Genomic DNA, 104,571 nt, shown 5'->3' with positions numbered 1-104,571 from the left:
TAGGGTAAAATATATTTGCAGCGTGCTTACATGTACACTCTATCAATGCCATAAACAGCGCCACTCGTAAATTTCGAGTAAATGAACCGACGGAAGTTAATACAAGTGTCACCATTTAGATCCCCAATAATTAATTGGCTCCGTGAAACAAACACTTACTGTAATATACTGATATCGACGATGTTCTTATTCAGTTTTGAAGTATAAAGAAATTGGTAAGAATTTTAAAAGAGTGAGTACTTATAAAAGGTCATAATTATATAATACGTGTTACACCAATTCACGTTGGTGACCTTATATCTTTTAGCGTTCAATCTTGTATTGTTATGTACTACTAATTAATGATGTTAGCATCTTTATCTAGTAACAAAGAACGGTTGTTGGAACATTTGCTCATGTGCAGTGACCACCTGTTCATACTATCCTATGACCTTCTTTGACACTGACGCTGTGGTATATATATATATATATATATATATATATATATATATATATATATATATATATATATATATATATATATATATATACATATATATATATATATTTCAATTTTCAATAAGATCAACTTTCAATTTCAACTACAATTTTGAAAACTCTTACAAAACCCTGAAAACTGCTTATATACTGAGTAAAATTTTATCGCAGGTGGTGACGTCAACATTGGTGCAATTTCCATGATTATCCGGGATTTGAAAATCAGAAAAGCTCAGGAATAAATTTTATCCAGAATGAGCATATTATCTACGGATGAATAGAATTCTTGAGAAAAAGGAAAAAGAATGAAATCCGAGGAAAAGGATTTTAGCCAAAGCTAGATAGCCAACGGCATCCATTAATTGTCAAGAAACCATATAAAAGTTGGAAGTTCTTTATATGTCGCTTTCCTAGATACATAGAAAGCATTCGACACAATCTGGAGGAATGGAGTAATGTACACGTTACATCGCCTTGAAGTTTCAGAACGTCTGTGGACTCATTGAAGACTGTCATACCAATAACTCATGTTCTGTTGTAGTAAACCAAACACGTTCCACCTGGTTGCCTGTTTCGCAAGAAGTACGCAAATGTGGAATCATTTCAACACTTATCTACATAGTATTCATTTACTTATAGAAATTCAAAACCAGTGTCCAAATACGGGTACAGTATTACACATACACAGTATACAGTATGATTAGTTCTAACCTCACCCTTCCGGACAATATCTCTTACAGTCATCTAAAATATTCTCACCTCAGCATTCAAATACTCCTTAAAGTGGACATTCAAGTTTTATGCAGGTAAGTCAAGTGTTTTCATGCCATAGCTCAAAATTCTTTGCTAACAAAGCTCTCCCATGCTAATATATATAAACAAAAAAATATTGTTTCGGGAAGATCTATTTTTTTGTTTGTAACTTTATTATGACCACTGTGAAACGTTTTGTCACGCGTCATTTGGTTTTGAACATTATATTTACTCTTTAGCGGTCTATATGTAAATAAAAAGCATTATATGAATGTTGTTAATACACTAAAGAATAAAAATCTTAAAAACATTAATTCATGCTTTAAAAAGCGAAACTAGGGCCCCTTGAAGTCGGGCCTACCCGAAATGTCTTCAAAAGAATAAATATTAACATAAAATGATATCTCTTGCTTCTTTTCGTAGTTCAAGGTAGACGTCATATTTAACTTAATATAATGTGTGTAAACAAACGACATTTTCAATGTCAATACAAAGCAGATGTTTCGTTGTTCACGAAAATCAACTATAGATCAAAATCCGATTCAAGATACAAAATTGTACGTTTACCCTTAACACTCATCTCTTATTATGAATATTATTATGCATAATGTGTTTGATATATATATATATATATATATATATATATATATATATATATATATATATATATATATATATATATATATATATCTGTTATTGTGAATTAAAAAAGCAACAAAATTTTACAACTTGCTTATCTCTTATTCAAATTACTTCTGTATTTTAATAATGATCTTTCTCATATGAATGACTCAGACATTTCATGGAATTAGAACAAGATATAAGTTTATTTGAATATGTACTAAAATATGAAACTTTATTGATTGGAATTACTTAGTACCACTGAAAAGTTTAAAACTGTAAATGTGGCTATAGCAAAATAATTTTAATCATCTCCTTCCCATTAAGGCATAATGTAATGCCTATTTCTTTCTTATGGACTAGTTTTCATTAAGAGATAATAGACATGAACAACTTAGTTAGTACCAGGAAACAATCACGACGTCTATATATCTCTCTCTGGGGGTTCCCGAAATTGAAGGATTTCTTGCTAGGGACCCCTTAGAGGGGCAATAAAGCCAGCGTCTCTCTGATATTAGCATCTTTGTTACACCTAGTAAGTGTTTGGACAGCAATAGTAACAGTTATTAGCTTTTCTGCAGCATCCGGGTGATTCTCAGTTCAGCAACATCTTTTAGGAACGAACAGTGTCCCCTCGAACTTGTACTTGAAGACATAGAATAGAATATTAAATTGGTGCATATCGATATGGCGTCGTTGATTTCCATAGTGTAATCTTTTGTGTTTTTTTGACTTAAAAAGTAAGGCTGATTTATCAAAATAGTAATTTGTCTTTGCATTTATTGTGTCTAGTAAGGCTGTCAGTTCTTGGTACCAAGAGCCAAGATTTGTATTTGTATCGTTTCCGCATAAAACATGATATACAGGTGTAAACATTAACAAATAATTAGTCTTGTCAATCTGTCAAAATTTCAGCAAAACCTCAAGAAAATTGCTACAAAGCTAATTACCACTGAAATCAAAGGTGTTTGCATACAAATCACATATTAAAAATATACATTTGTATGATATGCGGAAAATAGTTTTTTGGGGGTAAAAACATGGGTTTTCATTGAAAAATCGCGGAAATCTGGAAAAAATTAATAACCAAATTAAATCAATGAGTATCAATTTTTGCTGTTTTGAAATGAAATGAGTTCATTTGTACAACTGATTAAAAGGCTTTTACATCAAATATTGAAGGTATTTTGGGGTTAAAAAAAAAAAGCATTTTTATTGAAAAATCGCCGAAATCTGGAAACATTTTATAAATTGGTATCAGCTTATTCTAAACTCCATTTTAAGTTTTATTTTGTCCTAGTTATACATGTAAAACAATTTCACGAGAAATATTAAAGATTCTTTTGGGTCAAATATTGCTTTTTTATGTATTGTTATTAAAGAATTGTGGAAATGTGGGAAAAAGTAAAAATAATATCAAATCAATTTGTAACGACTTATCTTCACTCTAAATTACAGAATAATATTTGAACAATTGAAATAATAACATAGCATGAAAATTTGGTCAAATTTATGGCAATTTTTTTTAAATTTTTTTTATTTTTTATTCTTTTTTTAAATTTTTTGGAATAATGGTAATAAAGAAATAGTTAATAACCAAATGAAATCAATATGGTATCAGCTTATTTCATAACCTGATAACAAGTTTGGATATGTACAATTGTTTCAAATTGTTTATATCACAACCATGAAAAATGGAAATGGAATTAACATCGTTTTAATGGAAAGGAACATAACAGTTTTCTCATTTTAAATTTCGTTTTCACTCTCGTCATCAGATTCTGGAGTATTAATATATTTCTTGAATTGGAACAGTTGATTCCTCTACATTCTCCACATCTACCTGAACACGCTATGCCATTTTTTCGACAGCTACATTTCTTGTTGTCGCAGTTGGTTTCACAAATGCAGTGGATGATTTTCAATAGGAAGTCGGGTGCAGGTGGTTTGGACATTTCAATAGGTAGAAGTTTGTCAGTTTTAAGAGTCCAGTCCCATTCTGTAGGATCAAGATCTGCCACTGATTTGCCTTTCCAGTACTGACACTGTAAGTAAACTCGCATTGAATAAAATATGGCAGCATCAGATGTTGGTGGAAGTGACTGCACTTGGACTACTGCATTTCTTTTAGATGACATTGTTTTTGTCGTGAACTTTCTCCATCTGAGAATGTCTAAACCCTCCAGCTGTACCCCACCATACAAGTGTACTAATGCTTCTTCTCCCGCCTTTATTATATCTTATTTGCTAGAATTTTCTTGCAAAAATACAGCTCCTTGTGATTTTAGATAAATGTCAGTCATTATCTTTTTCAAGGCAGCAGGTTTTCCAGTGCCATGCAAACGACTAGTTGTGTCACACCCTGTTAAAGCATGAATAAACAGGAGTTGACGACAACTATCACTACCAAGAACTGACTTTGCTTTTGATATATCCCAAACTCTGTGGTTTTTCATTGGCGTTTGTTTGTCAGTGGTGAAAAAGATTTGTCTGCCTTCTTTTGCATAATGGCACAGCAGAACTAGCGAATCAGTGTCTTCTCCATACACAACCACTGTGTGATCGTCTGCCTTATTAACAGCTGTCTGACATATCAACAAATCTGCATAACCCTAACTTTGTATAGCTTTGATATTGCTCTCTTGCAGTATTCGTACAAGCAAAGCGTTGCTTGTTTGATACATTGAGAAGAAAAGTTTCCTTCAATATTCTCAGTGGCATATTCTCAGTAAAAGTGATTGTGTTTGTTTGAATTCATTTACTGCGCCTCATGTGAGTCATATTTTTAGTTGACGTACCGATGTAATCATCCATTACAACGATAGGATTTTAAAAGCGCCTTTTGACATGATCAACATATTTTGAGCAAATCTGGGAAAATGTATCGCCTTTGGACGATGGTATTCGATGCAGTAGAGATCCTCCATCGATTACATTTAATAGATTTGTTGTTGGGAGTTCTTCAGCATAGCAGTCACCTGTACTCCATATTGCCTCACCAAGCGTGACTTTTGCTGCCTGCTTTAAAAGACCATTTGCTTCAAACCTTGATGACGGAAAGCTTGAAAGTTCATATTGAAACAACTCATCTGTTGTGTTCAGTGTTTCTGATCCAACAGCTGTCAACCTCTGAAACATGAGCTGAGGATCAATTTGCGATAATTGTGTGACATTACTGTTCGATGTTCCTTTTATATCAAGAGGAACCACTTGATCTTTCCTTTTAAATGAAATTTCTGATACCAATTGTCCAGCCATAGACTGTATAGTTTTTTCGCCTAAACTCTTTGCAGCATCTGCATTTGCGTCATTGTCTGCAATAATTCCGGTTTCAATGTTATGCAAAGTCTTGTCATGTAAGACAAATGGGTCCCTATCTTTCAAGAAGTCGCGCAATACATTGACATCTTTGTTGTATTTTTCCATTCTTGATCTGGACATATCGACATGCTGATCACTTGTTTGGTATCCTGTGTCAGTAAATGTTTGCATCGCCTGATTATATTCTGCTAATGTTGGCATAGACAAAAGCCATTGCGCCCTCTGAGCTTCCCCCATTCCTCTTCCACGTGTTAATCCGCCTGTAGATTTCACGCTCCTCATCAATACCTGCTCTATAATCAAATCAGTAGACAAACCTGACCAACACCGATCGATTCTTTGTAAAACATGATTTCCCTTCATGAAATGGTTATATACCTCTGGGTGGACTATGTCTAGGTCCTGCATTTGAGATAAATACAAATACACAGATTTATCATACAGATTGTGACCTGCAGCTGCATAATATGGCAACATTTCCTGCAATGTGGAAAGATGAAGCTGCCAATCTCCTGTCCTTTCTGCAACCAAGAAGCGTTTCAAAATGGCAACCATCTCACTAAAAAAAAAGCCATAAATTTGCTATTCGAGATTGTTTGATTTCATTTGTTTTGTCTCGAATGCGCTTCTCCGATGCAGTGAAACAGGATCATCAATAGCCTGCATGACAGAAATGTCTTTCGAACACAGGCGACTGTATAACTCATCTGCTTTCTTTAAATGGGATTTGCCTCCTCAAAGTCACTTTCAACTTCATCACACTGATTCGTATTGAATATATGTTCGTTAAGCGTGCATTGCATCGCAGTGTCTAAAAGCATCATTGTTCGAACTGCACGGGAAACTGCCTTCCCGCTTAACATACGACTAACAGCGTTTGGGGCATATATGAGTTCTAGTATTTCTCTAAGCCCAGAGCCTGACATAATTCTACCGATGCTGCCAATAAAACACATCTCTGCGTGGAAAACTCCCAGACGTACGGCAACGTTGCTACATTCCTCACCACTTGTCATCATAACTGCTTTCCAGTATAAGGGTTGATCAAACGTTATGATTGGAGTTCGATTATATTGTGAAGCTTCTTTGGAAACAAACATCAACATTGATAAGATGCAATTCAAATCACTTGGGTTCAAATCAATCATGGGCAAAAACGTTTTATCTGAAACCCCTTGATTATTGCTTTCTTGAACAATTTGCATCATCTCAGACCAACCAGGCAGATGTGATCTTAAAAGACATAGAACATTTCTCAAGGTGTCGATATGTCAAGAAAAGTTCATGCTTTGAAGAAGTCTCAGCTCTTGGAATTTAAGTTCGCGGGGGTGTTAAGGAAGCATATGGATTCTGAGTTACATGTAATTTCGTGATATCACAAATCTTAGTTATTATGTACATATTCAATTATCTAAGCAACGAAACGTAGACCAAAAGCAAATAAAAATACCGAAGTCAATTTTTTTTCTTCAGAAATTAGTTTGTATTACGTAGATTTATACATTGATGACGTCATGACTAAAAGTTGAATGTCGTGTGAATTTGATCGGAAAGCATTGTAAACATATTCAAAATATAACTAATCTAAGAACTCTAATAACATATTGTGGTGTGATTTATTGAGAATGGGACATAAGAATACTAGGAGAGATGTTAGTTTTATCAATCATTCGCTAAAAGGTATGTAAATTTGCTTTTATTTCTTGGCCAGGCTTTCCTCTATCGTTGTTTACGATATAAAAATCCGACTAGAACAACACTACCCCGCATATATTGAACTTTGAATTTTATATGTATCGTTAGTTTGATCAATGCTTAAAATGAAAAGTGCTGCTAGAATCCCATGTTGTGTGTTGTTTTGATGCAACTTGCCGTTTTCCGTGCAAACTTTATAAAAGTTGGGAAGGTTTTACGAGAACTGGATGAATAACTATTGAATTAAGAAAAACATAGGATTTTAGCAGCAGTTTTAATTAAACTGAGATGTTTTGCCTTCACTTGGTATGTTTATTTTATTTTGGAAACCGCGGGGTAGTGTTGTTCTATCTCATTTTATGTTTAGGAATATACGTAAGCTATTTATAGTTGTCACGTGATAATGCACCAATGTGGCAGTAATGTACTACCCGATTTTATTGCACTTACATCTATTTCAAAGGATAATACTAAGTTTTTGATCGTATTCAAAATTGTTATTTAATTTCACGATTTTGAATATACGGTCAAATTAAGACGCTAAATTGCCCATATGCTTCCTTAACACCCCCGCGTTGCGTGAACTTCTTGTGTTTTTCCGCATTGAAGAAAATAAGCTGATATAGCCAGATGCAATTAAGTCATCAGTAGTAACATCCAAGCGTTGAATGCGTAGAGGGTTTTTCTCTAACGCGGGAGACAAACAAGATATAATCCCCATACCATGAAAGGTGTTATTTCCATCAATGGTGTTGATGTTATGGTCTACATTATCTGCTACAATTTGTAGACAATGTGATTTTCGTCTAAAGGGCATGTCTCTTGCTTTGATGAAATGACAGCAGATGATTCGAATTTCTTTACTTCAGAGTATAATAAACAAAATCCCATACTGTTTAGGGTATCTATTAGAAACCTGGGCCCAAACATATGATGCAGTTGCACTGCAAGTTCAGTTTGAAGAGGTTCTATCACTATTCTTGGTCTTGTGGCTTGTATGATAGCTTGACCCATTGAATTGATTTTGGTTGATGAGACATTCTCAGAAGTTACTACTTTCAGAAATGATGATAAACTGTCTTGTAAATGACCCTCTTTTGACAAAATATCCTGAACACTCGGATAAAATGCTTTATCTACCGGCATGTTTCGTATATCATTCTTGATCAGTATTGCCGCTGTTTTAATCAGAAACCTTTTATTCTCTTCGTCAGACTTAAGAACTGATTCCTTAAAGAAAGTATGCAGTATGGTTGCGGCATTTTGGCGAAATGTAACTACATTTTCTTTGCCGTTTAATTCCGTTATTATGATTGAATTACCATAATGCTCCTTTAATTTTATTTTCATATGTTGATTGGAATATGCCTCATATTCTGAAAGACTTTTCATGTGGTCCACTAGATCTTTGATTGTTGTCTGTTCGTGGTCATTTTCTTCCAAGTATTTTGTCACTTGTAAGAACAATGTGTGGCTAGTGTTTGGTCGACCTCGTGAATAAGATGCATTTTTCTTACGTTTTGAAAACACCTCTGGCACTTTTTTCCCTGATCGAAAATTACCACTACAAGTACTGTGATAAACAGCATCAGCCGCATGAAGGTCCCTAGCAAATTCTATCGTACCTCTAACTTCGACTGCCTATTCGTCGTTTCTATCATTGCAAATCTGTTCTAAAGTTGATTGAAACTGAGTTGTTTGAACCGAGTGTACACCATGTTTTTTTTTCGTTTTGCATTATCATTTCCGGTTTTCCGCAAAATGGACAGTCTTTTTTAAAATTAAATTGCATTTCTGATCTAAGTGATTTGGGTGGAATAGGGATTACCGGTGATGTTGATTTTCTTTTCAAACTTTTTATAACTATAGGATTGAGATAAGTGCGTCGGCATTCCTCATGAACGACCTGTCCAGCCCTAGTAGATATAGAATCACCTCTTTCAGAGCTTGCATTATTTACACCAATGCTTCCCTTTTCACGTAATTCAATTGTTTTCCCTGTACCTAGATCTTTCTTGCAGAAAACACACAAATCCATTTTCTATATCATTCAATTCATAGTGTTTCAATTTTTAAATCACGTGAATCGAAGAATATTATTTTTAAAAAATTGTTTGATCCATGTATGTGTATCTGCTTTGAAATATTTGATTTCAGATTATGGAACTTATGTTAATCTACGGGTAAATATCAAGAATCGGGCACTGGGCGATTGTTCTGGTACGCAAGATTGGCTAGTCGCCTACTGGGCCTGAATTTATGTCGTTACCTACTTACGCAAAGCAGCGAATAAAAAATAAGTTACCTAAGAACCCAATTTTAATGTACTTATGTAACAGGAATGATCATTGCAGCTTATCTAATATCAATGACCATGCTTTCACAGCGTCTCAGGGACTTGTGAAGTGATACGTCACTGTCTTATGTTATCATGACGTCATCCTCTGTGTATGGAGGACAGACCGCACCATAAATTAAAATTGAATTTTTACGATTCGCAGTCACATTAAAGATCCCTTTTTCAACGTCTTCCGCAAGTTATATTTTTGTATATTTTTAATATGTTATTAAGACTGTATTGTAGTATAACTTAAAGCAGAAAAACCTTTTTGTAGCAATTTTCATGAGGCCATTTTGTATATTGACTAGACTAAATACACATGATGTTAAAGCTCATTTGTAGGTAAGGAAATAGTTACGGTTTTTCATACTATTGCTTCAATGCTGCTTTAAAAAAACAGAAAGGATTGTTAAAACGTTCAACGAAAATTCATGAGCTTGGTTGTTACGTGATCAAATATTGTAAAGTAAAGAGTTTCTTATGAGATTGGATTATGTATTGTTAACTTATAACCATTGTACTTTTTATTTCTTATTTTGAGTTTTAAAGAGAGAGGGACAAAATGATATAAAGGTATGATCCTAACTGTGTGTTCATATTTATAAAAAGCAGCAGACATGCCCTAAGCTCCTCGCATCATGTAGTCAATGATAAAATGTTTGTTCCTTTTCAAGGGTACAATTCATTCTTAAAACTCGAACATTGAATGTGAGCCGCAGCAAGATTATAAAAGCGTTGGAAATTGCAAAGCGTTAGTGTAATTTCTAACACCAAATTCTTATCAATGCATCTTTTCCTGGTTTGAATTTTACAGTCAATGTTCTTGATGTGTGGAATGTCAACAATTTAAAACATTATACGAGTTATTTGTAAATGTAAACATTACAATGACTTTATTTAAAAAAGATGCTTAAAAATAGACACAATAATAATTTAAAATTTAACATCATAATAGTTCTGAGTAAAAGTAATATTAAAATCTTTTGAGATAAATCTGCAATGTTCAAAATGATTTTCTGATATAACATGAAAATGGTCTACTTTTATCTCTGTGTACCGGTGTTATATAGTGCCTTTTCCCCCTAGCCATCTTTCCCCCCGGAAAAATGGCTATATAGCAGTTCTTTCCCCCGGAAAAATGGCTATATAGCAGTTTTTCCCCCACGGAAAGCTGACTATATAGTGGGCTTTCCCCCTTTTTATAGCCAGATTACCCCCACGGAAAACCTAATATATATTGGATTTTCCCCCATTTTACTTTCCGGCCATGTTTATTGCTGACCATTCGTGACAATAATTTGAAATAACTGATATGATAGTAATTTCTCACAAAAAAGGATAATTATGGCATTTATTAATACCTAGAATAAAATACATGGTTTTTCAACCCCAAATATGAACTAAGGCATGCGCCTTCATAACATGCATGTTATGAACACGTAAGAACACATTTGAGTGAATGAGTGAAATTACACCGGTTTGGAAATTTAATTTTCCAATGTACTACCATCAATGAATAACCTTCTCCCAGGGAACTAACTGACCAATCTTGACTTAATTTTGTAGAGGAAGGGAATAAAAAGTGGAAATGTATTACTCCCTTCGTCCAAAAGGCCATCAATTTTAAATTGATACCGTTAGAATTGACGATCTAAAAAACAATTACTAGTATATATTTCTTCTTCTTAATATCAAACGGGAGACAGGATGCAGTGATATCATGGTAAACTGAAATGTTTTAGTTTTACTTTGATTGATGGGGTTCTAAATCATGGTTAAGGGGTATTTAATTATGTATTAAAAGCATGTGTAAAGTTAGTGTTTACCATTTCGTTTTAAAGTTACGCATATTCATATTTTAAGCACATTTCTACGAAACGCGAGATATTATGATGTAAACATTTTAAAAAACAATGAAATGTCTTCACAACCTACTTGTGTACCATATTATTTCTTCGAACAATTAAACAAGGGTAATTAAAAAAAACAAAAAAAATTAAAAAAAAAAACAACCAACACATATATTGTGATGAGCTGGCTTTTTTTAAATATAAGCTTGTTCTTCTAATCAACTAACAAGTAAAAAAAGTCGTATATGCGCTTAGGTTGGTTATTTATTTTTGATTTTCGGTTTCTCCTTTTATGAATAAAAGTTCATTGATTTATTTATCTAATTTTTTATTATATCATTAGTCATCTTTTTAAAAAATTTTGTTCGTAAATTTAAAAAAAAGAAGCAGAATGAATTAAACGTAATTTTCAATCATTTTGATAAAGATATATATGAGTGATTGTGTATTTTTAAATGATGTTTTTACTTTTAAATGACCGTAAAAATATGTTCATGTGGTCATCTATAGTTTTTGAGATATGGGGCCCTAAAAAATACATATTCTTTATAATTGGATTTCAAACATCGAGCTCAAAAACAACAAAGGCTCCTACCCTGCATTGGGGCTTAAATTTTCGGTGTCATCTACTAGTGGTATACCACTATCACGATGAAAATATGGTTCATTGGTCATCTCTAGAATTTGAGATTCGGGTCCCCACTTATAGAGCACTATTCAATCATTATAATGGGGTTTTTAACATCGGCCCCTGAATCATCAAGGGCCCCTACCCTGAGGGCTGAAATTTTCAGAATCAACCACTGCCACTATAAAAATATGGTGATATGGTCATCTTTAGTTTATGAGACATTGGACCCTAAACAATATGCACTGTTATTTTTATAATAGGATTTTAAAAATCGGGCTCTGAAACATCGGAAACAAAATTTCTCTAAAACAGAGGTTTAGCCTGGATGAAATTTTCACAAACAGACAAACAGTCTGATAAATTTATTAAGAAATTCTTAAAACTTTCTCGTTTAATACAATTTCCGAACACATAATATGTGTATAACTTGTAAAACTTTTTTCAATAAATTACCTAAATTAAGTTCTATGTGTAGTTCCATTACACACATGTTAAACTTTAAGCATTGTCTATAAAAATAATACATCGGCAAAACGAAACTTAACCTGTACAGATGAATGCAGATATACATGTATGCAACCTGGGAGTGTAGATACATTGATTTTAATCCTTCCTGGATTTCCATAAATATTTGTTATAAAATCTGAACCAAAAACGTGAGGGAGAAACCCTACTATGGGGGAAAAGCTACTATATAGTAGATTTTCCCCCGGGGGGGGGGGGGGGGGGCTACTATATAGTAGGTTTTCCGGGGGGGAAAGCTACTATGGGGGAAAAACTGCTATACAACACCGGCTTTCCATTTTGTCAAAGATAAGATAATTAATCTCAGTGAGTTGAATGTCTGTGCACCTCAAATTCCTTCAATATGTGTCTCTTAAATTGGATAATCCTTCTTCTTGGGTCTTCTCTTTTGAAAGTTAACGGCGTATCCGAAAAAAATATCACAGAAGCGGCTTTTACTGAATGATCCTAGTGCCCTCCTCTCCCGAATAGAGGACGTGGAGAGGAAAATGCTGGCGATGGATACACAAATGACTCAGCTTAAGAGTCAACTGGACAACGGTTTGCTATCTCATCACAAATCTGGTAATTATTAAACACAACACGTATCCCACGATATGCAAACCATTCCTTTTATATTAAATTTGAATATATTTTGGCACAAACATAGAATTCGAATTTGGCACATGCTCAAAAATTGAGACCATCTTTTCCCACTTTATTCTTATATTGTTGCTATTAAAAAGGAGCGGTGTATACTCGTTGGGGTAGAAAGACTTGTCCAGTCGTGAATGGCACCATCATTTTATACAGTGGTAAGTAAGATTAAAAGAGAGTCTGTTAAGAGAAAACAAACATGTGTCGCTTTAATAGTGAAGACAAGTCTAATATAATGATATATAAACAGGTATTTGACAGAATAATTTGCGGGTGATTTAATAGTTGAGAAAAACTACAAATTATTTACAATGGCACCTTATCTATGCAATTATTTATGGCATCATCGATATTTTGGTCATATAGATCCTGTCAAGATGTGTGTAAGGCGTGGCATTAATTAAGTGGTCAATAATTTTAATGCCGTAGACATTTTGAGCAATAAACACGTGTCGTAAATATTATCCAATGTTTAAACTTTAGGCGTTGCAGCTGGAAGAAACTACAATGATAAAGGAGATGGAATCAATACATTGTGCAAGCCACATAACCCTGATTCCGCTCCCTTAGATCTACCAGGTGCGCCAAACCAATACCATTTTGGCCGTATATACGGGTCTGAGTACGAATTTTCGTACAAAAATGTAGCTCGTAATGTAGCACGATGTACCATGTGCTGTTTGCTACGACGTCTATGCTACCACTTCTGTGATGATCCCAGGAAAAATTGTTTGTCCTAGTCACTGGACCAAACAATTCGACGGATTCTTATCGTCAGGATCTCACTATACTGACCAAACTGGGGGAGAATACCTATGCTTGGATAGAGATCCAGAGTATGCAACAGAGGGCGCTAGACAGCAAGACTACACTGGCCGTGTGTTTTACCCCGTGGAGGCAGTCTGTGGATCGCTTCCGTGCCCACCTTATGAAAACGGCAAATACGTCTCTTGTGTTGTTTGTATCAAGTAAACATTAAATGATTCACAAACAAGGAAGTTGTGCCAATAAGTTGTGCCTGGGTGACTAAAAGATTACATATTTACAAGTTGTTTGAAAAAGTACAAACGTAATACTTATTCTCATGTCATCGACTTTAAGTGCCATTGAAAGACGTAACTCCTAAGGAGTGTTTGGCTATTCAAAAATAATGTTACTCATCTCGCATCATGACAAATTAACACTGTAATGCACTTTTTTTATTTAAAAGTTTTGATCAAGAGTCAACAGACTTGGACAACTGAGCTATACTGGGAAACAATTAAGCACGACGCATATGTAGTTCCCTCTTCGTGTTCCCGTACTTGAACGACTTCCTGTTCTAGACCTTAACCAATGTGTAAACTTTTTTTGTTTTATTCTCAAGATGCAAACGCAATATAAATTGATTTATGAAATAGTGGTAGTTGTGTTCGTTTAAATTTGACAGAATATACAAACATATTACCCTTTCCGTGTATTCCCTATATAGAAATATATGCATGTTAAGGTCGCCGCGAGATTATAAAAGCAAAGCCGATATTAAAGATGTAATATAAAATAAGGAACATCATATTCTGAATTCATTTTTTTTCTAGTGTGAACTCTGCATTATTTCAGTTCTTGCAATTTCTAATGCCAATAATTTAACCCTACAGTATACAATAATGAATAAATGCTAGTTATTCGTTATTTGTTAATAGAATACGTTTATCTTAATGTACTAGTTTCCCATTGTTTGACATGATAAGATGGTCAATCTCTGAACGTTGAATGTCAGTGCACTTATTATACCATAGATATGTCAATCTTATATTGGAGTTTCCTTCTTCTGCCTCTGCTATTGAAGGTTGAATGTGTATCCGAAAAGGTTTCAACAAAACGACTTTTGCTGACTGACCCTAATGCCCTCCTCTCTCGAATGGAAGATATGGATAGGAAAATGCTGGCGATGAATGCACAAATTACTGACCTGAAGAGTCAACTGGACAGCGTTATGAAATCTCATCATAAATCTGGTAATTTTCTTTGTACAGCGCTCATGGCATAAGTGCTTTTCCAAACTTATAGGCTGTCCATTTCATTTTTGGTTTGAAGATATTTTTTATTGTAGAAATTTACAACTTGGATTAGAAACAAACGTAAACACTAAGACCCCCCCCCCCCAATTTATTCATATTTTTTGTTTTTTGAAAGGAGCTGTGTATACTCGTTGGGGTAGAGCGACTTGTCCGGAGGTGAATGGAACCACTATTTTGTACAGTGGTAAGTTATGCGAATTTAAAGTAGTCCGTCAAGAGCAAAACGAAGATTATTTTTTTCGGAATAATTTACTTCTACTACTGTATATCAATGTATCTGCCTCATTTTGATAAAAACATTTTTGTGTTTAAAAAGAGAAAAAAAAACCCGGATACTAATTCAATTCAAGTGAAAACGCGTCGTCCTATCAAGTGGGAAAAACGTCCATATGGTAATGATAAACTCAAAGCTAGGTATTTCTCAAAATGATTTGTAGTACTTATGATGCATCTTATTGAAAGGTACAGAAATAAGCTTACGTAAAGTCATTGAAAAAGATACCTTAATGTGTCCTAATTTGTGACCTCAATTTTGTTTGAATGGATGCGTAATGCTGTGTCTTAAGATATGACATTTTTTGACGAATTTAGAATAATTTTCAAGCCATGCACTCTTGAATGAATAACGATAAACATTTTTTAAACTTTAGGCATTGCGGCAGGAAGAAACTACAATGATCAAGGAGATGGAATTAACACATTGTGCATGCCGCATAACCCTGATTCCGCTCCCTTAGATCTACCAGTTGCGCCAAACCAATATCATTTTGGTCGAATATACGGATCTGAGTATGAATTTTCGTACAAAAAAGCAGCTTATAATGACGATGTACCATGTGCTGTTTGCTACGATATCTATGCATCTACTTCTGTGATGATCCCTGGAAAAACTCTTTGTCCTAGTCACTGGACCATTCAGTTCGACGGCTTCTTAACATCAGACGCTCACTACTCCGGCCACCCTGGAGCAGAGTATTTATGTATGGATAGCAATCCAGAGTATGCAACAGAGGGCGCTAGGCAGCAAGACTACAACGGCCGTGTGTTTTACCCCGTGGAGGCAGTCTGTGGGTCGCTTCCGTGCCCACCTTATGAAAATGGCAAATACGTCTCGTGTGTTGTTTGTACCAAGTGAACATCGAACGATTCATATCAGAAAGACAGAAAAAAAGCTGTGTGTTTTACGTGAAACTAGAAATAGCTAAGAATGTTGTAGAGGTAGGATAAATAAAGAACTAAATATTTCTTGTCCTAAATGACAAATGGAATAAACTAAGCTGCATGTCACAAAGCTTACGTCAAAATCGCAAATCTGTTAAACCTCTTGTAATAATCATCAACTTGCAAAATTATCAATTCAAAACTTTCTCATTCTTTTTGAAACTATACAATATGTATCGAAACATTTTTCAATTTCAATACAAAATATAATTTGCTGAAACATTTGATTAATAGTCAATAATAAACATTTATAATGTAACTGTAATACAAAGTTATCATAGAATTTTCTTTAATTATTTTCTCAGTTTTGATGAAATTTTCAATAAAGACTTACGTTAGATAATTGTCATACTTAGTTCAGTATTTCTTTACATAAGGTACAACTATATACCATCCTCATTCTTCATAAACCATACAATTTACAGTTAATAAGCTAAGCAAATATCTACAAATGTACTTTTAAATGCCAACCATTTTTATCAACAATTTAATGAAGGTCAGCTCTTTTTGGAGCATGCCATCGTTGGAAACCAAAGGCAGGTCTTGTATTCATTTACTGACCATAGATAGCTGTATTCATGAACGCTATTGAAAACCATAAGAAAGAAACAACAGACATTTATATAAGCAGTTCTCTTGTAAATGATTTACACACTAAAATACTAGTATGTAGTGTTCAATTTACGATTAAGTTTGGTACTCTGAGTACCAGCCTTTAATAGTGCGTTGCTTATTACTAAAACTTGATAGAAAATCTTTTTGCGAGTGATTTGTGGACCCTGGACTTGTTACTTGACTCTGGACCTGACATTTAACACTTGGCGGTGAATGATCAGTCTACAAACTACTAACTCATTATGCGCACTTCTGAGGGATTGATCCATATAATATGAAAAAGACTTTTCAAATGTACATCAAAGTGAATGACACTTTTCACCGGAATAAAGATACCTGTTAAATCTTTATTGCTAAAGGAATTACTTATTTCGATCAGAAATTGCTATTATATATACTTTGAAATATGGTAAGGTATAATTTACAATATATTGAACACCTCAAATGTTCAATTACATAACTACATGTATGCATTAAGAAATTGGTTTACCCAACTTTATTTTCAACGAATTACTGACAAATTTTTATGTAACAATGATATTCATTTTAACAAAACTATGCAATGTGATACCATCTGGCTGAATGTGATGGGCAACCTCTTCAAAGTTCCTGAAAGCAGTACATTTTTAACATACGATAAATATGAACGCTGTATCTAAACAAGGAAGTAATACTGTGTGTCAGGCACAACGAGATACATGATTATGTTATAAACCCTTATTTACGAGCCGAACACGGAGATCTGAAGCAGGGGTCAATGAAAATCTGTAGAATACCTTAAATATGTACGCATCTATTTGTTTTTTAGCCTTATCCAGTGTCATCCATGCAGAGCCAGGTACGTTGATTATACTACTGTACTTGCATTGTTTGCTGATAATTAATTTAACAACTTCGTTGATAAAATGAAGTAACTAAAGATATCAATGATGAGTTCATGAACTGGACGTGTTCTGCCAAGTTATGAATCGCACTTCGACCCTATTTGTAAAACACCCATGCATTGATGATGCTTCTTAATATGTTCGAACCTTGTTTAATCAAAGTACTGAAAGTACTGAGAGACGGAGGCATCATTGCGGAGGATATTAATCTAATAATTCCAAGTATTGAAGTACCGACGGTAGTTGATTTCATCGATTGATATTTATCTTAAAATCAACGATATGTAATTTCGCAGTAGTTTCTTATAATATGAATTTTCGGGCTTTTCCGACAATTTTAAGAATTTTAGGAAAACATCATGTGAATCATGTTGCGTGATATTTTAAGATAGAATAAATTCCATCACACTATGTATCAGTAATGCAAATATTTCTGGAAAATTTTATGGATCCAAACAATATTTAACTATAATAATATTTAATGCTTCAGAATGCATTACATCGAATTTATCGATTATTTTCGAGATCAAGGTTTTGTCTGCGATGATGATCTGTGGTTAGGTCCAAACACAGTTTTACATCCGGTTTGCCAGAGTAACTGCATAGAAGAGTTGATTAAAATCAACTCCCAAAAATAATAGTGGTTTTTTCTTCTTCAAATTTTAAGGTATAGAAGGTTTAGAGTATCAATTAAGAGTTTGCAATACTAAATACTACAGGACAGAAACTACTTTGCTAACATATTCATGCTCTTTTATGGAATATGCAAAAACAAATTACAAACAAAAAAATATTCTGTTAGTTAGTACTATACCTAATGATTCACAATATATACTAAAATTTATGATATATAATCAAAAAAAAACTTTTGAACACTGAACTTTTTCATATGAAAAAAATCGTTCATGCTTAAAAACCCCTTATGTTACATGTAAGTAATACATGCATGATCTCAATCTCGCATAGTTGTTGTTCTTTTTCTTTTTCAGAATGTACGATTCGATTGTAGAGAGTGATCAAATATATTTCTAAGCGTTTCAAAATGTTATGGAAATGATATATTTATATATGAGAGACGCTACAACTCATTTTGCCCAATGTCGCTCAAAATGACCGTTGATTTAATCATTTCAGGCGGTCCAAAAAGTAAATATTGCTAGCTCAATCTTTTGATCAACAACTTAGCGCATCAACTGAAAACATTTCATCGTGACTTTCTGCAAGAGATGAAAATATTACGAATTTATACAGATTTTACTTGTGGTGTAAACAAAATTTTGGAGATACAAATTTAGAATTTTGGCAAAAATATTTAACACGCAAATTGCGAGCTTTTTTTTTGGCTGTAAAAAGATTCAACCTTTCAGTATATGCACGACTTCTATTCTTTTATCTAACTTTTTAGCTCACCTGATCCAAAGGATCAAGTGAGCTTTTCTGATCACAATTTGTCCGTTGTCTGTCGTTGTCGTCGTAGTCGTCATAGTCGTCGTTGTCGTCGTCGTTGTTGTAAACTTTTCACATTTTCATCTTCTTCTCAAGAACCACTGGGCAGATTTCAACCAAATTTGGCACAAAGCACCACTAGGTAAAGGGATTCAAATTTGTTCAAATGAAGGGCCACGCCCTCTTTAAGAGGAGATAATTGAGAATTATTAAAAATTTGTTGGTATTTTTCAAAAATCTTCTTCTCAAAAGCTATTTGGCCTGAAAAGCTTCAACTTGTGTGGAGGCATCCTCAGGTAGTGTAGATTCAAATTTGTTCAAATCATTGTCCCCGGGGGTAGGGTAGGGCCACAATAGGGGGATCAAGTTTTACATAGGAATATATGGAGAAAATCTTTAAAAATCTTCTTCTCAAAAACTATCAGGCCAGAAAAGCTCAAATAAAAATGGGAGCATCCTCAGATAGTGTAGATTCAAGTTTGTTCAAATCATGGTACCCGGGGATAGGGTGGGGCTACAATTGGGGGATGAAGTTTTACATAGGAATATATAGAGAAAATCTTTAAAAATCTTCTTCTCAAAAACTATTAGGCCAGGAAAGCTCAAAGAGTGGAAGCATCCTCAGATAGCGTAGATTCAAGGTTGTTCAAATCATGGTCCGCAGGGGGAGGGTGGGGCCACATTTGGGGGATAAATTTTATACAGGAATATATAGAGAAAATCTTTAAAAAAATTCTTTTAAAAACTATTTAGCCAAGAAAGCTTAAATTGGCGTGTAACCATCCTCTGATAATGTAGATTCAAGTTTGTTCAAATCATGGTCCCTGGGGGTAAGGCGGAGCCATAATGGGGGATAAATTTGTATATATATAGAAAATCTTTAAAAATCTTCTTCTCAAAACTCTTAGGCCAGGAAAGCCCAATTTTGAGTGGAAGCATCCCCAGATCATATAGATTCAAGTTTGTTTAAATAATAGTCCAGGGGTAGGGTGAGGCCACAATGGCGGATGATTTTTTACATAGAAATATATAGAGAAAATCTTTAAAAATCTTCTCTTTAAAGACTATTAGGCAAGAAAAGCTTAAACTTGTGTAGAGGCGTCCTTGGAAAATGTAAATTCAAGTTTGCAAAATCACAATCCCTAGTGATAGTGCGGGGCCGTGATGGCGGTTTGAATTTTTACATCGGTATATATAGAGAAAATCTTTAAAAATATTCTGGGTAAGTTTTCGGTCCAAAACTAAGTACTAGTGTGAAAGCACAGGTTATGTAGATTTAAGTTTGATGAAACCATGATTCCCTAGAGAAAAGTGGGGCCACGAAATGGGGGGAGGGGGGTATATAGGAATAGAGAAAAATCTTCTTACAGGTACATCAACAAAAGGGGCTTGGTATTTCCCCCCAAAAAGAGGTGGATAAGAATTGGCAGATTTTCATTTTTTTTTTAGCAAGTACTGTACTTAGTTGTCAAGATATTTTGATACTGTAATGCTAATTAGATCAGAATTAAGGCAATTGTTGCTCAGGTGAGCGATGTGGCCCCTGGGCCTCTTGTTTTCATATGCTGATACTTCTTGTTGTACATACATGTATACCGATGCATAAACTTTATTTATATAGTTGGTTACATCTACTCTTTTCCTCTTTATTCTGGTGCATTTTTTAATCCGATACTTTGTCTTTATATGTTGATATTTTAATTTTGCTACACATAACCTTAATATAAAAATCCGCTCGGGCTCAGGACGAATTTTGTACAATGTTTGAAAAAGGTATACAACTGTATTGGGTGAATCATTCTATTCTGCTACTAGGAACAGAAATATGCTAAACTGTGAGCAATAAAAAATGGATCAAATTAGCAGTGCATTCAGAAATTATTTTTTTAGGGTTTCCTGTAGCTGAATGTAAAAACCCCTACATCGACAAAAAAGCTTTAAGTGGTATCCATGAAATGTAATATGATATTTTCTTTATTCCCCATTCTCATATGTTTGGGTAGGAAATATCCTTACCTATGAATATTTATACGTTGCATTGCCTGTCACTGTAATTGACAAGTAATTTAATCATAAAATCAGGAGACCAACATAGAGGAATAACTTTACAGATCTCTTAGCAGAAGTAAATTGTTATTCTGAATTCTAGAACATAATGGTAAAGGCAATTAATCTTTTGGTAACCAACAATGTTGTAGAGAAGGATTGTCTAAGACCGGATGGTGTGTCCAACTCTTGAAGCAGTTGGGTTTGTCCAAAGGTTTTATTCAAATTTTTCAGCTCTCTTCCCCTAACAAGGGGTGGTGAAAGAGGAATAAAGAAAAAATGTTTTTCCAAACTTTTATAAATAACTAAATATATAGTTAGCAAGTTACACTATTTCGAGTTAGTTTGTGTGTTTAGGATGCATTTGATTATATTTCTATCGTAGAGTCAGTTCTACATCGTTTCTTTAATCACTCTTTTAGAAAGGGTGATACTAGAATATGAACTGGGAGACAATTTACAATATCCATTATACTGCAAAGTGGGTGATATTAACAAGGTAAGTCTTGAGATCAATTTCTTTCAACTTGATAAAGTTAATCTTGTATCGTAAACCAACTATTTGGTTCAGAATGCATGGTACAAACCTTTTTTAATAAAAGTCATTCACAGGACAAGATTAGTTCAATGAAACCCATTTTCCATACAGTTGTTACTTATTTAAAACATCTCCTCCTTTTTCTGAGAACTAATCATGGCAAGAGTGAGTGGCAACAAAGGATCTACTTTGAAGCTGTATCATTATATGATTTAGAGCTCATGGAAACGAAGTGATGTACCGATATCTGCCGGTGAATATGTTTTTGATAACAAAAAATATTCACTCGATGATAAGAGTCCGCCAGAATATAATCTAAAGTTGAAGAAGAGCTTGTTGAAGAACGATGCAGGAAAATATTCATGCACAGAGGGGAGTAAAGAAATCAAAATCTATATCCTGATAGCGAAAGGTTATGTGTCATAGTGTTTCACATCAGTGCTCTTTATTTATATTCAATCATGATGCAGAACCACTGTCTTAGTGGATCTTTATTTTGTTTAAAAGGATATCCAATTTCACGTGACTTTTAATTTGATTTGTTTTGATTTCATTGAAAAAAAGAGTCGGCATCAATTCCGAAACACAGTGAGTCTTCCATATACAGCATGTTAGGCGATACAGTTAATCTTTGGTGTAATGCCACCGGGTATCCAGAACCTACAGTCACCTGGTATGCATACCAGCAAACAGGGTCTGGGGAAAAGCTTGAAAGTAAGTCGAATGTATAATTCTTGTATAAAAGCTTCTTCTTTTTTTTTCTTCTTTTTTTTTTTATAGAAGTTTACTTCAGAAACAGTTACGTCTGTCGGTTTCAATCAATATTAACATAAATTTAAAATCATTTCTGTGTTTTTTTTAACCACACACAAGATGGTTTCCCGCGCAAGCACACTTTACACATTAATATGATACAATGATTAATATGTTAAACCCCCAAAACAACTACTTGGGTGGACATTTATAGGATCAGAGTTGAAAAATCTAAACTGAAATGGATGATACATACATGTTATTTTTGTTGCAACTGACCATGTTGACTGGAACAACAAAAACAATAAAACTTTTTAAACTCTATTTCAATCCAGTAATTTGGTAGTTAGTGCGTAATATCTCTAAATGTTGTTCTTTATGTCAAATTTTACTATTTAAGAAATGAATTTAATAATTGTTCTATTGGTCAACGTGTCAAAGGAAAAAATTGACAGAAAAACTTTTTCAAAATTTCGCTATGCGCAAAAATAAAGTTTTCCGGTCTCAATTTTTCCTTTGATACGTCGATCAATAGAAAAATTATTAAATTCATTTTAGTTAACATTTTCAAATCATAAAACGTGAAGTGTCATTGATCAAAAATGTATATAATGAAACCGAAGCGGCGCTTATAAATACAAAACAACAATATTCAAAATGGATGCGCCTTTAGCTGATGCAGAGCTGTTGAGGAGTTTAATGGATTAAACACAAGTAGAAAATTGAAATCTGAACCGGCTGAATTGAAAACGAAAGGAAAATACATGCGATTGCTTGTAATATTATTCACTGTGCATCATTTTAAGGTTCGTTAAAACTGGTTTTAATGAGACCTTATTTGCTGGAATATGCATCTGGTCATTATCATGATAGGTAACTAGATAGCCAGTGAGAAAATACGCTGAAGGAGTTGATGCACTACTCATTAACTTTGCTTTACCGTTTACAATACTTATTCTATTGACCGATCATGTACGTATGTTAATTTAAAACTCACCGTTAGCAAATTTGAACAGCAGTATTACTGTGAAAGTGTATATGCCTATATGTCAATTTTTATTATTCCTGACATTGGCACACCCAGCCTAGCCGTAAATGTTGATCGTTGATCTCAAGCAGACGAAATTGTTAGAAGATGCTTAATTTTCTATTTAGTGAATGAAATAATCTGAAGTTTTTGTTTGCAAGGTTAAACTTTTATTTCGTTATATTCATAAAGGCATATTTTGTTTGCTTACGATTAAACATACACAACTTGCCATTTTGTTGACAGTGTTTATTTTGGAAATTCCCAGTCTATAAATAGTGGTATATCAGAAAAGTAGAGAAAAGTAGTTCCGGCGAAAAACATTATTGATGCAGGCATCAAAGACATTTTTCAACCAATCAAAAGCGCCAATATATCGTCAAACTAAAAAATAATATTAATGATATTTTTACTAATTTAAATAACACACTGTTTGGACAAAAAATTGTTTGGAAGGGGGTTTCCCCCCAAATTAACCAATTTAACCCCAATATATTATTTATTCATGTAGACGCAAGACACAATCTGTTCTTTGTTTAACGATTAATGTATAAGGTTTACTTCCAAATGTCGTGGTAAAAAATGTATGAAATTTAAAAAAAACGCTAGTTTATGCATATTAAACCAAATTTGTCAGATCCAATTTATCTGCCCAATGGTTAATTCGCCATGACGTTAATTAGTCCTGGGCAAACCGCTCTGGAATATTCTTTTTATCAAAACTAAAATCGCATCAAAATTTTTCATTTTTTCTGTTAACTTTTTGTATTAGCCGAAAATATCCGATCAAATGTGTCTGCCCGCAATTCATGATGAACTCATCCTACACTTTTCGCCATGACATTAATTAGTCAACCCGCGATTTTGGTTATCCCATTCTTGAAAGTTCTATCTTGTTTGAGGTCGTGCTTTGAAAGCGTTCTGTACATCTAAAAATCGTGCACTCAAGAAACGAATTGTCCTATTTTATTATTTAACGTTTGTCAAATCTTCTCCAATTAAGAACTGCGAATCTAGGTCTATACATCAAAAATAAAAAATCGCACATTCAAGAAACGAATGGGCTCATCTTATTTATTAAACATTTTGTTAATCATAACTTCTATTTATACTCTAGATATGTTCCCAGTAATTATATTCACTTTCTACGTAATCATTTAATATAATTACATTGCTAGGATATATTTTGATGCAAACTCCCACTGACTTGGAACCGCTAAAGCGTATCCACCACCTTACTCTCATTTTTGCTATTTTGGGCTGGTTTATTGAAAATTAATGTAGGTTTTTGATTTATTTTATAATAACAATTTATCAGGTAAAATTCAATCATAGCTTACGGACAACTTATCACGCATGTTGAATTGCAAAAGCTGTAAGCAGTTACTGTGGTGCAGGCATTTTTTAAAGTTTATAGGCGAAATGTCTTAATTTATAAGGATAGAAGATTTTATTTATTTAATTTTTTTGCATAACAGGTATAGGAATCAGTGGAAACATGCTTGGTATACGTAATATATCCCAAAGCTGTAACACTATATATCAGTGTCAGGCAATCAACAGTTACAGAATGAAGAAACCCGTGGTGAAGAACATCACACTCAGAGTTGATTGTAAGTAAAATCATTTACACGTTGAATGATGAAACTAAAATGTAAAAGTTCAACAATTCTTTCTACTTATATTTAATGTGTGTCTTAGCTTAACAACTTAAGTCAGACTTTATTATTTTTGGTCGTTACATAGCCTTTTATAATGTAATTTTGTTTATTATGGAAACCATAAAAATATTCTATTTGTTAAACATGTTTTTATTAGTTATTCCTGACGTCTCTGTGGGTATCAAATTAAACGGTAAAGAAATCTTAAATGGTGGTTCCGTTCTGGGGAGAAAAAAAGACAGAGTGGTCCTGTCCTGTTCGATATATGCCGTCCCTCCACCCAATGTGACGTGGTCCAGGGATAACGTAACAATAGGAACATACCACCATGTAAACAGTGCAATTGAAAAATCCAGTAATACTGATAATTTCTTGTACGAATTGAAAACGAAGGCGTTAGAGACCAAAATAGGGATTACTGTTACGCTGGACTTTACGTTGGATGCTGATTACACCTTTGCCAGTTACCACTGTGACGCAGAGAATGAAGTAGGATCTAACAGGAAAACTGTGAAAATTAAACATGTTCAGAAGCGTTGATATATATACCACGAGCTCTTAAACATAGCTTAAATGAAACAGTGCTAAAAAGGAATACATGTTAATAATATAACAAGAAAAATAAAAGAGTTTAGACGCGTTGACATTCAATTTGAGAGCATTATTTGCTTTTGAACAAAAAGGTTTCTTATATTACGTACTGTTCAAAAACGGAAAAATTCTGTGCCGTCTGAACATTGTTTGTGCTATTAATTCTAATTGCCTGAAGGATACTGAAAATAGTCCTTGTTTGTGTTATCGTGCAGAAGAGGCGTGCTTATGCTGCCAATGAGGTCGGTTTAATCATCAGGTCATCAAATGCTTAAAGATTTCATGTATTTATTAATTTTTAACCCGACTATTAACAGAGTGGTAGCTTATTCAATATGCATGTATATAACATTATTCTACTATTCAATAAAAAATATTTTTTTGTATTGTTGTAGTGGTAAATTTACGAGAATATCATTTATTATTATCCGAGGTATTTTTACTTATTTCAAGGGGAAAAAAACAAAATACATGTAATGAAGTTTATTAATATCAAAAGATAAAAGATGTTTATAAGCGTTCAAAAATGTGATACGTTTCATTATTAAACAATTATAAACTGTCCTGTTTCCGTATGTATTTTGTTTTTATAGTTTCAATGGTCTGATTATGTGTGAAATCAAAATAACACATTTCCGCTTGTATGGTAAAAGTACTATGCAGCTAATCTTTACAGGTTTATATAAACTTTTGTATTAATAATATTCCTCTTTTTTCCTGTATCCGTTGTATCATCCTGTTCAGACCAAACCAAAATAGGAAAATAGTACTTTAGAAACTCAAGAAATTTCTTATCTTCAACGTAGCATATTCCTGGTTATAAACTTTGAGGGCCGCGTTTGGTGTTTTTTTTTCAAGTGTTCATGGTTGGACAAGTTGTGAATTGAATTGCTCTCTTCCCCGAAAAAAAATATAAACATATTAAATAAACTTGATATCCTAAAAGTAGGTTTATGGTTATATAGTTTGATTATTACAAACTTTATGTATCAAAACATTTAGCTGCCTAGTATATGGAGTAAAGAACATTGAAAATTCAAGAGATGGCATTCTTTTGATCCTTGTTCAACAATACGACACATATTTTAAATGGACACTTAATAAGCACATATTTCTTTAAGAAATGCCTTCCATTGGTGTGGGGTACTCTAGAATAAAATAGTTTCATACAACCGAGTTCATTTGCCAATACTTTAGAAGGATGACGATGCCAATTAGTAGTTCAGCCATATGATTTTCGAAGAGCAACTATTTGTATATAAGTGTTTCGTTTAAAAGTTTCTTAGAAAATACACCAAATTGTCACTAAATTGAATTAATTAAGTTTTCAATGTTCAGACTGTAAATTAACTCACAATCTATCATTCAGACAAAAGAAATCCTGTAGCAAAGTGCATGTTGCAGGCATTTATAAGATAAAAAAAATGATTAAAAGATTTGATTCTGTTTATTGCCAAAAATTTATTATGACAGAATTAACAATAATTAAAGCTTTTTGTCAAAATATCACTGCATGATCAATAAAATGAAATAATATCACATAAGTAAGTAAATTTACAATCATTTAAGACTAAGAAATGTTGATACAAAGTTTCTTTTCAAAATGAGACAAATAACATTTATACAGTATATATGCAACCTATAAACAGAACTCTTGTTGAAAGACTTCTAATACATGAAAATACATGTATACAGAAACACACGGGAATACACTTCCACGTGTCAGATATAAGAAATAAATCATGATCTATTTATAGTTTACCAACAACTTACATTGTACCACCTATAGAATTAAGTCCAAAGGACAAAATTCTAAAATTCAAAACACTCCAACAAACTCTAGCTTCAAAAATATATATGATTCCAAATCATTTAATACTTGCAATTTTCCTTACAAGGATTTAAACATGTAGTAAGTTATAATTGGGTTATTATCTTTTTCTTTGTATCTTTTAAAGTATGTACCGTATATGAAATTGTCATTTGTAGTATAAAAACTACACATAAACCAAATGTATATACATACAGAAACACTATTTACAACAACAGTTAAACACGATCATATTGTCTTTAGGATTTCCACCTTGAACATGAGCTGCAGCAGACGTTCATATAAAACACGTGATCACACAAGTTTCTCCTCACCACTAAATTACATTTTGAATACCGATCCCGACATCCAGAATCTGTAGAAAATAATTTCTATCACATTATTTGTATGTTTAACTTCAAAGCGATCTTATTTGGATGGTTGAAACGTTTATATTTTTTAGTGTTGGTATCATGACATTGTTATGTTTGAAAACCCAGCAAAAATGTTTGTAACTTTTGGATACGATGATTTGAAATTACACCTTTGTTACAAAAATACGTGGGCCGTTTTATTTAAAAATCATAAAAAAAAAACATACCTGAGACTGTTTGACTTGTACAGGGACTTTGCTTACATAATTCTACTTCAGTTGGTTTCTGTCGAATATCGCATCTGTTGCTAGGCACGCCATAAGTATCCAAGCATTGAATATCACGTGATTTACGACCCTTTCCACAAGTAACAGAACACTGAAAAAATTCAAATCTTTCTAATATTTTTTTAGCGATATGATGAAGTAGTACACATTATTTCAATCACATAAAGATACTAAGCATTATTAAAATGCAGCTTTTGACTTTTTACTAAAATACATGTACATAGTTTGTCGTTTCTTAATTCCAGTATAATAAATTCATAACCGTGATCATTTCATTGATCATTCATAAATTGCTATGTATTTTCCTTTTTTAAGCATGTAGCCTTAGTTTTAAGTTATCTAAAACATTCTACTGAATAATTTGAAATTGTTTCTGGTGCTAGTATCTCATTATTATCATATGCATTTTTTAACATTTAGTCAAGCTTGAGTTGGAACTTGACTCACCTCTCCCCAGTTAGACATGAACCATTGAGGACCGCAAGCTTGTTCGGACTGGCACGGTTTGACGTTTTCCGGTTTGTCTGACCATGTACAGCTGTAGTCGGAAACTATCGTAAACCTTCCGCTTCCGGTATTTTGTATACAGACCACATCTCTGTTCTGATAGCCACTACCGCAAGTAGCATTACACTATGAAAAACAGCAAAGTATACTTGGATGAAAAAAGGTTCACAAAGAGGAGACAATATTTGCATTACTACTAATCGTTCTTGTTCAACCAAAAACAGGGATGCACTGTCTAATACTTTTTCTAAACAAAGATATTAGAACTACGTATAAAGATTCGCTGCTAATTGCAACATGTTATATTCTATCACTGTGTACCTTTTCCCACGGTCCGCTGAACCAAGTTCCATAACAGGTGCGCCTAGATTGACAGGACCGTTCTGTGTCGGGCTTGTCACGCTGAAGGCAACTTCTTCTGGGGTCAGTGTTAGTGTTTGTTCCGTAGCATACAACTTCCCTGGTCTGCTTACCCTCTCCACATTCAACCGGACACTGCATAACAAAATAATAAAATATCTGTATATATTAAAGGAAATTGTAAAAAAAATTTCAATCGGAATAAAAAAATTTAATTCCTTTTAAATTTGTTTTCACAAAGACGTTCCATAATACTGTATTTATCGAAACATATAATCCAAAAATTTTTATAATTTTACTTTTAAATTTTATAATATAATAATTTAATTCTGGTTGTAACGCACTTTCTGATTGGCTTAACAATTAGTTTATATTGTATAAAGAATGTTGCCTACGTCATAGTAAGACTAACGTCAAAAACGTTTCAATACGCATGACGTTACGTTTGAATTTTGTACAATTTTACGTCATTTTAAAGGTCAAATGACTATTTTTATCGACAATGAAGAGTAAAAAAGTTTAATTAGAAGCAATGAAATCAATATTTATTAGTTTTATACAATATAAAATGGTTTGAAACAGTTTACGCCATTTTATAAACCGCTTCGCAGATTATAAAGCGTAAACTGTCCCAAACCATTTTATAAAACAAAAAAAATTGAATTCAATCCGTAAATATTAACAATCATTATGAAGTACTTACGTCATTTCCCCATTCTGTGACGTACCAAGACTTCATGCTTACGTAAACAGACGACACAGTTTCTGTTCTACATTGGCCATAACTACAGTCTGACTTGTCTTCTGGTTTTTCAATTGGATCACAGAAGTCACTCAAGACACGTCTACCTTCCTGTGACATACACGTTACACTGCGCATGCGCTCTCCGCGTCCACATGTCACGGAGCACTAAAACCAAGTACATGAGAATGAATAAACCAAAACAGAAGTTGTCAACGCCAAGCACTGTGGAATCATTAAAATTCGTGGGGACCTATGTTCGTGAATTGCTTAAATTTTACTGCTTCGTTGGAACGTAATTTTGTGTGTGTATAAGTTTACACCGACAATATATATATATAGTAAAACACGCTTATAACGACGTCCCAGGGACGGGCAATATTACTTCGTTATAAGCGTAATTCGTTATACCCGTCAAGTTTACAACATGAAATAGAGACTGTAAGCGTCAATTCATTATAAGCGTGTTTGCTATAACCGTGTTTTACTGTGTGTATATATATATATATATATATATATATATATATATATATATATATATATATATATATATATATATAATCCATAATGAGTGAAAGGTGATATCACACAGTATTAATAATCAAAAAAGAAAAAGAAAATGAACAATTCCAAAGTTGTACGTTCACCTGAAGAAGGATGTAAATCCAGAAAGCGCTAGTGAATAGAAACTTTGGAACTGTTCATTTTCTTTTTCTTTTTTGATTATTAATACTGTGTGATATCACCTTTCACTCATTATGGATTATATATATATATATATATATATATATATATATATATATATATATATATATATATATATATATATATATAACTTTACAATCCTAATTTATTAATTCGTGGAGGATGTTGAATCGTGGATGAGAGGTGCCAACGAATTCCACGAAAATTGAGTCACCACGAAATGAAATGATTCTACCGTAACATATCAATTATGTGTGAATTCAGATATATAAATTCCGATTGGAGTGCATGCTTTAGTCCTACTTGTTTTTGAAAATCGATCTTTGGAGTGAGACGATATAATCCGAAAGGGGCGGCAATAGAATTATTAAGAAGTTTCTTTTTCGAACTACTAAACCATTAAAATTGATTGACTCGACGATGCGTTAACTTAAAATAGCAACCATGAGTTATATTCTATAGAATTTACTAGAATAAGTCAAGCAGCGTAACCTAAGCTCCATAAAAGTAGAAGGAATCGATCCTCTATTAACACTATCAACCATTTTAACCCACATGTACCTCCACATCAAACCTTTGATTCAAGAGATCAACGCTACACATCATAGCATTCACAAGATATTGACATCAGAGTTAAATGTAATGATGGTAAGTCAGGAATTTTTTTCTTGGGTATAACTTTAATTAACATAACTCACATCTTATAGTAGGATGAGTTGACTTAAATTCTTCAAAATAAAATTACAGAGATTCCCCGCCCCCTTCATTTACCTGTGACCATCTGCCGGACGCCCATTTATAACAAGGCACCGCCTGGCATGGTTGTGTTGTATTTGGTCGGTCCAGACCGAGGCAGTCATTGTCTACGACAGATATCAGGACATTGGGTGATATTTCGTGAACACACATCAACTTTCTAGTCTGTTGTCCGACACCACACGTGACACTACAATCTGACCAATCAGAAGGCTGCCATCGACTGAAATTGATATGATATTACATGAAATAAGAATCAATAAATTATTTTTCTAAAGAAATGCTTATCTGTTTCTTTTTGTTCGTTAAACGGTTGATTCATAAAAAATAAGATAATTTTAAAAAGACCAGAAGTATTTTTTAAAAAACTTATATGAATATGTAAAATGAGTAAATATTTCTTCTGCATTCATCAAATACCCATGTAGTTTCACTACAAACCATATAGTTTATAATGAGACCAATAACCCTTTATATATGGGTGGTGTTTTGTAAACAGCATGCATGTGGCGAATATATAAATTATAATATTACAGTGATTGGTATATAAAAAACCCATTATATTTGGTAAACAAACCTCTTCACAAATCGTACTCTGAAAATTTTACAACGAACATATATTATCAATCTGAATCCCAACAATTAAGCAGCAAATCGTTAAAAAAGAAATAGCCCTTTGGTCATGATGGACTGAGAGACAACTGTATATTCAATTTTGATAGAAATATCTACTTACTGGTTTTCCCATTTCGGACAAGACTTCAATACACAGGGTTGTGAACCCAAAACAGGTTTTGTTGCCATTAAACAATTCTTTTCTTCCACTTTTGAATTTCCATAGAAACAATCCAAGAAAGGTTTCTTTGTACCTGAAATATTGATATAAACTTGGAATTCAGTCCCCAAAAAGAATCCTAATTCTTACATTGATGTTTACAAGAAAATAGTAATACATGTATTTATTTTGATTGGCTAAAGTTGTGCGCTACTTCTTTATTTTCTAAATGATTTCAAACATTATTGTCCATTGTTACATGTATTTTAATATTATTCTGACCTTGACCGCAAGTTGCTGAGCATGGTGTATATCCGGTAACTTGCCATCGGAATCCATCGGAATTCGGTATAACGTTATCACCAATAGAAGAACCTATGTTAACATTGTCAGACTGTGTTTTAAAAAATGTTTTGGATTCCTTCAAAGCATCAGTTAAACCATTCGATCCTGTATTCTTTTTCTCCATGAATGTGAAGCTTTGCGTGTATCCTGGCATAGCACTGGGGGTGTTGGAGTGGTGATGACGATGATGATGACGTCGATGAATATGTGACGTAGTCTCGTTCTGAGAACTACTGTTATTTTGGGGTGCAGGATGGTGGTCAACATTGTGGCTTCCCCGGAAATCGTCCTCTACGATTATAGCCGCCTCGTGCGATGGCTCAGAACCATGCGGTACACTGAACTGGTAAAATATTCCTGGGTTGTGGCCAAAGGAAAGAACCTGCAATCAATAACCCAAAGAAAACGTTTCATTTTATTGAATGTACAAAAGTATTGAACTCATTTGTTTAACAAAATTGTTTATATTTCTTGTTTACTTAGCTATTAAATCTTGACTTTTTTCAATAAAGTTTGTTGTTGTATATTAGGTGATTATATTCCGAATGCAGTTGCGTAAAATATTTTGTTTATTCGACACTCTATAGATGATATATTTATTAAAATTTTACTTGCATGATCATATAAAACGACTTGTTTTCTAAGTTAACTTTACCAATATTTGAAAAAAATGTTTTTAAATTCACAGTTCGCTCATTTAGGTAACTATACCATTTATGCGCTTAAACAATCAAAAATGTCTTACACTATTATATACATTACCATTATGTCGATTGGTTCAGTGGTCGGACCTTTCGATAGGATACATTCTCCTGGACATTGGTTCAAATGTCTGCTGTTATACCGATGGTACTGGAAGACCGAGCCAGCTGCATCGTACTTCCCATCACGTGATAAACGCCGGTTACCGTTTATGAAATATCTGCCATTGGATATTCGCAATGCTGAAATCAGTGATTTTAAAAATCTTTATCTTTCAGTTTTCCAAACCAAAGAATTAATGTCTAAAAGATACACAAGAGGGATGAATTAAATTAATACAAGTTTATATTTTTTTTCAAGAAGGCATGTCTTGATATGACCCCCAATGCAGGAAAGGGAGATGACTCCCACGTTTCTGACTAATCATAAATTGCACTTATATACACATACCGATGTAGTTCCTACTCTGACCCAGTTGCGTTATATTGATGCTAGTGGCACCAGCAGGCAGAGTTCCAACCTTATTGTAGCCGTACTCCAATTTCTTGGTCTCAAATACATCCTTTACAATACGGCACGTTGACCCGTCGCCATTGCAGACGCCACATAAATCAAGCGTTGTTTGAGAACCAACCACATCGTCACATCCAACTTCCTGGTAATAAGACAAAACTGTTTTAATACCAAAACAACAACAACTACAAAAAACCCAAACCAAAAACTACTTCGGAATAATCCTATAAGGCCCTGTCACGCTACCACGTTTTCGACATCTTAAACGGACATACAAAAACACGCTTGCACACACTAAATTAAAGCTTTATTGAAGATCAAAGGAAACCCAATTTAAAAGACATTTAGATCGTTTTATGCTATTATACATACACATGTAGAATATACTAGTAATTATTACACGAGTCACTTTCTTTCAATAAAAACATAACACCTACAAGCTTATTTTAGCTTCAGGAAAATGTTGACTAATGTGGACTGTATGCATCACTGTGCGTTAATTAGAACTTAGGAAAGGCGTGCTAACAAAGGCCGAGTATTTTCTACACTTGAAGTTTTATTAATACACCTTCTTGGATACTTGTCTAGGGACATCGCCTCTCATAATTCTTCATCTCTTATCTTCACCAAGTAAAAGCGGAGTATTTTTTATATGACTATTAATACAACTTGGATACTTGTCTAAGGATATATAGCCTCTCACAACCCTCCATCGTTTAATCGTTGTCAAGTTCAAATGATTTGAAACCAGACACTTGGTGACACCCTACACGCAAGGAGTAAATACCAACGTTGTCAGTAGATAAGATATAAGTTACAATGATGCTACACGATTTCACAACGGTAGTCAACGTCTGTTATCATAAAGTACGGTACGAGAGAAGCTAATGTAACGGTAATTAACTTTGTTATCATTATTTATCACATCAAACTTACAACTTGAAATTGTTATGCATGAATAAAAAAAATGGTTTGCTCTTTTGACCACTACAACTTTTACCACAGTGACTGTTACGTACAGTACTTCAGCGTGCATGTGCGAAACTTGTTAAAAAGTTGAGCATTCGTTGTCCGCTAGCGTTAGCGTCGGCACACGTTGCTTAGCGTCGCAGTGTGACAGCCTCTGTTTGAATGAAAACTTACGGTACAGACTCCCTCAAGACACACCGACCCCTGATTTGTATTACATAAAGCACCGTTTTGCGCATGCTCTGGAAATGTATTGTAGAAACCATATCTGTCTGCCCTGCACGTCAGGTCACAATCACCATCCCCTACAAAATAAACAAGAAAAGATGGCTTCTTCCATGGATAAAACAGATACATGTATAAAACTGCGAAACTTTAAACATTGTTTTATAGATATTAAAATGATGAAAGTGTTGATAAAAATCCCAGATTTTTTGGCCATCTAACTAATTTCAAAATTTGTACAGAAGAAAATACGTTGTTAATCGAGTTGTTTGTGTTTCTTTGCTTTTCCAAACTGTTTTAGTGTTACATTTATCTATCTAAAACATAGATGTTGACACCGATTCGTACAATCCCAAACTTGAGTAAACATCAACACACTGTTTCTCTGTTGAATGGTTCGTGCAGCGTTGTAAAAAAAATCTCTATCAAAGAAATTCCTTTATACCACTCTCCATTCACAAAAGTGCATGTTATTGATAAAGACCACATTTTCGACAGATAATTCAGAAACATGGTTAACGTCAACAGAAGAAATCGTTTCAAAAACAAAATATCTTTGTTGACAGTTCCTTAAGGGTGTCCTATTTCCGAATGAACATTATGAAAAAGGATTTCAGCGCGCTCGATTTTTTTTTGCGGTGACCGTTTAAATTGGAACAACGTTTTCCTTAGATCAAATTCTAGGAACAAAGGAGCGAGAGATTCTTTTCACATGCCAAAATGCATTTCTGTCACAATAACAAACATATGCTATGAATGTTGCTTATCTTTACTTGTGATCTCAAGTTGGGGTTTCTTTTAAAATTGCAATTCCATGTCTGCGTTTTTCACATTCTTGGTTGCATAATAGAAATGTCATATTTTTTACTTTGCCAACGGTATTTAAGGAGATGCGCAATTCAAAATGATTGGCCTTTTCACGAATTTCGATTTCACTTTCATTGTGACTATTCAAACTTTTTGAGCAAGTATACAATGAATTTCTTTGCTCTTAGTTGTGAAAATTGGTTGAGATCAAATAAAAGTACGATATAAATTGTTGTTATTGCCAGATAAAAGGTCTATGTTTTGAGACAAAAAGATATAACACTTTTCTTTAAAGCGAAAAACATACCGTAGTCAATATTATTAAAGTCAATATTATAAAATGACAATGATTATGTAATTGCGACTCATAAAAATCTTTATAGCGAGGTTTAAAATCGTTATTACCAGATGACCCATAATGCAGAAAAACTAACATCTGTAATTTTGAAATAAAAAGTCGTAATTACGAGAAAAGTTAGGCATAAGTCGCATGTATCATTTGAATAGCGCCTTTTGTTGTGACTGAATTGGTTCAGATTTAGAACACTTGACCTTATGTAACCTTATAAAACGTAAACATTAAAGGTGAGAGTTCGATACCACCAAAAATTTTAGGTCTTTTTCCTTTTTCCTTTGTATAAATTAGAATATTTAAACTGACTATAAAGGGCTACGCACTTGTGCTTTTGTAAAATTGTATCATATTGTTACGAAATTGATTTCAATGCAGAAAAAAACTTGAATGAAATTGTTTTTACGTTTAAAAGCATGAGCATCAACTTTTTCTTTTTTAAATTTAACCGTAATTGACCGTCAAAATATGTATTATTAAACATATGACAGTTAATTATAGAGTGTAATACAAATTCTTTGATGAAACATGCAATTTCTTCGACAAAAAAAAAATCAGAATGAAATTTGTCAGAATTCTTTAGACTCATTGGAGCCTTTGACGACCATTTCTTAATTTGTTTAGCTTTTTTCCTGTGCCTAGAGAATTTATTGTAAATATAAATGGAAACTCACTACTTTTTTAAAGATTACTAATACATAGCAGCTGAAACGTGTTATTCCTGGATGTTTATACTTTGAATTCTCTCTTGTACTTTCAGTTTCATGCATGCCATCCACATTATTTCGATCGATCAGATTTTTTTGGTTTTGCTTTCAGTATTTGACTTGTTATTTTTTCTCAATGAATAAATTTTCTTTACCTAAGTCGTACGGCTGCCATCTGTAGTTTCTGCCTCCGAACTTTTTCTCATTGTGCGCCGAACACTGCCGCTGTCGAAGTGTTTGCTGATCATGCGCGCACTCCTGGAAAATAATCAACTTGTGAATCTACCACTGATTTTATTTCATTGTTAAAATTTCAATGTATCATATATTAAAGTTTTAAGAAATCTTTTTTAGACCATAACTTTACAGTCATTGTGTAATTTTTTAGAAAGTCAAAACTTAACGAAATGGAATGGAAAATCTGAAACCAAATGTGAAGAGTTTTCTTTCCTATCATTTATCGCCATTAAGAAATTAACAAATGCTACTAAAACTTATAAAATCTGTTTATCTTTAGAGTAATTTCTTTTGGTCACCTGAATCATATTTTACCTGTCTGTTGCAGACTTTATATTCAATACTCTCTGATGTACATGCTCGTGTGCTGAAAAAATAAACACAACGTTAAATTACTTGAACCATTCATTCTTCTTGCACATTTGCATATGTAAGCAAAATAGTATTACGTACAGTCATCCAAAAAAAATGGCTTATTCATTACTTTGATGATATGAGTACATATGAAGGTTAGAGAACTCTTTGCATACTTTTCTAGACACTCCCTTGTTCTTGACGACACCCCGGTCCCACAGTCTGCGTTACAAGCTGACCACTCACTCCACGCGCTCCATCTGTCACGTGACTGACTCGACCTCGATCTGATGTGACGATTGGACTAAAAAACACAAATAACGTAAAAGTAAATTCAATTAAGAAAACTATTATTTTTGTTTGTTTGGGGGTTTGTTAGTTTTATTGTTGGCTGTTGTTTTCATTCATTTGGGGGGGGGGGGTTTCGGTCACGTTATTTTTACTTCGAAAAAATTGCTTTTTGGATGAGGGAAGTGCTAGAACCTAGACACGTGAAAAAATTGCCAATACGACAATTATATGGCGATTTGCAATGAATTGTGAGCATACGTGAAGAAACATGTGAAATTCACTTACAATCGCGAATAATCCAAGTTTGTTTGCTATCCACAAGAAATGGAAAAATAAATAAAAATCGTTTGCATGTTTATATTTTTGTTGCATTTAGATGGGATTGCAAAAGAAGGAAAAGGTATTTTATTTTGGTTTTTCAAGATGCATCTATCAGTCTGGGAGTAATGCTTGTTAAATTTTACATATTTCGTAGTCTATGAATTACTTGTTTGCAACAATTACTGCTACGCCTAGCCTAAATTCCAAGAAATTTATAAAAATGCTGCATTTCAGAAAACTTATCTTTTTGTTGTGTTTGTAACTTAAGATTTGCAATATTAACCATCTGGTAAAATTCTAAATTACGGATACGTCTAGTTAACAAACGTGAATTTAAATACATGTATATATTTAGAGTGACCCTTTGCCTTTATGGCAACCCGTCTCTTTTATCGACAACGGTTTTAATATTATATTCATTAAAACACTCTTATCATTCTTCCCCCTCTCCGAAATAAAAAAAACAACCCAAAATCGTGCAAATCCCGAAAATAAATTTCACTTGCAGGTGCAGTACCGTCCATACAATTAAACAAGGAATGTTTATATTTTTTCATCTGAAACGGTTTAAATTAAAATGGGGAATTTCGCAGCAACTGAAGTCATTAACTTGGCGCTCAATTACTTTGTCAACGATAAAACCCAAACTAATTGCCAGGTTTACATCTCTTAATTTGAGGATTTGATCCAATGCTGGCGATAAAATTGAATCATTATTTCATTATTCTATTTTCTCATAGAACGTTTTCTAGCGTCACTGAGCCATTAAGTCGCTATAGGTATGTTGCGGTGTATATAAATTTTTCCCCATCTCTTGCAATTTAGAAGCACTGTGAAATACATTATACTCAAGGACTGATGGTTTGATAAATGAAGTTCTGTTCACATTTGAACGTTTTATGGCAAGATTTATTCGTCTTTAAATGACCGTTAAATAAAAGTTTCTTCTTGGAAGTAAAACTGTGAGGATGGCTCCTCTTGATTTCTGAACTTTAATTAAACACCTGGTTTTCAATGGTGTAGGTCAAACTTCAGAAAAGATAAGATTTGATTCAGTTTTGTAAACTTATCCGAATTTCACTTTAAACTATGCAATTTCCTGCGTAATTGTCATCCTCTTGAAAACTGTAATTTTCGTGCTCACTAGGAAATTAAGCACAGTATGTGTTTGTATTTTTGTGAGAATCTGATGACTTAGATTACTAATGTATGTATTACTTTGTATTAAAAAACTAACACTCAATGAAAATGTATCATGTCTTTAAAAAACCTAATTCAGAAGCCTCATAAAATAACTGAAGTATGTAAAGGACAATTGATTATTGTTTAAATACTAGTAGATGAAATATCCTTTAGGCGACAACACGTATTTTAAAAGATTCAGTCAGTCTTAAAACACAGTAAGTCGTAACACAAAGTAATTGATTAATTTCGTAACATATTAGTTCCCCGGATATTGTATGGTATGAACATTGAAAATCGCATCAGGGCGTGGGCGAAAGAAACCGAAATAGCAAAACATTATATAATGAACAGAAACAAAAATTTGTTCAAGAATTCTGTCACATTCTTCATATAATTTCAAGCTATGCAGATTGTGTTGACGATTTTTTTAATAGCATACTAATGCATGATGAAGTATGACTAGGGAGCAAGGTCAAGAAACAAAAATGTCATCATATAGAGACAGAAGGAACTATCTACGGTATATACCGGTATATCGTCTGCTGCACACCGATGATTGATTGGACGACTGCACATTTTTATACACGACCGATAAAATAATAAGCCGTCATCTGCGATTGGAGAAGTGTCTTGTATACGAAGGCATGTTAACATGATAACACCAACTACGTGAGGTATTCAATCTCATCGAGATTGCTGTTTTATTTGAAGAACATGCATGTTAGTGTATGTATATCAGTTTTATTGCAAACACTCGAAGAAAGTTGAAAAAAAATTTGAAATGTACTAGAATTTTTGGTTTGAATGAATGTGTGTAGGATTTCAAACAGTATACGAAATTAAGATATCGTTCCACTTAACATTACTTGTTGAAACCAGATATTACGAGAAAAGATCATGAATTATACTCTCTTAATTTCACAGTCGGTACCGTTTAAGATACAATCATATCATTATTTCAGATTCAGTAAAATAAAGAGCCTCGAATCTACAGAAAAGCAAGAGCTATAATATAATGTTTTAATGTTGTACGTGGGCTAAAAGTGTTCCAATGTGTTTCTTTCTTCAGTCGATCGTTTAAATTAGAAATGTTCCCCATTAAACACTTAAATATCTTATCGACATTGTAAATAATCATTACCTCGTGTCTTCTGGAATATATGTCGGGAATTTGAACGAGGACTATTGCCACAAGCAGCACTGGTGCCGAAATACACCTGAAAAGACGAAACAGGGAGTTTATACAGAGACCGATAAAATATACGAATTTAAAAATATAATTACACATGCAGCAAACATTTCTTACCTGTTAAGTCTGACACTCATGTTGTCATTTTAATAAATGAAATTCACATTTCATATTCGAAAAAAAAATCACAATAAAAAGTAAAAACCGGATAAACGTGAACTGTGTCCTTGGGCCACAGTTAACACCACAAATTATACATTTGTTTAGGATATCCGCAAAAATTCGATACTATGCTCAATACTTTCTATGCACTGGTATTTCCTTTCACAATTAATTACTCGCTTATTCGGATTTGTTACTTTTAAATGCAAGTGATTAAAAACCGTGTATTTACGGTTTGGTGGCTGTATATTATTTCGTTATAATTTTTTTTTTACAATTTCTTTTAATGTATGAATCCAATTGAAATGCGATCTTATTATGCAATTCGTATGTATGGAGCACCGAGTAACATTGGTATTGTCTTCTTAAAGACGTGGCTGCTTTTCTTTCAATTGCAGTCACCCTTAAAAGAACAGGACATTTAAGAAAAGAACAAGAAACTTCAATCTGATTATTCGGTAATAGCAAGTGGTACTTTAGAGCGTCAAAAAATCCTCTGCAGAACAGTGTCTTCAAATCTTTTCCGGAACCAATGCACAGCTATTGCACTTTTGTAGTTTCGGGACAAAAGCCACACTAATGCGTAATTTTGAAGTGTTTTGACGTGGGATAACGTGGGCTCTATCGGGTATTTGTATCATTTAAATATTTACATCTTTTTGCAATTTATTAACAACAGTCAATGCAAGTTTAACAGAGCACTTAATACAATGATCTATAATACTTATTATCATCGTGTCATCAAAATGCAAACAATGACACGTGATTACAAAAATATTAAATATTTGAATGAATTGATATTAGCTCGTGATAACGAAAATACATGCATTTCAATGATATATAGAGAATAATACATACCCTTTTTCATATCACAGCCAGTATAAGCCCGAAACTCCAATATCAGCCCAAGGGCCGAAGGCCCGAGGGATGATATTGGTCGAGGGCCTATACAGACTGTGATATGGAAAAAGGGTATCTATTATTATATTTATTACATACTTAGTGATAAAATTTAAAAAAAAAATCATCTTGAACAAATTGATTTTTAATATTATTTGAGAGAAGTCTGTACATGTATCTAATATAAATATGAGGTCTTTTTTTTATCAAGATGTACATGTAGCTACAGAACCGGAATTTTCTCAGCTTTTAAAATTAACTGCTCCAAAACATTTACTAGCATTTTAAGATTTCAACTTCACTTAAAAATGTCGACTGTAACAAATGTTTTATTTTTCATCTGTAAACATGCTCAAATGCCGAAACGAAATAAAGGCAGAGGAATTCCGCAAGGGGTGTGATATATACGGATCCGTATCAGCCCTACAGGGCTGATGACCTGTATCAGCCCCGGAGTCCGATACGTGTTTTGTGATGTCATCTGTATCACATATGCACAAAAAAACTGTATTTTTATTACTAAGTATGTAAAACAAAAATTGTTATCAAAAGACGTCTTATTCATCTTTGCAATTTTTACTCATTCAACACAAACACAACTTCTGCACAATCCATATAAAACATATCGAGGGTGGATAAAAAAAATGCAAGTAGCATTCAGTAACATTTATTTAATATCTCTTATCAGCATCAAAACATGCCTAACAACAGCGGTTAACCCCCTCATAGACGGCTCTTTCGATTCTTCACGCTGAGCCGATTACATTAGTTTGACCCTTATTGCTAGATAGTTTATCAAGAACTTTGATAGGGCACACAAGACAACAATGTTTTGTTTTTTGCTTTGCAGTGACTGAGAGATTTTAACAACAGACAAGACGCATTGTTATTATAATATAATTATTCCTTGCTTTGAATCTTTTTGACATTATCTGTGTTTGGTCTGGTAACCCTATTTTAAAAAGTTATTTTTATGTAGACATACGAACTAAAAACTTACATAATGAGACAAAACATAAAGAATATTAACATCGCCTCATTATCATTTATATGGAATGGTATGAATTGGAGATGGATATCTGTTGTCATATCAGACAATGGATTCTTTTTTTGTGCTCGATATGATGCAATTTACATGTAGTCGCAGATTTTTTTTCTAAATGAAGATTGCGTTTTTTATTGCACAGCGAGAGAGAGAGAGAGAGAGAGAGAGAGAGAGAGAGAGAGAGAGAGAGAGAGAGAGAGAGAGAGAGAACTGGCATGTGATTAGTTGTGATGGAAATCATAGTTTACTTTCATCTCGTCGATTTTTTGTTTTTTGTTGTTAAAAGTTGTCAAAAAGTTGAGAGCTCTCCTTTTAGTCATCCTATGAAGTTACAGCAGCTGGTGTTTAAATCTAAAAAATCTGGACAAAAAAAGGTTCATTAATTTTTTCTAAAGTGAATGTACATTTCAGAGGAGCTTTCGTCATATGGAAAGTATTTTTAAAATTTGTATTAGGACAATTTTCTTAATTGAAGATAAGAAGTCAATTAAGGCCATAAATTGCGGCAAAAATGGCTGAAGTATTAGCCGAGTAATTGGCAACACTCTGGAAAAATTGGTAACAAGATTCTCGTGCACTTATGCTGCGTTGGCTGATAAACAAAGAAAATAATTCAGAGGTTTTGAAGAGAAACCACCAAGTTAATAATAATTATCCATTTTACCTTACAGTTATAGCCAGCAAAATGTCATCATGTATATCTATGACTGAAAATATTGCATCTGGAATTTTGCTGTAGCAAGAATTGCTGTTTTTTATTTCTGTTTTAGAATTCGTTTTTGGTGCCTAGCTACCTCTGATGGGACACAAATGTAATAAACAGGGTAAGACTTGTGTTTAAATATATCTCAGTTTGCCAAAGGATGTAAACAGCAATGCACCGATCACGCCTGCCTACCTACATGCATGTAAGCAATTGTAATGGAGTGCTCCCTTGAAGCATTTTGAGGGGTAATTAATATTAGCTTTTCTCTGTTCCCCAAGCACTGTGTACTAGGCAAACTTGACTTATGTAATAGCTGGATTCAAACATTACTGTTCTGAGACAGTCATTGGAGCTATAAAATAAAAAACCAACAACATGCTGCCTTTGTGTACTTGGAGTAAAGAGAGCACAGGAGGAGCTTTTAACGTTTTTCTTTATCTCTTAGATTAAGTCATTTTATAATTATTCCACTAGTTTACGGAAAAAAGTAAACGAAATAGTCAATACACTGGGTTTTTTTTAATAATTATTTTCATGGGATAAAAATGTTTGAATAGAATCACTTACCGAAAGACAATAGACATATCATGGTGGTTTATTCACACCAATGTTTTTTTAAAATTATTTTATTGCATCCATGAAATTACTTTTTAAACCTCATTTGTAATAAAACAAAGTGTTTTATGAAAGTATTGAAGTTTGTAAGTGAAAAATATATCGGCATTTTCTTGTGACCCATGAATAATTAACAAATCTCTACAGAAGGGATAATCCATTGAATAACATAGCTTTGACTTTAAAGCTACGATTAATATCCCTACAGTACTGTTCATACACCATAGGTGTTGAGCATTTAGCAATTAACCGCCAGCGAAATTGTCTCAATAAGAGTAGTAGATTTTTGATCAGACTCTTCACAACAAACGATCTAACAAAACTGACAGAGAAACGTACATATCTTATGGATATTATCTGGATGTTGTGCTAAATTGAATAAAATTCATTGATTTTATTTTACAACAAAAAGAAATCACGTCACCAGGCATGTTTTGCAGTCGGGTAATAAAATATTTTTTTTAATTGTTAGAAAGAAAACTGTAAGTTAAAACAAACATGTGTCAAACTCAATCAAATGTAAGTGCGGTAGGCATGTCGGATCTGAAATTAATACATACTGGATCAAGAGAGAGAACAGGATCTATGACAAGATGTCCGACATCGAGAGTCTAATGGTAGCGAAGACGTCGACAACAATCGTCATAAGTAACGGAGAGACTGACACTAACGAGAGCAGCCGTGTAATAAAGCCGAGCAGCCATAGACAGGGGCCGCTTTGTAAAAAAAATTTCAAACAGAACAAAGGCTATCAAAGTTGTCGCCTTGAATTTTACCTCAAAGTGAATAATGACTTTTCACAGAAAGAAAGAAAAAATTGAAAGGGAAAAAGGCGGAGGGTATAGAAATAAATATTTTTTTTTAAGTTGCAGAGGGCTGTCTAATGAATTTGGAGGGAAGGAGTGAGTTTTGGGTAATTTTATCTGTATTTGTTTTTAGGGAGAGAGGGAGTTCAAGTTAGCTACCTTAATATGCTTAATAAACTCATATTGATAAACATGTACATGTACAATATAGCATAATTTTACGTTTATGTTAAGAACTAAACACGATCTCTCAATCGATATATTTCTGATATTCTCTTTTATTTAATTAGATTATCTTATTTATTTTGCCAATACTAAGATTGAGTAATGTTGATTATTTCATTGTCTTTTACCGATTAACAGCTTTTTTTATTTTAAATGACTAATTGGACTCATTGGCAATTAAATATTCTAGGGACATGATTTGATTTCTTTAAAATGACTTAAAATGAACAACACTTGCATATACTGCAAGCTATACGACAAACTCAAATGAATTAAAAAATATCCTTGAATGAAAGTGTTATCATCATGGCCTTGAACGCATAGCTTAAAGATTTTATCCGGGCGATAACGTAATTTGACTTACAAATATACGAATACCAGCTAACATAAAAGATTGATGCCATTTTATTTGGTATAGTTGAACCTACTACTTAAAACTCTCAACTAGAATCAAGGACGAAATTATGTTAATATCAACAACAAAATTCTTTAAAGAATATATTGTTATGATAATTATATCAAATATTCGTTTATAAAAGGCTATGGGTAAACCATTTATGAAACTGAACTTATTTTGCCTGACTATAAAAATATATATATATATTAAGGCTTTAAAAAATGCTTTGATAAATCAAAAAAGTTTCCTGTTCTGTATAATATTATCATCATTGACACACACTCTCACTAATACTTTTATTAATTCCTTTAACTTTTACCATCCACAATTGTCTTCAAAATTCATTAAAAGCCAAATAGCAGTTTTGATGGAAATCGTTTTACATTTACTTTAATTCATTTTTTGGAGGGGGAATTTGGGTTCAAAAATTCAAGTTAATCTAATGTATACCTTCGATTCACAAGATTTAATGTCGACATCAAAACTGTCATAAATGGTCAAACACTATATACTTCAGGTGCTTTTTATTTAGGTTCGTTTGTTTGATGTCATTTCGTTCAATCTTGCATGTGATTATACCCTTCAAACTTATCAGTAAAAATAACTGGAATACATGCTTATATATCGTTACGGTAGTTCGGTAGATTTTTGCAACGTGGAACAAATGCGAAATACTTAAAGATGACATTTCAGATGATGTATCTGATACCAAAACAAACATTGCTTGCTTAACTAGTAAGCACAGAAGACGTTCTGGTTTTTCAAGATTTCTAACATTTTATAGAGTTCTTACAAAATATTGTCTTAAGCTTAGGACTTTCAAAAATAATTTTAAAAAAAAAGAGAAAATTTTGTGATATATTTGACAAATAAACTACCATCAGGTGTATTCTATAGTTACTCCACTTTAAAAAGTAATGATTATTTGAAAGTTTGATGACTGACATCCCGTCGGGATCATCTGATTATCGTGAACATGCCATTGGTACATGTAAGAAAAAGGCTTCAAAGGTAAGTTGAACCTATCTGGGCCCGGAGCTATTCGGCAGTACGGGCTCCTGTCAACTTCATAAACGACACAGAATGTGTAGAAAAGATAATCTAAAGACGCTTATAACAATAATGAAAATAAGCCTTGGGTTTCTTTTTTTAATGAAATATGAGTACTTATTTTCAACGGTTTCCTTTTAGATCTTAAATATGAATGAATGAAATTCGCTCAGTAAATATCTATTTGAATATAAGACCAGACAAATGCAAACTTTTACCTTGAATGTATATAAAATATTTTTATTTAAAAAAAAAACAATGAAATGTTTAATCAGAGACTTCTACAATGCAGTTCTGCAAGATTCTTGATTAATTTAATAATTTAAGGATTTTAAAATGCATTGCTAGTACCGACAATGCATTTAAAATATTAGTCACCTTAAATCTGGCACATACTGTATCATAATTGGACGATCTTAATGGTTTTTTCAACACGTTCCCCGTCTCTTGAGTAGAACGCCTACATTTGTCGTTAACATCAAATATGCATCGTTAGAACTTCATTGAAAGTAAACTTCCAACTCAAACTTACAATAGGAAGGTACTTTTAAAACAATCATATCCACCATAAGTGACTATAGAGCTTCATACGTCTTGATGGTTAACAATTGAGCAAATCTTTAATCTTCATCTATATCTTTTCTTAATCTTACAAGATCTGAATAACTCGTGATATATTTTCTTCAGAAAATCAAGTCCTTTACGTTCATAAGTCCATAAAGTATAACACCTTCACAGTCTTATGAACCACTCTAGACAACCTATTTTCGTACATTTTACGATGACTCGACATCCGGGCACTATAGTATCTTAGAGAGCGTACTTACAGAAGTACTTTGAAAAAAAAAGTTTTAATCACAACCCTCATTATATATTTCAACTAGGATTAAATATTTAAACTATCTTTTTAGAAACAGATATAGAAATAATAAACACTCTCTCAAATCAAATATCAATAATTTTGGGGGTAGCTGGAGTTAGACTCTGTTAAATCGACATATTGTATAATTCTGGCTATGTTCCGATTTGTCGTCATATCACGTTGTTCCTTTTACTTATATCTTCATTATCCTCATTATTTCGGCGGCTTTTTTTCATTGTCATGCATTGTCTGCCTACAGAACCCATTATACGGAAGAAGAACCTGCCTGTCTTCCTTTGAATTTCCGTACAAACGCTGCAGATTTTGGCAGGGTGGTTGCCATCATCAAACTGTCACAACACATCGCCGTGAACATTGCATACATTTTGGTAATGCAATTAGCACACTTCGTGTTCGAATATTCTGACAACACGTGGGACGGTTATAAATATAGAACCTTCTTGGCTCGAAATGAGGCTGAAAGTCTGGTGTCACTAACCGATTCGACGATTGAAAAAGAAACCTCGATTGACGAATATGGTTCTTGTTCCGTGTTAAACCTTTAAAAATGATATAGAGTTCCCAAGTGTACCAGCTGTATAAATCTATATTTTTCTTAACTCTACGCATGATACAAAATACATTTTCTTCAAATTGCAAGTCTGTCAGAGAGTCTTTTGACTTATTTCAGGGTGTTTTTGATTCAAATCGCTCTTGTCATTTTAAACGATTTTAGTAAGAATATAGACATATGAATGTTCGTGTGGAGTAATTAAAATACTTAAGCATTTAATACCTATAATTAAAACAAGCATTTTATTTATGAACTTCCAGAATACCGGATCGCTTTCGTTAATTTCTATTCATCTGTTATACGATCTTAGGCTAGTATATTCCATAGCAAAAGAGGTCAACGTCTGGATATTTCCTTATCTCAGACTTCCACAAGAAAGCACCATTTCTCGCAGACTTTTAGGTTCAATGTGTACCATTATCATTTAATCGGTTTAACATTAAAGCCGAAGGAAAGCATGTTTTAGATGTTGTCGTGAATACACACACAGATGAAGGGGTGGCTACATGGAAGTTTCTCCAGCGATTTGTGGGGGTTTGCTGAATTAATACAAAATGTTAAAACTATTTTCACAGCGGGTCGTAATCACGCAAAGATTTTCTATATCAGGAGGGCATTAGATGTTGGAAATGAATATTTACGATATGAATGTGGAAAAAGAATGTTTATTACTTTGCAGTATGCCATTGGCCTAGTAAAATCATCGGCGAATCTATGGTCTTGATCTATATAATTCTGCTTGTTTTGTCACAATCAAGTTTTTTAAGTTTTAGACCTCAAGAAATAAGACAAATAAACAGGGCGTGCCGACTACAATCACACATTTATTGAAAACAATCACCCCCTAGAGTTTATCTCCTTTTTGAAATTGAGATTAACAAATTGAGAAATGACAAAAATTTGGTAAATTACGACTTTGCAGAGGTGGGACATTTATTCTGCGTTGAAGAAATACACAAGGTTATTTAGTAGAAATAAATGTGTTCAAAGTTAAAGCGCGGTCCTTAGCCTGTGATATCAATTGCAGACATCGGGAACGTCTTTTCAGATTGGAGACAGGCATGAACATCCATTCAATAGCACACGACATATCGGCTGGTATCAATTTTCGTAAATTTAAAGATAACAAACTAGCTAATTGCAGGTATGGCAAATTAACATGCGACAGTCGAATAGTTCTTACCTCATAAACTTCATGGTTTCCCTGTCAACTTCGTTTTCTATTCCGGATGAGTTAGAAAATTTAATTCATTAAATAATCAAAGTTACAATTCCTCATTAATAAATTCACTTTTTTCATAAAATTGAAATGAAAACTATCCAGAGATTGATTTTCCTCACACGGAACTTAAAATATTTTTCTTGTGTCTTTTTGGCCTACAATTAATTTCATTATTTCAAATATTGTCCCTTTTGCAGAAATCGCTTAACAAACCATGCTGCATCAATAAAGGAGCTAGCGATTACTGAGAAATCTTTCACCGTCTCATGCAGCGTTTAATTTGCACCGCGTAGGAGAAGAGGGGAAGAAAAAAAACCCCTCAGATTTTTACACGCTTCATGCTTGACGGTCCGTGTAATTTGTCAAAGGGCATATATCAGACATAAAGAGACGACCCAATACATCGTTCACAAAGGGAATACCTATAGTGGGTAGTTCCGTGCATCATTTGGGGAAAATTGTCTGCCGGATAAGCTTCTCTTTGATGGATGCGGGGCAGGATTTCAATGTTAACCCCCTGAAGTAATGGGTTTGGCTTCTGTCTGTGGCCTGTGCCTGCACCTGTGGGGTATTTGTTTCAATTAACTGACAATTCAAGTCATTAAGTAAGAATCTGGACACTGTTGTTTTGTATATACCGAAATGATCTTATTGGGTAAGGATATGGTGAGGAAAAACAGAGAGAGAGAAAGAGAGAGAGAGAGAGAGAGAGAGAGAGAGAGAGAGAGAGAGAGAGAGAGAGAGAGAGAGAGAGAGCTCCGTCACATTTAAAAATAACTGTAGAATATTTAAGATATACTACATAGTAAATTTTATAATGAGGCAGTCCGTTTTCTACCCTCAAGACTCTGAGACTCTCGGTGCACTCACATCTTTGGCGTTATTAAAACAATAAAATGCTTTCTTTGGTGATTCATTCGGGATAAGAAGGTAGCGACATTGCAGGAAAAATACATAACCCGCGTTAGCGGGTTATGTAAATTTTACCTGCAATGATCGCTACCTTCATAACCCGCATGAATCATCAAAGAAAGCATTTTATTGTTTATATTAACATCTCTCTTTAACTATATTTTTAATTAATAAACTGATTATAAAAGGTTAGTAAAATTCCCTAAATTACTGTTAATGTACAAAAGTACGTTAGCTAAAAGAAACAGCCAAATCGTCTCCTGTGAGATTTTGAGTCTGGCATCGTCATGATTATTTCGTGCGGTCTGTCCGGGGTTTTATTTAGGTCGCTGTAGGTTCAGACCAATCATAAACAGGGCGTGTCAATTTCAGTTCTGTCACTTTCAGTCGCTGTAGATTTCGACCAATCGATAAATAAGGCGTGTAGATATCTATAGAGCTATGAATTAACTATTAGTTAACGTAAGAAATAGAGAAAATTATGCTTGGTAGATGTAAATATACCTTCATGACAGCATACTTTGCAATTCAGATCAAGTGCAGTTACCTTGACTACATTATAAGACAATCATGGTCAGTTAACCAAAAATGGTATTACCTATCTTAACAGAAAGCCTAATATTGAAAAATGATCTCATCTAATACTTATATTGGATTGTTTTAAGTAAAGTTTTAGCAGAAAACGGAGGAATTACGTCACCGGAATGTTTGAAACGAGCATTTATTATTGAACCAGTAAAACCGAAAGCGTTTCCTTTATGTATTTTCGTACAATACTGATGACACTAATGTCCGTTTTTGCAGAATTACACTTGATAAGAAGTCGTAATTTAAGATTGTATTGTCTTAGATAAAGAAGTATGTATATATGTAATGCTCTGATTTATTGTGCTGCTACTCCATTACCATGTCCAGATTATTGTTATTTTAGAATCTTCGTTTTGGAGGAAATTTTATGTTCGTATTTGTCTTAGTATGTTGACTACATAAGAAAAATAATCAAACAGTCGGGGACATCTTTTTTGACATCTAAACGAATGATGGCGGGAAAATAATTAAGAAAATTGACGTTTAAATTGAAAAACGTTAGAACCCTTCAGAATGCATTATACATGTGTTGCAACTCTTTTAAAATTGTATTTATGTTGCTAATGTTCATGGGGTTTAACTTCATTATGTAAAGAAATGGACACCGGTTTTATGCTAGATTTGAAATATACATGTACTGTTAGATTTATATTGTATAAAATTTAATTAAAGAGTCCCTTGATTCATTTTTTTTATTAATGTTCTTGAATTGATGAATTGATCACCTTACAGGTACACGTGAATATACATAAATTAACCAAAACTGTTATTGAAAACAATAGATGCTGAGAGCGCGTTTTTTCACATATAGAGATCAATTTTACCTACAAATTTGACCTGTATTCTGCCTTCAATTTAGGTCACTATGTTTTGTTTCGGTCGTGAGATAATTCGTTATGAATGTGGGTGTTGCCAAACATATTTGACATATATAGACAATAGTTATGACCGAATCAACATGTTGTGAAAATTTTGCCAAAACAATGCCATCATTTACAATCATCTATGCGCTACCAAATCTGGTAAAAGCAAAATGAACAGCAGCCCCACATGGCTTGTATTCTTCAGTTTCCAATTGTTCATATACAGATGAAAGCTTGAACCAGAACCATTGAATATATTTGAAAGTACGTAATCTTTGTATTATTGTTATTTAGTATGAACATTTTTTTCATGTGTTCTCTATTTGAGTTGCCAGAGTTGTAAGTATAGATAAAAAATTTCTACTTTTTCCAACATTTACTCTGCATAAACCCTGTTCTTATTCAGAATGGAATCAACTTACCGGGCTATTTTAATTTTTTGGATTTTCTCCGGTAAGTACCATAATACCTGAGTATAATTTATTGTGTATAATAAATAGCAAACTTTTTCTTTATAATAATTCTAATTTTATTAATTCTAAACAATGTAAATTTGTATTTGATACCATGGCTCATTTCGATAAAAAAAATTAGAGGGACAAGCGATTTATGTGGAATTTGCACTGTCAGTGCAGAAAGGTCATATTAAATACACCGTAGCACCGAAAGGAGCATATAGACCCCAAAATTTTCTTTTGAATTTTGGTTTAGCTATGTATGTAGATGTTAGAAAATACTTTAGAAAAAAACTTAAAGACTTTTGATCGCAGGATCAAACGCGGGTTATGTATTTTTTTCTGCAATGATCCCTACCATCATAACCCACATGAATCATCAAAGAAAGCATTTTATTGTTTTATATATCAACATCTTCCTTTTTAACAAATTAAGAAATTGATTGCAAAAAGTAAGCAATTTTTTCTAAGTTTTTAGTCGCTGAACGTTAGGTTTCGACCAATCGATAAATGGGGTGTGTAGATATCAGTCCTGTCTGGTTCTATAGAGCTATGAATTAATTATAGGTTTCCTAGAATAAAATAAAAAAAAACCTGAACTTGATTTATTTTACAACGATTGATAAGTAAGTTCTACAACTTATATTAATATATTAATTATAGCTTTCCGTAAGAAATAGAGGGAATCATACTCGGTAGATATATAAGTGTAAATGAACCATTTGAATGAAAACTTTGTAACACTTTAAACATTTTTACCCAGAGTCATCCGCCATTTTGCCGGACTGGACGACAGAGGTCTGTCGATCAGGAATGTGTTTTAATGGGGAGCCCGACTGTCGGGAGTCATGTGCCAGAATCTGTAGAGAGCAAGGGGGACGGGGGTTCTGCTACTTTGACAACTTCCTGTCACGTGTTTTCATTTGTTGGTGCGGCTTTGACTTTCCAGAAACATCCACAGTAGCAGCCGCTACGGCACCAAGTACAATCATATCAACGCTGACACCAACTACGGCACCAAGTACAATCATATCAACGCTGACACCAACTACCGGCACTATTGAATTAAATGGTATAGCTTTTTATTTAAAAGAATGGAAATTAGTTCTAAGGACGATTATCGCGATCCTTTTTCCGCCTTTGAAATGTGCCACAATCAAATATGCGAAGATCCAGTGGTATTTATTTACATATTTGCCCAATACAATATGTTGCGAAGAGATTGGCCTTGAAATTAAATGAATAAGACAGTATAAAATTTTCTTTTAAAAGTATTTCAATAGCAGTTGGTTTATCTGACCAACCATTATTCAGATTTTTTAACTACCCAGACAAAAATATTTATACTTTGTATAATAAACATTTCACAAAACAAAACAGTTCTTGTACATGTAAAATGGAATCTAAACTAAGCTCACTAAATAATGTTTGGTGTTGACAGAGGTTGAAGACTGCGGGACGACACGGTGTTACAGCGACAGGCATTCGTGTGACAGCGCATGCGCCAGCCACTGTCAGCCGGAACTCTACTCCTGTGATCTGAAATGGCACGGTCGTTACAAATGTCAGTGTATTCAACAGGTTGTTGTGCAGCCCCTTCATTGATTGTGTTCGCTCATACTTAATTTTGTATTTTTATATGGACGATATACATTACTCATATTCAGCTCATTCTTTTTTTTACTGAAGCATAATAAACTCATGTTCATAGTTACATGTATTTGTGTTTTATTTATTTGGGTTTGTTTCTTTGTTTTTTGTTTGTTTTTTTGGTGTTGTTGTTTTGGGGTTTTTTTGTCCTTTTTTTAACCTAAGGTTTATAGAATGTCAAGGGATGTAAATTTTATATGAGAGCATAAAGTTTGTATCTCAACAAATTTGTATCTCAACACCCTACAATATTACTTTTCTGTGGCCAAAGCAGGTAACAACCCACGCCATGTCATACAGAATATAATCAAAGGTACAGGAGCATCTGATCATGATTCAGTTTGATTCAATCTAACTTTCATATATTAAAGCAATACATGTATATTTACATTTTCAACTGTCTTTGTCTGTGTTAACATTACAAATTAATTTTGAACACTAAAACCTTAAAAAAACATGAGTGACACAAAATGGGCGTGTCTTATAGCATAAACAGAAAACGGCACTGGCTGCGCTGCATAGTAATACATAGCATGTGCTACATAATAAAATAGTTGTTTTAAAATAATGTTGTTTTAAAGTGTACAAATTGGAAATAATATAAATATAAGTAATACGGAATCATTCTTTGAATATTATGAGGTGATAATTTCGGTCGGAACGTGGTCAAATCTATCATAAAGCCCTTCGGGCTTATTGGATTTCCTTATTCCTGATATATAATCATCTTCCGATTTTTTATTTTTTTTTATTTCTATGTAAAATTGGATTACCCCACTTGTTGAATTCCTGTGATCCCCTTAATTTTAGGTTAATTTTACTTCAAACTTCTGCGGCAAAAAAGTTCGTAATATAATGCGTCAGGCAGTTTATCTTCCAAAGGGGAATAAATCATTTTTCATTACGATAGCATACATTGTTCTTTGAAAATGTCAAGAGATTTAGTATTCATATTCTACTGGCTACTTCAAGTGGACAGGGTGTTCATCTCAAATTATGGCTATACCCATTAAGCTGACATGAATTCATACTTGGTCGCCATATCGGTTTCAATCGCTCCTCAACTGCTACTTGGATGTTTTAAACAATGAAATGTTTTCTTTGATGATTCATGCGGGATATAAAGGTGGCGACATTGCAGAAACACTACATTAACCGCGTAAGCGGGTTTTTTTTTCTTGAAATTATTGCCTCCTTCATAACCCGCATAAATCATCAAAGAAAGCATATTTACATCTTTGTTTTAAAAAAATTAATAAATTGGTTGTAAAAAGTAAGTAAAATTCACTACAGTAAATAACTGTTTATCCACATTGTACATGTACATAACTACCGTACGTTAGCTAAGAGAAACAGCCAACTCTACTACAGTTATTGCCGAGATCAAAGAGATGCCGCGGACATTATTCTCCATTCTACTACAGTTATTGCCGAGATCAAAGAGATGCCGCGGACATTATTCTCCAGTCGTCTCCTATAGAAATTTTGAGTCTGACATCCTCTTGAATATTTCGTGCAGTCCGTGATTTTTCTTAGGTCGCTGTAGATTTCAACCAATCAATCGATAAACGGGGCGTGTAGGTTTTAGTCTGACTTGTCAGTTTCAGTCGCTGTAGGTTTCAACAAATCGATAAACGGGGAGTGTACATTTCAGTCCCGTCTGTTCCTATAGAGCTACGAGTTTTAAAATTATTTATTTAGTTTCCGTAAGAAATAGACGGAATCCTACTCGGTAGATGTAAATATATACCGGTCAATAAAGTTACGGTCGGTTGCTTTCCGATCGAGGCATTCAGAATGCATGGAGTTCTAAATGCATGAATTACACTTTGTAGTAAAATGTTTGGGGAAAAAAGAAAATAACACAAAATACAATCAATTCAAAATAAAAGAGGGTATACTCTTTGACAGAATTTTCCATATATCCGCATTATCTTAGCAGTTGCACAGATATAGGTACACGTAAGACTGTCTTTCTTCGCGTGCTCATTAAACACGTGTGTCGTTCATACAGAGAGCTCTTCATCCAACATTGTCAATAAGCAATAATAAATACAAGAAATTAACAACTTGTTGTCATATTTCTCAGTTTCTCCAAAAAAAAAAATCATCTCGTTTTCTGATGTCCATGCTGTCACTGCATGGCCTACTTTGCGAACGTGCGATGATACAACAATTATACGACACAGAGAAACGTTCTACAATGATCGAGGGTTTTCAGATTACATTTGCCTGGATCTTAGTCTGTTTTGTTTCGTCTTTTGGATATTCCTTACCAGTGCAGGGGTTATCAAAATGCATTTTAAAAAATATGAATCCTTCCAATGTAACGTGATTCGAAACATGAATAGTGATCTCGGCCTCATAGACGGGGTGTGAAGCAATGAGCGCAACAATAGAAAATGAAAACTAATCGTGGCTGTTGACAGAGATAATAGGGAAATAATGCATATATCAATGTGTTCATTTCAGCAGTAATATAAAGAATTGATTCTTCATTGAAAATTCTCAGAAGTTTCAAAAACTATAGACTTAATACATACACGTGTATATAGTTTGATAAAAGGAATATGAACTCTTCATTAATCTTCTACTTTTAATGAAACAATAAAACAAATGCAAAATTGCAGTGGATATATGTCATAATTTTCAGTCACAAATTTTCAGCTTGCATCCCATAGCATAAAGATAATACATGAAGAAAGCACACCATTAATAATTGCCCCTCCCCCTGCCACGCCCACTCCCTGGCCGGCCTCCTCTTCCACGCCCTCCACCTGTTACAAAAAATAAAAATAAATCAAATTATCTTTTATTCTCCAATCATTAACAGTGTAAAGGCAAATTTAAAATGGTCAACCACGAGATTGTGTAAGAATAATTTATTAACGTTTTTATTTTACAACATTGTGTAAACTTGTGCAAAATTTGAATACTAGTATAACGAACATGGATATAGCGAATTTACAGTTATAACAAATTCTTATTCATGTTCCGGCAAATTAAGTTCTTGATATTTACCGTTAAAAAATTGCCGTATATAAAGAACAAAGTTGTAAGGAATACATAGCTTTACCAAAGTTATTTAAGACACCAGCTGGCAAAATTTTAACATATTTTATCATAGCTGACTATTTTTTAACAAATTCGCTATAAGATTTCATACAAATATGCTAAAAACATATAACAAATTTCAGCCAAAATAAAAAAAATTTCCATGCTTCTTTGAAATTCACTATAAATGAGTTCTGCTGTACTAGTGCATTGGCACTAATATTGTTTGTTACAAGATTATAAGTAGCTAATGATCTTTTACAAGCCTGCCCTATACACTGCACAATTGATGTCCTTGTTATTTGTTTACATTACATGATGTAAATGTTTCTAGGCTTTGTGACCTGATGTACTTACATGTATACATGTATTTGTAGTGCAATTTATGCATCAGATGTAATATGCAATCAACAGATTTTTAAAAAATTTAAGAAATCATTCTTTATTTCCATTTTCTAATAAAAAAAAGCCAATATCATTTTTTTTTTTTTTACTTTTTTCATTTTTTTGTCAATAGCGATTACTTACCTCGATGACCACCATCATTATATCCCCCTTGGTATCCTCCCCCTTGATGGCCTCCATCCTGCTGATAGTGATCCCTTCCCCTCCCCCCTCCCCCACCATATCCTCCCCCACTCTGGTTCCAGTTCCCTCCATAACTCTGCCCCTGCTGTTGATCCCCCCAGCCTCCCTGGACCTTGCCCCCTCTGTCACTCCGTCCTCCTCGACCCCCTCTACCTCCTCTGCCACCTAAAGGTCAAAAGAGCAAGTTGATTATTAATATTAACAAATCAAAGCTGCAATGTCAATATAACTTTACAGACTAGGAAAGTTTACAAATCAATTCAAGAACCAGTAACAAGATTTTTTTTTTTTTGAAATGCAAAAGACTTGGCTATGGACCTTGATGTTATATACAAGTACTAGTATCAAGAAATAAATCAGTCCTGAGTAATTTCACATACAACAGATCATATCAACATATGAACAGAGGCTCATGTCTCTTCATCAGCCATGATGTGTACAGATGAAGAAAAAATTTTGAGGCTACCAGTTTTTTAAATGTCATAAACAAAAGATTGACATACTTTGTGGCCTTTGACCTTGAGGTTGATCTACCCGTTTTTGAAAAGAGGGCATCTCTGGTGGGGGCGGTTCTTGTTCCCAGACTCTGCCACCCCTATCAGGAACCTGGGGGGAAATCAAACATTTGTATTTATACATAACAGACAGGTGGTTTGATGGTTGTTATCAATGCATATCGTCATTATACAAGCATTATGAGAGACTTAACATTTACCTTTGGAATTTTCACTTTGTTTATTGCACATCTGACTCTTGCATCACCACTGCTTGTCTTGTGTACATAAGTTAAATCTGAAATCAAGATATTACAGTTTTCAAACACTTATGATTTCTTTAACCAAAATATTTAGATACTTTCAAAAGTTGATTTATTTATGAATGAATAAAGATTTTAAAACCCACATTCTTACCTTCTCTAGCAGACAAAATGTCAGCCACAGACAGATCACAAGAAGCTTTTAATAGTTTCCTAACAGGCTGGTACACAGCAGCAATCTCATTTTCTCTTTTCTGCTAAGTCAAGTAAAAATAAAAATTGCTTCACTCCTTTTTTGCTTTATATTCATGATATTAAACATAATATTCAGTATTTGTAATAGTTCAAACACTTTAACACCAATGATGAAAATGTCTTACAGAAGTAAATCTGACAGCTATCTATGATGTTAGGCCTAAAAAATCAATACCTCAGGCTCACCTTCATCTGAATCTGTTTTTGATAAAAATTGGCCTTAGAACAAAATTCATAATTTATTTCTCTAAAATAAAAGGATAATGGTGAAAGGTAACAAATGATACCAACTATATGTAGGAAAAAGTCCAACCTTTGCGGCCTCTGACCACATGAATGACTGTATGGTGACATCCAGACGCTTCAGGATCATCTCCCGCCGCGTGGTGTATTCTCTCACCAGGCTGTCGTTGATCTTCATGATCTGTTCCCACTGCTTGTCCGACAGGCGAGCCTTCAGCAGGGGCTTACTCATAACACCTGGGTTCTTACTCATTAATTCATTTACCTGCATCAAATCATATTAAAGATATTATAATATCAAAATGTACCCTACATTAATACACCATTTATTCTGTTCTTAAACAATATGTTTATAAAACAATCTTTATGTCAATACATAAAATAAGACTATTTATAACCCATTCTACTTGTTTTTTTACCTTTGTTTCTACTCTACTGAAGAGCTGGAAGGAATTTATGTTTGCAGGTGGTTTTGGAAATCCAAGAGCTATGAGCATAATCTTCAGATGTTTTGCAATGTCTGACTCATTCTATAAAATAAACAGGAAACGGATGTCATAGATATTTTAGCATAATGAAAAAAAAATATTGCTTAAGACTCAGATATTTGGCACACATTCTTACCATTGATAATGCAATGAACTTATAATTACAAAGAAACAATTTGTACATCTACAATCATTGAATTCTAGCTTAACTGCAGTAGAGATTTGGGATCTGTTCTTCAATTAACTCACTGCAATAGACTGGTTGTCTGGTGAGGTAGTGGACCTTAGCTCCTGGGGCTTCTTTACAGCAAGAATATGAGCAGTCTGTAGCTCGGATGTAAGATAATCTGTGACAAACAAACAGATTGCAAAGAATCATTACATGTAATATTTCTTATTCCTTCTTCTTACAGCAAACACAATTTCAGTATTCAGTGCATACCTAACAATTGTACAGCACTTTCTTTGGTTTTAAGTCTTTCAGTCACTGGTCCCCCTTCATACAAGCTAGTGTATGGGCAATCTACAATAGTACAGTTTATCAGCAATTAAAACTTCAAGCATAACTATAAACTGTGGAATTGAATCAACATTTGTGGGGACACATTTTCATGGATTACGGTACCATTTTTTTCAAATTTTCATTGGGATATAATTTCTAGGAATTGTTAGCATTGTTAAAGAGTAATAAACATAATCTATAGTTTGTTGAGGATGAAGATTTGGCAATAAAAAATTAGGCCACCAAAAATCTGTATGATTCCACAATAACAGTAACATTTTATCAAGGTTTTGCATCAATGTTCATTACTTCATGTAAATTGAAATATTTACTTAATTCTCTGAGACAACCGCTGAGTTCCATTACAAAATTGGCAGCATCATCTGGAGCTATATTAAAATAAATATGTTCAGAAACATACATTTAAATAAATATAAAACAAAATGATTGATTAGATCTTAATGAAAAAGATTTTCATAATTTTCTCCACATATTCTTATATTAAACATGAAGCGCCTTTTGTTGTTTTAGATTTTGAGAAGAAGATTTTTAAAGATTTTTCTCCATATATTCCTATGTAAAAATTCAACCAAATTGTGATTGCACACTAAACCAGGGTCATGAGTAGAACAAACTTTAATCCTCACTGCTTAAGGATGCTTTCACATAAGATTCAGCTTTTCTGGTTAAATGGTTTCTGAGAAGATTTTTAAGATTCAGCTTTTCTGGTTAAACGGTTTTTGAGAAGATTTTTAAATATGTTTCTCTAGTTATTCTTATGTAAAAATTCAACCCCCATTGTGGCCACACTCTACTCCAAGGGGTCATGATTTGAACAAATTTGAAACTACTGTAGGATGTTTCCACACAAGTTTCAGCCTTTCTGGCCAAATGGTTTTTATGAAGATTTGCCCACACATTTTTAATAATTCTCAACTATCTCCCCTTGAATGAGGGCATGACCCTTCATTTGAACAAACTTGAAATCCCTTCACCTAAGGATGCTTAGCTGACCTAGTGGTTCTGAAGAAGAAGATGATGAAGATGTGAAAAGTTTATGACAACAATGCTGACAATGACAGACGGCAGACAAGTCTTGATCAGAAAAGCTCGCTCAAACCTTAGGTTTAGGTGTGCTAAAAAACAAAGCAATCATTTACAATAAAGCAGAAACAATTTTTTTTTTGGGGGGGGGGGGGGGTAGATTTTGTTGATTTAGTAGCTAACTAAGAAAGACATACAATTTAACTTCATGTACATGTATTTTATCACATAATTTTTTTTTTAAATGTTAAAAATAATTTTATTATCACACATAAATTTTGTGATTGCATGGTTGCCCTAAAAAAAACTGTAAACTATTGAGAATAAACTTGAAACATATAAACCTACAGTGTGTAGCATGGATGGTTTCTTCTAGTCCGCAGAAGTCCTTTAGTCTGTCTGTCAGCCATGATACCAGTTTAGTGAATTCTGTAGAGGCGGGACCCTGACTGACAGCCTCAGAAAGAGCAGCGGGGTCAAGTAGAGACCCATCATACCTACAATGTCATTTCTATTATCATGTTATCATGCATCATACCTATATAATGGCATATCAAACAGTGTTTGTCATCATTCAATAGAAATATATTTGACATGTATCGTAATATAATTATTAATCAAGTAACGTTAGTTAAAGTTAATTAGGGATGCATAATTAATGAATGAAAAGGTACACCATATTATGTTGTGTTTTGAAAAGGTACACCATATTATGTTGTGTTTTCAAATCACTGATAATTGATTTAAAATCCCAAAACATTTTTTGGTCTGTGCAACGCAGATCTATATACATGCAATACCATTTTTTTTTAAATTTGGACGGAAAATGAATATCCCTCCATTTGCCCTTATGAATTCATTATTTCTAAACATATGATTTATTTTTTAAAAAGTGAAACTTTTGCCTGGGATTTCTACAGGCGAGCACGGTGCCTTTTCTTAATTTTTTTTTTTATTTCACATGTAGAATCTACACCGTGTGTCACAGACCCTTTTTTCCACCGTGTTTTTTTTCACACGGTGGGTGTCGAGGTACTCGTGAACTGTACTATAAAACTGTTACAGTTATAAACACACCAATTTACTGCATATTATTATTAAACTTGTTAAAATTGTCATTAAATTTGTTTTATTATTAATCAAAAAAGTGTTAAACTATTTACCCAAGATCTTCCAGGGAATCCAAAATATCGTTTTCCATGCTTATTTGTCAACCGGCAAGGGAAGTCACTTTCACGTCTGCGCATCATATTTTAACGAATCAGACGAAAGAAAATATTTTCTGCGTCACAGAAAAACATGGCATCGTTGAAAGAAATCGTGATCATGTACCAAAGTTTGAAGAGAGAATGGGACAAAAAGCCACCGAATTTAGACAGATGTGGTGACTTTCTTACAAAATTAAAGGTTTGTATACAATAAGAATAGAACTTTAAGGTTCTATCAAGTGAACTTGCAGGGAAAATAACCATGGATGGTAAAACAGCAACATCATTGTTGACGATTTCGAATTTCCTCAGCGTTTAGTTAAGTAGATGACATTTTATCAAGTTAATGTGTTAACTTAAGCGACATAGGTTAGGCTTAAAATTTTGTGGATATTTCTCTGATATAAATTAATGTATTGCTGGTATTGCAAATAAACACTTTGATAAACATGATAATTTGGCCTTAAATAGATACTCATTTTAAGACAATATAACATTTGATAGTGAAAATTCTTTTTTCGCTTGGGCTTGTACCTTGAAAATATCATCATGATCATGCAGCTGGATACATGTTTACATAAATTAGTGGCCAATGACCCTATCTATACAAAATGTTAATAGAAATTGCACTTCAATGAACATTTAATTTTTTGTGGATCAATTTAACAACAAAATCAACAAATATCAAACAGTCTTTCATAATTTAAGTCTTTAACTAGATCTCAAATTTAACTATAAGGCTCTTGCTGTGGTTGAAAGCAAAATAACAAATTTTAACTTTGTGTCTGGTCCATTCGTTTTTTGCAGAATTTTTTGTTTGTTTGTACCTGCATAGGACAGGAAAAACAAAGACAATTTTTTATACATACACTCTGACTCCAGAGTTTGAAATTACCACAAATCTGTTGACCCATAAATCTGAGACTAGGCCTAAAAAAAAAGTTGTGTGTTTAGGGTAACCCGACCTAATCTACAAAAATGCCCTGATCTTACCATTTTTAGATGTCTGTTTTTATCCTATTGTGAATTTTATATTATTTCTATTAAAAAAAATCTGTTTTCAAATATGACACAAACAAATATTCTAAGGATTCATGTAGAAAAAAAAAGTATGATAAAATTTTTAAAAATCCCTACCTACCTAACCTAATTTTTTCATCAGTGTTACCCTAAACACACAATTTTTTTTTATAGGCCCTAGTAAAATAATGTGTCTGATCTTTAAAAGAAAGGTGTTTGGGTTCATTTATGTATTATTTGCAGATCACGATCGCTAATGTGAATCACATGGCTCAGAGGTCATAAGTGTAGGCTAGTAACCCAAAGGTCACTTGATGTTTTGTCGTTAGACAAGGCGCTTTATCTACATTGTCTCTGTCCACCCAGCTGCATGTAATGGCTGTCAAATCAGTAGAATTCATGGTTGCTCAATTTTTATGGTATCCGTGGGTAGCCCTCCCCACATAAATGTACAGCCTAGACGAAAACAAATTTAGAAATTCTTTTTTACAAATCCTTAAAACCAACACATCCACCAAATTACATCCCCATGAATAAGCAAAATTTTGTCCCCATGAATTCAAATGATTTCAAAGTAGGTACTAGCTTACACTGGGGGTTAACCAGTGATGGACAGGTGTCCCATTCAGGGGCAATCAATGACTCTTGTCCACTTACCACCACAAAAACTGGAGATAAGCAGTGGCCTTTTACGCACCTTCTTGGCTTGGAGAAGAATTAAAAATTTTTGAAACTCTGTTGCTTAATGGATTTTTTTTTGTTTTACAGATTGCTCTGACAGGAGTAACATTTTTACCTACAGACGAAGGTGCACCATCTAAACAAGAACTTCTGGTTGCAAGTAAGTTTGTGATAAATTTCATTAAAAGTGGTAAAAATTGTAATAATTTTGTAAAAGATATTTTTTTGTGTGTGTGAGAAATAAAGATTTTTATAACTTGTGTGCTGAGTTATTGGTGTCTTTTGATGAATGTAATTAATGATTAGTGCCATTCATCTCATTGAAATTATTTTCAGGAGATATCTTAGAAATAGGTGCACAGTGGGCCATTGCTAAAAGAGACATCCCAGTGTTTGAGAGATACATGGCTCAATTGAAATGTTATTACATGGACTATAAGTATGATATTAAATATTTAAATGTTATAGTTGAAAAATAGAATATTGCTGAAAAAAGAAGCTAATAAATGAAACCAATTTTACCAAATAACTTTTATACATATACATGTATGTGTCATAATTCTCTCTAATGTAACCAATTTCACCTTGAATTTTCTTGTGTCATTACTTCCTCTTACCTCTGCTGAGTAAATGAATGTTATGTGCTACTTTTATATGCTATGAGAATTTTTTTTGATTTTCAGAGATAACCTTCCGGAGTCTACCTACAAATACCAGTTACTGGGTTTGAATCTCCTCTGCTTGTTGGCTCAGAACAGATTGGCAGAATTCCATACAGTAAGATGGCCATTCTTCATCATTTATGTAGAGTGATTTTGTCTTGCATGTATTTATATCTTTTAAAACTTTGTTTTCATGTCTATTCATCAGTAATAAAAAATTATATACTTTCGAGAGGCTACCTAATTGCAAGTTTTTAAGACAACGCCTTTTGTGAATTTAATTTTCAGGAACTTGAATTATTACCAGTAAAAGAACTACAGAATAACATTTACATTAAACACCCTGTTTCGATGGAACAATATTTGATGGAGGGTAGTTATAACAAGGTAACTTCATGTAATTATTAGATTGCTATAAAAAAAAATGCACTTGGCATTGATAAAAACTACATATCAGCCCCTAAAAACACTTATTTGATTTTTCATGTAATACTTTAAAATTTTAAAAATATTTTTAATGGAAAAATAAGGGAATATATTTTACATAAAACATGTTATAGAATACATGTTTATTTGGAATATTTAACAGTAATTTTAAGATGTATTGATTACTTTCACAGGTTTTCCTCGCCAAGGGAAATGTTCCAGCAGAAAACTATAACTTTTTCATTGATATACTGTTGGATACAATTAGGTAAATAGTATTATGAAGGGCAATTTGAAGTTTTGATTGGTTTTATTGTTTTAGTTTTTAAATTCCCCCCTTTGAAATTGTGTCCTAAATTTCAATTTCTATTCATTCTAAAATTCTGACCAAAAATAATAAATCCTGAATCCTAAAAATTTTTTGTACAATTTACCGAAATGGAATAATTTCAAGTCAAACAAATTTTTCAGATAGTCTTAATTGTCTTGTCATTTTTTTACCCAATAGACCGGCATCAGTTCTGAGGAAGTTGGGGGAAAACACTGCTTTTTACTTTTTAAGCTTAAATAAAACAAATTGTTGATGTACTGTGTCCCATAATTTAAAACAAAATTATATCATGCATTTTTTTGCAATTCATTTTGGAAAATGATAATTTTACAAAGCTATTATAGATAAAGTAATAATCTCAAAGGATTCATGCAGCTTTAAGTAAAGAATAGTAGGGCAAAGGGACTTCAAAAGACTGTATTTTGAGAAGATCATTTGTAGTCAAAAAAACATTTTTCAGTAAGAGGTGAAAAAAATGCTATTTATAAACTGAAATTTGACTTGCTAATAAGTCCAGCTTTACACTATGGGTATAATGATCATATATATTTACTATTGTTGAATCAAAATTAAGAGCTTTTAAATAGCAGACATTTCATATTATGGTCTAATGATAAAACTATTGAAATCATTCTATTTAACCCTTAAACCATATTTTGCTTTGCTAATACACTCATATTACTGTTACTCATGTTATTCTTACTGAGATTTTTCTTGTGAGTGGAAACTGCAAGATCATATAATATTAATAAACTTTTTTTTCCAGAAATGAAATTGCAAGTTGTATTGAAAAGGCTTATGAGAAAATAGCTCTAAATGAGGCAGCAAGAATGCTCTTTTTTGAGAATGCAAAACCAATGAAAGATTATGCTGTACAGGTAATTCTGTCTTTTAAAATCATTTAATCACATGATGAAATTTGCATTGTGCACTAAATTATTTCCATGAGCTTAAAACAATGAATGCTGTTATATGGAAAATGCTGATGTTTTTAACAAAATTGCATATTCCATGATTATGTCACAGATTGAGAAAGAAGAGAGATCCTTTTTAAGAAAAAATAAGCTCAGTATCAACCTGTTTTTGCACAATATTTGTTTACTACCAGGTAAATATGTAATATATATTTTCCATTACAGAGAGGATGGACATTACCTCCTGATGGATTCTTCCATTTCCAGCACGAGAAGAAGGACGCTGATGAAGTGATTCCTGCCAAGATGCTGGCTGAACAGACCATAGAGTACGCCAGGGAATTAGAGATGATTGTGTAGTTTCATTCAGGTCTTCTATTCATTATCATTCATGGACAGTAACTCTGACAGACTTGTGGCTGTGATAGTGAACTGAAGATGCAAGTCTTTTGTGCATGCGTCTAGAAAACTACAAGTGTTACAAAACTAGACCTCGTACTCTAATGGAGCTTATGTATATCTTGTCTTGCTCTTAACAAGACTTTGCAAGGAAAATGTTCAAGAAAAAAGGTCAAGAGTTTATAATAAAGTGGAGTATGACAATGTCATATCATTCATATGAAGAAAAAAAATAAATATTTATGGAATTTAAATACCTCAGTTCTTCATTTAGAGTAAAACACTTTGCATTTAACATGTTATGATAAACTTCAGAAGTACTAGTGGTACATATATAAACATCAATATAATATCTAATGATACAAATTATACCAATTAATTGATTAAATCAATGGAAAATGTCAACTCTCACATATGTATTTGATAAATAGCATTATAATAATCAATAAAAAAGAACATAAAGCTAATTGAGTTACTGGTATTTAAGGAAGTTGTGTAGAAAAGAGTTTATTATACTGTTCTAAATGAGGTTGGAATGATTCCTTGTTTCTTATATTTAAACTATTTGCCATCAATTAAAATCATTGACATTTTTGGCTCAAAGAGACAAAGTTGGGGGAAGTTTATACTACATGCATGCTTACGGCATACATGTAGCATGGTTAAAGTATTTGGGGCAGATCCAATATCTAAGTTATTACTGACCATAAATTCGCCAAACTTGCTTAGATGGTGCATTTGGGATACTTAAGGGATACTAGTACTTAAGGACCTAACGGACTGAACCATAAATTGAGGGTTTTTTTAGCTCAATAAATGTTTTGAGCAGATGCATGTCATAGGTCATTTACTATTTTCTAAAATAATTGCATAATAAAAAATACAGTGGATTTTTTTGCAAATTTTGTTTAATAATTTTAGGAATAGAAATAAAATTTGAAAACTAATCAGAACATTTGCCTTTTAGTTTTTACATACAGATATCATAATTTTATGTAAATGTTAATAAAATGAACACTTCAAATTTTGGAGATTTTATTCCAAACTTGAAGAGAATGTCATTGAGCACATAAAAAATACTAAATGAAATTTTCTTACAAAATTTATATATCAATGTTAATATGTGCTTTATACCATATAAAACATTCATGCCCTCTTTGTTGGCTTTTAATGGAGATGCTACAGTAGGAAACACCCCATTCCTTTTTTCTCGAATTACAACTTTATGTGACAGTTTCTTTTTTTAAAAATGTAAGTAATATATTGTTTGGATTTATTTATTAACAGTAACTGAATGATAATGAGAATATATCTATGATTATATTGACCACTTATGATTTTGTAAATTGTAAATTTTTCTACATTAAAATTCTCCCTTACTAATGTGATTGTACATTGTACTACTGACCAGAATATGTCAGTCTACTAAAAAAGATCCGAAAAATTGCGGTTTTTTTTGGAACACAAATCAAGATGGAGATGTCCTCCTTAACACTGATATCTAAAACATATGTACATGATTCAAACAATTAAATTGAAATCCACAATGTTTATTACTTATTACTATATATTATATATTAACTGTCATGTGATCAACAAAAGTCGTAGGTTTCAGATGCTGGAGGAAATTAAGGTTTTTGGAGCAAGTTAAAATTTTTGAAGCAGGTCACATATCAGAATACACACTGGTCTTTCATGTACCATACTCAAACTAACATGGTTGATTTAACCATGTATATGTAATACAGAGCTAGCTTCAGAGAAACAGTGTGATCTTGATTATCCACTTGGACAGGCTAAAGATTTTAGAGCAACTCAAATTGGCTAAAGTCTTGAAGCTGGTTACATATTGAAGTAAGTACTTGTCAAACCCTATTCCGACAAGCACAGAAAATAAGCAAACAAGGAAAGATTGAGTAACGAAGAATATTGACCCAAGTTGAAAAATTGACCCGAGGGTCATATTTCACGTTGAATATTGATCCGGGAGTGCTTTTTCAGTGTTGAAAATTGAGCTCAAAAGTCGTAAAGTTTATTTCCGGGGTCTTTTTTCAACCGCTTGAATATTTTTCATAAGCTCTGATTACCTTTACCCGTTGAAAAATGACCTTGTTGAAATTGACCCCAACTACAGAGCTTTGAACTGGAACTTGCTTTACGCGATTTAGATAAATTTACTTGAAACTTTCATACACTTTTCGTAGGTGTGTTAAACGGGTATTGGGCATTTCTAAAAGACAATATATAACAATTCTGATCGCTACATAAACCAAATTCGAGGATTATAGACAACGGTAGGATAAAAGCTACTCAGGAAACTGAACACATTTTGGATGGCAGCCAACCCCAACAGGAAACTGATATCCAGATAGTGAACATCCTTCACACTAAAAAAGTATGTAGAATTGAATGCTAGAATGTCTGCATCCTCTACCGGACAGGAAAATTGGCTCAAGTCCTAAAGGAAATGGACAGGTACACCATCCAATTACTAGGCACATATGAAATAAGATGGACAGGAAGCGGGACTCGAAAACTTGCCACTGGTCATCAGATTCTATACTCAGGAAGAAATGATTGGCAGCACAGCAGCGGTTAAGGCGTAATACTCGACAGAAAACTAGGGAAGTATGTGATAGGTTGGAAGCCATTCGGCGATAGACTTCAATAGATAGATAGCGATAGACCATTTAAAATATGCCAAGCTGACTGTTATAGTCTGCTACTCACCAACAGAGGACAAAGAGGAGGAAGACAAGGACTCCTTTTATTAAGAACTTCAGAAAAAATGTCCATGATGTACTTCTCATATTAGGTGATCTTAATGCAAAAGTTGACACAAACAACGAAGGGAAGAGATCCACAATGGGAAATAATGGCTTTGGTGTGATTAACAACAATGGTAGCAGGCTAATCGACTTTTGTCAAGAAAACAAGTTTATTATAGAAGGTACCACTTATTAAGAAATTAACGCAGACTTCACCAGACGGTCCCACACAGAACCAAATAGGCAATGTACTAATAAATAACAGGTGAAGAGGAACTCTTCATGACCATTGAGAGGGGCTGATATAGGAGGTGACCACACACTTGTCCTAATAAAGCTGAAATTAAAATTGAGAAAGATGAAGAGGGGAACGTAGACAACCCCAAGTTAATATGAACAAGTTCAAAGATCCAACATTCAAGTAATCATTTCAACCAGAGGTTAAAAATTGCATCACCATCCTAGGAAATAAACAAAAACTTGACATTGAAGAGTTTCAAACTGGTAACACACTGGTAAAAGCAGGAAAGAAACTACTTGGGATGAAAAAGGGAAGGAAAAATGGAAATCAACAAAGACATGGGAATTAATTGAAGAAAGACGTACATGTAAAACAAAGCAAAAAATACTAAGAACCAAGTCAGTTAGGCTAAAATTTCAGCTAAAGGAAACATACTCAATACAAGACAAAGAAGTAAAGAAAAGTGCATGGAAGACCTAGTTGACAGGCTAGCGCAAAATGTAGAAGAGGAAGACTGAAAACAAGACAAAAGGGACCTTATACCGCGTCGCAAAAACTTTGAGTGGAGAATTAAGAGACACAGTTACGCCAGTGCGAAAACAAGATGGAAAATTGGCCTCCAGTACAAAAAATGAGCTTACCTGTTGGAATAAATCGCTTCGAAAGAGTACTTAACCAGGAATGTCCAACAATAGTAGCTGAAATAGGTGAAGGTGTTGACACACTCAGCATCGATACTGATGTACCGACAGTCGAAGAAGTAAAATAAGCCATAAAACTTCCTAAGAACGGGAAAGCCCAGGAAACGATCAAGCTCGTACAGAAATGCTGAAAGCTGAGGAAGTGCTAACACCTACACTTCTTATTGATATCCTGCTAATCATTTGACAGACAGAAACAGCACCAACTAACTGGAAGGTTAGTCTCATTGTGAAACTACCAAAGGAAGGAAACATGGCTTAAACAAATAACTGGATAGAAATCATGCTGATGTCAGTTACCAGCAAAATTGTCAGCAGAATCATCCTAAACAGAATGGCTTCAGTGATAGACCCGCATCTCTGTAAGGATCGAACGAGATAGATTTAGAAAAGGAAAATTATGTGCAGATCAAATATTTTCCTTGAGGCAAATTTTAGAATATAGCGAATAAGGGAACACCACTCTATATGCAAATTTCATTGACTTTGCCAAAGTATTTGACAGTGTACACCGTTTCGCATTAGGGAAGATCATCATGCATTATGGCACCCGCAACAAGATCATCTCCATCATACGAATGCTCTATTAGGACTTTCACACAAAGGTGATTTGCGGCACAGAACTTTCAGACAGCTTCCCAGTCCAAATAGGGGTGCGCCAAGTATACCTGCTGTCATCGCTGCTCTCTCATCCTTGCAAAGAATGGCTTATGAAAACAATCACTAGACAGGCCAATAGAGGATTATCCTAGACATTCAAACAGCCACTCGAAGATTTTGACTTTGCAGATTCCATCACTTTACTAGCACAGCAACATAAAAATATCCAAAGTAAAACTGATGACCTAGTCAAATACAGCAGACAGATTGGACTTAATATAAATGTTCAGAAAAAAATGATGAAGATTAGCCCAAAGAAATAAATCGAAGTTACAGCTAACAACAACAGAATACAAGAAGTCAATGATTTCGTATACCTTGGTAGCAATATCACAGCCTATGAAACTCTACCATAGACGTCCAATACAGGATAACAAAAACCCGTTGCAAATTTGCAAACCTACGGACCACCTGAACGTGATCCAGCATCAGGACCCAAACCAAAATAAGGATATTCATAACAAACATAATTGGAGTCCTACTATGTGGTTCTGAGTTCTGGATGGTGACAAATACCATCATACAAAAACTAGACAAACAAGATACCTCCGTAGGATCCTTAAAATATTCTGGCCAAACAAGATCAGCAACGAAGAGCTGTACAAGACGACTCAAACAGCTGCCATATCTGACCAGATAAAAGAAAAACGACGAAAGTGGATTGCTTATGTCCTGAAAAAGGAAATATCAGAAATACCGAGGGAAGCCTAAAATAGACTCCACCTGGAAAAAAGAAATAGAGGGCGGCCAAAGGAGACATGGCGGAGGTCAGTGGCAAAAGAGATGAAAGATCATGGATGGACTTTGGGCATTGTACAGCAGATGTCAGCAGACAGACAGAAATGAAGATCCTCGTTGAAGGCCTTATTTGCTCAAAGTACGAAGATGACTAAGTAAGTAAGTATATATGTACCAATTTCATTAACGGGATTTTAAGCGCTTAATAATATGTATTCAGGGAGGGACTGCACCTAATACCTATCATCTCTTAAAGCAATAAAAGCTTCAATTTTTGTATGCAATTCCTTTGAAAAAAATTGTGGTGTACCACTTTAGCGACAAAACATAGTGATGAAATTGATGTCAAGTTTGAGTGAGAAAAACTATTCCGAAATTAAATTTAAGAAGGTCATCCTGTTCAACAGTTAGGTTGCTATAAATTCTATCAGGCAGAACATTTTAATGCAAGAAAACAAACGAATTTTTTTCCAGTTCTATTCAACTTTGATATTTATAGTAACATACAAATTACCACAATAGCACAGATAGGGACATTTACTATAGCATTGTACAGGAATGAGTATTCATGGAAATCTACATGCATCCTCAAACCACTAACGTTTCCAAAATACACATGTACATAAAGTTAAAGCAAAATTAATTTTAAAAACTGACTTCTGTAAAACTTTTCTCTTTAGAGAATTAAACAGTACATGTATAAGCCTATTGTTATATTGTATAATTCACTGGGTAGGTGTAAATATGTTGCATCATGCTGTGAATTTACTAGGAGGATTTAATTAACATATATTTAAGAACACAGTTTAAATAAACTTAATATATGTTATATTGTAGATTGTGTATTTACACCCACCAAGAAATTTACAATTTACAATTTACAATATGACAATTTCATTTTAGTGGGCAATTTTAAGTAAAAATACAAAAAAGCAATATGATGCATTGTGAATTTCGTATATACACTCCTCCAGCAAATATATGAAAAATGTAATTCTGAACTTAATAGTTAAATTCATGTATTTCATGTAACCATGTAAACCAATTGAAAATTTCTTATAAAAGGCATCATTTTAAAATTAAAATTTTTAACAAATCATAGCGATTTATATTCGCTATGAGGTTACTAAATTTAAAATAGTTACATACATGTATAGGGAGGGTTAAAATGATAATTCGGCACATAAATAATAAATTGTTTCATGAATTCAAGAGACAGGGTTTTTTTTTCTAATTTGAAAATGCTAACGTTAAAACACGTTACTCTATAAAAAAAAAACCATGAATTAACTGTAACTTTTTGTTGAACAAATCAAAGATTTAATTATCAATTCAATAATATGTGATTTGGTTTTTAGCTCACCTGAGCTGAAAGCTCAAGTGACCTATTCTGATCACATTTTGTCCGTCGTCCGTCTGTCCGTCCGTCCGTAAACTTTTAAAATTTTGAATTTCTTCTCTAAAACCGCTTATCCAATTTTAACCAAATTTGGCACAAAGCATCCTTATGGGAGGGCGAATATAAATTGCAGAAATAAAAGTCCGATCTGTATTCAAAGCGGGGAAAACCTTGAAACTGTAGAAAAAGGGGGTGCATTTTTAAAAATCTTCTTCTCAAGAACTACTGAGTCCAGTTCAACGTAGTTTAGCATAAATTATCCTTATGGGAAGGAAAATATAAATTGCAAAAATTAAGGGCTAATTCTGTTTCAAATCTGAGTTATTACGAAAATAATAATAAAGGAAAGGCGTGTTTCAGCGTCGGGTTCGGCATCCGGTAAAATGGGTAGATAAGACTTGGCCTGGGCAAAACAAAAGATTGGCAGTTATTAATCTGCCAATCTCATTAAAATTTCAGGATATTTGATGGACCAGTATATTTGTATTCGCTGTAAATATTGCTGCAAAATAATGCGTATTTGGAATTGACGATTGCCGATCTGCCCCGGCTTTTATTTTGCCACGGCCCGGGTTTGCATACCCATTTTACCAAGACTCGTATTCCATACTTCTAAAATGAGGTTCTTTGTTTAAAGCAGCCATGACATTATACGAAAAACGGTCGATCTGACTATGATGAATTTGCTTTTTATGCAACAGTTCGCGTATGAAGGGAAATTTTGAAAACATACAAAATATATTGGTGCTGATTTTGTGAGTAGATTGAGGCTAAATATTTCAATGCGTTGACAGTTTTCACACATGACGTTGGTGTTAGCTTGTTCTGATTTTCGTTTCGTTTTCATTATTTATGCTTTGTAACCTGGGAACTATCGTCTGTATTTCGTGATTTTTTTGTATCAAATCAAACAGAGACTTCGGTAAATCAAACAGTTAACCGTTTACCTGCGCAAATTCAGCAAAATCTGATGTTTCAAAAAAGTACTGAAATACTATTCCTTCTATCGGTAATTCGGCATTATATTTTGCGTAATGAAAGATAAATGCAATAGGTTTTGTTGAGATGCTCGGCATTTTCTCGAGTTTATTCAGTTTAAATAGAGTTTGATATCGCTGACGGAAATATGTAGGTTTATACATGTATATATATGATTCATTTCGAAAAAATAAATTGTGTTCTTTATTTGTTATAGTGCGTGTTTCTTGTGTTTAATTGTTTACAATTTCTATTTACTAACCATATTTGCGGGTTAAGCTTCAAATTATAAGCAAGATACAGAGATTTGCTCACAATTCTATGTTTGTACACATATCTTAAAAACTAAAGATTTAAAAAGTAAAAAAATTGTCAATATTTATTAAGAAAATTTTGAAAAAGTTTTTTTGAAAAATTAAGAAAAAGTCTGTTCTTCCAGAAACCAACTTTAACAACTTATTGTATTGTAAAGTTAATACCTTTTTTTCGTCATTATTACTCCTACTGTACATGTGATCCTTGACTGTGTTTGTGTACATTTGTATAAACTGAATTTGAACCTCAAATACCAGCTAGTGAACTGGTCTTGAGTGAATAAAAGAATTGAAAATCTTAGGCCATTCTTTTTTTCCATTTTAAATGCTGAATAGGAAATACCAAGTTAAAAATCTTAAGCTGAATGTAATAAACTCATGTGAACAAAATATGACTCAAACCTAGGCGAACTGTGAGCTCTGTATCTTGCTTATAATTCTACGATTGACGCTGAAATTTTGGTTGAACACTAGAAATTATATATGAATTAGAATATGTTAAATACTTGTACAAATAAAATAAAAGAATGATATTCTGTATATACATACTCTCTGGGGCCCCCTCTTTATACAATAAATAATGTGAAATCTACATCAATTTTGATAGTTTTTCAGACACGAGTAAATAAAAACGACATCTTTAAAACAGTTTCCATATTTTCTGTTTCGGGGATAAAGTAATTATCGCTATTCCTAAGAAAATATCACAGCGGAAAATTATCCTGGTTTGTACGCGAGGTAAATAACAGTCATTTAATTATAATGGAGAAGACAAATAAAATTTTTGAATGTTTTTAATTTGAGGATTTGAGCACATTGAGGTACAATTTTCTTCTTTACATCTATACATGTAGGATATTTTTAATAAAATACAATAACTAATATATATATTTTTAAATACAATAACTAGTAAGTAGTTGATGAAAAAAATGTACCTATATGCTCTCATATATTTTGATCGCTTTACAAAGTGGGGGGGGGGGGCAGAACGAAAATATAGGGAATTGGAAGTTAACAGCTTAACAGTGTACCCCTACCAAATGTTTAGTTTTATATCTTGCGTAGGATTTTCTCATTCTGGTAAAAAATAGTATTTCATGAAGGTACAATGTCAAAGATTACGTGTATGCAAATATAAGTGTAAAATTCCAAAACTTGACAATATTTATTTTTTGTTATTCTACCGAGGGACCATATGGCATAATATCTTTTGAACGCCCATTGTTGCTCAGGTGAGCGATGTGGCCCCATGGGCCTCTTGTTTTTCTGTTGAATTCAAAACCGGTTTCATAATCAAAATACCTTGTTGCGGGTCAATTTCAACAGACCAGGGTCTTTATTCAACACCCTTGATCTTAATATTGAACGTTGAATTCTTCGTTACGGTAATTTCAAACACAGAGCTTGATTTTGATTATGGAAGGTTTTTTTTTATAGTTCAAAGTAGGGTTGAATGATGTTGGAAGAAATCCATGTCCTAATCCACTTTGACTCATGGTTCATGAAATTATGGATGTGAAACAAGGTTACCTAACTATGGCAAGCCAAATTCACAAAACCTAGCTTTATCGTCTGTAAACTATAGATAAGGCACCGTCAATTATATTGCTTTTGCTGATAAACATAAAATCACATCTGTTAACTATAGTTTACAGTGTAATCTCCGACTAGCTAATCAAAGTTTCGCTAATCGGGAAACCAAATTAATCTAAAGCTAATTATTGTTTAGTCAATCAAAGGATTACAAATCGTAAAACCGTGTTTATTAGATAAAATGTTTTGCAAACTATTGTCTTCAGTCACTGTGTTCTTTCTGAAACAGATTGTCGCATTAAGTATGGTTTACAAATATGAAATATTGATTAACGTCGTTAACTATAGTTTTCTGTCCGTAAACTATAGGCTGTGGTAAACTATAGTTTACTGCCGATAAACTAGTTTATCAACTGTGAAACTATGTTTAGCTCATTTTCGTAAAAATTTGGCAAACCATATCAGATATCTTATCAAGGATGCCAAGAAAAGAAAGAGCCCTTGGTGTTTCCTAAGTCAAACTTGCAAGATGGATGTGATTGTTCTTTTATTATGATTAGTATGATGTTGAATCATAGTTTGTATAACTTACAATAGAATGATGTGCTATAGAATGTTATCATATGATAATGTATTATGATATGCACTATATAATATGAATCAAAATTGAGTCTTGTTATAGTTTGACAAAATACTGCTTTACGATATGATACGAAGCAATTATGTGATATAAATTCAAATCAGTGAATATATTTTGATACAGTTTTTATTATATGATACAATAATGAATATTCTATAAAATAAATTAAACTTGTTATGATCAGATATTATTTTGTATGAAAATATGACTTATATTTTTCTTGTATCAAATTATCTTCTAGTGATGCCTTGTCACAATTAGGTTTGTAATCTTTGATTTCCTAGGTTTTACATCATTTCTATGGAAAAAGCCGGCTGTCATTTCAAACATCCTTTTTTTCATGCTTCATATGGTATCATTGAATAATGTAAATGAAATATGATATGTAGTTATATCACTGAGACATTAAAATGAAAATATAAATGTACAAAAAAATTTCTAATAAAAAAGTTTGATGCAACAATTTGGGTGAAATCATTATTGAATGAAGATTTAAACAGTACAAGTACCGTTAATGGAACTATGCAGTGTAGGTTTCTCACTACATGTGTCAGCAACAAACTCTCGCACTATCTCATACGGATATAGAATAAAGTTAAATATGCATCCAACAAATTTCTAGAAATAATGGTATATAATGTAGAAAATAATCCAGACATTACTTTTCTCGTTCAATCGCCTAATCGTTAAAAAATGCAATAGATTCTACATTATCAAATTCTTTCCTTATTTTTTCAAACACATCTTTAAACACCGTGCAAATCACCAATTTTGGTTGTAACGTTTGTTCTTTTTGTCCACTGCTCGCTTGATCGCTTGATTCATGTAATTTCCCACCCGTCAACACAGCAACAACTTCCAGTTTTCTCACTCTTGCATTTGTACTCTCTCTAAATACTATTGAACCAGAATCTCCCTGTCTTCCGAATTCTTCCCCGTTCATTCCTTTGACCGCGATCATACCCTGCTTATTTTCAATTAACTCTGAGCAGACAATCGTCCCTTGCGTCCAATTTGAAACAGCACCCAACTTATGTACAATTTCTCCCCTGATGTCCAAAGTTTCTAAACAAAGAACATCAGCGTTTGTTGGGTCATCTGTGTGATTTAAAAGTTTCTTTTCGGAGAAGTATTCCTCCATTTCACTATCAATCTCAACGATTGCAAAATCATTTTCAATCTTTCGATCATTTAAGACATAACGACATTTCCCTAGAGGTATCCGTTGGTTTTGTTCAGTTTCAATATAAACATAATTGTCCTTTAAACAAACATGTCTACATGACAGTGCAACTGTCTTTTCATTGTTTAAAAGAGCAACTGAACCCAAAGTTCCATAATGGTCTTTGACATTTGGGGAATCTCCTCCCTGTTTCTGTGATTTCGGTGTCTGGTATAGCTTTCTTCCCTGAGCTTGAAGATTCCCATTAAATAACTCTACCTGTTCCTGCTGTTTTAATGTTTCTTGACTGATGACGATGATGTCACAAAAGTTAGCTGACGATATTGTGCTCAGTGCTTCGTTTACTTCGTTGAATTTTTCATCACTCACAACTACACGAAACTTCTCGAAATAGAAACCATACCGGACTATCTCCTCTTCAAATCTAAAAAGGAAAAATAAAGCAAATTGTAAAACTATCCCACTAAATGTATCTAATATTCATATCAGAAACGTGTTGTTCTTTGCCGAAAACGTGTCATTCATACTAAAAATGTCTCATTGCTTTAAAAAAAAGTTTTCGAAAACATGTCACTCTTGTTCAAAAACACGTCATTCATATTTATCATATATGTTATTTGCATGTATGTGCGACAAACATGTAATTTAGAATCAGAAACTTGTGATTAATATTTGGTAACCTTGTGATTAATATAAAATCACAGAATTCATGTGCATTATCTTGTAATTTCTTTGAGATATCTTGTTAACTGTAGTATAATCTCGTACCCGGTCACTACATGAATGTGAACCGATTTTACTCATCTGGTGACAATATAAAATTTTTTTGATAGATTGTTCTAGAATCTAAACACATACGCTTTATGCCAAATGACGGGATATGGATTTGACGTCAAAGGGGCATAATAAACCTATATTTATTTTTTTTTTTTTAATCGAAACATTCTTGTCCAACGAATAGAAATGCTTATTATTACATTCAATGATTTTGTTTGACGTCGTCGTCAGATGAGCAGACAAATTGAATAAAACGCGTTAGCCTGTATTGATATTTTTTCTGCTCAACTGATGACAATTATTGACACGACGACGTCAAAAACAAATTATATGCATATTCCCCTGTTGATGATATCAATAATTTATTAAAATTAATCGAAATAAATTGCAGATCAAGGAGGGAGAAAACCAGTAACAGCTTTTTTTCAAAACCTAGTTTAAAATGGTTATCACATAGACTGTTGAGATGAGCATGAGAATATTATTCTTGAAAATTAACTTTTGAAATTTTGCTTTTAGCAATAGAATCAACTTTATTGTTAAATGATTATAGAACATGGTATTTTAACAAATGTATAAAATAGGTTTCAAACCAATAACATAAAAATCAATATTTGGAAACTTCTTATGTGAATTACATGTGAATTCATATGCAGTGATTAGTTTGTAGCATTGAGATGCATTTAAACATAATTTAATGGAAAAACACAGTCCACTATAATATCAACGTAATGCCATACTAGTAACTGAAACGACGATTTTTTCAGAAACGTGTAGATCCAGTGTTCTGTGATGTCATACTTTATTGTAAAACTTTGAATTCTTTAAAATTTGTGCAAGATAGCTTTATATATTTTATGTGAACAGAATCAAATGGAAGTAACACGAATTACTGTTAAGTTCAAGATATTTTCGCAGCTAGATTTTATCCTAAATTTCCAATTTTTTATACATTTTATCTATGCTAAGGGGAAATAACTCTTTTTCTGACTTTTCTCTCAGCTGTATGTCTAAAAGCTATAATTTTTCTTATTCCAACAATTAATTTTAAAATGTGTTTATAGTTTTACTTTTCTGACACAGTTGACAATAAAATAAAAAAAAGATAAACAAGTTTCTGCCTCAAATATGTTACTTTTAACAAGAGGCCCAAAGGGCCACATCGCTCACCTGAGCAACACTGGCTTTATATGGGCGTTCAAAGGATATTGTGCCTTGTGGCCCCTCGGTAGATTAATCAAAAATGAATATCCGAATTTTCACTTATTTTTCCATATACTTAATCTTTGACATATTTACCTTTATGGAATACCATTTTTACCGAAAATAAGATCATATGCAATATAAAATAACTAAATTTTCAGTTGGTGTTCACGGTTAACTTCCAGTTCCCTTTATTTTAGCCCCCCATCACTTAATAAAACGATTAAAAGACATGAGAGCATAAAGGTATATTTTCTCCCTCCACTACTTACTAGTTATTGTATTTTTTTTTTGTAAAATTATATGTGAAAGAAGAAAAGTGTACATCAATGCACCAGAATGAATGCGCTCAGTTCGTTCCTCAAATTAAAAACATTGAAAAATTTAATTGACCTTCTCCATTATAGACGATTGTCATTTACCAGGCATTTAAAATTCATTTCGTATGACGTTTCATATCCTTACTCACTTGATTCAAGAATAAACTTAACTGAAATATGATGTCACATATGTTAAAGAGCTATAATTCAAATTAATGTATTGGCAGGCATGTCCCTCTATTGTACCAAGGCCCATCCATTACTTTCATCTTTTTTAAAAAACAACAAATGTGTACAAACAAAGATGATATTCCGTTGCAATATTCTTTTAAGAACAGCGATAATGCTTTTATCCTCATAATAATGATAATGTGTCAGGACTATGGAAACTGTTTTAAAGGCGTCGTTTTCATTTACTTGTGTTCGAAATTCATATAATATATCAAAAATTTGTGAGATTTTATGCAATTCATCGTTGAAGAAGGGGCACCAGAAAGTAGTTACAGCATATCATTCTTTTAGCAAGACATTGCTATTGATCAACCAAAATTTCAGCGTCAATCGTAGAACTGTAAGCAAGATACATAGCTTGGTTTCAGTCATGTTTTTGTTCACATGAGTTTATTACATCCACCTTAAGACTTTTAAACTTGCATTTAAAATATAAACAAACTAAAACATGACCTCAGCTTTGTGTACAGACATATAGTAGCGTTGTGCACAAAGCTCTTGCTTATAACTCGAAGCTTGATTCTCAGGTTTGTAAAATTATAGGAATTTGTAAACAATAAACAAAAGAGAAAACTGCACAAAAACAAAGAAAAAACTCAATTTATTTTTCATCATATATACCGGTATACTTTAGTTATATATTTCTAGCAGCGAGAATAATCTCCGTTTAGATTGAAATTGCTGAGAATCTTAATAGAACATGTTGCATTCATCAACCATTACGTAGAGATCGTACCAAATTACACGCACCAACATAATTTGACCCCCCCCCCCCGGTGGCCACACCCTACCCCCTGAAATCATGGTTTGAACAAACTAGAATGAATCAACACTACCTGAGGATGCTTCCACACAAAGTACAGCTTTTCTGGCCAATTGGTATTTGATAAGAAAATTTTAAAAGATTTTTCACTAGGTATTCCTATGTAAAATTAGACCCACCCACTGTTGCCTCACCCTACCCCCGGGATCATGGTTTGAACAAATTTGCATCTACATTACCTGAGGATGCTTCCAAACAAGTTAAAGCTTTTCTGGCATACTGGTTTTTGTTGAGAAGATTTTTCTCTATGTATTCCTAAAAATTTCGACCCCCATTGTGGCCTCACCTTACCCCCACCTTACCCCCGGGGATCATGATTTGAAAAAATTGAATCTACACAACCTGAAGATGCTTCCACACAAGTTACAGCTTTTCTGGCTAACTCGTTTTTGAGAAGAAGATTTTTAATGATTTTTCTCTACACATTTGTATCTTAAAATTTGATCCCCCATTGGGGCCCCACTGTACCCCCGGGGATCATGGTTTGGACAAGCTTGAATCTACACTACTTGAGGATGCTTCCTCACAAGTAACAGCTTTTCTGGCCAATTGATTTTTGAGAAGAATATTTTTAAAGATATTTCTCTGTATATTTCACCTCAGGTGAGCTAACAATTATTTATGTCTCTGCTACATGTACACACACTTAGTATTTCCATCAGCAAAATTAATCTCCGTTTAGACTGAATAGACTAGAGAAAATACTGACAACTAGCCTAAAACACATTGTAGTTATTAACTATTACGCAAAGACCATGCCGTATTACCATTAGAATTTGTATTTTAGTTGTTAAAGTACCGTACCTGTTAATGTATCTTATTTTCCGCAAGTAAGAGTCAGCTGTCTTATTTTCCGATGTCTATATTTGATTGATACGTAAAAATTACAAAATACAGGCGATAGTTTTCCCCAGTTACAAACCGTAATTCATGAAAACGAAACGCAAATCCAAACAAGCTTAAACCACCGCCAATGTCAACACATTGGAATATTTTATATCAATTTACTTCACAAAATCGGCAATAATGTATCTTGCATGTCTCAAATATTCCTTTCGCACGCAAACTGTTCCACAACTACCAAATTCATCTTTGTCAGATTGACCCATTTCTCATACGTTCAAAATGGCTGCTTCAAAATAGTTTTTGAGATATGGAATACCGAACCCGAAGTTAAACTGATTGACCCCCATTCTCTCTATATTTGCCTTACCATAAGGATGCTTTGTGCCAAATTTGGTTGAAATTGGCCAATCAGTTTAAGAGAAGAAGTTCAAAATGTAAAAAGTATACAGACGGACGACGGACAAAAAGCGATCAGAATAGCTCACTTGAGCTTTCAGCTCAGGTGAGCTAACAAAAAAGTACGGTTTTCTGATGCTAAATTATGCTTTAGTTCATGTTTATCAGACATCTCAAAAAGTGTGATGACATGTATATCTTTTTTATAATCGATGAAATTTATAATCTATTAAATCTAAATCAGTTCTGTTTTTCAACTTTCATCAGAGAGTTTTACGAGTATGGAGTTACCTTAAATGCTATGTTGTTTCGTCTGAGAGAGAGAGAGAGAGAGAGAGAGAGAGAGAGAGAGAGAGAGAGAGAGAGAGAGAGAGAGATTTACCTTTCCAAAATATTTTTTATGTTTTGTGGAATATCATAAGATTTATGCTTATTTTTTCCAAGTTCTGGAAAGTCAGAACATTTTTCTATTCGTTTCAGCACAGTTTGAACATCTTCCAATACACAAAGTGACCAATATTTCTCATCTTGTAAAATCTCGATCAAAGGTAACTCCAAGGCGGATGTTAGATTGTTCCACACTTGATCCGGATCAGGGGGAATAATAGAGGACTTAAATACCAGGCCTTTTGTCGTTAACTGCTCTCGAATTTTCGCCGCATCGTTGTTTGATGAAATAACGATGCACCAACTGCAGTTTATCATTTGCCTCTGTTAATAAGTGATAATGAAATCAGTGTTTTCATTTACAAATATTCCACTGCTATTAGTTTTTATATGTTAGCATTGCATATACATGTTTTTGGCTCACGTGCTAGAAGCTCGCGAGCTTTTTAGTCAGTTTTTGTCCAGCGTCCGCCCGACTGTCTGTCTGTACTTCTGCAAACTCTTTACATTTTCTACTTTTTCTCCAGAACCACTAGACCAATTTCTACCACATGGGTAATGGTTATAGAAGTTTTCTTTAATGAATGACTACGATTTCTTTCAAGGTGAAATAATTAACAATTATTGAAAATTGTTGATATGTTTCGAAAAACTATTGGGCCAGAAAAGCTAAAACTTGTGTGAAAGCATATTCAGGTAGTGAAGATTCAAATTTGTTCAAATCACAATCACTGGGCTAGAGTTAAGCCGCAATGGGGAGTCGAACTTTTACAAAGAAAATAAAAAAAATATAGAAAAAATTCTTTGAAAGTCTTCTTCTCAAAAACCCACAATCTACATTTACAGTTACAGCATTTCTGGTTTTTGAGAAGAATTTTTTACAAAGATTTTTCTCAATATATTCATATGTAAAAATTTGACCGATTACCCCCTCCCCCACTAATTGTGTCCCAGTTCTACCCCCAGGGGTCATGATTTGAACAAGCTTGAATCTACACTACCTGAGGATGCTTCAACACAAGTTTCAGCTTTACAGCCAAATGATGTTGAGGAAAAGATTAAAAAGTTTTTTGCATATATACGTTCCTATGTGAAATTAACCCACCCACCTCATGTGTAGCCCAATACTACCCCCAGTGATAATAATTTGAACAAACTTGAATCTATACTATCTGAGAATGATTCCATCCATGATTAAGCTTTTCTTGCTAAATGTTTTTTGCGAGAAAGATTTTTTAAAAATTCCAATAAAATTTTAGTATTCTCAATTACTAGCATTTTCCTTTGAAATGGGACGTGGTCCTCCATTTTAAGAAATAAAAATACTATTCAGCCACTGATGTTTTGTGTTAACTTTGGTTAAAATTAGGTCAGTGACTCTGGAGAAGAAAATGTAAGTTTACAGACAGACAAACGGGAGGACGGATAAAAAGTAATCAAAGAAGCTCACTTGAACTCTCAGCTCGGGTGAGCTAAAAACCACATATTTTATCACAAGAGTATATTTTGCTTGATTGTCTCGTAAACATATAACCCTCTTTATCCAATATAGGCGATATACGTATTATTTTTTTTTAGTTTTTCTTACATTTTTATAACCTTTTTAAAAAGTTAAAATGTTTCAAGAAAGTTTACACAATATTATATCAAACCATCAAAAAGGATTCAAAAATAACTAAGAATGTATTTAACGTTTTAAGGAAATCGTGGTTATTGTTATCATTAAAAAAAATCGGGTGTCTTTTTGGGTTTCGTCCTTGATTATTTAATTGTGCTAACAAAAACCGCAAACAAATCTGAATAAACACATTATAAACAATCTCTTATCACATCCTACTAGTCAAACAACCGAGGTTTTTATTTGGTGTATAAAATTAAAAAAAAAACCTGATGCGTTAAAACATGGTTTTACCTTAAATATACCATGATTTAATATAGAAAAAAAAAATGTTTTCACCTCAAGAGAATCGAAAGTCCCCTCTTCATCGTTAGTGGTATCAAAGAAGACAACCAAAATGAAATCCCGCCTGATTTTCTCTGTGAATATTAATTACATCGTAAAAAAAATGATAGGCTTTATGGACATCATCTTTGAAACAGAACTTATTGAACCCATAATTACCATTTTCGTCTTCTAATATCAGTGGTTGTAAGAGATTCCTGTCGACGTCTGTTTCCCTTCCATAAACTAAAATAGTACTATCGGCTAATTTTGATAAGTCACGGGTGATGATGTTATTATCTATCTGATGAGCACTATCAACTATCTTCTTGATCAGTTCCCGATGGTATTCATATCGTGGAAACATTGGTCTTTTGTAGATAGCATTGTAAGTTTTCATGGAATTGTCTGAATGCACTGGAATACAAAAAGGATCTTGTTAATGTGTTTATGAGAGAGAGAGAGAGAGAGAGAGAGAGAGAGAGAGAGAGAGAGAGAGAGAGAGAGTACACTGTGACTTATATTAACCTTCTTTTGCAAGGTTATTTTGAAAACCTTCACTACTATCAGAATGATCCTTAGCTCTGTTTGGACGACGATACTGAGACAATATTTTAATAATAAAAGGATAGCCCTGGAATTCCTCGGCGACATCAAGGGCGAAATCTACAGATGCATTTTGTCCAGCAGCTAACTGAAGATCACTCAAAATCTCTTTTATCCACATGAGGTAGTCAATTTTTTCTGTCATTACTTCTTCCTTTATTTCCTTCATTTTGTTTTGTAAGCATTGAGTCTGACTTCTTACTTCTGATGCTAGCTGAAGAAAGCCTGCTTTATTTTGCAACGATGATGATCCATCTATAAAATCACACAAATTTTTATGAGTCTGTTTCATCTTTTGTAATTGTTCCTTGTTTTTTTCATATGCATCTTTCTTTATCTTTGCTTTATTTTGAAACCCTGATTTAACTTCATCAAAGTGTCTTTTCAATACATCGATGCAATGTGACTTTAAAGTTTCTATTTCTCTCTCTAAATTCTCAAATTCTGATGTTCGTTTTTCCATTAATTCAAGGCATGTTTTGTCCGCTTTATTCATCTCAACTCTATCCAAGTCATCCTGTAGTTTTTGTCTAGTTTCATGGAACTCTTGGTCAATTGTACAAATCCTGAATTGACACTCTTTATGTGATTCCACGATGCACTCTTCACAAACAGCTTTCTCACAACTTTTGCAAAAAGATTCTATTCTCTGGTCTTTGTGAATAACACAATTCAAAGACATTTTTAAGGCGGCTTCTAGATTTTTTGACCATTTCTCCTTTGGTATGGGTCTAATGTTATGATTTTCAAAGATTTTCATACGAGTATGACTTTGGTAACATGAACGACAAATTAGTCCGCAGTCTGCGCATAATTCTGATGCTTTATCAGAAGAGTTTTCTTTGCACTGATCACATGTAAGATCTCCAAATTTCTCAAAATTTAGTGCTTCTTCGATCTTAACGTTGACGGGAAATAAATTTAGGCAAGTTTTTTGTAATTTCTTTCGACAATTTGGACATTTCTTTTCTTCTATAATTATCTTTTCCAAGCATTCGCTACATACGTTTTTTATACAACACTCTAATATGTGTGGTTTTCGGTTAGGAAGCTTGTAATCAAAACTGCACACGAAGCAAGCTCTCTCCTCCATGATAACTTCACCTATAAATTATTATTGATATTATACATATTAAAATTTAGCATACATTTTTATACTACAAATCAGCATGCCTTTAGCTATTTCAAGTTTATGGCCCACTAGAGGTGCTCTCTTGGTGATACATTTTTATAAGCCACTTTTTAACAATCAGCGAACCAGTTTTCTGTGGCTTTAAAGACAGGAAATATAAACAAAATGATACAGTACACTTTGTGATATACTTACTTACCTCTAGGGCTGACCTACATATTTACTAAAAAAAAATAATGAAAATTGTAAATATGTAAGTCAACCTACCTCAAAAAGCGTCACAGTTTATGGCATATTTATACAACTTTGCCACCGATCTGTCTAAGAATTAATGTTCATCTACTCAATACCCATATCTGCAATCTTAAAGCGGACATGCATTCATAAATGCATTATGGTCGCCATATTAGATTCGATCGCTCCTCTGAAAGATATACCTGAATGCGGTGAAGCATGAATAGTGCTTTCGGCCTTATATAAGGGGTGCGTAGCGATGAGCAGAACAATAGAAATCAACAAATATCGCGGTAGTCGGAGATAAAAGGGAAATAATGAGTATTTATGAATTCATCTCGGCTTTAACAACATGTCCATTACAAATAGACGAACCCACGCTTCTGCTATGTTTCAGATTAATATGAAGCATGAGGGACATGTCAGCATTACTTAGGAGACTACAAAATTCCTAAAACGGCTTCTCTTATCTCTTATAGATTAAATTGACACTACACATGTACTTTTCAAGTCATCCATATGCATACATATTAAATTAATTACTTATCTTTATATACTACAGTTCTTCTTTTGATGCAGTTGTGTTCAACATACAGTTCTGAAGCTTGATAATTAATTTACCTTATTGTACACTTCCTGCAGGTTGAAGACACTTGATTCATTTTTTACTTTATCTTCTATTCTGAATCTCTATCCCCCAAGTCATGTTCTTGGTTTACTGGATCTTTCGATTAGTGGTGTTTTAAAAAGATCCGTGATATTGAATTTCAGTTCCAGTGTTACTGTTGTTCCTATTATGCAACTACAGATTTTCACGACTTGCAATATTTTGTGTGTTTATAAGAAAAATCGATAACGTCGACAAATGTGTGGCAGAATGCGGGTTATTTCCGTAAACGAGAGAAGGACATTTAAATACTTCACACCCTTCACGCATGAAGAGTCTTTCTCTATACAGACACGGCTACATTGACGATTATATATGCATAGAGGGTATACATGTATCATGTTTGAATGCAAAATACATAATTTATGCGCATTTTTTTCGAGCAATTTTTAACGCGACCGCAAATCGATCTTTATAGATACAGTTAAGAGATAACTTTAATTTCTGTATTTTGATGTTACCGTTAAAAAATTTGATTTCTAATTGCCAGCGTGTTTAAGATATAATTCTATGGAGTTAAATGAAAGAATTCTTGCTCTTGATTGGTATTTAATCATTGCGCATTTCAATATTATCAAGATAAAACTTAGTCCAGATAAACACGTAGAAAATTTTCTTCATAGCGGTTTCAGCTGACATAAGGTCAGCAGGTCAGTGAAACTATTTCATGGCTGTTTGCCCGCTGTTTAAGATTTTTTTTTTGAAAAAAAATATCATGAGATATCATTTTCATATTATATCACACATAAACAGAATATTCATATCGTGCTTTCTGTGCTATTTATAACAATTATTAAAAATAATTAAAATATGTCAACAGTATGCATATTTTGAGAAGAATAACCGGTTATTGGTCAGAACGAATTGCGATTAACCAATTAGCAAACTTGCAATCGATTGCCATCCCTTGTTCGTTCTTTCAGTAGATGTTTACAATTTATGTTTATGATTTAGCATTTACACAGTCAGTAACAATAAAAAAAAAACTTGCAAATATATCTCAAATTGACAGGTATTTTATTTATTTAATTATTTACATTAAGAATATTCTTTTAATTTTCGATAAACCAGTATTACATTTTTCTGCAATGAAAACAGAATTACATGAAATTTAAAAAAAAAAACTATTCTGGGATTCGAATCTAAACGAAAAGGTCAGTCATGGTCAGTATTTGCCAACCTGCAGAACCAATCTATAAACTAGGCACGACTTGAAGTGTGAAAATTTAAAACACCGTACCCAAATTTCGAATGTATTCAACATGTTTTTCCCAAAAAATTCGAGCTTTAAAAATATGCCACTCTGAAACAAAATTGGAAATGGCGGATTTCAAGAAAATATCTTATTCTTATTGTTCACGTCAAATTAATTTTGTTTCAATGGGCAGTTTTTAACAACAACAACGGTTCCCCTTTTAAAAAGCATGGAATTTGCCGCATGTGTCTGTGTAACCATTTCTAAATTTATTTAATGATCTTATAAAATTAAAATGGAGTTTTTGGATTTAATCATATATATGTATAACGTTGCATGTAAAAAAGATTTACATAGAATTATTTAACTTTACTTTTTCCATTTCATCTGCACCACTTTTAAGGAAAATAGCATAAGAATTGCAACACCTTCCCACAGGCGTCGGAACCGGGGGGTGGGGGGGGGGGGGGGCTAAGCCCCCCCCCCCCCCCCCACTTTTTTTGCAAAGTTATACCTAACCATTAGAAACATAGTATGATAGAGGGTTCAGGCCCCCCCCCCCCCACTTTTTCTCGCAGGAAAGATTATTGTTCCTAAATTTATCTTGAAAGATTGAGAAGTTGGATTCAGAAGCATACTACCCCCCCCCCCCCCCCCGGATTAGGAATTTCATGATTTTTGGGGGGAAAAAAGTAATTTTTTTTCTTTTGGAAGTATAGGTATTCCCCCCCCCCCCCTCCCCAACCGGATTAGGATTTTCATGATTTTGGGAATTACTTTTTTCTCAATATTTCTGAGGATTAGTCTAGCCCCCCACTTTCAATTTGCTTCCGACGCCAGTGCTTCCTTCTTATCAGTTCACAGTACAGTGTATAATAATTGAACAACTGTAAACCTATTGTCCTAAGCATTACTAAAACGGTATTTTTATACACATGTGTATAGTCTCCAGTCGGTTTGTTGTTGATTGTTTTTTGGGGGATTTTTTGTTTATTTGTTTTCTTTAATTTTTATTTGGGGGGGGAGGGCGGGGGGATGGCATTTGTAACTTTTGTTTCTATCAATTTCATATTTTCAGTTAAATATTTTCTCGACACATGATGTCACTTGTAAATTGCTCTTTAAAAGCTCTGTACAATACCAAAAGCCGGCAAGGTCAACAATTAAAGGACAAAATGCTGTGAAAATAAAACTGATGTGTAAATTATTTTAATATGCAAAACCGATGCTAAAACACGAATGATGAAAATTGTCAAATTTTCTGAACGACCGATAGTTCTTTTTTTAAGGACAAAGTAATAAATAACATTTAACAAATACTAGTTCTACTACTTCAGGTCAACTTTAAAAAAAAAAATACAGCATGTTGAATAGTATACGCGGGTTTGTGGTTGGGACAATACGGATGAAATCTCGTGTGTAATGAGTAAAAGTGTAATATTCATGCCGGTATCAACTCATAGGGTTAATGATAGAACAAAATATACATTCTCTCTGCAAAAAAGTAATAAAATGGGAACTATTCTTGTGTACGCAACCGATTCGAATAATACTAACTACACTGAACAAAATATGACTTTTAAATACACAAAGCACGATGGATGATAGGAAACTCTGCACGTAGAAAAAAATCCGAGAAAAGAGGCTAAACCAAGCTACATTTATAGTAAATTTTCCATTTTTCTGCAATAAGTAACCACATTTTATTATACTGTAACTTTGACCTAGAGAAACTGGAAAAACAGAAAATACATAACAGCAAAGAGCACATCTCCATCAGACAACAGTGTTAATGGAACAGTCTATGAGGGGAGCACAAAGTTTTACAAAATTTGTTTTTGATTAGAGATCACATCCATCTTCATCTTCCAAATTGTGGAGGACCAATAGTCCGCATATAACATTTTAAAGAGTTGAATTAACCGGTATGTTCTATCTTTTTATGTGCATTAAAGCTATATCTTGGTAGAAAATCGGTCACAAGGATAATGGTGTCCGTCAAAGGACCCAACAGTATGGTGTTTTAAGAACTGGTGAAAGAGGGACAAGTCCGTACGATCTTCTAAAATTAAGAACGTCAAAATGTAAAACGAAAAGACCAGACCTAAATAATATGCAACGATTGTATGCATGAAATCAATATAGCCTACCTGAAAATCATCAAATGTTGATGAAATAATTCTAATTTAAACCTTTTTTCTTAAATTCTGTAATTAGTTATTGTACATTTTGAGGTGTAAATCGTTACTTTTTTAACAAACCACTAAGCTACAAAAGCATTATGTAGAAAATAACAGGAACAGACTTGAATTTCTTTTTTCCAATGGTGCTCTGATCAAATTTAGGTTGAGATGGGCCTTGCAAAGAGAATGTCATTGTAAAAAAAAAAATAACAACCCCAACAACAGATTTCGAACAAATTTCGATCATAAGCCAGTGACTCGGGTGAACTAAAAGGATTAAAGTGAATAATGTATAATGATGGTTTTCTGTGGGTTTTTTTTTTTGGTCGTTCAGTATTTTCAGGGAAATGTATTTATCCGGATGTCTTTTAAAACACATAATATATTATACAAAACATCAAAAGGAATGATAACAATGTTTTACAATGTTGATGCATTGAACGACAATAGTTTCCCTACAACAGTACATTTTTATATCATCTATATGAGACCACCGATTTTAGCTCACTGAGACAAAGTCGGGGGGAGCATATGCTATACCGTCGGCGTCGGCTTCCAGACCTGGTAAAAGTTTTTGTTACAGATCCTGTATCTTTGTTATAACTTGTCCTATATTCACCAAACTTGCATGGATGATGCATCTGGACCTACTTATGGACTTGAAAGACTTTGATGTTGAATCTGGGCCGTCAATTTCAAATCTGGAAGAGGTTGAATTTTTTGGAGCAGGTTAAAGTTTTTGGAGCAGGTGCCCTTTGATGCCTATATCCTAGTTTTTACTGTTCCCAACTTCACTAAACTTGCAAGGGTGGTGCGTCGTTTGATACTAATGCACTGGACAAACTTAAATGCTGAATCTGAGTCATATTTTTCGGATGCTGAATGAGGTTACGGTTTTTGGAGCTGGTTAAATTTTTAGAGCAGGTACCCTTCGATGACTATATCTTAATTACTTAAGGTCCTATTTTTACTGATTCTAACTTCACCAACTTGCATGGATGGTGTGTCTTTTGATACTGTTGCATTTTTCGGCCTTGAATGCTGAATCTGAGCCATATGTTTCGGATGCTTAATGAGGTTAAGGTTTTATGAGTTGGTTAAAGTTTTCGGAGCAGGTGCCCTTTGATGACTATATCTTACTTATTCCTGGTCCTAACTTCACCAAACTTGCATTGATGGTGCGCCTTATAATACTTATGCACTTGACAGACTTGAATGCAACAGTTTCGAATCCCGAATAAAGTTAAAGGTTTTGGAGCTGGTTAAAGTTTTTAGAGCAGGTGCAATTTGTTCATCAGATTTTAACGGAAGACGTTATAGTTTACGTACAGTTTCTTATTAAGGTCTTCCGTTTCCAGCGGAAGACCTTATAGTTTTCGTACTGTTTCTTATGTTTTTTTCGAATTTTGTGCACGCGATTTCTTGAAAACTTTTCGACCGATATCGGTCATTTGTTCACAGATTATTGGATGTGATCCAAAACTCATAAGTTTTTTAGAATTTTTGTGTCGTCACTTCCGGTACCGATTTATCGGCTATTTTGTAATTTTTAACGACCTATTTTGTGCAGAGCTGATCTCGGAAAGTATTAAAGATATGACTACGAAATTTTCAGGATAGGTAGACCATAGTTTGAAGTTGTGCACTATTATATTGTTTTACGCCAGTGGCACCATTTCTTGAAGCTCAACTAGGCACGAAAATTGGGTACAAATGTTGAATCAAAATTTTTGTACGTTTTGATTTGTATCTTTTTATCAGTTGATATTTTGTGAAGACGTATATTATAAAAGTGGTCGAGAATGGAGAGTTCTTTCCAACAATATCAATAAAAAGGAGCTGTTCCTTTTTTTTAGAGGCCAGGGTACTCGTAATGTCAATTACAAATAACTTAAAAACAGTTACGATTTTGTTATGCATTATAATATGTCTTACGGTGCTACCGTTCTGGCGAGCGCAGCAAGAATTACACATAACTTGCATCATTGTCTACCTAGTGTTATTTAGGTATCAACGAACGTCAAAGAATTTTTGAGAGAGTATTGCTCTACAATAGTTTGTATGCCAAAGGTACTAATTTTATTGGTTAAGAGGTTATGATACATACAGCGCAACCCCCTACCCCGGTCTTTGTTTGTAGGTGTGTAATTTCCCACTTTTAAATTTAATGGTCTGACTATATGCAATATCTACATAATTTTTTTAACTGTTTATTTTTTTCATTTTATTCCTTTTTATTTAGTTCAAAATGTCCTTTTGTTTATTTCCTTCCTACTCATATTCTTACCTGCCTACTGTACATGCATGCACAATTAGCTTAAAAATGGATTGATATGACAGTAAAGTATGGTTCTTGCTAGTATATATTTATATAATCTCTATATAAAAAAAATAAAAACAAATCATATGTCAATGAGGCAGGTATTGCAGTCTATACTGAAATAGCTAGTACACTCATTACAGATGTTTGATCCACCTCTAAATTTATCGCGGGAAATATAGCGCGAGAGCACTGTGACGTCACCGTGACATTTTTCGTCTTTGTTTACGTTTCTCGACTCAATACGAAGGTATGGAAGCATGTAACTAATCTTTTGAGTCTCGCCAAAGCATAGCGGTACTCAAAACATGTTTTCAAACTTTAAGACACCGTAAATTACGAATTAAAAGTCGGCCATTTTTGGCATAGCACCACGGGTGAAAACATTAGAGAGCATTATGGGACGTAGACAAAAAATTTTGTTTGATGAACTGTAGGTTTAGCTCGTTCTTTTTCCCGCGCACACTGGTTCTTAGAGCTCGCTTCGCTCGCTATAAGCAAAGTTGTTGATCGTACCAATATCTATCAGGTAAAATCATTGCCACGTCCATTTATTACGTAATTAGGGATTTTTAGGGGCCAAAGTACTGAAACTTTGAAGCAATATATCTAGAGAAGGAGACATATTTTGTTAAGCATTGTAGAAGGGAAAATGTCTGTATTGATGATTCTAACCGATTCCACAAATCAAAACACCAATGGTTGAGGGGGAATTCTGAAATTTCATTGATATTTTAATCGTATCGTTTAAAAATTGAACGGGGGACCTACTCGTTACTCGTAACAAGATCGTATCTAGTTATTTTTTTCCCCCAAAAAATTTTGTGCACGCGATTTCTCGGAAACTATCCAACCGATTTACACCATTTTTTCACTAATGATTGGAAGTGATCTGAATTTTTTTTTTTAAATATTTTTGCCGTTGTCTCTTCCGGTACCGAATTATCGCTGATTTTGTAACTTTTACGACCCATTTTGTGCACGCTTGATCTCGAAAACTATTAGAGATATTAATATGAAGCTTTCAGGATAGGTAGACAAAATTCTGAAGTTGTGCCTATTGTTTTTGTTTTTTGCCAGTGGCGCCATTCTTAAGAGCTCACCATGGCTCGAAAATTTGGTACGAATTTTGTTCCCCTTTTTGTACACACGATTTCTCAAAGATGGCTCGATAGATTTTCTTAAAATTTTCAGGAGTGATTGAAAAAAATTATATACCTCGAGTATCCATTTTTCATTTTTTCAAAGTTCATTTCCTGTCCTCCGTTTCCTGTCCCGCGACAGAAAGCTTGTGACATTGAGATCTCAAAAATGATAAGGACTTGAGCATTCAGACTTTGTAGGATTATAGACCTTTAGTTGTAGATGTCTTTTAACTATTTTGTTTTTTCCGTCATAACTTCCGGTCGTCACCGGAAGCACTTCAAAAATTATTTTTTATTTTGCATTTAATTTGTTTCATATAGAATTGAAATATAAGTAATAATTCTTACATATGTCATGTATCTGATGTTAAATTTAAAAAAAATTCTACTTCCGGTGAAATATCTCAAATATCTCAGAAAGCGTTTTTTAAATAAATGTTTCACCCTCGAGATCTTTGAAAGTCAAGTGAGCAATGCAAGAAACTTATATAGATAATAGACATTCAATAGAAAATGCGTTTAATGGCTTTCATTTTGTCAACCGTCACTTCCAGTCCTCATCGGAAGGGTTCAAACAAATCAACCTGTTTGAAAGTTTAACTGTTTTTCTTTGACAATTTTAGTAAAATTGATAAACAATAAAGTACAAGTGTCTAATGTTCAAGAAATACTAACTTTTATTTTTACTGAGCATTTCCGTTAACCGTTACCTGTCAAGAGACAAAAAAAAAACCAATAACTCCGCGAGATCTCAAAAAACGGTGATGACTTGAACAACCAAACTTTGTGGGATGATAGCCCTTAGTATGTATCCGTGTTTACATTATTTTGTTTGAATCGTCGTCATTTCCGGTCGTCACCGGAAGCACTCAAAAATACTTGTTTCCCTTATTTTTTTTTAACATGGAATGAATACCGGTATATCATTACACGATCTGACACATGTTAAATAAGCAAACATATTCTACTTCCGGTGAGTTATATCAAATATATTAGGTACCTAGCCTTTTTACAAATTTGATACCCGCGAGATTTTAGTCACTGTAAGTGATTGATACACGAACTTTTAAAAATGATAGACAATTGATTGAAGATGTGTTTAACGGGTTTTATTTTGTTAACCGTCACTTCCGGTACTCACCAGAAAAGTTCAAACAATTCATGTTTTTTAACAAGTTTAACTGATTGTTCATCTAGCATTATAAACAGTGATGTACACTAGGCAAATGTATAAAAAAAAACCACCAATATTTATTTTCTTTAATCTCTTTCGTTCGTCCGTTTCCGGTCTCGAAACGAAAAACCTAGTTTCACCAGGATCTCAGATTTGGCAGAGAGTTTCGATATTTCATCGTACCATATAAAACAAAATCGGACGGAAGACCTACTCGTTACTCGCAACGAGATCTAGTTATTAATCCAATCTTCTGCAAAATGGAATAGATTATGCATCTTGTGATACTCATGCACTCCTCAGGCCTGGATGCTAAGTTTCGGATGCTGGAGAAGGTTGTGGTTTTTTTTTAGCAGGTCACATATGTTTATATAAATGATAGTATTATTTAATAGTGCATGGTTGATATAATTACATAAATAAATCACAGAGGTAGCTTCAGATACAGAGAGTGATTTTGATTATCTAGATGCTTAGAAAGTTTGCGATTTTACAACTTAAATTGTATTTTGCTCTTGGAGCTGGTTATAAGACGAAGCAGATGCTGCTTAAACCTTGGCAGACTCGAACAGTTCATTTAACTTTGGATGTGTAGATATAGGTTGCTTTAGATACAGAGCTTGATCTTGATTATCTTGATGCTGGAGCAGATGTTAAGTTTACTGAGGAGTTAAAGGGGCATGATCACGATTTTGGTCAAATTCTATTTTTCTGTTTTTATTATCTATAATGCTTTGGGAATGCATTTCTTATGACAAAATGAAATTTGGAAGTCAGTCATATAGTTATAGGCAAGATACATGGCTCACAATTCTTTGTTATGCAAACAAGGCTCGTGCATTGTTCAATATACCAGTAAAAATCTTTTTCAAGCTGATTTGTCTATATTTTTATTCATTTTAAGCCTAAATAAACGGTTTCTAACGTTTAAAACATTTATTTCAGGTTAAAAAACATTCAAATGTAAACAAAAGTTTTGTTTCCTTAAAATATTGAATTCTAGCATTCGTTAGATTTATTTTAACACTTTATGTGATAATCGTTAAAAAGCAAGTTATCAAGACAAATGTATGGAATTCCACATACGTTTGTCTGGTATATAATTACAGTAAGAAGATACCATTTGTCAGTTGGTTGTCGTATATATAGAATATATTCATTACAATAGTGATGCCACTGCTTTTATTGCCCTTTTCACGCATGCACATGAGCAAAATAGAGCCTAATTAAATTCAGCAGAAAATTATCCGGAATTTGTTTATTCGTACAATAAATCTGCCTTTTATATAGACAAATTAATTGGTATAGTAGTGTCAATATAACGATCTGTTATTCAATTAAGTGTTTGGCTTAGTGGTTCCGCGGAGACCTACCAGGCAAAGGGGTTTGAGCCACGGATGCAGCGGTATAACTGTTGTTTTTTTTTTAATTTGACCTCGACTTGTTTTATTCCATCATATCTCTCGTGACCTAAATTACAATAACTTCGTATATTACGTGGATACCATCAATATTATTTTTAATTTCATTTCATTTATTTTAAGTTTGAATGATAAATAACATTTTTATAATGAAAAATTACTTTGAGGCTGAGGATCGGACAACCTTAAAGGACATAAAATTTTAAAATGACCGTCATGATTTCAAACTTTGGTTGTATTTCCTCATTCATCATATCACTTGTACTGTATATTTTAAGAAGCAGGGTATCAACAATAAGAGATTCTGTCAATATCGTGTTGGAAGAGAGATAATTTCACAAAGAGGTAAAATGGAAATTAAAACAGGTACCCCCTCAATGCGCAAAATTATTGATGAGATATGGCTTAAATAAATGTTTATACCCTATTTTGTATGCCCAGTCATAATTTCCCTAAAATTGGTTATTATTTTAGTAAAAACGGACGTCTGGCAAATATCATCACTGTCAATAATTTTCGCAATGGGGTACATCCGTCTGAGAGGTGATAACAAACAAACAACCATGCACAAACATACATATTTTCTTTTGTATATGTATTGCTAGAATGTATATCTATCATTTACAGCTAAGCTGTTGAGAATACCTGTACAGATTTCAGATTATGACGTACTCGTACACAGTAACTATAAATCACAGAGTTTTTTTTTTCATCAAACATGACTACTCCCAAAGCACCCTGAAGTCAGTGTGCAGTGTACAGAGGATCTTCAGGGAGCCTGGGTGGTCAATAATTACCCATTAGATCTACATGCACCTTTAATTAAAAAAATGATTTGTTAGGCGACAACTATTTTAACGGTAAAGAAAAAATTCATATATTTCAACTTTATGTCTTTAAGTTTTCATATAATTTTGTACAGATGGTGCCAGTAGGCCAACTATTTTTTTTCGAATGAACAGATAAAAAAGGTATCTTCAAAGTGATGAAAGAATTGATTTTTAGCCGGGTTCTGCTAAAAGCAGACTTCTGGCTGTAGGCGGCCAAATCGCCAATGTTATCATAAATATCACAACTTCAAAAGTAAACAAAAAACCAAACAGCGTCAAACTAAAAGCTTTCGCTTCACCAAATAGTTACACATAGAGCCACGTTTTGTCAAAAGTGTTGGCATTTCGTTTCTTTTATTTTTAATTTCGAGAGAATCTTTTTTAGTAGTGAATTTCCACGAACTACTTTGCTGCGCGTTGAAGAAATGGGGAGTGATTATATAACGCTTGTTGCAAAATTCAAGGCAGCAACTGTTGAACCTTTTTTACAAGACAGACATATTTTTGTTTATAGCCGCTTACAAAATTTGGTCGCTCTCTGACGCTCTGTCGACATTAAAAGCATGAGAGAGAGAGAGAGAGAGAGAGAGAGAGAGAGAGAGAGAGAGAGAGAGAGAGAGAGAGAGAGAGAGAGATTTTCAGTCTTTACTCCACAATATGCATAAAGACACACAAAAAGAGCCCGGCTTCCAGTACTTCAGTACTTTGATTAAAAAATACTTGTTTCAGTCTATTGCATTGAAAAAATGTCATATTACCAGAGGGCGTATTTTTATCATCGTTTTCAATACAATAACCCTAAGTTATGAACAGCATTACCCACTTTTGAATTAATTAAGCTTTAACTATTAATAACTTTAAAAAACATTTTAAACAAACAGCTGTAGTCTGTCCAAAGATATTTATCCCAAACATTTTCTTAAATTATTAGCTCACCTGAGCTGAAAGCTCAAGTGAGCTATTCTGATCACATTTTGTCTGTCGTCCGTCTGTCCGTCTGTCCGTCCGTCTGTCTGTCTGTCCGTCTGTCCGTAAACTTTTCACATTTTCAACATCTTCTCAAGAACTACTAGGCCAATTTCAACCAAACTTGGCACAAATTATCCTTAGGCAAAGGGGATTCAAAGTTGTGAAAATTAAGGGCCACACCCGTTTTCAAGGGGAGATAATTAGAAATTAATGAAAAATTTCGAGAAATTTTCTAAAATCTTCTTCTCAAGAACCAGAAAGCCAGGAAAGCTGAAACTTGTGTGGAAGCATCCTCAGGTAGTGTAGATTCAAAATTGTGAAATTCATGACCCCCGGGGGTAGGGTGGGGCCACAATGGGGGGTCGAAGTTTTACATAGGAATATATAGAGTAAATCTTTAAAAATCTTCTTCTCAGAAACTAAACAGCCAGGAAAGCTGAAACTTGTGTGGAAGCATCCTCAGGTAGTGTAGATTCAAAGTTGTGAAATTAATGACCCCCGGGGGTAGGATGGGGCCACAATGGGGGGTTGAAGTTTTACATAGGAATATATAGAGTAAATCTTTAAAAATCTTCTACTCAGATACTAATCAGCAAGGAAAGCTGAAACTTGTGTGGAAGCATCCTCAGGCAGTGTAGATTCAAAGTTGTGAAAATCATGATCCCTGGGTGTAGGGTGGGGCCACAATGGGGGGTTGAAGTTTTACATAGGAATATATAGAGTAAATCTTTAAAAATCTTCTTCTCAGAAACTAAACAGCCAGGAGAGCTGAAACTTGTGTGGAAGCATCCTCGGGTAGTGTAGATTCAAAGTTGTGAAATTCATGACCCCCGGGGGTAGGGTGGGCCCACAATGGGGGGTCAAAGTTTTACATAGGAATATATAGAGTAAATCTTTAAAAATCTTCTTCTCTTCTTCATTCAAAAAAATGAAAAAAGACCAAGATTTCCCCTTTGAAATGCCCCCCTCGATGATAACGTTAAAAAATTGTGCATGGCATTCCGTGTGATTTCCGAATGAAGAAAAGATGTAAACATTTCCCATATAAATCCGTAAGAAATCTGTTTTCGCTCCTGTAATCGATTTCATCATTTTCAAATGCACTTCTTTCACGAATATATTTATTTTAATTAAAATTCCTCCAAAAGTTCTGCATAAATATCTTGGGACCGACTATAGAATCACAACTGAAAAAGTTACATTCTAGTTCAAAACCTCTATAGTCAAATAACAGGAAATTTTTTTATTTTTTAACCATTAACAAATTCACAAGCATAAAATGTGAAATAACCAGCAATTGTTTTTGGATAAGCAATGAACATTTTTTCCTGTTACACTATTTTTAATAAACATGTGAAATTTATGATAGGCAACGTTGTACCAGACGATATGTCTGCTAAACCATTAACATCGAAAGTCTCGACTGTTAAACAATGAACACTCATTATGAAGAGATTTCTTACATAACGATGTTTCAAATGAGAAGAAGACGTTATAATTAAAAATAATATTTTTTGTTTTAAATGTATTGACCTCATTTTGTTCTAAGTCTTGCATCAAAACTAAGGATTCCGAACTTCGTCTTTCCTTTTTAAAGTGAACACGGTCATCTCTTATCTTTATTACAGAATACATGTATACGCAATGCACACATTTTAGTTCACCTGAGCTTAAAGTTTTATTGAACTTTTATGAATATCCATACCGTAAAACTTATTTACATAGCTATGTTTGTTCATTTTCTTGTGTGTAATGAATACACACAATCAACGCATTATGCGTACAGTCGTGAGAATCTGAATATCTACATAGCTATGTTTGTTCATTTCTTACAGTAAATAAAACAGACATAGAAAATGAACGAAAGAATAACATATTTAAAGATGAGAAAATGTAAAGAGCAATGAGGTATCACCCAACAGCTGAAGTGCCACATGATGTGGAAACAAGCTCTTAGGAAAAGACTAGCTGCTAAAATAAAAAAAGGTATGTTCTCATCCTTATCTTCATCGAAACAAAGAATTTTTCTATATACTGCTAAGACAGTGTGTCGAAGCCCCGATTTCAATCCTGGGAAGGGACAGATATGACGTAACTTTTAAAAAATGACTGATTATGTAAAGTTAAGATGCATTCAGTCATGTTTCATATTGTACTTTGGCAATACAAGCGAGCAATGCAGTCCACGTGTCTCCTCCATAATCGACGTGTCGGTAATCCAAATTTTAACATTCGTGCAAGTTGTTGCTCTTATCTTCCTGAACAAATTTCATTAAGGACAGTTGCTCTTATCTTCCTGAACAAACTTCATTAAGGAAGGCAGCTGATAAGTTTAAAGTATAAATTTAATAATGTGTCTGGTGATTTATAAAACTAAGTCTATATGCAGTACAGTGGCCTACAGCTTACATGCATTTAATTTTTATTCAAACTTCAAGATAACACTTAAAATTCAAACATTGTATTTCAAATTAAGGAAATATGGATATCGTTCGATAAAACTTGGCTTTTGGCAATAAAAGCATCGAAAACAAATGTTGTTTTTGGCCAATATTCGCCAAAATAGATTGGTACATATTCTAATTTACCCTACTGTTACAACGATCGTCTTAGAGACACAACAGTAGTATCTCAATTGTAAACATAGAGAAGCTTGAATTCAAAGTTGTGTATATCAGAGAAGTTGTTAAGAAACGAAAGCTTATGATATGGTAACATCTTTATAATCCAACAGACCGAAAATAGTTAGTATGGTTCACGATACCGGTAATCAGAAACTAATAACAAGAGGCCAATTGGCCTTAACGGTCACCTGAGTAGCATATAACCCAAATCATACACAAACTTGTCGAGGAGTCTCATATATGCATCTAATTAATTAGGTTTCATACTGGATTAGAAAAATTATAAATTGTAATGATGACCACCTCCCTGCCTGAAATCTTTGAAAAAGAACTATGAAACCTATAATTTTGGCGAAAAACTAATAGATCTGGTCTACAAAATCATGAATTCAGTTTTCCTCTCAGGTGTGTGGGAGTAAAGAAGATAATCTTTTAACATTATATGCATTAACACCTATACATTCATTTTGGCCATGCCCTAGAGTCAAAACCCATCCTTGAGGGGACATGAAAATTAAAATTTCAGTAGAGGGCTTCCCGGTAAACATAATTATTAGTCAGTTTTTTATACAGATGTGTGAGAATAGAGAAGACAATTTTTACAAATTATATGCATTAACACTATATTGCCATATTGCCCCCCCCCCCCCCCCTCATGTCCTGAACCCTTGACCCAGGTCATGAATTTCACAATTTTGGTAGAAGGCTTAATGGACATCATAACTATGCAACCAGTTTTTTCCTCAATTATGTGGGAGTAGAGAAGAAGATTTTTGAAAATTGGGCTTTTTTTGCATATTTGGCCCAACACGTGGCACCACGGGGGTGGTAGAGCCATGAATTTCACAATTTAGATTCAAAAATATAAACTGTTAACGCACGACGCGCGACGACGGGCGAAAACAGATAGCAATAGGTCACCAGAGTTTACTCAGGTGACCTAAAAATAAAGAACAATTCAGAATCATTTTCGTAGTAGTGAATTCAAACAATCTTGAAAAGCATATTACAAGTTCATTTGATAAACATCCATTTTCACACCACCCGTTAGTGACTGCAATCTCGTAGTCACTGAAATGTTCAAAAGTATTTGACAACGTTATAGTTGTTGCCCATTCGGACTTGATTCTATTTAAATAATACGGGTTAAGAGAGAGAGAAAGAGAGAGAGGGAGAGAATTAATTCTAAAATTTCATCATTTCATCATAAGTTTACAAACGTAACACCCTTAGCAGTTCTCGCACTCATGTCTTGCAGATCAAGTTCTGCACCCTAACCTATTGCTCTACGCTTTTAGACAAAATAAAAAATGCAAAAAAAAAAGGATATAGTTAAAGGGGCATGGTCACGATTTCTGTCATATTCTATTTTTCTGTTTTTATTATTTACAATGCTTTAGAAATGCATTTGTAATAATGATCAAATAGAATTTAAGAGTCAGTCTTAAAGTTTTAAGCAAGATACAGGTTAACAAATCTGTGTCATGTAAACAAGGCTTGTGCCCTGGTTTTTGTTAACATAGGTTCAATATACCAGTAAAACACTTTTTTCAAGCGGTTTTTCTATCTTATTCATTTTAAAACATAGATAAACAGTTCCTAACCTTTAACACATTCATTTCAGGTCTAGAATAGAAACCTTCACTTCATTTTCAAACTGTAAACAAAAGCTTTGTTTACATGGCAAAGAATTTTAAGTTCTGAAATAAATTTTAAAAGTTTAACTCTATATACTCCTAGGTAAAACTTCGACAATCCCCCCCAAATTGTGGCCCCATCTTACCCTTGGGACCATGATTTAGACAAACTTAAATCTACACTATTTGAGGATGGTTTCACACAAGTTTCAGCTTTTCTGGCCAAATGGTTTTTGAAGTTTAAATTTTACATGTCTATGTAAAACTTCGACCCCCCCTCCCATTGTGGCCCCACCTTACCCCTGGGAGTAATGATTTGAACAAACTTGAATCTACACTATCTGAGGATGCTTCCACACAAGTATCATCTTTTCTTGCCTAATGGTAGATTTTTAAAGTTTAAATCTTTATACTTCTATGTAAAATTCCAACCCCCTCCCCACATTGCGGCCCCACCTTACCCCCAGGGACTATGATTTAAACAAATTTGATTCTACACTACCTGAGGATGCTTCCACACAAGTGTCAGCTCTTCTGGCCTATTGGTTTTTTGAGAAATACATTTTAAAAGTTTAAATATATATATACTGCTAGGTAAAACTTCGAACACCTCCCCAAATTGTGGCCCCGTTTTAGTCCATGGGACCATAATTTAGACAAACTTGAATTTACACTATTTGAGGATGGTTTCAAACAAGTTTTAGCTTTTCTGGCCAAATGGTTTTTGAAATTTAAATTTTACATTTCTATGTAAAACTTCGACCCCCCCCCCCCTCCCATTGTGGCCCCACCTTACCCCTGGGGATAATGATTTGAACAAACTTGAATCTACACTATCTGAAGATGCTTCCATACAAGTATCATCTTTTCTTGCCTTATAGTAGATTTTTAAAGTTTAATTCTTTATACTTCTATGAAAAATTCCAACTCCCTACCCACAATGTGGCTCCACCTTACCCCGGGGGCCATGATTTAAGCAAACTTGATTCTACACTACCTGAGGATGCTTCCACACAAGTGTCAGCTCTTCTGGCCTATTGGTTTTTGAGAAATAAATTTTAAAAGTTTAAATATATATACTGCTAGGTAAAACTTCGACCACCTCCCCAATTGCGGTCCCGTTTTAGCCCAGGGGACCATGATTTGGACAAACTTGAATCTATACTATTTGAGGATGGTTTCACGCAAGTTTCAGCATTTCTTGCCTAATGGTAGATTTTTAAAGTTTAAATCTTTATTTCAACCAAAATTCCAACCAACCCCCCAATTGTGGCCCCGTCTTAGCCCTGGAGACTATGATTTTGACAAACATGAGTTTACACTATCTGAGAATGCTTCCACACAAGTTTCAGCTTTTCTTGCCAAATGGTTTTGGAAATTTAAATTTAACAAGTTTAACTCAATATACTCCTATGTAAAATTTAGACCCCCCCCCCTCATTTTGTGGCCCCAACTTTCACCTGGGGACTATGATTTGAACAAACTTGAATCTACACTAACTAAGGATGCTTCCACACAGGTTTCAGCTTTTCTAGCGAAATAGTTTTTGACAAGAAGATTTTTAAAGATTAATTCAATATTTTCCTATGTAAAACTTCGATCCCCCATTGGGGCCCCACCTTACCCCAGGGGACCATGATTTGAACAAACTTGAATTTACACTATCTGAGGATGCTTCCACACAAGTTTTAGCTTTTCTGGCCAAATGGTTTTTGAAGAATATTAATAAATTTTCAATAAATCCTAATTATTTCCCCTTAAGATAGGGCGTGACCCTTTATCTAAATAAACTTGAATTCACTTTACCCAATGATGCTTTGTGCCAAGTTTGGTTGAAATTGGCCCAGTGGTTTAGGGGGAGAAGTCGAAAATCTAAAAAGTTGACAGACAGACAGACGGGACGGACGGACAGACGAACGCAGACAAAAAGTGATCAGAAAAGCTCGCTTAAGCTTTCAGCTCAAGGGGCATGGTCACTATTTGTCTCAAATTCTATTATTCTGTTTTTATCATTTACAATGGTTTAGAAATGCATTTTTGATGTTCAAATGGAATTTGAGAGTAAGTCGTTTAGTTATAACCAAGATACAGGGCTTTCCATTATATGTCATGTAAACAAGGCTCGTGCCCTGTTTTTGTTTACATAGGTTCAATATACCGCTAAAAAAATCTTTTTCAAGGTGGTGTGTCTATTTTCTTATTCATTTTTAGCATAAATAAACAGTTCCTAGCGTTTAACGCATTCATATCAGGTCTAAAACTAGAATTTTCACGTCAACATTCAAAATGTAAACAAAAGCTCTGTAACTCACTTATAACTTACAAATGGTACTCAAATTTTGATTGCCTATTATAAATGCCTTACTGAATCATTGTAAACATTAAAATCGGAAAAATAATTTTTGACAAAAATCGTGACCATGCCCCTTTAAAATATTTTCAATCATATTTCTAATTTTCTCCTCCTAAAAGAGGAACAAATTTAAACTTTTTCCCTTGGATGCTCTGTGCCAATTTTGGTTGGTTGGGCTCTGCAGATCTTGCG

At 33.6% G+C, this 104,571-nt stretch overlaps 5 protein-coding genes and 3 long non-coding RNA genes across 12 annotated transcripts; 5 read left to right on the top strand and 3 right to left on the bottom strand.

The window, feature by feature from the left end:
- Window positions 1-17,414: 17,414 nt before the first annotated feature.
- On the top strand, window positions 17,415-26,078 carry LOC117689040 (lachesin). Of its 2 annotated transcripts, XM_066087312.1 has the most exons (7): window positions 17,421-17,584; window positions 18,765-18,776; window positions 21,545-21,621; window positions 21,877-22,072; window positions 22,225-22,374; window positions 24,919-25,053; window positions 25,259-26,078. In XM_066087312.1, exons 1-7 carry the CDS (start codon window positions 17,530-17,532, stop codon window positions 25,639-25,641), a joined length of 1,008 nt encoding a protein of 335 aa, XP_065943384.1. In that variant the 5' UTR covers window positions 17,421-17,529; the 3' UTR covers window positions 25,642-26,078. The 2 variants fall into 2 exon arrangements, with proteins under 2 accessions (XP_065943385.1, XP_065943384.1); XM_066087313.1 differs by lacking the exon at window positions 18,765-18,776 and having other exon boundaries at window positions 17,415-17,584.
- A 1,042-nt stretch (window positions 26,079-27,120) lies between these two features.
- On the bottom strand, window positions 27,121-49,079 carry LOC105346308 (thrombospondin type-1 domain-containing protein 4). 3 transcript variants are annotated; one of them, XM_034468635.2, is made up of 17 exons: window positions 48,731-49,079; window positions 40,158-40,233; window positions 37,396-37,523; window positions 37,181-37,232; window positions 36,784-36,886; window positions 34,712-34,842; window positions 33,506-33,710; window positions 33,116-33,297; window positions 32,291-32,735; window positions 31,970-32,102; window positions 31,811-31,828; window positions 31,249-31,456; window positions 29,734-29,940; window positions 28,992-29,165; window positions 28,611-28,796; window positions 28,104-28,254; window positions 27,121-27,878 (listed from the first exon to the last, which is right to left on the bottom strand). In XM_034468635.2, exons 1-17 carry the CDS (start codon window positions 48,742-48,744, stop codon window positions 27,763-27,765), a joined length of 2,529 nt encoding a protein of 842 aa, XP_034324526.2. In that variant the 5' UTR covers window positions 48,745-49,079; the 3' UTR covers window positions 27,121-27,762. The 3 variants fall into 3 exon arrangements, with proteins under 3 accessions (XP_034324526.2, XP_034324525.2, XP_034324527.2); XM_034468634.2 differs by lacking the exon at window positions 48,731-49,079 and adding an exon at window positions 40,323-40,628; XM_034468636.2 differs by lacking the exons at window positions 31,811-31,828; window positions 48,731-49,079 and adding an exon at window positions 40,323-40,624.
- Window positions 30,601-32,402, top strand: LOC136276089 (uncharacterized). The gene is made up of 2 exons (XR_010714555.1): window positions 30,601-31,125; window positions 31,225-32,402. It is a non-coding gene; the product is annotated as an uncharacterized lncRNA (long non-coding RNA).
- LOC109621002 (uncharacterized) lies at window positions 40,751-43,136 on the top strand. The gene is made up of 2 exons (XR_010714554.1): window positions 40,751-40,995; window positions 43,083-43,136. It is a non-coding gene; the product is annotated as an uncharacterized lncRNA (long non-coding RNA).
- Window positions 49,080-51,246: 2,167 nt separating the features above from the next.
- Window positions 51,247-53,301, top strand: LOC105346295 (uncharacterized). The gene is made up of 4 exons (XR_010714553.1): window positions 51,247-51,396; window positions 51,539-51,585; window positions 52,351-52,659; window positions 53,029-53,301. It is a non-coding gene; the product is annotated as an uncharacterized lncRNA (long non-coding RNA).
- A 2,518-nt stretch (window positions 53,302-55,819) lies between these two features.
- On the bottom strand, window positions 55,820-61,441 carry LOC105346294 (protein FAM98A). The gene is made up of 12 exons (XM_011454805.4): window positions 61,332-61,441; window positions 60,517-60,665; window positions 59,457-59,513; window positions 59,065-59,145; window positions 58,872-58,969; window positions 58,554-58,664; window positions 58,205-58,399; window positions 57,791-57,890; window positions 57,595-57,671; window positions 57,383-57,485; window positions 56,820-57,044; window positions 55,820-56,014 (listed from the first exon to the last, which is right to left on the bottom strand). The coding sequence occupies exons 1-12, from the start codon at window positions 61,367-61,369 to the stop codon at window positions 55,950-55,952; spliced, it is 1,299 nt and encodes a 432-aa protein (XP_011453107.3). The 5' UTR covers window positions 61,370-61,441; the 3' UTR covers window positions 55,820-55,949.
- LOC105346293 (26S proteasome non-ATPase regulatory subunit 8) lies at window positions 61,415-66,063 on the top strand. Its single transcript, XM_011454804.4, has 8 exons — window positions 61,415-61,575; window positions 63,165-63,237; window positions 63,414-63,516; window positions 63,761-63,854; window positions 64,028-64,126; window positions 64,360-64,433; window positions 65,263-65,374; window positions 65,636-66,063. Exons 1-8 carry the CDS (start codon window positions 61,468-61,470, stop codon window positions 65,768-65,770), a joined length of 798 nt encoding a protein of 265 aa, XP_011453106.2. The 5' UTR covers window positions 61,415-61,467; the 3' UTR covers window positions 65,771-66,063.
- A 9,832-nt stretch (window positions 66,064-75,895) lies between these two features.
- On the bottom strand, window positions 75,896-86,725 carry LOC136276511 (uncharacterized). Of its 2 annotated transcripts, none has more exons than XM_066088710.1 (6): window positions 86,483-86,725; window positions 84,418-85,599; window positions 84,070-84,306; window positions 83,905-83,984; window positions 81,943-82,271; window positions 75,896-77,388 (listed from the first exon to the last, which is right to left on the bottom strand). In XM_066088710.1, exons 2-6 carry the CDS (start codon window positions 85,586-85,588, stop codon window positions 76,461-76,463), a joined length of 2,745 nt encoding a protein of 914 aa, XP_065944782.1. In that variant the 5' UTR covers window positions 85,589-85,599; window positions 86,483-86,725; the 3' UTR covers window positions 75,896-76,460. The 2 variants fall into 2 exon arrangements, with proteins under 2 accessions (XP_065944782.1, XP_065944783.1); XM_066088711.1 differs by lacking the exon at window positions 86,483-86,725 and adding an exon at window positions 85,895-86,178.
- Window positions 86,726-104,571: the final 17,846 nt, after the last annotated feature.

This window comes from Magallana gigas, chromosome 6, assembly GCF_963853765.1.
Source record: "Magallana gigas chromosome 6, xbMagGiga1.1, whole genome shotgun sequence".
Taxonomy (NCBI): Eukaryota; Metazoa; Mollusca; class Bivalvia; order Ostreida; family Ostreidae; genus Magallana; species Magallana gigas.
The sequence above is the reverse complement of the archived record's forward strand: the minus strand, read 5'-3'. Positions and strand labels throughout refer to the sequence as shown.

Bases quoted from the DNA above. Each gene is read 5' to 3' on its own strand.
- LOC117689040 (XM_066087312.1), top strand. From the start codon at position 17,530: ATGTACGCATCTATTTGTTTTTTAGCCTTATCCAGTGTCATCCATGCA. The intron at 22,375-24,918 runs GTAAGTCGAATG...TTTGCATAACAG, and splicing joins GTCTGGGGAAAAGCTTGAAA to GTATAGGAATCAGTGGAAAC. The intron at 25,054-25,258 runs GTAAGTAAAATC...TGTTTTTATTAG, and splicing joins CATCACACTCAGAGTTGATT to TTATTCCTGACGTCTCTGTG.
- LOC105346308 (XM_034468634.2), bottom strand. From the start codon at position 40,342: ATGAGTGTCAGACTTAACAG. The intron at 37,233-37,395 runs GTATGCAAAGAG...TTATTTTTTCAG, and splicing joins ACAAGGGAGTGTCTAGAAAA to CACACGAGCATGTACATCAG. The intron at 28,255-28,610 runs GTGAGTCAAGTT...GAATTTTTTCAG, and splicing joins TCATGTCTAACTGGGGAGAG to TGTTCTGTTACTTGTGGAAA.
- LOC105346294 (XM_011454805.4), bottom strand. From the start codon at position 61,369: ATGGAAAACGATATTTTGGATTCCCTGGAAGATCTTGG. The intron at 59,514-60,516 runs GTAGGTTTATAT...ATTTTAATATAG, and splicing joins AACCATCCATGCTACACACT to CTCCAGATGATGCTGCCAAT. The intron at 57,045-57,382 runs GTATGTCAATCT...TTTGACCTTTAG, and splicing joins TCAAGGTCAAAGGCCACAAA to GTGGCAGAGGAGGTAGAGGG.
- LOC105346293 (XM_011454804.4), top strand. From the start codon at position 61,468: ATGGCATCGTTGAAAGAAATCGTGATCATGTACCAAAGTTTGAAGAGA. The intron at 64,127-64,359 runs GTAACTTCATGT...TTACTTTCACAG, and splicing joins TGGAGGGTAGTTATAACAAG to GTTTTCCTCGCCAAGGGAAA. The intron at 65,375-65,635 runs GTAATTCTGTCT...TTTCCATTACAG, and splicing joins TGAAAGATTATGCTGTACAG to AGAGGATGGACATTACCTCC.
- LOC136276511 (XM_066088710.1), bottom strand. From the start codon at position 85,588: ATGGAGGAGAGAGCTTGCTTCGTGTGCAGTTTTGATTACAAGCTTCCT. The intron at 83,985-84,069 runs GTAATTATGGGT...TAATATTCACAG, and splicing joins GATATTAGAAGACGAAAATG to AGAAAATCAGGCGGGATTTC. The intron at 82,272-83,904 runs GTGAAAACATTT...ACTTATTAACAG, and splicing joins GGACTTTCGATTCTCTTGAG to AGGCAAATGATAAACTGCAG.